This window comes from Taudactylus pleione, unplaced genomic scaffold, assembly GCF_031769625.1.
Source record: "Taudactylus pleione unplaced genomic scaffold, aTauple2 ptg001637l, whole genome shotgun sequence".
In the NCBI taxonomy this organism is placed as follows: domain Eukaryota; kingdom Metazoa; phylum Chordata; class Amphibia; order Anura; family Myobatrachidae; genus Taudactylus; species Taudactylus pleione.
In genome coordinates this window covers 39940-184118 of record NW_028286034.1, presented here as the reverse complement: position 1 = coordinate 184118, position 144179 = coordinate 39940, and the positions used below count along the sequence as shown (strand labels likewise).

Sequence of the window (144179 nt, the reverse complement as noted above, 5' to 3'; positions counted from 1 at the left end):
GTGAACAATGTATCGGTCGGTGGGACACCGGATAGTGCAGTGTGTACGAACTGCCCGGTATATCGTTCCAATCGTACCATCAGGTGTCGCATTGGCGGGTCGGGTAATGTGTACCTGGCTTTAGTGTCAAGAATTCTAGACTAAGGGCCTGATTCCCTACGGATCGCTATTGCGATTACACACACATGTCTGCTGTGAAAATATGCTAATGAATGCAATCGCAAAGCCGTCGTACAGCCAGCATAGAGATGCCCACTACCACTATCTCACATCTGTAATACCTTGCAGTCCTGTGTCTACATTGGGAACATCGAGTAACATCGGCCCCTCACGCACAATTACAGCAGGTCTGACCTTACTCGGAAATTGCTATCCGCATTGCACGCAGTGAGTACTCAAGTTGCGTATGCTTTCGCAGTGGCTAATTTATGCACGCCCATGCAACGGCGTTCAAAAGGACTGGCACGCCTGCGTTTCTCCGACCACTCCCACGTCACCACCCCCAAACACTGACCTCCATCACTCACTCTGCGATGGCTTTCTTTCTGCGTGGGTGATCACTGTGCGATCACAATGCTATCACGCACACGGCGTTTCATACGCAAGTGCAGTACGCCCCATCGACCAATCTGCGCACGTGGTTGCAATTGCGATTCGTGATCAATCAGGCCCTATGAGTTGAGCTTGATGCAGCTATGTCCAGGAGCAATTTTGTTTTTACACTGGAATTTAAATTTGAGCTAGCACGTGCTCTTCCCAACTAGGGGATAAAGGGCCTGGTTCAGAGCTGAACGCTCTGAATCAGGGCCCTCCTACCTGTTTTAGGAGCATCCTCATGGACGCTCGCATAGCTGTGGGTTACCACCCACACCTTATGCGAGCGTCCATGATGATGGTCGCGATGGTCAAGACCATCGCGACCATCGGGCTTGCGACAGAGACCCTGCAGTAGGGTCTCGCTGCCGCAAGCCCTGGAGTGATTTTGGCTCTATCAGAGCCAAAATCGCTTCCACTGACATCACTAGTGATGTCAGTGGGGCCGGCTTCAGACGGTAGGCGTTCCCATGGGAACGCCTCCGTCTGGCAGCCACGCCCCCGGCACGCCCACCAAAGGGGGCGTGCTGTCAATCAACATCGACAGCACGCCCCCTTTGGTGCGAGACCCGGAGCGATGGAGAGCCCGTCGCTCTCCGGGTCTCGCGCATGCGCACGACGGAGCTCCCTCCATCGTGCGCATGCGCAGTGGGGCAACATCGACTCGTTTGCGAGCGTCCTTTGCTCGCGAACGGGTCTGAATGACCCCCAAAGTTACTTATGGTCGTTTTTAATCTATTAAAAAAATCGATCAATATCGATGTTGTGTTTCAGAGACTAAATCACTTATTTACTAACAGACAATTTTTTATATACATTTTTCAGTGTTAGTAGATGTGTGATTTAGCCCCTAAAATCAATCTTGATTGATTTAGAATTAAAATCGACCTTTAGTACATTTTACCCCTAAATCTCTCTGCAGATTAAGGGCCTGATTCAGAGCCGCTCGTAAGCGGCCGGTCGTTCGCTCCGAGCGATGTTTGCCCAACTGCGCATGCGTACGGATCGTTATACGCATGCGCGAACCAGTCAGTGCGGCTGAAAATCGTTTGTTCGCTAAATAGCGAATGCCTGCTAATGAGTGACAGGAGGAGGCGTTTGTGGGTGGTAACAGGGGAAGGTGCTTGAAAACGGGGAGTGGAGATCCGAACGCAGGCGTGCTTAAAGGTCAAAACGGGTGTTTTAAGGGTGTGCATAATTAATACTGGAGCGTCATTGACCACGTCACTGGGTTATTTTATAGCCAGAACTGCTCGCAAATTTGTGGTAGCAAACACCAGCCACAAGAATAGCAAGCAGTTCATACGCTGGTCGATGTACTCGATTAATCTAATAAATAGCAGACATGACGTATGATGCGAGCGGCCAGGGGGCGTCTCTTTCAAAATTACAACCGCAAGTTTTGTTCGCTCGTTCAGACATAGAGGCGTGAACAGACCGCAAAGAGCGAACGGTTCATTTGAATAGCCACCCCTTTTTGTTGAACGAACGACCGCAAATAGCGACCGGCTCTGAATCAGGCCCTAAATCTGCCCTGTCTGCAGTGCAATGTGGTTTTCCAAGGCTCAAATTCCTTTTTTTGCTTTGTTCCTAACCCTGTATCAGCCCCTTTGTTGGGTTTTAAATCATGTAAATCTTGGGTAATAAACCGTGGTTCTTGGGCTTTTGTCAGGACTCCTGAGTCCCAGGTTGCAGCACATTTATCTTTCTGCTCTGTAACTGTATATTACATTTTGAGCCATATGTTCTTTTCTTTATTACAGGTTTACCCACTTTGGCTTTGTCCATTCATATTACCAAGTCAGCCAGGCATGGTACATCCCAAGGGCAATGAGGCTGAGCCTATGTAGATATTGGAGCATATGGGGAACCCAAGACAAAGCACTTTGATGCCAAGGCTTCAATGCGCCAGTTAGAAATGTTTGTCAGAGATGCTCATGGGTAAGTTACCGATATAAATTCCAGTTGTAGCCTCATTGGGCAGTTACTTTACCTGTATTATTTGCCTGACTTATTTGGTCAGTATCACAAAAAACTATATTATTCCAGTACAAATGTGCAATACTACACTATTTTACCCTTAATCACTGATCTGCCTATTGAGGAAATGGATAGAATTTTGGGGCCTATTCATCATCGATAAATGGCCCGGTAATCATGTGGAAACGCTAGTTTCCGCATATTTTAGTTACCGGGCCATTCATCATTAGGGGTCCCAAATGGGCCACCTGATATTCAGCAAACTCCGAAAACTTTTTGGAGCTTGCTTGCAAGAACAAGCGCCATGTTCAGATGGCGCTAGTTTTCTGATCCCCCGCTCCTTCATATGGGTTCCTATGGGAAGGAGTTCCGGGGATGCGAGGAGGGATCCAAGCGGATCCCTCTGCCGCCTTCTCGCTACCTTTGCACATGCGTAGCCGCGCCAACGTGGAGGAGGTAAGTAATGCAGCTACTTCTCTAGTTGCGATACTAACCGAGGGGACAGTTGCCTTTCAGAGCAGTTGTCCCCGCACCGAAGAAATGATGAATTAAGTTTTCCCCGCTGCGAGTTGGATACTTAAGTATCCCTTGCAGCGAGATCAGTACTTAATCATCAGGGGCCATGCGGCCTCCGATGATGAATTGGCCCCTAATTGCTGTAGCATCTGTTGTACAGCTGCCGGAAGCATAGAGTGTGATTTGTTTATTATAACCCTCCTGTGGTTGCTTTAACTGGTGCTTTAACTGATGTTGCAACATTAATTTACTTGGGGTCTGATTCATGAGATGTACGGAAACCCGTTTACATACATCTCTGATGTTTTTAGATCTGCACAGAGACCGCACTACGCATGCGCAGATCTGGGGCTGTGATGTTGCTTGCAGTGCCCCACATGCTGCAGCATGATTGACTTGCTGCTGGCATTTGGGGGTGGCAACAGGTAACGTCCTCGGATGCATCAGCGAATCAGAGAAGCCTACAGGTGACGTCTATTTACAGAAGACGCCTCCTGTGGCATTAGTCTATTATCACACAGCTGCTGAGTACAAAGACGCGGCAACTGTATGATTTCCATCCGTTTCTGACACAGGCCATTGGTGCGCATATACAAGCAGACCAAATGCATATTTACATCCTGTAGTTGTTTATTTGCCTCCAAATGATAATTATTTCTTTCTCTGTTCAGCTTCCAAATGCTGTATGCAGACTGTTACATGAGCCGTGATGAATTCTGGGAGATGTTTGACTCTTCTTTGTATCAGAAGCTGCGAGAGAAACTGAACTGCAAAAACGCTTTTCCAGAGGTGTATAATAAAATCTGTAAAGCCGCACGTCATTGATGGCAAAAGACATAAGCTACAGAAATGGACTGTATACAAAAACCCATACTACAAGCCTTTTCCCAGCCGCTTGTAGGGGCTCTGAGCCTAATATTGTGCCATCACTGACGCAAAGACTCTTTAGAAGCTGCACCTTGTACAACCTTGTGCAATTACACCTTGGCAGTCCCAGAGTAACCTATTGTTGTCCAACGCCACAGATTTTTAGGACCCATGTAATTCAGACATAATAATTGTGATAAGAGGTCCAAAACGGAACACAAGTTTGGGAAATGAAGACCGAATTTCTATCCGGGGCTGAATGTGAGTTTTTTTTTTTCAGAAATGTGAAACCAAATAATGGTAATGTTTGTGTATTGGGAAGTGCCAACAAGCATAATGGTTTAATCAAGTGCTTTGTTTGTTTCTCTATATTTTATTATGTCATAATAAATATTGAGTTGTGTGTAGCCACCTATGACTATTTATGAAATGCATATGAGCAATGCTCGTACACCAATATACTTACAGCATCTGCCTGTACAAATCATTCCGTGGGCCCGATTCAGAGCAAAGCATTGGGCACAATTGCGCATGCGTCCGAGAAGCACTACACGTGTGTCCTGATGGTTACCAGTAGGGATCGCAGATCAATATTGCATAAAGATCCATGCAATTGCAGTGGGGCTCTTGGGCGATGACTGTGGGGTGGGGGCTCACGGCAGCGGTCATGCCCGTGACACTGGCAGCCATGGACCCACTGCAGGTCCAATGGTGCGGCCATGGATTCGCGTTGCAGCCGGTGAGCTTCTCTATAAAACACACATCCGCCGCAGCATTACCCTACAGCCGCTACCTTCCTGCCTCCACCTCGGAGTAAGGCCCGTTACCTCTGTTTGTTATGTTTAGTAACTTCCATAATTATAGAATCTCTCATTGTGCAGTGAGAGAAACATTTCATTGGGTGATCTTCTCGCATCTACATCTATATCTGCCTGTTATCTGCGTACAGCTCAGTCTTTCCATATGACTTTCCATGCAGTTGCTCATCATCTTAAAGTGAGATTAAACTGCTAATTATCTTTGCTTTGCTCTAGAGCTGTGGTGTTTAACTTCTGGGAAGTAATTTGGGGGGAATTCAGGGCCTGATTCAGACCCGGTCGCTCTGAAAGCGCTCGCTCTGAATCAGGGCCGGGGTTTTTTTTTTTTTTAGAACGGCCTCCTGGCCGCTCGCATAGCTGTGGGTGACCACCCACAGCTACAGCGAGCGGCCATGATGAGGGTCGCGATGGTCAAGACCATCGCGACCATCGGGCTTGCGATGAGACCCTTGTGGTAGGGTCTCGTGGCCGCAAGCCCCAGAGAGATTTCGGCTCTAACAGAGACGGAATCTCTCCACTGACATCACAAGTGATGTCAGTGGGGCTGCCCCCAAACGACAGGCGTTCTCATGGGAACGCCTCCGTTTGGGCAGCCACCCCCCCGGCCCGCCCACCAAAGGGGGCGAGCTGTCACTCAACATTGACAGCTCGCCCCCTTTGTTGCAAGACCCTTAGCGACGGAGTGCCTGTCACTAGCCGGGTCTCGCGCATGCGCACGACGGAGCTGGCTCCGTTGTGCGCATGCGCTGTGGGCCACCATCGACCCCGTTGCGAGCGCTCAGCGCTTGCGACCAGATCTGAATCAGGCCCTCAGTTCTATGCGATGTGATATCAGGCAGTTACAGGAGTGCCCACATCACAAGTATCCTCTCATCTCTATCTGGTGGAAGAAGAGATTTACGATGCAGGCGGATGCTATATGCCGTTTTGCGACGGTAAAGCGCATGGATGGTGGATAATTTTATTTATTAAATGAAATAACCTCTCTCTTATTGACAGTACCAAGCCTGGCATTCCTGCAGGTCTCGCTGTATTCCATCTCGTCTCTGATGATTACCGGTCATTACTCCATGTATTGGCTCCCCGGAGATCTATGAATGAATGCTGACTCAGAGCTGTGCGCTATTGCTGCCACAGATGAGATTTTCACAGTTGAGGATTTGTGAGAATATGCTAATGGCACAGCGGCCGGGACTTGTACTGAGATGCCCACCTGAGCCATCACACCTGCCGCAATTGCGTGCACATTCGCTGCATCGGACACAGATAATGCAAACATCGACTCCCTGAGTGAGTCTTTGGCCAATCAGAATGTCCACCAGAGCCATGTTATCTGCGTACTGGATCACAGACACAGCTGGAGAACCGCCCGGAACATACCTCCATTTTAGTTGACACTCCCAGTTACCTCCCACAAAATGTTCGCTTCCTGTCCATCACTTGCAAATCACTGCACCGTAATCGCAATTCAATCGCCACGTGTGCTCATTGTGGCTGTGACGCATGCGTAGATCATCGATAATCGCTCAATTGCGTGAACATCAGATTAGCGTACAACTTTGAACACTACACTTGCTAATGACTGACCTTTGGTTTGTGTACTGATTCCCAGTGCTGTGCTGCCAGCTCCTGACCCCCGGCCTATCCCTAACAACATGTCTCATGATTCTATTGTCACCTCGGCCCAAACTTCTCAGTTGCTGCCTGGAGGAGCCAGGGGGCCACAGAATGTGCATAGCTCACAACAAAGCAAATTATGTCCTTAGGGTGGCCCTGTTCCATACTGGGGTATTCACTAGACCCATCCCCCATGTGAGCCAGCACAAACTACTAGTAGAAAGTGGGTATATTGCTGGTGCTGTGACAGCAGGTGTTTACTTGGTTCCATCAAAGACCACATCAAACTGTAAGTCCTTTTAACAGAATATTACAACTTTCGCACATTTAGTTATTAAAGATTCCACATATATCTCTCTTCTGTGCTCCTGTAACACTTTCATGGGTGCTCTGATGTCCTACAATATGACTTGCAGGATCACGCCACCTATATTAGAGCTTTAAATACTAGGGAAAAAAATACAAAAGAATTGAACAGAGGTACAGGAAAGTGAGAAAGATGTAATTATAAGGCAACCTTGTGAGAAGTAGCGTAAGCCTCCACAACTCTGTGTGTGAGATGTGATGTGTGTAGTGTATGCTATAGTAGATGACTTGGGGGGTGATGTATCAAACATTCTAAAGAGTGGATAAGTTGGGCTTAGCAACCACTCAGCTTCTACCTATCATTTTATAGAATATACAAGATAAATGCTACCTCGGAGCTGATTGGTTGCTATGGGCAACTTCACTTGTCCACTCTTTTTAGAGCAGGGGTTGGCAAAAAAGCGGCCCTCCAGCTGTTGTTAAACTACAAATCCCAGCATGCATTGTAACAGTTTTAGTAGGGCATGCTGGCATTTGTAGTTCTACAACAGCTGGGGGGCCGCTTATTGCCCACCCCTACTTTAGAGGGTCTGATTCATTTCCCTCTAACAGTCATAAGTCCTCCTTTTTAATTAATTGTATATCAATTTATGTGGTATGAATATTTGCATTTCCTTACAGTGCATAATTGCAGGCTATACAAAGTTGAATGGAAGCGTAAATACAGCTAATTCAGACAATTCTTTTACCCCAAGTATAGGCTGGTGCACGTGTGAGCTGATGTTGATAAGTAATAAGCTACGCATATGGATAGTGGGCAGGGCAGAGCACAGATGCGTACAGCTCTGCTTCCAGGCGAACATACGCATCCTTTTCCATGCACGTAAAGAGGGAGCATCTGCGGTAGAGTTGCGTTCAACTCTGCATTGACCCTGTAGTTTGTGTAGGAGAACTATCTCCTCTATAGACCATGGGGTACATTTAATAAGTGGTGGGTTTGGTTCTGGCTGCGATTGTGGTGGAAAATGAAGGGAAACAACAGATCTGGTATTCTGCCTTTTACAGATACATTTTTCACATAAAAAACACTCACATTTACAACAATAAAATATAGCCCTGCATAAAATCTTTGTTCTCTCCAACCATAGTAGTGCACATCTTCCTACCAGAGAGCAGGGTTATGTCCTGCACCACTAGGAGATTCCTCAGATTCGTTTCCTTTGTCATCCACATAAGTACAAGTAGTGAGATCTGCTTCTACTGTGCTGTCATTCATTTATACTTCAAGTTGGAGGCACTCATGTATATAAAGTGTGGTTTTAAAATTGGATCCTTCTAGTGTGTTGAAGCATAATACTGTGAGTTCTATTCGCTGAAAAACTTACTATGGCTTTCCTTTGTTTACCTCTTTTTCTTGTTTGTTGGGCTTTTAGTATATTATTATTTAATATATCATTAAAATTTGTATTGCAGTATATAATTAGTGGGTTACTTATGTACACCACCATAGTATAACTTCCTTTCTACTTCAGGGTCCATAGGGTATCCACAGGATACCTTGGGGTATAGGTGTGACGTCAGTCGCAGGGCACCAAAGAGTTAAGCTTTCAGCCTCCCAGGATGCACTAGGTCCCCCTCCTATACCCCGCCCCCGGGCCAAGGCACCTCAGTTTAGTTTGGTGCCCGGCCGGAGTCGGGTGCACCTGTTGGAGTGGGGGCTAGAAGAGCCCCTGAAGCTTTTTCTTCATGCAGCTGTGGCTGCACATCTGGATGAACAGCATGGACAGTCAGTCCTGACGTCCATGCTGTCTTCCCTACACCCCGCCGGTACCAGAACGCCGGTACTGATCCGGGGATGCTGGTGGGCGTCTGGGGTCACAGCTAGCGGTGACCCCAGATGCTCCGGACCATGGCCGGATTCAAGGGGGACAGAGGTAAGCAGCGGGGTCCCGCGGTGGGTCCCCGCTGATCACATGGTCCTAAGTCCCCAGGCAGGGGGCTCCCTGGGGACTGGCTGCAGCGTGGAGCCAGGCGACCAACCTGCGCTTCCACTACCCCCTGGGACAGCGGACCGCAGCAGAGCGGTAGCGCTGCGGCGTCCCAGGGGTTAAATGCATGCCAGGGGAGCGCGCCTTCCCTGTCTCACAGCCGGCGCCTCCCCCGCTGCACACAGCCCTCTCTGCACTGTGCTGACTGGTCCTGTGTCAGCGCTCCTCCCCCAGGCCAGCTTCTCTCTGCTCCTCGGCGGCCATCTTCTCTGCAACGCATGGTGAACGCTGCTGGAAGTCTGGAAGGAAGCATCGTGGTCTGGGTCCCCCCGCATACCTCTCCTCCGCTGTGGCTCAGGTCTGTGTATGCAGCGCTGTGTCCTACCAGGCCCTGTGTCTGTGTAGTTGAGTGATCAGCGCTGTTAGTGCAGGAATTGTTATTTCTCTGCATTGTATGTGACTGTGCTAGCGCTGCCTGTAACTTTTCTTCTCTAAACTGTCAGCTTTATTACTGTCCCTGTTCTTTCTGCTAAAGCCCTTGCGGTGCGGTGCTGCAGGGTGGTCTCTCGCCTATTTAATACTCAATTGGTGAGAGAGGTCACATACGTGGTGCCATCATGTCTGAAAGTGATTTTCCCCTCCGGCTACAGTGTACCACGTGCAAAGTACCGTTAGCGGAGGGGGAGGGTAGCGCGGAGGGCCTTGGCCGGCAGTGTTTGTCCATGGCGCGGCCTATTACGGTTACAGCACCGGTACAGGAGCCGCCCTGGGCTTGTTTCGCTCAGGCGTTAACAGCTTTAGTGGGCCAGTTAGCTCCGCAGCCCGCGTTTACTCCGATGGGTTTGTCCCAGCAGTCTGTGGTGTCGTCACCCATGCAGGGGTTCCCACGACAATTGGTGGTACCCCACAGTCTCCCTATTTCCCCGCTCCCGGGTTCTCAGGAGCCAGCGTGGGTTAACTCCCTGACGAGTTCTGTACAGCACTTGTCGGATGTGTTGCAAGGGGAGTCTGTGATGCGGCCTCATAAAAGGCCGGTGGCGTCTCTGTCCGCTCCTTAGGAGGATGACGAAGGGACGTCTGATGATGGGGAGATTCTGGATCCTTACGATCAGGAACCTTTCCATACTAAGGACGCTGATGCTAAGTCCAAAGTATATATTCCTGGACTTATTCGGGCGGTCCGCACAGCCTTGGTGATTGAGGATGAAGTTCCCCCAGCGGCTAAATCTAAGTATGCCTTTTTCAAAGATGTGAAGGGTGATGCCACAGTCTTTCCTCTTTCGGGTCAGTTGGTGGACCATTTAGAGGAGGCGTGGAAACAACCTGGCAAAAGATACCAGCCGCAGAGACGCCTGGCGGTGGCTTATCCGTTCGCGGATAATTATTTTGCTAAGTGTGAATCCCCTCCACAGGTGGATTCTCACGTGACCCGTCTTGTCCGTAGTGCCACATCGATGCCATCCATGTCCTCCCTTAAGGATGCTACGGACCGCAAGGTAGAAATCTGCCTGAAGTCCGCTTATTCCCTTGCAGGGGGGGCAGCACGGCCGGCTATGGCCATTTGCTGGGTTGCCAGAGCGATGGAGCGCTGGGCGGATTCATTAGAGGCTTCTTTTGAATCAGACTGTCCGGCCGAACAGGCGGAGTTGATTGGCAATCTCCGTGATTCGGCCACCTACATCAACGAGGCGGCTCTAGACATTAGTACTCTGGTGTCTAGAATTTCTTCAGCAGCGGTAGCTGCTCGTCGCACCTTGTGGCTGCGATCCTGGAAGGCGGACGCAGATCCAAGAAAGGTCTGGAAGCGTTGCCGTTTACCGGAGAAGTTCTCTTCGGTCCGGATCTGGATAAGATTGTGGACACGCTGGCGGCAGCCAAATCTGCTTGTCTCCCGTCGGCCGCTGCTCCTTCTGGTTCTGGACCATCGTCCTTTCGGTCATCTAGGGCCCAGGGCAGGCCCAAACCACAGTCGTTTCCTCGACAGGCTGGCCCTAAGAAATCGGTCAAGCCCCGGAAACAGGCATGGAGTACCAGACGTCCGGCCCCCAAGCCAGATGACAAGCCTGCGGCCTGACGGTCCGGGTCTCCCCTTGGGGGATCCCAGGGTGGGAGGCCGCCTGCTGCAGTTCTCCCGGTGTTGGTCGTTCACTACGACAGACACTTGGGTTCTGGAGGTGGTCTCTCACGGGTACGCCCTCTCCTTCCGGCACAGACCCCCGGCTCGATTCTTCACCACGGGTCTACCATCAGACCGGAACAAGGCTACGGAGCTGCGGAAGGTATTGCACACTGTGCTCCAGGCTGGAGTTATAGTGCCTGTTCCATTCTCCCAGAGGGGCCAGGGTTTCTATTCAAATCTATTTTTGGTACAGAAACCCAATGGGTCATATCGTCCGATTCTCAACCTCAAAGCACTCAACAAGTCTTTGCGGGTCCCGAAGTTTCGGATGGAGACCCTACGGTCCATCATTCTGGCGCTGGAACCTGGGGACTACATGGTGTCATTGGACATACAGGACGCTATGGCGGTCATGGCGGCTTCTCTGCGGCTGCAAGGAGTCCGCATGTTGCCGTACTTGGACGACCTGTTATTGGTGGCAGGATCTCCAGAGCTCCTGTTACACCACTTGGACCTGACCATTGCACTGCTGCAACGGCACGGCTGGCTAATCAACTGGCAGAAGTCCACTCTAATCCCGTCTCGGAGGATTCTGCATCTTGGAGCCTTATTGGACTCGGGACAGCAAAGGATCTTCGTGACGGAGGACAAGATCTCTGCTTTACAGTCAAGGGTGCGCAGTTGTCTGCACAGCCGCCGGGTGTCCTTACACTCGGCGATGAGGTTACTGGGCTCCATGGTGTCGGTGTTCGACATGGTGGAATACGCCCAGTTTCACTCCAGACCTCTGCAGCACCTGATCCTGTCCAAGTGGAACGGGCTGCCTCAGTCTCTGAAGTTCCAGACGATTGTGCTCACCCCGGAGGTTCGCCTGTCCCTTGCGTGGTGGTTAAAGACGACCCACCTCAACAAGGGACGTCCGTTCTGGGTTCCAAATTGGGTCCTGTTGACAACGGACGCCAGTCTTCGGGGCTGGGGAGCAGTTTCGGGTCCACACTTGTTCCAGGGCAGGTGGACACCGACAGAAGCGGAGTTTCCAATAAATATCTTGGAACTCCGTGCGGTCTTCAATGCTCTCCTGCAGGCACAGCGGTTTCTCCAGGGTCACCCGGTGCAGGTCCAGTCGGACAATGCTACCACCGTGGCCTACATAAACAGGCAAGGAGGAACTCGCAGTCGGGCGGCTCTCGTAGAGGTCTCTCGGATCCTGGTTTGGGCGGAGCGCAATCTTCCGGCCATATCAGCGGTCTTCATCCCGGGAGTGCTAAATTGGGAGGCGGACTTTCTAAGTCGCCAGGACGTTCATCCAGGGGAATGGTCCCTGCACCCGGACGTTTTTCAACTACTGGTGGACAGGTGGGGTCTTCCAGAAATCGACCTCATGGCGTCCCGGCACAACAACAAGTTGCCGGTGTACGGGTCTCGCACAAGAGACGAAGGGGCGTCTCTGGTGGATGCTCTGTCCATCCGGTGGACGTTCAGGTTCGCATACCTGTTCCCTCCGGTCTCCCTTCTTCCACGGGTAATCCGGAAATTCAAACAGGAAGGAGGGACGCTCCTGTTGATAGCTCCCGCGTGGCCCAGACGGCACTGGTTCTCAGACCTTCAGGGTCTGTCCGTGGACAGTCCTCTGCAGTTGCCGCTACGACCGGACCTTCTGTCTCAGGGTCCTTGTCTTCACCCGGACCTGACTCGGCTGTCTTTGGCGGCGTGGCTGTTGAGACGGCCATGCTGAGGTCCTGGGGGTTTTCCAGCTCTGTGGTGCGTACCATGTTACGAGCTCGGAAACCGTCTTCCGCGAGGATATACCATCGCGTGTGGCATACGTTCTTCCAGTGGTGTCGACCGAGAGGTTATGCACCGCGGGAGTTTCGTCTGTCTCGGATTCTCGCCTTCCTGCAAGCGGGACTAGATCATGGGCTTCGCCTTGCTTCTTTGAAGGTACAGGTTTCGGCCCTATCTGTCTGGTTTCACCGTAGGATTGCTACAATCCCGGATGTGCGCACCTTTATGCAAGGTGTTCTCCGTATTCAGCCGCCCTTTGTTCCACCTGTGGCGCCTTGGGATTTGGCTGTGGTCCTGAGGGCTCTCCAAGGACCGCCGTTTGAACCACTGGGCTCAGTGGATATTAAATGGCTAACAGCTAAGACTGTTTTCCTTCTGGCCGTTGCTTCAGCCAGACGTGTTTCTGAGTTAGGGGCTCTTTCTTGTAGACCCCCTTTCTTGGTTTTTCATGGGAACAGGGCAGTGCTCCGCACTCGGCCCGAGTTTCTTCCCAAAGTTGTTTCCCAGTTTCATGTTAACGAGGAAATAGTTGTTCCGGCCTTTAACTCACCGGGTCTTTCCGTGGGTGAGGCCTCTTTGGATGTTGTACGGGCCTTAAGGACTTATGTTGACCGCACTTCTTTGTTTAGGAAGTCGGACGCTTTGTTGTCCTCTATGGCTTCTGTAAAAAGGGTTGGCCTGCTTCAAAGCAAACTTTGGCAGCCTGGATCCGTATGGCTATTTCTGAAGCTTATCTTCATGAAGGCCTACCGGTCCCTCCTTCTCTGAAGGCTCATTCCACTAGGTCTGTGGGTCCTTCGTGGGCAGCTCGACGTGGTGCCTCGGCAGTTCAGATCTGCAAGGCTGCTACGTGGTCTTCTGTCCATACCTTCGTGAGGTATTACAGGTTTGACACCTTCGCCTCTCAGGATGCTTCCTTCGGGCGGCGGATTCTCCTTTCTGCACAGGAGCGTCCCCACCCTTATAGGATACTGCTTTGGGACATCCCCAAGGTATCCTGTGGATACCCTATGGACCCTGAAGTAGAAAATATGAGATATGGTAAGAACTTACCCTTGTTATCTCTATTTCTACGAAGTCCATAGGGTTCCACAGGACTCCCGCCCTGTCGCACCTGTGCTGCAGATGGGCTTTGCTCTGGTCACCGGTTTTCCGTCTCCCTCTGGTGAGAATGTGATTCTTGTATGTGTCCAGATCTTTGTTCTCTCTCTTCCTTCTCCTCCTCCGGCCTATGGCTTGGTAACTAACTGAGGTGCCTTGGCCCGGGGGCGGGGTATAGGAGGGGGACCTAGTGCATCCTGGGAGGCTGAAAGCTTAACTCTTTGGTGCCCTGAGACTGACGTCACACCTATACCCCAAGGTATCCTGTGGAACCCTATGGACTTCGTAGAAATAGAGATAACAAGGGTAAGTTCTTACCATATCTCATATTTTCTCATTTCATTGAACATGATCATGTTGTAGTTATTAGCGGTAGCACCCTATGAGTTGAATATAAATCTGTTATAGTGTCAATGGTGAAGTTATTTAATCGGAGGGGGATATCATTGCCAACAATTATTATTGAAAGATAACAGCAGTGACTACTCCCTCATAGGACTCTAATTCATTTACCCATCCATGCTGAATCCCTCAATTACACTGAAGGACAGTGTTATGAATTGAGCTGTTGGAAAACCTGGGAGTGCTTCATAAAATAACAAGAGGTAATAACTATTGAATATCTCCTGGAACATATAAGAAACAGACCACTATATATAACAATTATCCTGATGAAAATGAGTAACGTGTGCAATTAATAGCAATAGACAGATTTTTGCATTAAGATGTTAATGATTAATTCCCACAGTTCCTCTTAACACATAAAACATTAGATTATCCATCATTTCAAGTTCTCAGCCAAATTGATGTCCGGTAAGCCTCATCCTCTCTCTCATGTAGTAGATTGTAGTAGAGGACCATTAGCCGGTGCTACTAATGGCTGAACAGGCAAAGTACTGTGTGATCTCTGGATCCGTTCCCTAGAACAACAAACAGTGGAATTAGAAAATATAATGGCCGTCAGAATGAGAATTCAAGTCCATCTTCTTGTAGGGCACAACTTACATGTTAAGAGGATGTATAAACAATACACTACTGAGGGGGACATTTCTGAGACTGATGCACAGATAACAGAACACAAAAGTTGCTGTAACTCAGCAACCAATCAGTTTTTCTAGTACAGTTTGAATAAATTAAAGGCAGCATCTAGAGCTCTTTAGCCTCAGTGAGCCCACTGGTTGCTAATCACATGTTAGTATATATTATACTAAGGATGTGGTTCCCAAACTGGGTTCTGTGGTACCTGGGGTGCAAATAAATTACTTGGGCCACCATATTTGTAGGCTGGGCCATGTGCTACCTGTTAGCCTTAGAACGTCAGAGTGCAGCCAATTACACAGGCTGCACTACTTGTGTGTGGCTGTGCTGTACAGCCCCATCTGTCTTCTCATTTCTCCTCCCTCCTTCTCTGTGCAGCAAAGTGAGAAGAGGTTAATGAGCACCAAATATTTGCTGCCAATACAACAAGGGTGAATGAGCGCTCTGCACAGATTCCTGTCCTGATGGGAGAATTCATTGTTGTCTCTTCTTCACCAGTCCAGCCCTGACTTTGGTCCACCCACCCAAGTTTGTCACATCCTCTGTGTGCATCTCTGCTCCCTCTCTGTGTCCCTATCTGTCCCTCTCTATCTCCAAAATGTAATATGTACCTGTTTCTCTGTCAATCCTTTGTGGGTATATCTCCCATTGTCCCTCATCCCAGCTATTCCCCCTATGTTTTTTTGGGGGGAGATTCATTTAAGTATGAAGTTCCAACTGTGCACACAGCAGGTTATTACTGATGAAAAGTCTAGCTTACTCTTGCTTGCACCTCTATGGGGTGCAAGAAAAAACGTGTTAGGAATTCCCGTCATAGGACCCACATTGTATTAGTGCACAAGGTTCCAACAGAACCTCGAAGCTAATGGAGGAGTCTATTTACTAAGCTTTAGATGGAGATAAAGTGGACAAAGCTAAAGTACCAATCAACCAGCTCCTAGCTGTCATTTTTCAAACACAGCAGTTAGGAGCTGATTGGAATGCACTTGATCTTAGTAAATAGCTCCCCCCTGGCCTAGGGATGCTGTGAAAAAAATGCTGAGGACCTAAGGGGACCATGTACCAAACAAAGTTTGGGAACCACTGTACTAGGGTATGTTAACCATTGAATGCAAAAGAACCAAATTGTAACTCACTTGAAAGCTTTTTCTTTTTCCCGATCAGAGAAAGAGCATGCGGTTTTTGAGAGAAATGCGGATCGGTAAGTTTTGCCACTTGTGGGTTTGTTGATATCGTATCGACCAACGCCGACTGGGTTCTGCAATGTGACAAGTACAGTAGATTAACTGAATGTGAGAAACAAGGGGACTGGATAATCCGGAGGTTCTAATACTCTGTCTAAGACATAAGCTTTCAATTTGAAGACAGTACTAATTCAGGGTCCATATTCATAAACGTGGCGAACAGAAGGAAAATGCTAAAAGTATTTGAAACTATTTTTATACTATAAAGCAAAAAAATAAAAAGCTTGCTGTAAATGTGAGTGCGAAATACCCATAGATCTCAGGGAGTTACTGTGTAAGTTTGTGCAGAGCAACCCAAAATCTTAGGAAGAGCTAACTTAGGCCGAGTCAGCACCAGTAATGCAGAAATAAAAAGAACATCTATATTCTATGCACAATAAACTTACATTACTTCCAAAGAGGACTCTGCATGACTTTCTGTCAAATCGCTTAGCAGAGGTCAGGAAGGGAACCGAGGACTGCCTCACAGAAGCGAACACTGATTTTACATCATAGGAACCAGGACCTGGGGAATGCTATCATGAAAAACAATAGATCAAGATGCAGTGACACACAGTATATTAGTATAACACAGGCATAACAGGCCGCACAGACACTTCCTGTAAGAACTCTTGCTGCGCGTACATAAACATTGCAGATGTTATTGCCTAGGTGTCATTAGTATTGATACTGGAAGCTAGTCACTAGGAGGACTGTCACAGATCACCCCACTAACCATGTGCACTTTATTGCTCATTCTAGGGACTGATTCTGAGCCAGACAAAGTGGCGTACGTGTTTGCGCTCTTCTGTCACAGTCTCACCTGTGACTTTATGCTAATTCTACAATAAGCACTTGGTGTACAGCCGTGCGCAGGAATGTGCAAGGACTGAGACAGCCACTTTGTGCATCTGTAGGTGCTACATTACTGCTTGGTGCGTCACTGCTAGGTGCAGATTCTCCGTCAGAGTGTGGCCTCCAATGCACGCAATTAAGCATCTGATTCCAAAACCCCTCCTGCGACACACCCGCAAAACTCCCATAACACACCCATAAGATGCATCTTCCTGTGTCAGAAGAGCCACCTCCCAGTTACCGTTCAGGAATGCCCAATACATTTCTGATTCCATGCAAAGGTATCATTGGGTCCTGCGACTTTGTACCCACATACTGTGGGACGCTCAAGCTGAAATTTAAACGCATGCAAAGTTGAAAAAACATTGACCAATGCGAGAATATCGGCATTGGAACATACTCATAATAGGGCTCAATGGGTACATTTACTCAAGTGAGTTTTTAGAAGTGGAGATGTTGCCCATAGCAACCAATCGGATTCTAACTATTAGATTCTAGTTAAATGTTAAGTAGAATCTGATTGGTTGCTATGGGCAACATATCCACCTCTAAAAATTCTCACTTTATTAAATATATCCCCTAGTGTCTTCATTTACCTTTATGTAGCATATGTGGTGTAGCACTTGCATGAAAGTACGTGATCACCAGCCAGCATCAGTGGGCTACTATAATTATATATGAGACGCAAGAGTGGGATGGCCAAGTATAAGCTTCCCCAATATATCATTTCTGCACGATTCATGCTGCCCAATAGACACCAGCACAGCAGTTCCAATGCCTTATTTAGCCCCTCAGTTCCTTCCATCTTTAACATACTGTATGTGCAGTCCTTTTAAATAACCAGCTCTGGAAAGCTGTGTTCTATATGTACAGTACATACATTTTGTATTAAGGAATGTATCAAATTCAGAATTCTGTTGGAGACTTGGATGGACCTTAACAGCAACTCAAACATTTGGGATTCATTTAGATCCATGGGATTCAGCCAACTAAACCCAAATTCTGAGCTTACAGGAATGTTAGTGCACAAAACACTTGTTACAGCCAGGAGTCAAAATACTATTTTATCATGCTAAGTCTTAATATGCAATTAAGTAATGGAAACATATTATATGGCCCATCCATAGTTGTGTACATTTGCATAAAGGGTGCATTTGTATACATTCACACCCATCCAAGTTTCCATGGTAATACAGGCTAGATTTTGAAGCAGACATCCTGCAAATGGTTTGTACTGGATAATCAAATCCTGAATACTGACAAGTGGCCGGGGACAGTGGGCAAGCGAGCTGTAGAATATCCTGTCCGTTGGAGTTTTTGGAAAGCGATGAATTGTTCCAAACTTGCCATGTTTCTTTTTTTGATCATTTTCAAGATCTTCAATGAATGACTTTGCATCAAAGTATCCTAGCTCTGTCTGATAACATTCCTAGGGATATAATGAAACAGACATAAATACACACACAGAATAACCACCATATTCTGGCCACTTGTTTTTGCCTTTTTGGGAGAATGTAGGTGGGTTGAGTCTAGCACGTGATGTTCTGAAGCTATATCATGTGCACTGTGAATATATTTCATACACTTCTATTAGCACATTCAGTCATATTTTTAACCTCCATCTGTATTGAATCAGGAATACTAGAAGCAGAATTTAGGGTTGGCCATCGACCATTGATGATTGGCAACCATCGATGGTCTGATGTCGATCATAACTAGTTTTACCGTCAATCGGAGGCCACCAATGGTGAACATCAATGGCAAAATCCAAATGGCTAATGCCGGCTGTGTTCAGCGCATGCGCAGAGTTAAACCATTGATGGCTCAATCATTGATGGTTTCTTACTGATGGTTTGAAACCATTAGCCATGGATAACAGAGCCGTTGTTGGTCGACCCTAGTAGAATTTTGTGCACATGATTGGCGTAGCAGCACTGATAGCAGAAAGGCCGAGTTTTGCATAAAAAAAAAATCCTGTGGATATTCATGTCCCTGATGTCCACTCAAAGCACTAATCTTATAGGTAGGCATGGTATGTAAAACAGTATCTATGCTTATAAAGTAAATGCAAAAAAGATGAGGCAGTTTGTGTCCAGTTCTCCAAAGAACAGGAAACCCAATGTAAGGGCCGATGCAGATTTGAACGTAACTTTGTTTTGCAATTGGCTTCTGAGTGTTTTTGTGCTGTGTATGCTCCATAGCTGAGTCCTATGCAACTCAGTCGCATGACCGCTTCGCAGGCCTATCAACAGAATTGCGTGCTATGCAGAGTAGTGTGTACACAGCGATATGGCTGTCATCAGACTGGTGCATTCATAACAATGGTGTCTATGAAAGCGAGCAAATGCATAGGGACAGTGGGCTGAACAGATGGAACAGCACAGTTGGTATAGTGGTTAGCATTGCAGACTCACAGTTCCAAGATCAGGAGTTCAGTTCCTGACCAAGGCCTTCGGCTCTCCCAGTTTCCTCCCAGACTCCAAAAAACATAGCGTAGATTTACTGACTTCTGATAAAAAAGGACCCTAGTGTGTATGTATGTTCATGGGATACGGACCATAGATTGTAAGAACCATTGGGGCAGTGAAGGACTGAATTGTTCTTTGTAAAGCGTAGCATTATATATTCTAAATGTAAATAAATAAATGCGTACAGCTCTGCAAACAGGTGATCAACCACATTAGTTTCCTGTGCGCACAGTAGCGTATAACTGCATCCAACTTACATTCAACCCCTCATCGGCCCCATAGTGTGAAACTTGTGAGATTATTATATATATAAATAATATAAAATAAGAGATATGGTAAGAACTTACCTTTGATATCTCTATTTCTGCAAGGTCCATAGGGTTCCACAGGGATACCTTGGGTTATAGTCATGGCTTGGCCATCGGGCACCACACAGTTAACTTTGTGCTCCCAGTATGCACTGGGTCCCCCTCCCCCAGGCCAAGGCACCTCAATTCAGTAATAAGCCAAGGCCATAGGAGGAGAGAAAAAGAGAGAAGGAAGTCTGGAATACACAAGAATCACATTCTCACAACAGGGAGACGGAAAATCGGTGACCAGAACCAGACCCATATGAAGCACAGGGCGACAGGGTGGGCTCCTTGTGGAACCCTATGGACCTTGCAGAAATAGTGATAACAAAGGTAAGTTCTTACCATCTCTCTTATTTTCTGCAGCAGGCTCCATAGGGTATCCACAGGGATACCTTGGGAGTTCCCAAAGCAGTATCCTCAACGGTGGGGGCGCTCCTGTGCAGAAAGGAGCTGCCCATGATGGACCCACAGACCTCATAGAATGAGCAGTAACAGAGGGCGGAACAGGAATGCCCTCATGACTGTAAGCCTCAGAAATCGCCATGCGAATCCACCTGGCCAACGCTTGCTTGTTGGCCGGCCAACCCTTCTTATGGAAACCATAGAGGACGAACAAAGTGTCCGACTTCCTAAGGGAACTGGTATGGTAAAACCGTAGAGCTCGTACCACAAGGTCTTGTGAGTTAAAGGCCGGCACTACAATTTCCCCATTAATGTGGAAACTATAGACCACCTTAGGCAGGAACCCAAGGCAAGTCCGAAGCACTGCCCTGCTGCTGTGAAAAACCAGAAAGAGCCCCCAAATCTGACACCCTCCTGGCGGAAGCAATAGCCAGGAGAAACACAGTCTTAGCTGTGAGCCATTTGAGATCCACTGAGCCCAGTAGTTCAAATGGAGGTCAATTCCCAAGGAGCCACAGTAGGCACAAAGGGAGGCTGTATGCGAAGAGCACCCTGCATAAAAGGTGCGAACATCCGAGAGTGGAGCAATCCTCCACTGAAACCACACAGACAGTGCGGAAACATGTACTTTCAATGAGGCTAGACGAAGACCCTTATCTAATCCTGCCTGGAGAAAAGCCAGAACCCTGGATATCCGAAATACCTGGGAATCGTACCCCCTGGGGCGACACCATTCAAAGAAGGTATGCCATACCCTGTGGTAAATCCTGGCAGAAGCAGGTTTCCGAAGCATGGATGTCTCAAGACCCACGCCGTCAAAGACAGACGACTCAAATCCGTGTAAACACAAGGACCCTGAGACAACAGGTCCGGACGTTGAGGAAACAGCAACAGAGCGTCTATGGAGAGACTCTGAAGATCTGAGTACCAGTGACGTCCGACCACACTGGAGCCACCAGCAGGATCATGCCTCCCTCTTGCTTGAACTTCTTCAATACCCGAGGAAGAAGGGAGAAAGGAAGAAACAGGTACGCAAACTGGAAGGTCCACCGAACCGACAGAGCGTCTACCAGGAGAGCCTCTGCGTCTCTTGTTCTGGACCCGTACACTCTTAGCTTGCATTTGTATCTGGAGGCCATGAGATCTATCTCTGGAAAACCCCATTTGTCCACCAGGAGTTGGAAGACCTCCTGGTGAAGTGACCACTTCCCTGGATGTACATCGTGTCGACTGAGGAAGTCCGCTTCAGAGTTGAGTACTCCTGGAATGAACACTGCCGTATGGAATCTCATGCATGAACACCACACATTATGCACAGTTAAGCTGCTAACATGACGCTCAGTAGCGAATGCACAATATCCTGCATGCGAACGCTGTTTATTAGCTGCATGCGTGCACATCTGCCCCAAATCAGATAAACCTAACTAGCGTCTTTACATCAAACCCCACATACTCACACATTACATATTCACATACAAGGTTCCAAAAGCTTTAAAAGGTATAAGATTCAAGTATGCACATTTACTATAATTGCTATGAAATAAAGATTATTTTGTAACTAAGGTTTTATATGTGATAAGTAAGCCATGTTTGGTATTGTACTGATGCATACTCTCTCAACAGTATTCCGGTAACATCGATGTAGAGATCGCAACAGGCATTCTCAACTTATGGACCGCAGAGACTTCAAGCAACAAAATGAACATTATATGACCAACCATTAGGATTTGCATGAGGTGGGAAACCAGAGACCACCAGTTGTTAGAGGCTGGACTGTGTATATTTGAACCAACCTGTTAAATGCCTTGTAACATATGCCCTCTCCTTTAGGACCAATGGTATTAGCAACAAACTTCTCTATTGTGTTGTCTATTTCTGGAGGGTATAAATATGTGTGCTCTGACCCTGGGTTTCGAGTCTTCATGCTGAATGCTGATTGACGAGGGGTTTCTTGCTGATGCCTACATCTGGTCCAGAGCGCTGCGTATGTATAACTGTACTTGGGTCTGTATAATTCCTTTGCGCTAAATTTGTACTTATAACTAGCGTGTAACTGACTGTACTTTTGCTTGAATAATATTTTGTGCTTTGGAACCACAGGTTCTAGGTCTGGAGTCTTTATTTACTGTATAACTGCGTACGCAAAATAGCGTCGTCCTTAGAGGTTTATAGGCAGGATATCAGAAGGTATAGGCAGGGGTGTATAGAGGTTCAAAGGCAGAATCCTTAATCCGACCATGTGATCCATCCCATCTGAAGAGGATCAGCCTCTGTAGAGGTCTTGAACGAAACTGGGCATATTCCACCATGTCGAATGTCGACACCATGGAAATCAGTAATCTCAATGCCAAGTGAATGAACACCTGGCGACCCTGGAGACAGGAACGTAACCTGGTATGTAGGGCTGAGATCTTCTCCTCTGTAAAGAAGATTCTCTGCTGCTGAGAGTCCAACAGTGCTCCCAGATGCATCATCCTCTGAGATGGCATCAGTGAGGACTTTTTCCAATCGATCAGCCGTGAGTATGCAACACCGATATTGTCAGTTGCAGATGATTGCGAAGTACCTCCGGAGACCCTGCTAGGAAAAGCAGGTTGTCCATGAAAGGTAACAGGCGAACCCCCTGTAACCGCAGGCGAGCCGCCATGACCGCCATTACCTTGGTGAACACCTGCGGAGCCGCGGAAAGAACAAACGGCAGCGGTTGAAACTGGTAATGGTGATCCAATACAGCAAATCTGAGAAACCTCTGAGGAGCCGTAGCAATGGGGATATGCAGGTAGGCATCCTGAATATTCAGGGACACCATGAAATCCCCAGGTTCCATAGCTAATATAATGGAACGTCGAGTCTCCATACTGAACCGAGGGACCCTCAGAGACTTGTTGAGAGCCTTGAAGTTGAGAATAGGACGGACAGAACCGTTCGGTTTTGGTACCAAAAAGAGATTGGAATAAGAACCCATCCCCCTGAGGGACGGGGGGACTGGAACTATGACCCCGTCTTGGAGCATAGAACTTACCACTTTCTGGATTTCCAGAGCCTTTGTGGAATGAAGGCCTACCTCCGGAGTGTAGGAAACAAAACTGATGGGGAGGCCTTCTGTTGAAGGAGAGGGCGTACCCGTGAGAAACCACTTCTCTGACCCAGGTGTCTGTGATAATCATCCACCAGTGCTGGGCAAACCAAAGAAGTCGGCCTCCCACCCTGGGGTTCCCCAAGGGGAGGCCCAACTCATGCTGAGAGTTTGCCCTAGGCTTGGTGACAAGGCGTCTAGCACTCCAAGGTCGCTTCTTGGACTAGGGTGTCTTCCTGGTGGCTCCTGATGGCCTGGGAAAAGACTGCACCTTCTGCTTACCTTGAGGACGATCGTCTTTTCAGCCTAAGTAGCAGTCCTAGACGGAGCCTGAGGCGATGGCAGACATGCAGACTTTGCAGCTGCCAATGTACTTACAATTTTATCCAGGTCTGGGCCGAAGAGGACCAGACCATTAAACGGCAAGCCTTCCAGGCCCTTCTTTGAATGCAGACGTGGAATCTAAGAACGTAACCACCACGATCGGCAAGCCGAAACTGCTGCTGCTGAAATCCTGGAAGTAAGCAGGCTAACATCCAACGCTGCTTCGCTAATATAAGTAGCAGAATCACGGATACTACCAGCACCGTCTGCTCCTCAGAAGCATCAGAGGAGAATGACGATTAAAAAGCATCAGCCCATTTTTCCATGGCCCAAGCCACCCAACAGACCGCCATGAGCAGTCTGGCGGATCCCCCGGCCAAAGAGTAAATGGATGTTAAGTAAATCTCTACCTTGCGGTCCGAAACGTCCTTAAATGAGGACATAGACGGCATGGGTAAGATTGCACTCTTAATCAGGCGTGTCACATGGGAATCCACCTGAGGAGGGGTGTCCCACTTAGTGAAGTAATCCTCTGCAAAGGGATAAGAATATGAGTCTCTTTTGGGGCTGAAACATTCTGCCTGGGAATTTCCACGCTTCCTCCATATGGTCCACCAGCTGACCAGAGAGGAAAAACTGACGCCTTACCTTTTAAAGTATGCGTAAGACGATGCAGTCTCAGGGAGACAGTCATCCTCCATAACCCTGCGGAAAGCTTTAATTAGCCCGGATACATAAATCCTGCACTTATACTCAACCGCTTAAGTGGGTCGTTCCGAGTCAGATTCCGGGAGCTCCCCTTCATCTGACATCATCATCGTCATAATGTGGTAACAGTGGCGCTACTAATGGTCTCTCAGCAGGCCGTAGAGCGGGCACCTGCAAAACGTCCGTTAAGTTCTGTACTGTGGCGGACCGAGGGCCTGATTCAGAGACGGATGCTCTGAAAGAGCGCTCGCTCTGATTCAGGGCGGTTTTTTTTTTGTGCGGCCTCCAGGCAACTCGCATAGCTGTGGGTGACCACCCACAGCTATTGCGACCGGCCAGGCCATCGCGACCATCGGGGCTTGTGGTAGGGTCTTGTGGACGCAAGCCTCAGAGAGCTTCCGGCTCTAATAGAGCCGGAAGCTCTCCCACTGACATCACTGGTGATGTCAGTGGGGCCACCCACAAACGGCAGGCGTTCGCTTGGGAACGCCTCAGTTTGTGAAGCCACCCCCCCGCCACGCCTCCAAAATGGTGCGAGCTGTCGATCAAAATTGATAGCCGCCCCGTTTTGGTGCAAGACCCGGAGCAACGGAGCGCCCGTCGCTAGCCGGGTCTCACGCGTGCGCACGTCAGAGCCGGCGCTTGCCTGCACTAACAGCGCTATCATCAACCACTCAGATGCTAAGTCTGAAGTGGGAATAGCGCTACCTGACCAAACATTAAGCTGTAGGAGAGGTAGGATGGTGGGGGACCCAGGCTCCACATTCCTACTCAGCGTTGCTGTGCATCCAAGATGGCCACCGTGCGTTCTGTAGGCGGAGCCGTGGGGAAGGATCCCAAGCACCAGCGCGCCAAGCCTCAGTAGAAAGGCAGCTGGTGCAGTGAGAGAGGGGTCTTTCCCATAGTCTAAAACCGGAAAAGCACCCTCTCTGGCAGGCCATTAACCCTCAGGATGCTGGAGCGCTTCCTTAATGCTCCAGCCCCATATCCCTGGTGGTCTAGTGGTAGCGCAGGATGAGTACCTGGCTCCACTAACTGCACCCCTCAGGTAGCCCCCAGCCCTGAGGACACTGGACTGTGCCACAGTGGGCTCCGTCCGCAGACGCCCCCTGTGCTTACCTTGTTGCTCCCTGTGCACCTGACCACAGTCCTGCTAGCTGGGACCCCCAGAAAAGCCTGCCGAGTTCCCTGGTTCAGTACCGGTGGCTCAGCGCCAGCAGGGGTGTAGGTGGGGGTAGTGGGGGCTTCCGCTGGACTGTCCCCACTAGCCGCTCTTGCAGTCTTCTTAACTTCGGGGCTGTTTTTGCCAGCAGCCCCCATGCAGTGACCCGACTATGGCCGGGTACCAACTGAAACTGAGGTGCCTTGGCCTGGGGGCGGGGTTATAGGAGGGGGGCCCAGTGCATGCTGGGAGCACAAAGTTAACTGTGTGGTGCCCGATGGCCAAGCCAGGACTATAACCCAAGGTAACCCTGTGGATACCCTATGGAGCCTGCTGCATAAATATATTTTAAATAAACAAATTCAAATGTTTTCTGTATTAGTTCCCTAATCGTAAACAATTATAGACATTCCACCCATAACTGCACCAAGTGGGACAATAACACCACCAATTTGACCTACAATGTTACAAGTTTCTCCAGATAAAGTTGGCCAAATCTGGCAATTTCCACATACAATTTATTCATTTACCACCCCTGCAGTGTCTTTGATCAAGAGGTCATAAAATCTTGTGGGTGGCTGTATTTTATTGTACTGTATTGTATTGTATAGGGTGCAGTTATTCAACCTCACCTCCTGATGGTCAGATCTGCCTTATTCAGAGATGTACGCAAACCCAATGGTGTGAGATCTGTGCATGTGCAGATCTCGTTCTGAGAGATCGCTAGCAGTGCCCCCTAAGCCACAACATGAATGACAAGCTGCGGCAGTTTGGGGACTGGGTGGTCTTGAAAACAGATGTGTCGGCCCCGTTTTTGAGGCACGCCGTGGCCAGTGTCTGCGTCTTGCAACACAGGGTTACTCAGATGGCAGATGTTCCCACAGAGTGAGCCGATGCTGCACCCCTCGGATCTGCAATGCATACAGTAGGCGTCATTTTAAACTAGACGCCACCTGTGGCATAAGCATATTATTGCACAGCCGCTGCATGCAGAGTCGCAGTCTGTGCATTATCACCCATCTCTGATCAGGCCCAGAGTCTTCTGGATTTCCAAGTTGGCCACAGAACAGAGAAGATTGCTTTTTCTTATTTTTTTAAACAAGGGAATATTGTGATCATTACATGGTAGCCATAAATCACAAACAATACTTAAAGAGAAGTATACCATTTATATAATAATTGAAAATAAAAAAGTACAGGCATATACTATTGTATACCTCCTGTACCGTTCGTCATATACTGGTTCCCTAATTTCTTATATTCAGTTTTATACATGTACATACTATATGTGGTCAGCATCTTCCATTCAATGACCTCTAATGGAAGCGTTCCACTTTGTAGCATACTTACAGGTGTAGCAAAGTGTCCGTACAGGATGTGCTGTGATCTTGGCCCGGTGAATAGGTCATAAGGTCCTCTTTTACCCACAACGTGCTTCAAGGTTTCATCTATGGAGCATTTTAGGTTGTAGGTTCCTGGTCCCGGCACACATTCCTGAAATATGAGCAGTGCATTAGGAAAGCAATGACACACGGCCCCTCTCATCCCATAATCACTTACATTGCTGCTTGCTGAGCCACATTTAGTCGTTTCGCTGTCCATTATACCCTTGGAGCTGGCAGACTCTGAAGCCCTCTCTTCTATGAGTGTGTGGATTCCCTGCTTTGCCGTAAGTTCCAGGTCCTGGGGTACAATTCTGTGTGGAGGACAGAAACAGGAATCATGAACAAAATAGATCACATAGCAAACATTCATCTGCATGTGACATCATTCACACACTGCCAGGAAGGGGGTACAGAACTGATTCAGGTGTCTATTTATTAAGATGAGAAAAGTCCTTTCTCTGGTGTTTTCACCAAAGGGCTTTTCTGTGCTTTTATTACATTATTAACAGATTAGCACCAGTGAAATCAGTTTGTGAGGCTTACCCCCGCCCCTATAAATCTCTATGGAGATGGCAGCTTACTGTAATTTATTCAGATTGCGTTACACTGTACCCGACAACGGGGACATGCAAAAATGGAAATACTTTGCTTCGCCAGCGTCGGGTCAAGCTACCGTGTAAAACAGAGGGGGCGCTGCCAGGGCATGCTTATATTACTGTGACCGTTCGCCGGCAGCACTAGGCTGGGAATTGGTTAATCGGTCCCATAAATGCACAGTGTGTACCTAGAACTAGCCTACAGTTTGGCTGACCCACAATGTGTAGAGGATCATTGTGCATATTCCTAGAACTCCTCTATCACTGTTTAACATGCTCTACCTTTAATTCGTCCTTGAATCGCACATCTTTAGTGTTACACAGTCCTCGCACGCTGGCAGGTTTCTTTTCCATTAGCTCCAGAAATGACTTTATGTTGTATCGACCCGGCCCCATGTTTTGCTTCTAAAGTAATCAAGCATACAAACGTTTCAGAAAATTGATTCATGTTTCCCAGAGTGTAAATTACAGCTTCACCTCACCAGCAAACGGTTCCTCTCCCATGTTTCCTTGTACAGGACATGTGGCATCACAGTCAGCCGTTCTGTTTCTTCTGCTCTTTTCCATCCAGGCGTAGATGCAACTCACTCCAGAACGAAAGGATTATAGGGATTATAGGTTCCAGGCCCTAAACGTCTTGCCTGGATTAAATCACAGTCTTTTTACAGATACAATTTATGTCCAACATTCACATTCTTACTTAAAAATAAGAAAAAACGTGAAAAATGTTTTCTTTCTCAAGAAAAACATATAGAGAAAACCAGTCTTACCCTATAAAATACAGCCCTGCAATCAACAGAGGCTTAGGTAGATGAGGGACAGAGGGGGTAAGCGGTGTCCTGTGACCTCTAAAAGGACATTATTGTTATTCGGATGTAGCCTTGAACTGTACATCTTTCATAAACTTTCTTGAATCTAAAATCAACTTCATCAACTAGATCTTATTTAATAACATGGTGCAATGAGCATGAACTGTTTCAATCCACAGCAACCAACCAGATATCACTTTACAGGACTCTAGAGACACAAATTAATTTATGTAGTTGCCATTGGCTACTGCATGTTCCCCTCCTAATATTTTATGAAATATGTTCTTTAGAGTTTCTTAGCCAGTGGTGTATCATATATGTACTCACTGTCTCTGAAGTTGCCCTCTTGCAGTAAGGTACTTGTGTGTAGGAACCAGGTTTCTTAAATTCAGGATAAACCGCAGATACATCAAATCTATGGGATAAGATAGAAAATCTAAATGTAACTATTTATGTAAAAAAATGTATTTGTTGTTCACTCATTGGTTCGTGGCTAAAAAGTGTGTAAACATTAAAGAACAGTGGGGCCTGATTCACTACGGATAACTATTGCAATCGCGGCTGCGATTACGCACACAGGTGTGCTGAAACAATATGCTAATGAATGCTATCGCAATGCCGTCGCACAGCCAACATAAAGACGCCCACTACCGCTATGTCACATCCGTAATACCTTGCAGTGCTGTGTATACATCGGGAACATCGAGTAACATCGGCCCCTCACGCACAATTACAGCAGGTATGACCTTACTCATAAATTGCTCGTTGCACGCAGTGAGTACTCAAGCTGTGTATGCCGTCGCAGTGGACAATTTATGCACGTCCATGCAACGGCGTTCAAACGGACAGGCACGCCAACGTTTCTCCAGCCACTCCTCCATCACCACCCCCAAACACCCTCCTGTCCTTCAGTCTGTGATGGCTTTGTATCGATCGCAATGCTAACTCACGTACGCGCACTGCAATGCATACGAAGTACGTACCATCGGCCGATTTGCGATCCGTAATGAATCAGGCCCAGTGACCGCAAACCATGACTGATTCTACATAAGTAACTAATTGCTTCCTGACCATATGATAGAGGTTCCCAAACTCCGCCATACAGTCCATGTTTTAAGGATATCCATGCTTGAGCACAGGTGATCTACCGTATATACTCGAGTATAAGCCGAGTTTTTCAGCACAAAAAATGTGCTGAAAAAGTACCCCCTCGGCTTATACCCGAGTCAAGTGTAGCGCTGACCGGACGGAGTTCGGTCAGCGCTACACACTGCCAAACACACAGCCGCCGGAGCCGGCTGCTGCGTGTTTGGTGTAATCAGCAGCGGCTGAGAGTCTGTCAGACTCTCAGCGGCTGCTGCTGCTCCCACTGCGGGAGCCATCTTCCGGCTCCCGCAGTGGGTGATGGGAGACAAGTCGTCATGACGACGTCTCTCCCATGAAAGCGGCCGGAGGAGCGGACAGCGGCGGGACCAGGAGCGGGATTTTCAGGTAAGTGTTTTTTTTTTAAATTCTTGTTAAGTCTCTCTCTACTGCGGGGGGGGGGGAACTGTATAAATCACCGGGACTCTTGGAAATGGTTGCACCAGTTGTTTAGCAGATTAGAACTTAGATGCTGATTAAGTACCGCCGTGTGTAAAGTGGAATCCAGTTCCGACTTATATATTAAAGTAGGGTCATATGTTAATTTTTCATATACTGCAGTGTCCAAAAGTTGATTATCTAATTCCTGTTTGTACTGGAGAATATTTTGAATATTCAGGATTGAGGATGTTCATGGACACCATTGTTAATACACCGCTATTTAAGGTAAGCTTCCTTATTTGTCACACTTTTACACCCTGATGACAAGACCGCCCAGGTCTTGAAACGTTGGCGAATAAAGTCACTTTTCTTCATTTATAAAGACCGTGGAGTGCCGCCTGTAGCTGTTTTCTGACAGACATCGCATTTTTACATACATACACATATATATATATATATATATATATATATATACACTGTACAAAAAAAATAGGCAGCACTCGGAGACTGGATAAGACTCGTGAAACCCTCAGCCGAGGGACTTTTAATCAATCATAGGTCGACGTTTCGGGGTCTTGCACCCCTTCCTCAGGACAGCAGAATAACACAATTCAAACAAACAGACATATTTATATCATAACTACTCACCACTAAACAGGCGCCATGCACACCTGAGCTCCGTCCAGCAGCCGCACTTCCGGTCGCGGCAAGTCCGCAAAAACCGGAAGTGACAATTAGATATCAGGTCTAAAAAATTTGAGAGGAGAGGGTATCCGGTGGAAGAATTGATTAAGGCTAGACAAAAAGCATTGTCTGAGTAGGGAAGAGTTATTGAGAATTGATCCTAAGGACAAAAAGCTAAATCAGCTACCATGGGTCCATGAATACGATGTTAAGAGCAAATATACCAACAAAAGAGCTAAGAAGTTATGGCCCATTATTACATCTGATCCAGAGCTAAAGTGTTTGCACAATACTAAACTATTACCTAGCTATACCAGAGGGAGAAATATCAAAGATCTGGTGGTTAAAACTGATGTGACAAATTTTTTAAAACCTATGCCTAAGCCCAATTTCTTGACACGTAAAGATGGATGTTTTAAGTGCCTAGGGTGCACGACGTGTTCATATCTTGAGACCGGGGATACCATACTCCATCCATACTCGGGGAAAAGATATAAAATTAAGTGGCCTTTGACATGTACCTCTAGATTCATCATCTATGTTATTATATGCCCATGTGGCCTATATTACATAGGCAAAACTGAATGCCAATTTAAAATCAGAATGGCTCAACATAGATCGGCAATTAGAACAGCTATCTCCACTAATGGTAGTGAACAACCGGTAGCACGCCACTTTGCGCATAACAAACACAGTATAGCGACCCTCAGATATAAGATTATTGACCATGTACCCTTGTCACTAAGGGGTGGTGATAGAGGAAGGAAACTCCTGCAATTGGAGACACAGTGGATCTGTAGATTGGATACTCTTTTTCCTCGAGGGTTAAATGACTCTTTGGGTCTTATTAATTTCTTATAAATTTGTGTAATTTTGGATGGCTTTATATGCCAATGTTGTGGATCTTCTATGACATGAATATGTTCATTAAGGATTGTATATGCATTTAAATTTGGTAGTAGTGGTGTTTTTTTGCCCACTAGATGGCTCCATTTCTCCATTATGTAGTATTGATTTTTTACTTGTCATATTGATGACAATAAGAGGCAATGTCATTAGTGGCAAAATGTTTTTTATAGTGTTACTAATGCATTTTTTATCTTTAGTTATATGTCCACGTTAGAATATGTGTATTTTATTTGAGTATTTATATGTATGTGTATTCACTTTACACTTTTTGTAAGTATCACTTTTTATACACAACAAAGTTTGTATAATCCTTTCTGTGCATGATATTTGTACGCAGATCTTATGTTTTTTACACAGTGTACATGTGCTGAGATATATACACTTTATGGATCTATTGCATTATGATAATGACTAAGTTTGTTCACGATCGCACTGTGTATGTTATTGCAGGTTGCCATGGCGCTGGGTCCCGCCCGGGTGACGTCACTTCCGGTTTTTGCGGACTTGCCGCGACCGGAAGTGCGGCTGCTGGACGGAGCTCAGGTGTGCATGGCGCCTGTTTAGTGGTGAGTAGTTATGATATAAATATGTCTGTTTGTTTGTATTGTGTTATTCTGCTGTCCTGAGGAAGGGGTGCAAGACTCCGAAAGGTCGACCTATGATTGATTAAAAGTCCCTCGGCTGAGGGTTTCACGAGTCTTATCCAGTCTCCGAGTGCTGCCTATTTTTTTGTACAGTGTGTATTGGGGGTGCTGTCCTCCTAATAAGGAAGGCACCGGAGCAAGGTGTGGGCTGTTTGTCCAAGTTACACTGCGTGAAGGAGTGCCGGAGTTGTTGCTTATATATATCTATACACACACACACACACGTATAATACGAGGGCAAATAGCACCCTGCCCTCCAGGAGGGCAAAAAGCGCCCTGCCCTCACAGCCTGCGGGTGCCGTCTTCACCCGCGGGACGCAGTGTCCCGCAGGGGGAGAAATGTGCGGTGACCCAGTCACCGCCGGAGAATAGACGCCGGGTAGCATCTATTCTCCCTCTCTGCAGCGCTTGGGGGCTGCCCGGCGTGTCCGTAACTGCCGGGCACGCCCCCAAGTATGACGAAAAGGGGACGCGTCTTATACACACACCCCCTTTTTGGGCGCGCGCACAACGTTGCCCTCTCTAGCTCCGGCACCCTGCCTGCCGCCGGAGCTAGAGTGAACACTAGGACACTAATATATATATATATATATATATATACACCCACACAGGACACTATAGAATTATATATATTTCTGCTGGTGCCTACCTGGTGCTGCAGTACTGTACAATAATATTGGGCAGTTTGCTGCTGGGCGCTGGCAGCCTGGCTCAGTGCTGCATTACATCTGCTGCCTGGTCTGAAGTCTGAGGCTGACGGCGCAGGGGCTAGAGACAGAGCAAAGGCTCCGTCAGCCATTTTTTTTTTTTAACTCCATCAAGCATCCAGCTGCCTGATCGCATGGAGGGGGATCAGATATTGAAGGGCGGGCTGAGTGTGAACTGACCTGGCGTCCCGGCAGCCCAATCCACCCCCATCCACCCCCGGAATCAGTCCAGGAGGGGCGCAAACATAGCACCAGGACTCAGGGAACATTGAAGACTGGAGGCGGAGCAGCAGACTGGGCCGGCCAATGACATCGCCGGCACAGGACCCAGGCAGCTGCCGCAGCCTCTAGCATTGTGAGCCATATTCAAGTAGAGGTGTAGTTTTCACCTGTCCGACTGTTCGCTTCATTCGCCTGTTTCAGAGGCGAATTTATTCCATGCTCGTCCCCGCTTTTCGCCTAATTCAATTGCAAGACAGGCGAAAACGGAAATAGGCGACTGCGGAACAGGCGAAAAATACTGAAAGAATTGGGGAAATGAGTCTGTACCCCAGAAAAAGATATATTAACCTAGGGAATCAATATAAATGTGTACTAATAGCCCTAATAAGACTATTTTGGGTACTTAAGTTGTGTAAATTGCTTGCTATTAGCGTCTTTGTAAAAGTGGTGAAGAATGGCATAAAGCTGTATTTTTTGGTGAAATTAAGTAAACCAGTCAAATTTGGGGTGCTTGAAAAGGGTGCTAGCATGTTTTTATGTCTCTAAAGTGAACTTTTAAAAAACGTGAAAAATCCACCTGCTGCATGCACCTGCAATCCCAAAAACCCCTGACCCATACTTGGGGACCCCCAAGAAGTCTATTTCGATACTTTTAATGTTTATCCCCCCACTTTTTAAATTCTCACCCCAAAAATGACATGTCTTTTTTGGGGTGTTCTGCAAAAAAAACAGAAACAAAAACCTAAGATTTGTCCTTTGGTGGGCTGTCCCAAGGGGTCTGAGTTTTTTCACCACGTTTACACCCCAAAATAAAGATTTTGCATTTCTTTTCACCAGCTATTGATTGGAGAATCATTTTTGGAGAATTGTTTCCACTTAGGCGAAATTGTCCTGGAATTGAATTTGGCGAATTTTTGTTTAGGCAAATTTTTCACAAAAAAACAGGTGAATATGGCTTTTCGCCTCTAATTGAATTCCCCTCTATGTGTGTCTGTTTAGTTTGTCTTCTCCGCGGTTGGGTGGGAGGGAGCGGGTGTAATGGGCGCCGCCACTGGGATTCACCGGGTCTCAGCCTGCAATAGTGGCTTCTAAGAGAGGGAAGGCAATGCCCTCTCTCCAAGACAGCCTCAGCGGGCCGCCCATCAGGTCCCGACGCTCTTAGGCAGCTGCCTAAAGCTGCCTAATGGAAGCGCCGGCCCTGGAAGTGTCAGCTTATAAAACCTGCCACTACGTAAATAAAGCCCCTATAGTGCGAAGTTAGAGTTCAGCTGGAGACTATGGTGTATCCCTTCATGAGTGTTGGTGCAGTATTATATACATCAATTACCAGACCATATTTCAGTTTTTCGGTTATTCCAAAAAAATATATTTTTTAAAATGCTTTTTGTGCCCTGTTGTATGACACCTGACAGGAAGATCTCAACAGAAGGACAGCACTAGAGCATTTCATGGTAAAAAAATATTTTTCTAAGTTGGTTTAATTTCACTTTATTTTTCTATAAACATTTAGTTCTAATTTTAAGTTGCATAACATATCTGCAACTGCACGTTTAAATGTATTAACATGGGTGGGAGCTTTCATACTGCTAATCCTGCCACTAGCTAAAATACACTATAGGATTTGACGGCAGATAGGAACCACTTGGCCCATCTAGTCTGCCCATTTTATTTTGGTAAAAGAACCGTATATGATGCTTTAGAAACATAGACTCTAGGGAAATAGTGCACATTTATCAACAACATAAAAAATTATATTTCCATTTAAAATTCGATTCGCTGTTTACCAAACATGAAACTGGCATTTCACCTAAAAATTTTCAAAGTGTCTTTTCAAGGTCATCAAGGCAAATTTACATCATTATTGGTAGAGTTCAGTATAAATGGACTTTGTCATTGTGTAATGTCAAAATGCCAAACTATTGGAACAGTGTGGAGGGTCAAAGAGCCTGATTCATTACGGATTGCACAGCGAAAATATGCTAATGTTTGCAATCTCAGTGCCATCGCAGCCTAAAATAAGGATGACCACTTCTCCTTACTCACATCCATAATACTTTGCAAATCTGCATAATCATCGGTAGCAACGAGTACCATCAGACCCTCACGCACACTTGCACAAGGTCAGAATTTGCTAACCTCATCGCACGCAGTGAGATCCCAAGCTGCATATGCCATCGAAGTGGCATTTATGCACGCCACTGTAATGGCGTTCAAATGCACTGGCATGTCTGAGTTTTGCCGACCACCCCCCCAATCACCACTCCCAAACACTCACTCTGTTATAGGCCTGTGTAGTCACTGCGATCGCAGTCCGATCGCAGTGACATTTGCGCACTGCAATGCAAAAATCGGCCGTCTTCGTGCATAATCGCAGTTGCGATCAGTAACGAATCAGGCCCAAAGTGCAAATAGGGGTGTGTTTACTTAATACAGAGTATTATCCTTTATTTCTTGCGCTGCTTATACATGAATGACTTACACCAATATTGTACCGTGTAAACCTTTTTTTTATCAGGAGACATCTGGGCATTATAGAACAGTTCTCTACTTGAAAGCAACTTCTATTACTATAATTGATGCTGCTATTATTCTGGTGCCATTTCAATTATAATCTATGTGATTCCCACTGTTGTCACATTCTCATTATTGCATATATTTTGCCACATTTTGGACTCAATTACTAAACATTATTTGTCCATATTATCTATTGTAGGCATTATTATTCTTTATAAATGATTGTCTATCTCCCCTTTAAAATACCTTGGGCTCATTTCAGCCATCTACTTAACGCAGGGGTGTATCTAGGGGTCCGAGCACCCCTGGCAAAGTAAAGGACCTGCGCCCCCCCTCCCGCTCCCCTCCTTTTTATAGGAATAATTATACTTTCTAATTATAACTTAAATATTTGCAAATAAAAACAAAATTAATCAGTTTTAAAAGAACTAAAAAACTCTTTATGAAGCTATCTGGGGCTGCTATGAATAACAGGCACACAGGAAATTAACTACTGCACAAACTTCTTACCCAGTTACCCCTCCTGCTCATCCCCCTTACTACACTATGGGTGGTATTCAATTGTTATAGTGCTCCCAATCTCCCGTCTAAAGTGACAGGAGATCGCAGGGCGCTTTTCAATTGTTGCAGTTTTTCGCGCTGATCGCGCCCAAAGTGTTCAGGTTTAGCCGTGTAAAGCAGCTTCCCCCGACCAAAGTGCTGGGCGCGACCGCGAAAAGTGATGTTTGGGTGCCCAAACAGGTCACTTTTCGCACATTTCAGCTCGCAACCCGCTGGGGCTGCGAGGGGCGTAACAATTGAATACCGCCCTATAAGGACAAAGCTATCATTGGCTACCCACTCCACTTACTTGGGTTGCAGATTGCTGGCAGGTCTCTGGTGGGCTGGAAGACTGCTGGGCCCTGTCACTGGTAAGCGGGCTGCTGGGCTCCCTGGCTGGTGCTGGCTGCTGGGCTCCCTGGCTGGCAGGTTGCTTGTCTAACCAGATGCAGCATGCAGACTCAGCATAGGGAAGTAGAATCCATGTGCAGGTGGAACGCATAATTCCTTTCTACTTCCCTTCCTGTGTACACACAGCACAAGTCCACTCACCACTATACAGGCAATCATTTGTCCAGTAGCCTGTCATTTAAAGTTTGTCCCACCCCCACCATTGGACCTTATCCAATCAGCGTGGGGTGTAGTGGACGGGTGACAGAGAGGACAGAGACAGAGACAACTTCAAGTACTGTATGTAATTTATGTGTTTAACACTTTGCTGCCAGCCAATTTTATGCGTTGGGGAGGAGGATTTGTGCTATAGAAGCTGCTGCCTGTGACTAAGAGCAGACGCTGCCTCTTGCCTGTCTGCTCTAAATCAGTGATCCCCGCAGCAGCAGTACACACACGATACACAGAGCAGTCAGGGAGGAGGGAGGACGGGCTTAGGCTGCTCAGCTCCAGGACAGCGTGTCCTGTCATGCTGCAGCTACATTGTTTCACATACATGATAGAAGAACTAACCAGCCAGCTGCTGTGTGTGTGTGATAGCGCTGGATGTAGATACGCCCCTGACTTAACGATACATTAAAGAAAGTTAGGCTGTAACATTATAGACCTTCTCATACACCAAGGTGTGCTGTTATGTCTCTGTTTGCTTTAGTTTCCCACTGTCCCAAAAGCATTATATTCCCGCAGCCTGTGCGTCCTGGGCTGGACATTTGTACCTGGCCTCCTGGCTGCCGAAGGGAGCTCCACTAAACTTCTTCTTCTCCGCCATACCTGCGCCTGGTCACCATAACAACGGAGACGCCTGTCTCCTTCCCTGCTACTACCGCATCACGTGATGACACTCACTAGCCAATCAGAGCACTGGCACAGTGGTGTGACGTCAGATGCCATGCAGCGTCCTGTGTGTGTTAGCGCCTGTCTCCTCATAACCTGCAGATGATGTCTCCTCCTGCCCTGGCTAGTGGCTACCTGTCAGTGCATTTTACTGTGATTGCTCTACAGAGAATATGAACTGCTTTATGTACCTTCCCACAAATACTGAGCCGGCCCTAGGCATACTAAGCAAATGCCTAGGGCGACTGAAACGCCTTGGGGCGGGGAGGCATTCCAGGGCTCTGATGCTGCCCCCACACCCTTCGCGACGCTGCCTCACCCCCTCCCCTCCCGTTGCAGCTCCGATCGGGCACTACAGTACGGTAGTCAGCCAGTCAGGTGACTGACTGTGAGCCAGGTCAGAAGAATGAGCGTCTGCATAGAAGCTCATTCTGGCTATTGGCTGCAGTAGGAGAGAAGATGGCCGCGGAGGGTATGCTGCGCATGCCCAGTCACGGCCACTCTTCCCATGTGCCTTTGCGGAGCAGAGCCATGTGTGACCTCACGGCTCTGCTCCCAGACTAACCGCCGGCACTCCACCCGCATTGCCCAGCGCCCAGCCCTTGCCCAGCAGCATTACCTGCATCAAAAAGTAAGTGTAACCTGCGTAGGCAGGCAATGTTGGCAGAGAGGGGGGCTGAGCTGTCATATATATATATATCCCCCAAAAAAACAACAATGTCATAGATATGTGTGTGTGTATTTATATCTATCTATATATAGATAGATATACATACACACACACAAACATATCTATGATATCTTTGTTTTTTTGGGGATATATATAGATATATATCTATAGATATTTATAATATATATATATATGTTGACAATGGATCAGCGGCACTCAGGAGTCTTTAAAAGTTAGTGAAGAAAAGGAACCTGTGTGTGTTCCTGAAGACGGGGTCACTTGACCCCGAAACGTCGAAATAAAGACACCTTTTCTTCACTAACTTTTAAAGACTCCTGAGTGCCGCTGATCCATTGTCGACTTCATTGAGGGGAGTGATCTCTACCCTCTGAGGGCACCTGGAGCAAGGTATATACCCTGACTAGGGTTTGCAGAGTGCCGGGCCATTTGCATATTATATATATATATCTATATATATATATAATGTATCTCAAATAGATATATATATATATAGATAGAGATCTCTCTCTCATCTATCTCAAATGAAGTAATTGCAGCACTCTGTGGACTTCAAGGAAATAACCACGGCACAAGGCATAGGGCCGTATTCAATCACCCGATTTTTCGGCGATATTATCGCCATCATGTAAAAATGGAGAAAACTTTCCTTCATTTTTAAAAAGGTGGAAAATGGGCAAAATCCCTATTTTTGTGTAAAAATGTGGGGATTTCTTACAGAGCCCTTTGGACAGCCCCCCCAATGATACTTTGGCAAAACATTTTTACATAAATTGCGTGCTTTGGCGAAAAATGACAGCTGAAATTTATTTATTTTTTGTGAAAAATGCATTTAATGTATTGGGACTGGTATTTTGAAGGGACATAAAGATGCGCCAAGTGTTTTAAACATCGTACGTTGCCGGCACAGGTGGTTTTTTAGTGGTTTTAAAGAACCACCTGCGCCAGCCACGTGCGATGTTTAAAACACTTGGCGCAGCCTTATGGCCCTCCGAAATACCAGACCCGATACGTTAAACACATTTTTTACGGGGAAAAAAAATTTAGACTGAAATTTCAGCGCCTGATTTTTGACAAAGTACGCAATTTACGAAATATGTTTTCGCTAAATTATCATTAGGGGGGCTGTCCAAAGGGTTCTGTAAGAAATCCCCACATTTTTACCCAAAAATAGGGATTTTGTAAATTTTTTCGCCTGCCCTAGGCTGGAGAAAAGGTTTCTCCAGTTTTTAGGTGAAAAATGTCAGTTTTTTGCAGTTTTTCACAAATCGGCCGATTCGCAAACGAAGGCGAAAACGGCCGATTTCGCCTCTGATTGAATACGGCGCTTAATGTTCAGAAAATTATGCATTGTGCTGTGGTCATTTCCTTGAAGTTCATGGAGTGCTGCGCTTCTCTGCGTTTGGGGTCAGCTTTGGTCTCTGGATGTGCACCCTTGCCGTTTATATTTTGTGGCGCCGACCTCTGTCCGTATAGTATATACATACATACATACATACAATACTGCGCACCGGCACTCCCACTATCCGTGTCATAGGGCAAGAAGCCCAATACTTGCTCTGGTGCCCTCCAAGGAGGACAGCACCCCCAAAATGTAATAGTAACAAAAGTCAGGCGGCACTCAGAGTCTCAGTAAATCCAATACCCTCACCAGAGGGATTTAATGGTCAATGGTCGACGTTTCGAGGTGATCCACCCCTTCCTCAGGACAACATAACAAAGTGAAACACATACAACAAGGCATATAAACACATAAAACAATATGCACTTACCCCACTGTACAACCATGCAACCATGGATTTACTGAGACTCTGAGTGCCACCTGACTTTTGTTACTAATATATATATATATATATATATATATATATATATATATTGTATATGTATATATGTAAATGTGTGTATATATAAAACATAGCGAGAGCTATAATGGCAAACAGCGGTAATCTTTGATTATAACTGTTTTCTCTAGAAAAGATGGCATAACCCCTTTAGCAAGCGCTAAAGGGGTTATACTTCATTGATAAATAGGGGCCTTAGATTGGTGGTGGGATTATTTGATAGGGAGACCAGTCAAAATTTTGCCTAGGGCACCAAATTGGCTAGGGCCAGCTCTATTGTGCAGCCTTAGAAAGTTTACCTTATGTACATATGCTTAGTCTGGGAGCCTCTGTCTGGTCTTTCCTACTGTTAGAATTGCTAGATTACATGTGACAGAGCTAACAGCATCTGACATCTCCTGAGACAGATCTCCCTTGCAGCAGCAATGTCTGTAATAAATCCCTGCTGACAAAAAGTGCTAAAACTCATGGGATAGATGCCTAGTATCGTGTAGAAAGCCCTCTAGACTGGTGAAGTGCAGCAACTCGACATGACATCGATTTCACAAGTGGACGGAAGACTTCTGGAGAGATGTGACCCATGCTGTCTGGATAGCTTCCCACAACTCCCTGATATTTGTAGATGCAGGAATGAACCTCTCCACCACGTCCCATAAATGCTAGATTTGATTTCATGTTGGGAGAACATGGTGGCCACACCATTTGTCAAATCTCTCCAGAATGCTCCTCGAACCAATACTAGACGACTTGGGACCGATGACACGGTGCATTATCCTGCTGGAATATTCCATCATTGTGGGGGTGCATGAAATCCATGAAGGGCTGCAGATGGTCATAAAGCTATGCAACGTAGAGGTTAACGGTCAGTGACATTTTCAGGTGGCCCCAACCCATGCTAGATGAACACACCCCACATCATTATGAAACCACCACCAACCTAGACGGTACCTTGTTGACAACTGGGGTCCATGGCCTCATGTTGTTTGCGCCATATCTGAACCCTACTATCAGCCCGAAACAACTGGAACCGTGACTCACCGGACCACGCCACATGTTGCCAGTACTCCAGTGTCAAATTAGCTACAGTCAGGTGGATAAATATTGGGACATTGACAGAATTTTCATATTTTGGCCTCTATTCACAACCACAATGGCTTTGAAATGAAACAAACAAGATGTGCTTTAACTGCAGACTTTCAGATTTAATTTGAGGGTAATTACATCCAAATCATGTGAACGGTGTAGGCATTACAACGGTTTCTATATGTGCCTCCCACTTTTTAAGGGGCCAAAAGTAATGGGACTATCAACTCAAAAGCTATTTCATAGACAGGTGTGGGCTATTCCCTCATTATTTCATTATCAATTAAGGTCTGGAGTTGATTCTAGATGTGACACTTGCATTTGGAATCAGTTGCTGTGGACTCTCAATATGAGATCCAAAGAGCTGTCACTATCAGTGAAGCAAGCCATCATTAGGCTGAAAAATCAAAACAAACCCATCAGAGAGATAGCAAAAACATTAGGTGTGGCCAAATCAACTGTTTAGAACATTCTTAAAAAGAAAGAACGCACCGGAGAGCTCAGCAACACCAAAAGACCCGGAAGACCACGGAAAACAACTGTGGTGGATGACAAAATAATTATTTCCCTGGTGAAGAAAAACCCCTTCACAACAGTTAGCCAAATCAAGAACACTCTCCAGGAGGTAGGTGTATATGTGTCAAAGTCAACAATCAAGAAAAGACTTCACAAGTGTGAATATAGAGGGTTCACCACAAGATGTAAACCATTGGTGAGCCACAAAAACAGGAAGACCAGATTAGAGTTTGCCAAACAACATCTAAAAAAGCCATTACAGTTCTGGAACAACATCCTATGGACAGATGAGACAAAGATCAACTTGTACCAGAGTGATGGGAAGAGAAGAGTATGGAGAAGGAAAGGAACTGCTCATGATCCAAAACATACCACCTCATCAGTGAAGCATGGTGGTGGTAGTGTCATGGCGTGGGCATGTATGGCTGCCAATGGAACTGGTTCCCTTGTATTTATTGATGATGTGACTGCTGCCAAAAGCAGCAGAATGAATTCTGAAGTGTTTCGGGCATTATTATATGCTCATATTCAGTCAAATGCTTCAGAACTCATTGGACGTCTCTTCACAGTGCAGATGGACAATGACCCGAAGCATACTGCAAAAGCAACCAAAGAGTTTTTTAAGGCTAAAAAGTGGAATGTTATGCAATGGCCAAGTCAATCCCCTGACCTGAATCCGATTGAGCATGCATTTCACTTGATGAAGACAAAACTGAAGGTAAAATGCCCCAAGAACAAGCAGGAACTGAAGACATTTGCAGTAGAGGCCTGACAGACCATCACCAGGGATGAAACCCATCGTCTGGTGATGTCTATGCGTTCCAGACTTCAGGCAGTAATTGCCTGCAAAGGATTTGCAACAAAGTATTAAAAGTGAAAGTTAGATTTAGGATTGTTTAGTTTGTCCCATTACTTTTGTCCCCTTAAAAAGTGGGAGGCACATATAGAACCGTTGTAATTCCTACACCATTCACATGATTTGGATGTAATTACCCTCAAATTAAATCTGAAAGTCTGCAGTTAAAGCACATCTTGTTTGTTTCATTTCAAAGCCATTGTGGTGGTGAATAGAGGCCAAAATATGAAAATTCTGTCAATGTCCCAATATTTATTCACCTGACTGTACGTCAAGAGCCCAGGTGAGGCGCTGTGTCTGGTGTCGTAGTGTTAATGGGCACTCTGGTGGGTCTTTTGCTGCCATATCTCACAGATGCTAAAGATCGCTGCATTGACCTTCTGCATTTGCGTGTCTTCTGCCAGGGGTGGATTGGCTGTTGGAGTCAGCAGGAAGATTCCCGGTGAGCCGAGGCAGCCTGCAGTGGGGCCGGACCACATTAAATTACACACGGCAGGCTAAAGTGTGAGGCCAGGCATATATTACAGTCTGCAGTCATCCTGCGGGGCTGAGGGGCGGGCTGACAAATGAGGTGGGCGGAGCTAAGTGGGCCGGAAAGTGCTCTACAAAGCTCCGTACACACGGACCGATCAGCCAGCGATAACGATATCGCTGGCTGATCGTCCTGGTGTACTGGATGATCGATATCGATCATCCAGCACACCAATGACTATAGCGAGGTCCCTATAGTAACCTGCTCGATATCGAGCAGGTTGGCCAGCATGCATGGCCGATGGACGGTATCGCTATCGTCCATACGTGCCCGCACATCGCTGATCGTTGGTAGGCAAAAAATGATCGATAACGATATGAACGATATCGTTATTGTTCAAATCGTTCATTTAAATTGCTGCGCGTATACGCAGCATACGTCAGTCAGCCGGTTGTGCTGGGAGGCCACGCTGACAGATGAGCTGGGCGGCAGATGGAGCTGAGGGGTATAAAGGAAGGGTAGTGGATAGATCCCTTTCATTATTTGTACCCTGACATTAGTTACTGTCCAATGTCATTCCTTACTGCACTCAATCCACGTCACTTCCATAGTGTTCACTCTAGCTCCGGCGTGACGCAGGGCCGGAGCGAGAAGGGGGCGTGGTCATCAAAAAGGGGGCGTGTCTATAAGACGCGTCCCCTTTTTGTCACTCTTGGGGGCGTGCCCGGCAATTACGGACACGCCGGGCAGCCCCCAAGCCCTGCAGACAGAGAGAATAGATGCTGGGCGCATACGCCCGGCGTCTATTCTCCGGCGGTGACCGGGTCACCGCAAATTTCTTCACCCGCGGGACACTGCGACCCGCGGGTGAAGACGGCTCCGGCAGGCTGTTAGGGCAGGGCGCTTTTTGCCCTCCTTCTGGAGGGCAGGGCGCTTTTTGCCTTCCAGAAGGAGGGCAGGGCGCCGCGCCCCGCTAAAACAGCCTAGCGGGAACGCTACTTCCAAGTACATATATTGAAGGGGATCTAAACACTCCCATAAAGGAAAGTAAAGGAAGCGCCAGGGCACAGATCTGACAGATGGGCTGCTGGTGCTGATGATCGCAGCTGCAGCCTGCCTCTCGCTCACAGCCACATGTCTCTGTCTGTGAGTCAGAAGCCGCTTGGGCTGGGATCGTTAGCACCAGTGGCCCCTCAGTTTTGATCATTAGACCCAGCCAGATTTTAGATGGGGGCATTGGTGGTGTGTGCTCTCCTCCCCCACTCTTGCAGGGGACTTTAGTCTCACTGTCCGGCTGAGTTTCACTTTCCTCTCCCGACTACTCTGCATGATACCCCACCCCAAGGTCCCCCACAGCTCCTCCTTTCTCCTCCGCCCCCTGCTTCCCCTCGCTGGGCTAAATAGAGGCACTCAGACGTTCCTCACCTGTGCCTCTCCACCTACCCACCCCACGTGTTCCCCTAAACCGCCACCAATGTGTGCCTCTGCCACCGTTATATGCTGTGCCTCTGCCCCTCCCCTTACAGGTATGCCTCATTCCTGTTTCCCATCCTTTGCCACATTTTCCTTCTGTCCTCCTCTATCTGTGCCTCTGATACTTCCCCCTGCTATGTCTCTGCCCCCTTTGTCATCTGTACCTCTGCAACCATCTCCATTTGTCCCTATGCTTCTTTCCCCATCTAGTACCTCTGCTACCTCATCATGTGTGCATATTCCACCTCCCCATGGCTGGTGTCTGCCATCAGAAGTGGTGCAGACCATAGAAATACAGGTGTGTACAGCACCACTTCATTCATCTAAAGGATGGCAGCTAAGCACAATGTTATGTTAATAATAATTTTATATTTCTATTTTATGTATTTTATTATTATTATTATTATTATTATTATTTTATGACCGGACAGGAAAATTAAAGGAAAGGATGGCGGTCCACAGATCAGCCATCCGGGCAGCACTGGTGTTAGTGAACAACCGGTGGCAAGCCACTTTTCTAGAATATAATCATCCCCTTACATCGCTAAAATACAGAATGATAGACCACATCCCTCCACTTAAACATAGGGGTGATCTGGGCAAGATGCTGCTTAGACGGGAGGCACAGTGAATTTTAAACTCGATGTTGTCGCTCCTTGGGGCCTAAATGTAAGATATGTTTTCTGTGACAGTTAGACTGGCTTGGACAGCTGGGTTGCAGACCAGAGAGAGGTGCCTATGGATGCAGTCTCCTGGTTCGGTCCCCATACATACTTCTGGCCAATATGTTTCTTCTGGGACTATTCCCTCATTGACATCAATGATAGTGACATGAATATGTGTTGCTTTCCTCATATGGTGTATACTACATACTATACTTTTTGATATTATATTTTTCTTTATGGCTGCTCTATCCTATTGACAGGACCCCCGGCAGGAGGCTGAGCATGGTGAAGGGGAGCACATATAAATGGTGAATACACACTTATTCTTTATTTCTGATGAAAATGTTGGTTTAAACATTGAAACGTTGACATACCAAAGGCTGCTGTTTTATTCTTTTGAGAAACCCTGAGTGCCGCAGTCAATACCTGCATACATCCTCATGTTGGAGACATGACATAATGAGAGCAGCGGGGTGAAGTATAGAATTAGAGAGAGTGCCGGTATGCACTGAAAAAAAACAGCACTTCAAATAACTATGCCAAAATGTAATTTATATATAATGCATGCTCATAAAACAGCCTCCAGTATAATTCTTCAGTCAGAAATCAAAGTGCTACATGCAGAAAATAGCAGTTAATACTTAACGGACTTCATCTGCCTGGAGCCGATACAACAGCAATTGATCATGATATATAGATAGCCCGACGGCCGCTTCGGTGGCCACTGGCATATTCATCACGGGGCAAATCACAGTTAAACAATAACACACACTACTTGTTTTTAGTGCATACCGGACTTTTTCATTTATCACCTATGACTGAGCACCCATCATTCATTTGATTATTGAGTATGCAGGATTTGACTGTATCTTTATATATATCGTGGTCTGGCGCTTCAAATACCAAACCTTTAACTGCAGACGGTGCCTTCACATAAAATCCAATAAGTATGTCATAGGTGCAGCACTCATCCATAAAGAACCACTCCACTCACAGTTCGTTTCAGTGCTTTAATGCACTATCTTCAGGATGCAAAAGAAGACTAATATAGGGTTAAGGTGCATACACACAGTCAGATCTTCCTTCAGATCTGTACAATAACGATTTTAAAAATCGTTCATATCTGAAGGAAAATCTGACATATCTGACATGTTGGTCAGATGAACGATGCGCGTTCCCGCTTGTCAGATAACGATATCTGACATCTGATGTCTTTGCAGTCAGATTTGGACGATTCCATTCATTTTAATGCAGTCAGAAATCGTTCAAATCATTGGTAAAATCGTTTAATTGTTCATTTGACACATCTGACCGTGTGTATGCACCATTAGAATACCTAGCGTTCCCGCTAGGCTGTTTTAGCGGGGCGCGGCGCCCTGCCCTCCTTCTGGAGGGCAAAAAGCACCCTGCCCTAACAGCCTGCGGGAGCCGTTCTCACCCGCGGGACGCAGTGTCCCGCGGGTGGACAAACATGCGGTGACCCGGTCACCGCCGGAGAATAGACGCCGGGCGCATGCGCCCGACGTCTATTCTCCCTTTCTGCAGCGCTTGGGGACTGCCCGGCATGTCCGTAAGCGCCGGGCACGCACCCAAGTATGACGAAAAGGGGACGCGTCTTATAGACACGCCCCCTTTTCGTAACCACGCCCCCTTTTCGGACGCGCGCGCCTTCGTCGCGCGCACAACATTGCCCTCTCTAGCTCCGGCGCCCTGCCTGCCGCCGGAGCTAGAGGGAACATTATTATGGTACCATGATGGGATGGAATTTATCCTTATCTTTTCTCTGACTATTACCCTAACATACAGGTGTATTCAGGGGGTTTCCAATGCCTCACTTCTATAGAACTAAGTATTTGTGAGGTTTGTCACATACAGGAGTTCGTTGCACTGTGCCATATTTGGGCTGTGGGCTCAAGCTGCTTAGCCAAGCATAAGACAAGACCAGTATTTTGCATTGCTACTAGTATCCTACAATAACACAGGTTGCATTATACCCAGTGCCATATTGTGTGCAATTTACTCTGCAGCTATGTTTAGCAAAGGCAAGAGTAACAACAGGCATCTGCTCACATACTGCTATCTTGCAAGTTATGTGCTGCAGGCTTAAGTGAGGAGGATTTCATACAAGATGGGCTATGTAGTAAGTATTATACTCCACCTGGCCCATCAGACAGAGCCGGTGCTAGGGCCCTCCTGAGCTTAATTTTCTCCAAGGTACTAGCCACTATTGCGGACCGCATAGCGGATCTGGCTGTAATTCCCCCTATGGGGTTATCACAGCAGGCAGTAATGTCCCCTTTGGGGTTGCCTCAACAGGTTCAGGCGATACAAGCCCCCTGTACTGCCACCATGGGTAGATGTACTTTCTAACTCGGTGCAGAGTCTGGTGGCTACATCTAATGGCTTTCACTCCATGTTGCAGGGTAAGAAGCCCCTTCCCAGTAACCCCTTTAAGCGTCCTGTGGTATCGTCACAGTCCACGCAACTTTCAGATTCTGAGGTATCATCCGATGAGGTAAAAGATGCTGATCTCTTTAAACCTGACTCCCTTCTGGAGGAGAATGAGAGTCGGTCAAAAATAATATTCCTGCTTTGGTGCGAGCTGTCAGATCCATCTTATTAATAGAAGATGACGAGCCAGCCCCTAAATCCAAGCACCCGCTGTTTAAATGGCAGAAAGGGACTTCAGCAGATTTCCCTATATCGGATCAGCTAGCTGAACACATGGCTGCAGCCTGGCAATCGGTCTGGTAAGAGGTTTCAACCACAAAAATAGCTAACTTCATGTTACCCTTTTTCTGTGGCTCATTGTGCAAAGTCAGAAACACCCCCTGTGGATTCCCATGTTACGTGTTTAATTAAAATACGTTGCCTATTCCTACAATTACTTCCTTGAACTACATAGGAAGGTGGAAGATTGCCTGAAATCGATATGCTCTCTTTAAGGGACTGTTGCCCGCCCACCCATGGCTATCACATGGGTAGCTAAACCTATAGAGAGCTGGGCTGACGCACTTGAAAACACTTTTCCCTCAGAAGCTTCTAGGAATCAGATGTCTTTTGTTGCTCACATTCGAGATGCAGCTTCCTATATTGGTGAAGCAACCTTAGATGCCAGTCTCCTAACCTCCACAGTTTCGGCCGCCTCTTTGTCTGCCTGCCGTACCCTGTGGCTGTGATCATGGAAGGCAGATGTGGATTCCAGGAAAGGCCTTGAAGGATTACCCTATAATGGGGAGATCTTGTTTGACCCATTGACAAATATCGTAACCACGTTGGTAGTATCAAAAGCGGCATTTCTGCCTTCAGCTACCTCTACTACAAGGCCTCGGACTATGGCCCTGATTCAGAGCCGGACGCTCTTTCAGAGTGCTCGCTCTGAATCAGGGCCTTTTTCTTTTATTTGTGTGTGTTGGCCTCCTGGCCGCTCGCATAGCTGTGGGTGACCACCCACAGCTTTTGCGAGCGGCCAGGTGATGGTCGCGACCATCGGGCTTGTGACGAGACCCTTGAGGTAGGGTCTCATCCATCGCAAGTCCCAGTGGACTTCCTGCTCTAATAGAGCAGAAGTCCACCTACTGACATCACTGGTGATGTCAGTAGGGCTGCCTACAAACGGCAGGTGTTCCCTTTGGAACGCCTCCGTTTGTCAAGCCAACCCCCCCTGCCCACCTCCAAAACAGGGCGAGCTGTCAATTATAATCAACAGCCGACCTGTATTGGTACCAGACCCGTAGCGACGGAGCACCCGTCATGCGCAGGGGCCAAACATCGACCCGCTTGTGAGTGCTATGCGCTCGCGAGCGGGTCTGAATCAGGCTCTAAATCTTTTTAAGTCCTTTCCTCCTCAAGGAAAGCCTAAAGGAAATCCTTTTCTAGGCATTTGGCTTCCACGAGGGCTCCCCAAAACCAGAACCAAGCAGACGCCCTGCTTCAAAACCCGAGGATAAACCCCTTAGCCTGGTGGGACGGGCCTCCCTCTAGGGGTTCCCAGAGAAGGAGGCCGACTTCTTCAGTTCGCCCAGTATTGGTGTCAAACCACCACGGATGCTTGGAGACCATGAGAGGAGTGGTCTCTCATGGGTATGCCCTCTACTTTCTCAGACTGCCTCCCCACCAGTTTTTATACAAATCCAGAAGGCCATACAGTACTTGCTGCAAGCAGGGGTAATTGTGCCAGTCCTGCTATCTCAGCGAGGGACTGAATATAATTCTACTCTTTTTGGTTCAGAAGCCGAATAGGTCTCATCGGCTTATCCTCAAATCCCTGAACAAATCCCTAAGGGTGCTAAGGTTCAGGGTGGAAACCATATGCTCCATCATCCTAGCTATGGAGCTGGGAGACTTTATGGTATCGCTGGATATTCAGGACGAGTACATACATGTACCTATAGCGCCCTCTCATTACCGATATCTCCAGTTTTCTGCCCTTTGAACTGTCCACAGCTCCATAGGTGTTTCCAAAAATTATGGCTGTCATAGCAGCCCACCTGCATGGTCAGGGTGTCCGACTGCTACCATATCTGGGCGACTTCCTGCTATTAGCAGAATCCCCAGAGGGGCTTAAAAAGCCATCTATAGCTAATCATTGCTTTCCTTCACAAGCACAGTTGGTTAATCATCTGGAAATAAGGGCCTCCCTGAATCCCTCACATAGAATGATTCATCTGGAGGCCCTGCTGGATTCTCAGGATCAGAGAATCTTTCTGAAATCAGACAAGATCTCCACACTTCGAGTACGAGTGCACAGATGTCTTCACAGTCACCGAGTGTCGATCTACTCAGCAATGCAAGTTCTGGGATCCATGTTGTCCACCTTCGACATGGTGGAATATGCTCAGTTCCATTACAGGCCTTTGCAGAGGCTAGTTCTCTCCAGATGGAACAGGTTAAGACATCGGATCAAAGCTCAAACGATGGTGCTCTCTCCGGAGGTGCTTCTGTCTCTATCTTGGTGACTACAGACATCTATTCTAATCAAGGGTTCGCCCCTTTTGGATCCCGGACTGGGTAATCCTAACAACGGACTCTAGTCTCCGGGGCTGGGGCGCAGTGACCAGTCCGCATTCCTTTCAGGGCCGTTGGACATCAGTCCAATCAACCCTGCCAATCAACATATTGGAACTTCGAGGTGTCTACAGGGCCCTCAAACTAGCCCAGCACATACTTCACGGAAAACCTGTACAGGTTCAGTCCGACAATGCCACAACAGTGGCTTACATCACTCACAAGGAGGCACTCAAAGTCGGGCAGCAATGACAGGAGTGTCACACATTCAAACGTGGGCTGAGGGTCACCTTCCAGCCATCTCTGCTGGGTTTCTTCCGGGAGTTCTCAATTGGAAAGCAGACTTCCTCAGCCGTCACGACGTCTATTCCGGGGAATGGTCTCTTCACCAAGTGGCATTTCAACTCCTAGTGAACAGATGGGGCCTCCCAAAGGTGGACCTCATAGCCTCCCGGCACAGTCACAAACTGCCAGTGTACGGGTCCAGAACAAGAGATGCCGAGGCAACCTTTGTAGACGCATTATCAGTGAAGTGGACCTTCCAGTTTGCGTACCTATTCCCTCCAGTCTCTCTTCTTCCTCAAGTTCTTCGCAATTTCAGACAAGACGGAGGCACTGTCCGGCTAGTGGCTCCAGCTTGACCCAGGCGTCATTGGTACTCATATCTTTGGAGTCTCTCCATCAACACAGTTCCTGCTGCCTCAACGACCGGACCTGCTGTCTCAAGGTCCTTGCCTTTACCCGGACCTGGGTCGTCTGTCTTTGACAGCATGGCTCTTGGGACATCCCTCCTAAGGTCCAAAGGATTCTCTAGCTCTGTCATCAACACGATGCTTAGAGCACGTAAGCCAGCTTCTGCTAAGATCTATCACAGAGTGTGGCATAGGTATTTCCAATGGTTTCGTCCCAGAGGTTACGACCTCCAGGTGTTTTGGATTTCCAGAGTCCTGGCCTTCCTTCAAGCTGGATTGGACCCTGGTCTCATTGAAAGTGCTTGTCTCTGCTCTGTCAGTATGGTTCCAACGTAGACTTGCTCCGCTAATGGATATCCACACCTTCCTCCAAGGTGTCTTATGGATTCAACCTCCCTTTGTCCCCCCAGTGGCTCCTTGGGATTTTGCAGTAGTTCTTTGGGCCCTCCATTTGAACCACTAGAGTCGGTGGAATTCAAGTGGTTGACGACTAAGACTCTTTCTCCTAGCAATTGCTTTGGCCAGGAGGGTATAAGAATTGGGGGCGCTTTCCTGTCGTCCTCCCTTTCTGATATTTCACCAGGACAGGGCGGTGCTTCACACTCATCTTGGTTTTCTACCTAAAGTTGTTTCTAATTTCCATATTAATCAGGAAATTGTTGTACCGGCCTTTCAGTCACCAGACCTCACAGCTGGTGAGGCCTCCTTGGATGTGGTCCGTGCTCTCAAAATTTATGGGACCGGACCGGTTCCCTTCGGAAATCTGATTCCTTATTCGTACTCTTTGGATTTCACAAGAGGGAATGGCCAGAAAACAAACACACTTTGGCTAGATGGCTTCGTTTGGCTATCTCTGAGGCTTATACACAGACGGGCCTGCCTGTTCCAGTTTCTGTTAAGGCTCATTCTACTCGGTCTGTGGGCTCCTCGTGGGCAGCTCGCCGTGGTGCCTCGGCTGTCAGCTGTGTAAGGCGGCTATGTGGTCTTCCATCCAGACCTTCCTGAGGTTCTATGCTTTTGACACCTTCGCCTCTCAGGATGCTTCCTCTGGGCACTGGATTCTACTCTCAGCGCAGGAGCGTCTCCATCCTTAATTGGACTGCTTTGGGACATCCCCAAGATCAACCCTGTGGACCCCCTATGGACCCTGAAAAAGAAAATGAGAGATATGGTAAGCACTTACCCTTGTTATCTCTCTTTCTTCGAAGTCCATAGGGTCCACAGGGCACCCGCCTTGACGCACCTGGCTTCATATGGGCTGTGTTACTGGTCACTGGTTTTCCATCTCACTTTCTGTGAGTATGGTTCTTGTGTGTTCCAGTCTTCCTTCTTTCTGTTGTTCCTCCGCCGGCCTTGGCTACTTATCAACTGAGGTGCCTGTGGCTCGGGGGCGGGGTAAAAAGGAGGATGGACCAAGTGCTTCCTGAGAGCTAAAACTTTTAACTGTGTGGTGCCCGTGGATCCAGATCCAGCTATACCTAAAGGTCAACCCTGTGGACTTCGAAGAAAGAGAGATAACAAGGGTAAGTTCTTACCATATCTCTCAAGCGGGTGTAGCCAGGCTGTATACAAGGTGACTATGCTGGGAGGGTATGGTGAAGGTGTGTAGCCAGGCTGTATACAAGGTGACTCTATGCTGGGAGGGTAGGATGAAGGGGTGTAGCCAGGCTGTATACAAGGTGACTCTAGGCTGGGAGGGTATGATGAAGGGGTGTAGCCAGGCTGTATACAAGGTAGGGTCTTGATCATCGCGACCATCAACCTGGTTGCTCGCTAGAGCTGTGGTGGTCACCCACAGCCCAGCGAGCGGCCAGGAGGCCGGCTCATAAAAAAGTAGCGGCCTCCCTCATTCAGAGCGAACGCTCGCATTTTGCGAGCGGCTCTGATTGAGGTCCAGTGTTTCGGTCAGCACTGATCGGGAGGAGGCCCGCCCTCATATCATGTTCCTTAGCTGGAGAGAGGCCTGCCTCCAATGAATTCAGCAGCCTCTGTTCAGACAGCTGCCTTAGACTGACGGCTCGGCAGTCCCACCCCACCGGGCCACAATGCCACCAGTGCTCCCGAGAGGGGGGGGAGCGGGTACTAATTACCCGACCCCTGCCTTGATGGAGGGGCCCGGTGCTGCCTCCCCCTCCCTCTTACATTAAAGCAGCAGCCACAGCAGTCTCCAGTGCCTGTGGGGAGAGCAATCATACTGATTGCACCCCCCTCCACTGGCTAGGTGCCGGGTCTCACAAAGCCCACCTCCGTGGCGCTGCAAAACTGTGTTGTTTTCTTTAAGGGGGTGTGGCCATGCCTCCCGCAGTTAGGCCACACCCCTTCCCCATGGCCCGGTGCGGCTCTCCTGACCGCCACACCATGCCATGCCACTCCACTCTCAACTCTGCTCCTGGACCTCAGCTCCTGCCTCCCAAATCCCAGCTGAGGTGCTCTGGAGGCTGCTGTGGCTACGGATGCTGCTCCAGTGAGTTTGCGGGGACCAGGCATGCTCAACAACCCAGGTAAGTACTCCCTTCCCTGTGTCTCCACCCCCCTTCAGCCAAGTGTCTCTCAAACCCCCACCATCTCACTGACCCCTTCACCGTCCCCAATCCCATTGTCTCCCCTTTCCCTCCACAACCATCTCCCCAATCACTGCTCCACCTCTTAAAAAAACCCAGCCAGCCCAGTAACAGTGCCCACCCCATTGAGTCCAGTGTTCCCCCTTCCCACCCCCAATCTCACTGCCCTTCATTCCCGTCTAGACAGGTGCACCCCCATCTCACTGTCCCTTCTTCTAGCCCAGTGTCCCTCCCATATATCACTCTCTCTCTCCGCCCCCACCCGATCATTAGGACCACTTGGTTGGGCACGGATCCCGGCGGACAAAATCCCAACGCCGGCATCCCGACAGGGTTAGGATACCGACATCGGTTGGTCTGTATCCTAACCCCCCCTTTCCCTACCCCTATACCTCCCCCTCCCACCCCCGCACCCTAAACCTAACCCTCCCCCTAGCGCCTAAACCAACCCCTAACCCTCCCCCAATGCCACTACTTACCTTTGGGATTCCAGCGCCGAGATTCTGTCAGGTGTTGGGATTCCGGCGCCGGCATTCTGACCAGCGGAATACCCACAGTCGGTATTATGACCGCATCCCGGACCGCTGGTAGGATTAGAAAAAAAGGCCGGCGGGTCAATAATCTTCATTAAAACATCAATTCTTAAAACCATATATACAAATGGCACCAAATTAGCAAACATATTTTATTAATATAAAATTGTTAGATCAGAGAAACTCACATTTTGCCCTGCCCCAAAACTTCTGTTATTGTGGGATTATCTGGTTGAATCGCTATTGCATGATGATGATGTTGGCTTTATTCCTAGGCAATCGGGCGGCTTCCGCACCATTTGAACACCTGCATGGATAGTGAATACCGACACTGCCAGTCCAAGAAGGATCTATTCTTCAGAGGTTCCCCCGTTGCAGAGAAACCACAATACAATTAAGGTGTATTTTTATTTAGTACACACAAAAAATAGTTAATTTTTTTTCCTTCAGACATTTCACCCCCTGGCTCTACTTGGTGTAGGCCCGTCCATGCAAGTAGTGAATAGTGCTGGTTGCTATCACTGTTAGCCAACGTGTGCCACTTTATGAAAATTTTCCAGGGTCACTTAAGTTTTCCAATCCGCCCCTGCACTTAGTACACACTAATAGGAATAAACCTATTGTAATAGGTAGCCTATTCAGCTTGTAAGAGTCTGGTAGCATGAACTATAATAATTGTTTTTCTTTTCCTTATGTAGTGCATAACACAGTTCGTGGGCATATATTGTCCTGATGAAAGAATACACCAAATGCCTTTAAACTGAATATTTTATATACTGGCAGAGATTATGGGCTTCATTCAGAGGCGGCCGTACGGTCTACTAGTGATGTCAGTGGAGAGCTTCCGGCTCTGACAGAGCCAGAAGCTCTCCGGGGCTTATGACAAGTGAGACCCTACCCTAGGGTCTCGTCGTAAGCCCCGATAGTCATTACCCTAGCGGTCATTAGAGCTGTGGGTGTAAACCCACAGCCTAACGACCGAAACAGGCGGCCGGTCAGGATGCAAGTGGCCACCCAGTTTCTGAACGACCGCTTGCATCCTCCGACCGCCTCTGAATGAGGGCCTATATGTTTAGATTTTGAGGATATACAATGTTACATTGTGTTACATTCTAATTGCTATGCCGCGTACACACGGTACGACAGCAACGATCAGATAACGATCAGACGATCGTCTGAATGTTCTGCATGTGCTGGGTCGGGCATCCAGCACATGCAGCAGACCCTCCACTACTATAATGACCCCCGATCAACAATCACTGGTCCCTATAGTAAACAGGCTTACCTGGTCGATATCGGCCAGGTCTGCCTGCTTGCACAGACGACGGTAGTTCGTCGTCAACTAACATATGTGGACGCGCATCGTCCATCGTATGGTCGTTAGCAGGGCCCAGAAACTGTCAGATTTTAACAATAACGATAGGATCGTTATCATTGAAATCTGACATGTTATCGTACTGTGTGTACAGGAGATTACTCATAGGTCATCCTTAATGTAAAGCTGGCCATACTCTAGTGCGATTTCAAGCCGATTGCCCGATATGCGACACGTCGTACGATGAATCGTGTGGAAATCGTGTAGTTTTTAAGGTAGGATGCGATGCGCGCTCCCGCTACTCTTAAAATGTATCGTATGATCAGATGTGCAGCCCATATTATCCGTCGTATGCTGATCGTGCTGTGCTTTTCAGTATGCGGTGCATCATGCGCTCGAGCTGCGTCATTTGTTAAAAAAAAATAGACTGATGCACGCACGGGGAGATCCATGATGCATGCATCTGTCTTTAATAAAATAAACACAGTTGCAGGGATGGTTCAGTGAGAAGGTACAAGTTTTTGTACCTTCTGGGAAATACTTGAGGGATTTTCTTGCCTCAATGTGCTTTTTTTTTTTTTTTTTTAAACAAATATTTTTAATAAATTTTCTTTTATCAATAGAAAAGAAAAACAAAGTACATATAATAAAGAAATAAACGATCAGTATTGTACAGCATTACATACAAATCAGTACAGTAGCAGAGTATCTGACATTCCGGCAAACATCTAAATAATATTTCTATAGTACATACTTTAAAGCAGAGGGTGAACAATTACAATCACTCAATTTTTACATTATCACTCTTGCATGTATGACTTACAAAAATACTGTGTGAAAAGCACTTATAAATAAACGGCTGACGAGGCACTCCAAACACAAAAACTAATAAATCATAATCACTATTAATTAGAGAGGGCGTGACGGGATCTCTGCCACAAAGACCAGACTTTATTAAATTTACTCGGACAGCCACGTTTCTGATACAAATAGCGTTCATGGGATGTTGTAAAATTAACCAAGGCGACCCAGGATGCAAAGGTGGGCGGATCAGGGGCCATCCACATGAGGGGAATACAAACCCTTGCCACAATTAAAAGGTTATTGACATATAATTTATGGGAACCAGAGAGTGAATCCTCCAAGTCCAGGCCAAATAAACAGATACGTGGAGTTAATAGAGGTACATGAATACCCGTATCTCGCACACCAGTAACCACACTAGTCCAAAACAAAGCAATACAGGGGCATGACCAGAGGAGATGCCAGAAATCAGCAGACGGAGCAAGGCGCTTGGGACAGGAGTCCACGGCAGAACCTCCAAACTCAAAAAGTGTAAGTGGGGTCCTATGAACCCTTTGCAGAATATACAATTGTATCTGCTGAAATATTGTATATGTCGTAGCCACCTGAGGAGACCCGATAACAATCTTCCAGTCATCATCAGACAGTACCCAGATCATTGTCCCAACGGGCTCTAAGGCCAGCCAAACTCCCTCCTCCCCCAGAAGACAAAAGTAAGGAATAGCCTACCGAAACTGTTCTACTAGAGGGCAGAGTACGCACCAATAGGCGCTTTGGGGCTTCACTAAAGTTAGGAACTGCATCCCTCCACTGCACAGAGAGCATGTTGAATCTGGAGGTATCTATAAAAGAAGTGAGCTGGGAGACCATATTTGGAGGACAAATACGTAAATGAATAAAGAACCCCATCTTGGTACAGCTGCCCAATAGCTACCACTTCATATGACCTCGAAGCCTCTCTACCCTGTAATCCCCTGACCTCAGAAATAGAGAGATTATCCCAAAGTGGGGAACATAGATCAATTGGAGTCTCCCCCAATAGCTTCTCCCGGCCAGCCACACTCTACGAGCCTGTTGCAGCAATGGTGGACACCGTGAGAGAGGTGTACAAGCCAACAAAAATTGTAAGGGGGAAAGCTTCAGGCCCGCTTTTGCAAGGAGAGCCAAGGGAAGATCTCCCCGATCCACCGGAGTAACCCACTCCCTCATCTGGGAACGCTAGTCCACCTTCCCCTCGAGGTCGACAGTGTCTTATAAGCTATACGTTGAGCATTATTTCCCCAAATAAATGAAGTTATACAGCTGGTAATCATCTTAAATTGGGACAAAGGGATGTACACCGGAGAATTTTGTAATATACAGTCAGGTGCATAAATATTGGGACATTGACAGAATTATCATATTTTGGCCTCTATTCTCAGCAGGTCTGCTGTTTCAATGTGTGTCGGCGCTTCAGCCGCCTCTTAGGGGTTCCCAGCAGGTCCCCCTCTGCTGTTTCAATGTGTGTCGGCGCTTCGGCCGCCTCTTAGGGGTTCCCAGCAGGTCCCCCTCTGCTGATTCAATGTGGGTCGGCGCTTCGGCCGCCTCTTAGGGGTTCCCAGCAGGTCCCCCTCTGCTGATTCAATGTGGGTCGGCGCTTCGGCCGCCTCTTAGGGGTTCCCAGCAGGTCCCCCTCTGCTGATTCAATGTGGGTCGGCGCTTCGGCCGCCTCTTAGGGGTTCCCAGCAGGTCCCCCTCTGCTGTTTCAATGTTTGTCGGCGCTTCGGCCGCCTCTTAGGGGTTCCCAGCAGGTCCGCCTCTGCTGATTCAATGTGGGTCGGCGCTTCGGCCTGCCTCTTAGGGGTTCTCAGCAGGTCCCCCTCTGCTGTTTCAATGTGGGTCGGCGCTACGGCCGCCTCTTAGGGGTTCTCAGCAGGTCCCCCTCTGCTGTTTCAATGTTTGTCGGCGCTACGGCCGCCTCTTAGGGGTTCTCAGCAGGTCCCCCTCTGCTGTTTCAATGTTTGTCGGCGCTACGGACGCCTCTTAGGGGTTCTCAGCAGGTCCCCCTCTGCTGTTTCAATGTTTGTCGGCGCTACGGATGCCTCTTAGGGGTTCTCAGCAGGTCCCCCTCTGCTGTTTCATTGTTTGTCGGCGCTACGGCCGCCTCTTAGGGGTTCTCAGCAGGTCCCACTCTGCTGTTTCAATGTTTGTCGGCGCTTCGGCCGCCTCTTAGGGGTTCTCAGCAGGTCCCCCTCTGCTGTTTCAATGTTTGTCGGCGCTTCGGCCGCCTCTTAGGGGTTCTCAGCAGGTCCCCCTCTGCTGTTTCAATGTTTGTCGGCGCTTCGGCCGCCTCTTAGGGGTTCTCAGCAGGTCCCCCTCTGCTGTTTCAATGTTTGTCGGCGCTACGGACGCCTCTTAGGGGTTCTCAGCAGGTCCCCCTCTGCTGTTTTATTGTTTGTCGGCGCTACGGACGCCTCTTAGGGGTTCTCAGCAGGTCTCCCTCTGCTGTTTCATTGTTTGTCGGCGCTACGGACGCCTCTTAGGGGTTCTCAGCAGGTCCCCCTCTGCTGTTTCAATGTTTGTCGGCGCTTCGGCCGCCTCTTAGGGGTTCTCAGCAGGTCCCCCTCTGCTGTTTCAATGTTTGTCGGCGCTTCGGCCGCCTCTTAGGGGTTCTCAGCAGGTCCCCCTCTGCTGTTTCAATGTTTGTCGGCGCTTCGGCCGCCTCTTAGGGGTTCTCAGCAGGTCCCCCTCTGCTGTTTCAATGTTTGTCGGCGCTTCGGCCGCCTCTTAGGGGTTCTCAGCAGGTCCCCCTCTGCTGTTTCAATGTTTGTCGGCGCTTCGGCCGCCTCTTAGGGGTTCTCAGCAGGTCCCCCTCTGCTGTTTCAATGTTTGTCGGCGCTTCGGCCGCCTCTTAGGGGTTCTCAGCAGGTCCCCCTCTGCTGTTTCAATGTTTGTCGGCGCTTCGGCCGCCTCTTAGGGGTTCTCAGCAGGTCCCCCTCTGCTGTTTCAATGTTTGTCGGCGCTTCGGCCGCCTCTTAGGGGTTCTCAGCAGGTCCCCCTCTGCTGTTTCAATGTTTGTCGGCGCTTCGGCCGCCTCTTAGGGGTTCTCAGCAGGTCCCCCTCTGCTGTTTCAATGTTTGTCGGCGCTTCGGCCGCCTCTTAGGGGTTCTCAGCAGGTCCCCCTCTGCTGTTTCAATGTTTGTCGGCGCTTCGGCCGCCTCTTAGGGGTTCTCAGCAGGTCCCCCTCTGCTGTTTCAATGTTTGTCGGCGCTTCGGCCGCCTCTTAGGGGTTCTCAGCAGGTCCCCCTCTGCTGTTTCAATGTTTGTCGGCGCTTCGGCCGCCTCTTACGGGTTCTCAGCAGGTCCCCCTCTGCTGTTTCAATGTTTGTCGGCGCTTCGGCCGCCTCTTAGGGGTTCTCAGCAGGTCCCCCTCTGCTGTTTCAATGTTTGTCGGCGCTTCGGCCGCCTCTTAGGGGTTCTCAGCAGGTCCCCCTCTGCTGTTTCAATGTTTGTCGGCGCTTCGGCCGCCTCTTAGGGGTTCTCAGCAGGTCCCCCTCTGCTGTTTCAATGTTTGTCGGCGCTTCGGCCGCCTCTTAGGGGTTCTCAGCAGGTCCCCCTCTGCTGTTTCAATGTTTGTCGGCGCTTCGGCCGCCTCTTAGGGGTTCTCAGCAGGTCCCCCTCTGCTGTTTCAATGTTTGTCGGCGCTTCGGCCGCCTCTTAGGGGTTCTCAGCAGGTCCCCCTCTGCTGTTTCAATGTTAGTCGGCGCTTCGGCCGCCTCTTAGGGGTTCTCAGCAGGTCCCCCTCTGCTGTTTCAATGTTTGTCGGCGCTATGGCCGCCTCTTAGGGGTTCTCAGCAGGTCCCCCTCTGCTGTTTCAATGTTTGTCGGCGCTACGGCCGCCTCTTAGGGGTTCTCAGCAGGTCCCCCTCTGCTGTTTCAATGTTTGTCGGCGCTTCGGCCGCCTCTTAGGGGTTCTCAGCAGGTCCCCCTCTGCTGTTTCAATGTTTGTCGGCGCTTCGGCCGCCTCTTAGGGGTTCTCAGCAGGTCCCCCTCTGCTGTTTCATTGTTTGTCGGCGCTACGGCCGCCTCTTAGGGGTTCTCAGCAGGTCCCCCTCTGCTGTTTCAATGTTTGTCGGCGCTTCGGCCGCCTCTTAGGGGTTCTCAGCAGGTCCCCCTCTGCTGTTTCAATGTTTGTCGGCGATTCGGCCGCCTCTTAGGGGTTCTCAGCAGGTCCCCCTCTGCTGTTTCAATGTTTGTCGGCTCTTCGGCCGCCTCTTAGGGGTTCTCAGCAGGTCCCCCTCTGCTGTTTCATTGTTTGTCGGCGCTACGGCCGCCTCTTAGGGGTTCTCAGCAGGTCCCCCTCTGCTGTTTCATTGTTTGTCGGCGCTACGGCCGCCTCTTAGGGGTTCTCAGCAGGTCCCCCTCTGCTGTTTCAATGTTTGTCGGTGCTACGGCCGCCTCTTAGGGGTTCTCAGCAGGTCCCCCTCTGCTGTTTCAATGTTTGTCGGCGCTACGGCCGCCTCTTAGGGGTTCTCAGCAGGTCCCCCTCTGCTGTTTCAATGTTTGTCGGCGCTTCGGCCGCCTCTTAGGGGTTCTCAGCAGGTCCCCCTCTGCTGTTTCAATGTTTGTCGGCGCTTCGGCCGCCTCTTAGGGGTTCTCAGCAGGTCCCCCTCTGCTGTTTCAATGTTTGTCGGCACTACGGACGCCTCTTAGGGGTTCTCAGCAGGTCCCCCTCTGCTGTTTCAATGTTTGTCGGCGCTTCGGCCGCCTCTTAGGGGTTCTCAGCAGGTCCCCCTCTGCTGTTTCAATGTTTGTCGGCGCTTCGGCCGCCTCTTAGGGGTTCTCAGCAGGTCCCCCTCTGCTGTTTCAATGTTTGTCGGCGCTTCGGCCGCCTCTTAGGGGTTCTCAGCAGGTCCCCCTCTGCTGTTTCAATGTTTGTCGGCGCTTCGGCCGCCTCTTAGGTGTTCTCAGCAGGTCCCCCTCTGCTGTTTCAATGTTTGTCGGCGCTACGGCCGCCTCTTAGGGGTTCTCAGCAGGTCCCCCTCTGCTGTTTCAATGTTTGTCGGCGCTACGGCCGCCTCTTAGGGGTTCTCAGCAGGTCCCCCTCTGCTGTTTCAATGTTTGTCGGCGCTTCGGCCGCCTCTTAGGGGTTCTCAGCAGGTCCCCCTCTGCTGTTTCAATGTTTGTCGGCGCTTCGGCCGCCTCTTAGGGGTTCTCAGCAGGTCCCCCTCTGCTGTTTCAATGTTTGTCGGCGCTTCGGCCGCCTCTGAGGGGTTCTCAGCAGGTCCCCCTCTGCTGTTTCAATGTTTGTCGGCGCTTCGGCCGCCTCTTAGGGGTTCTCAGCAGGTCCCCCTCTGCTGTTTCAATGTTTGTCGGCGCTTCGGCCGCCTCTTAGGGGTTCTCAGCAGGTCCCCCTCTGCTGTTTCAATGTTTGTCGGCGCTTCGGCCGCCTCTTAGGGGTTCTCAGCAGGTCCCCCTCTGCTGTTTCAATGTTTGTCGGCGCTTCGGCCGCCTCTTAGGGGTTCTCAGCAGGTCCCCCTCTGCTGTTTCAATGTTTGTCGGCTCTTCGGCCGCCTCTTAGGGGTTCTCAGCAGGTCCCCCTCTGCTGTTTCAATGTTTGTCGGCTCTTCGGCCGCCTCTTAGGGGTTCTCAGCAGGTCCCCCTCTGCTGTTTCATTGTTTGTCGGCGCTACGGCCGCCTCTTAGGGGTTCTCAGCAGGTCCCCCTCTGCTGTTTCAGTGTTTGTCGGCGCTACGGCCGCCTCTTAGGGGTTCTCAGCAGGTCCCCCTCTGCTGTTTCATTGTTTGTCGGCGCTACGGCCGCCTCTTAGGGGTTCTCAGCAGGTCCCCCTCTGCTGTTTCAATGTTTGTCGGCGCTACGGCCGCCTCTTAGGGGTTCTCAGCAGGTCCCCCTCTGCTGTTTCAATGTTTGTCGGCGCTACGGCCGCCTCTTAGGGGTTCTCAGCAGGTCCCCCTCTGCTGTTTCAATGTCTTAGGGGTTCTCAGCAGGTCCCCCTCTGCTGTTTCAATGTTTGTCGGCGCTACGGCCGCCTCTTAGGGGTTCTCAGCAGGTCCCCCTCTGCTGTTTCAATGTTTGTCGGCGCTACGGCCGCCTCTTAGGGGTTCTCAGCAGGTCCCCCTCTGCTGTTTCATTGTTTGTCGGCGCTACGGCCGCCTCTTAGGGGTTCTCAGCAGGTCCCCCTCTGCTGTTTCAATGTTTGTCGGCGCTTCGGCCGCCTCTTAGGGGTTCTCAGCAGGTCCCCCTCTGCTGTTTCAATGTTTGTCGGCGCTACGGACGCCTCTTAGGGGTTCTCAGCAGGTCCCCCTCTGCTGTTTCAATGTTTGTCGGCGCTTCGGCCGCCTCTTAGGGGTTCTCAGCAGGTCCCCCTCTGCTGTTTCAATGTTTGTCGGCGCTTCGGCCGCCTCTTAGGGGTTCTCAGCAGGTCCCCCTCTGCTGTTTCAATGTTTGTCGGCGCTTCGGCCGCCTCTTAGGGGTTCTCAGCAGGTCCCCCTCTGCTGTTTCAATGTTTGTCGGCGCTTCGGCCGCCTCTTAGGGGTTCTCAGCAGGTCCCCCTCTGCTGTTTCAATGTTTGTCGGCGCTTCGGCCGCCTCTTAGGGGTTCTCAGCAGGTCCCCCTCTGCTGTTTCAATGTTTGTCGGCGCTACGGCCGCCTCTTAGGGGTTCTCAGCAGGTCCCCCTCTGCTGTTTCAATGTTTGTCGGCGCTTCGGCCGCCTCTTAGGGGTTCTCAGCAGGTCCCCCTCTGCTGTTTCAATGTTTGTCGGCGCTACGGCCGCCTCTTAGGGGTTCTCAGCAGGTCCCCCTCTGCTGTTTCAATGTTTGTCGGCGCTTCGGCCGCCTCTTAGGGGTTCTCAGCAGGTCCCCCTCTGCTGTTTCAATGTTTGTCGGCGCTACGGCCGCCTCTTAGGGGTTCTCAGCAGGTCCCCCTCTGCTGTTTCAATGTTTGTCGGCGCTTCGGCCGCCTCTTAGGGGTTCTCAGCAGGTCCCCCTCTGCTGTTTCAATGTTTGTCGGCGCTTCGGCCGCCTCTTAGGGGTTCTCAGCAGGTCCCCCTCTGCTGTTTCAATGTTTGTCGGCGCTACGGCCGCCTCTTAGGGGTTCTCAGCAGGTCCCCCTCTGCTGTTTCAATGTTTGTCGGCGCTACGGCCGCCTCTTAGGGGTTCTCAGCAGGTCCCCCTCTGCTGTTTCAATGTTTGTCGGCGCTACGGCCGCCTCTTAGGGGTTCTCAGCAGGTCCCCCTCTGCTGTTTCAATGTTTGTCGGCGTTTCGGCCGCCTCTTAGGGGTTCTCAGCAGGTCCCCCTCTGCTTTTTCAATGTTTGTCGGCGCTTCGGCCGCCTCTTAGGGGTTCTCAGCAGGTCCCCCTCTGCTGTTTCAATGTTTGTCGGCGCTTCGGCCGCCTCTTAGGGGTTCTCAGCAGGTCCCGCTCTGCTGTTTCAATGTTTGTCGGCGCTACGGCCGCCTCTTAGGGGTTCTCAGCAGGTCCCCCTCTGCTGTTTCAATGTTTGTCGGCGCTTCGGCCGCCTCTTAGGGGTTCTCAGCAGGTCCCCCTCTGCTGTTTCAATGTTTGTCGGCGCTTCGGCCGCCTCTTAGGGGTTCTCAGCAGGTCCCCCTCTGCTGTTTCAATGTTTGTCGGCGCTTCGGCCGCCTCTTAGGGGTTCTCAGCAGGTCCCCCTCTGCTGTTTCAATGTTTGTCGGCGCTACGGCCGCCTCTTAGGGGTTCTCAGCAGGTCCCCCTCTGCTGTTTCAATGTTTGTCGGCGCTTCGGCCGCCTCTTAGGGGTTCTCAGCAGGTCCCCCTCTGCTGTTTCAATGTTTGTCGGCGCTACGGCCGCCTCTTAGGGGTTCTCAGCAGGTCCCCCTCTGCTGTTTCAATGTTTGTCGGCGCTTCGGCCGCCTCTTAGGGGTTCTCAGCAGGTCCCCCTCTGCTGTTTCAATGTTTGTCGGCGCTACGGCCGCCTCTTCGGGGTTCTCAGCAGGTCCCCCTCTGCTGTTTCAATGTTTGTCGGCGCTTCGGCCGCCTCTTAGGGGTTCTCAGCAGGTCCCCCTCTGCTGTTTCAATGTTTGTCGGCGCTTCGGCCGCCTCTTAGGGGTTCTCAGCAGGTCCCCCTCTGCTGTTTCAATGTTTGTCGGCGCTACGGCCGCCTCTTAGGGGTTCTCAGCAGGTCCCCCTCTGCTGTTTCAATGTTTGTCGGCGTTTCGGCCGCCTCTTAGGGGTTCTCAGCAGGTCCCCCTCTGCTGTTTCAATGTTTGTCGGCGCTTCGGCCGCCTCTTAGGGGTTCTCAGCAGGTCCCCCTCTGCTGTTTCAATGTTTGTCGGCGCTACGGACGCCTCTTAGGGGTTCTCAGCAGGTCCCCCTCTGCTGTTTCAATGTTTGTCGGCGCTACGGACGCCTCTTAGGGGTTCTCAGCAGGTCCCCCTCTGCTGTTTCAATGTTTGTCGGCGCTACGGACGCCTCTTAGGGGTTCTCAGCAGGTCCCCCTCTGCTGTTTCATTGTTTGTCGGCGCTACGGACGCCTCTTAGGGGTTCTCAGCAGGTCCCCCTCTGCTGTTTCAATGTTTGTCGGCGCTTCGGCCGCCTCTTAGGGGTTCTCAGCAGGTCCCCCTCTGCTGTTTCAATGTTTGTCGGCGCTTCGGCCGCCTCTTAGTGGTTCTCAGCAGGTCCCCCTCTGCTGTTTCAATGTTTGTCGGCGCTTCGGCCGCCTCTTAGGGGTTCTCAGCAGGTCCCCCTCTGCTGTTTCAATGTTTGTCGGCGCTTCGGCCGCCTCTTAGGGGTTCTCAGCAGGTCCCCCTCTGCTGTTTCAATGTTTGTCGGCGCTTCGGCCGCCTCTTAGGGGTTCTCAGCAGGTCCCCCTCTGCTGTTTCAATGTTTGTCGGCGCTTCGGCCGCCTCTTAGGGGTTCTCAGCAGGTCCCCCTCTGCTGTTTCAATGTTTGTCGGCGCTTCGGCCGCCTCTTAGGGGTTCTCAGCAGGTCCCCCTCTGCTGTTTCAATGTTTGTCGGCGCTTCGGCCGCCTCTTAGGGGTTCTCAGCAGGTCCCCCTCTGCTGGTTCAATGTTTGTCGGCGCTTCGGCCGCCTCTTAGGGGTTCTCAGCAGGTCCCCCTCTGCTGTTTCAATGTTTGTCGGCGCTTCGGCCGCCTCTTAGGGGTTCTCAGCAGGTCCCCCTCTGCTGTTTCAATGTTTGTCGGCGCTTCGGCCGCCTCTTAGGGGTTCTCAGCAGGTCCCCCTCTGCTGTTTCAATGTTTGTCGGCGCTTCGGCCGCCTCTTACGGGTTCTCAGCAGGTCCCCCTCTGCTGTTTCAATGTTTGTCGGCGCTTCGGCCGCCTCTTAGGGGTTCTCAGCAGGTCCCCCTCTGCTGTTTCAATGTTTGTCGGCGCTACGGCCGCCTCTTAGGGGTTCTCAGCAGGTCCCCCTCTGCTGTTTCAATGTTTGTCGGCGCTACGGCCGCCTCTTAGGGGTTCTCAGCAGGTCCCCCTCTGCTGTTTCAATGTTTGTCGGCGCTACGGCCGCCTCTTAGGGGTTCTCAGCAGGTCCCCCTCTGCTGTTTCAATGTTTGTCGGCGTTTCGGCCGCCTCTTAGGGGTTCTCAGCAGGTCCCCCTCTGCTTTTTCAATGTTTGTCGGCGCTTCGGGCCGCCTCTTAGGGGTTCTCAGCAGGTCCCCCTCTGCTGTTTCAATGTTTGTCGGCGCTTCGGCCGCCTCTTAGGGGTTCTCAGCAGGTCCCGCTCTGCTGTTTCAATGTTTGTCGGCGCTACGGCCGCCTCTTAGGGGTTCTCAGCAGGTCCCCCTCTGCTGTTTCAATGTTTGTCGGCGCTTCGGCCGCCTCTTAGGGGTTCTCAGCAGGTCCCCCTCTGCTGTTTCAATGTTTGTCGGCGCTTCGGCCGCCTCTTAGGGGTTCTCAGCAGGTCCCCCTCTGCTGTTTCAATGTTTGTCGGCGCTTCGGCCGCCTCTTAGGGGTTCTCAGCAGGTCCCCCTCTGCTGTTTCAATGTTTGTCGGCGCTACGGCCGCCTCTTAGGGGTTCTCAGCAGGTCCCCCTCTGCTGTTTCAATGTTTGTCGGCGCTTCGGCCGCCTCTTAGGGGTTCTCAGCAGGTCCCCCTCTGCTGTTTCAATGTTTGTCGGCGCTACGGCCGCCTCTTAGGGGTTCTCAGCAGGTCCCCCTCTGCTGTTTCAATGTTTGTCGGCGCTTCGGCCGCCTCTTAGGGGTTCTCAGCAGGTCCCCCTCTGCTGTTTCAATGTTTGTCGGCGCTACGGCCGCCTCTTCGGGGTTCTCAGCAGGTCCCCCTCTGCTGTTTCAATGTTTGTCGGCGCTTCGGCCGCCTCTTAGGGGTTCTCAGCAGGTCCCCCTCTGCTGTTTCAATGTTTGTCGGCGCTTCGGCCGCCTCTTAGGGGTTCTCAGCAGGTCCCCCTCTGCTGTTTCAATGTTTGTCGGCGCTACGGCCGCCTCTTAGGGGTTCTCAGCAGGTCCCCCTCTGCTGTTTCAATGTTTGTCGGCGTTTCGGCCGCCTCTTAGGGGTTCTCAGCAGGTCCCCCTCTGCTGTTTCAATGTTTGTCGGCGCTTCGGCCGCCTCTTAGGGGTTCTCAGCAGGTCCCCCTCTGCTGTTTCAATGTTTGTCGGCGCTACGGACGCCTCTTAGGGGTTCTCAGCAGGTCCCCCTCTGCTGTTTCAATGTTTGTCGGCGCTACGGACGCCTCTTAGGGGTTCTCAGCAGGTCCCCCTCTGCTGTTTCAATGTTTGTCGGCGCTACGGACGCCTCTTAGGGGTTCTCAGCAGGTCCCCCTCTGCTGTTTCATTGTTTGTCGGCGCTACGGACGCCTCTTAGGGGTTCTCAGCAGGTCCCCCCTCTGCTGTTTCAATGTTTGTCGGCGCTTCGGCCGCCTCTTAGGGGTTCTCAGCAGGTCCCCCTCTGCTGTTTCAATGTTTGTCGGCGCTTCGGCCGCCTCTTAGTGGTTCTCAGCAGGTCCCCCTCTGCTGTTTCAATGTTTGTCGGCGCTTCGGCCGCCTCTTAGGGGTTCTCAGCAGGTCCCCCTCTGCTGTTTCAATGTTTGTCGGCGCTTCGGCCGCCTCTTAGGGGTTCTCAGCAGGTCCCCCTCTGCTGTTTCAATGTTTGTCGGCGCTTCGGCCGCCTCTTAGGGGTTCTCAGCAGGTCCCCCTCTGCTGTTTCAATGTTTGTCGGCGCTTCGGCCGCCTCTTAGGGGTTCTCAGCAGGTCCCCCTCTGCTGTTTCAATGTTTGTCGGCGCTTCGGCCGCCTCTTAGGGGTTCTCAGCAGGTCCCCCTCTGCTGTTTCAATGTTTGTCGGCGCTTCGGCCGCCTCTTAGGGGTTCTCAGCAGGTCCCCCTCTGCTGGTTCAATGTTTGTCGGCGCTTCGGCCGCCTCTTAGGGGTTCTCAGCAGGTCCCCCTCTGCTGTTTCAATGTTTGTCGGCGCTTCGGCCGCCTCTTAGGGGTTCTCAGCAGGTCCCCCTCTGCTGTTTCAATGTTTGTCGGCGCTTCGGCCGCCTCTTAGGGGTTCTCAGCAGGTCCCCCTCTGCTGTTTCAATGTTTGTCGGCGCTTCGGCCGCCTCTTACGGGTTCTCAGCAGGTCCCCCTCTGCTGTTTCAATGTTTGTCGGCGCTTCGGCCGCCTCTTAGGGGTTCTCAGCAGGTCCCCCTCTGCTGTTTCAATGTTTGTCGGCGCTTCGGCCGCCTCTTACGGGTTCTCAGCAGGTCCCCCCTCTGCTGTTTCAATGTTTGTCGGCGCTTCGGCCGCCTCTTAGGGGTTCTCAGCAGGTCCCCCTCTGCTGTTTCAATGTTTGTCGGCGCTTCGGCCGCCTCTTAGGGGTTCTCAGCAGGTCCCCCTCTGCTGTTTCAATGTTTGTCGGCGCTTCGGCCGCCTCTTAGGGGTTCTCAGCAGGTCCCCCTCTGCTGTTTCAATGTTTGTCGGCGCTTCGGCCGCCTCTTAGGGGTTCTCAGCAGGTCCCCCTCTGCTGTTTCAATGTTTGTCGGCGCTTCGGCCGCCTCTTAGGGGTTCTCAGCAGGTCCCCCTCTGCTGTTTCAATGTTTGTCGGCGCTTCGGCCGCCTCTTAGGGGTTCTCAGCAGGTCCCCCCTCTGCTGTTTCAATGTTTGTCGGCGCTTCGGCCGCCTCTTAGGGGTTCTCAGCAGGTCCCCCTCTGCTGTTTCAATGTTTGTCGGCGCTTCGGCCGCCTCTTAGGGGTTCTCAGCAGGTCCCCCTCTGCTGTTTCAATGTTTGTCGGCGCTTCGGCCGCCTCTTAGGGGTTCTCAGCAGGTCCCCCTCTGCTGTTTCAATGTTTGTCGGCGCTTCGGCCGCCTCTTAGGGGTTCTCAGCAGGTCCCCCTCTGCTGTTTCAATGTTTGTCGGCGCTTCGGCCGCCTCTTAGGGGTTCTCAGCAGGTCCCCCTCTGCTGTTTCAATGTTTGTCGGCGCTACGGCCGCCTCTTAGGGGTTCTCAGCAGGTCCCCCTCTGCTGTTTCAATGTTTGTCGGCGCTTCGGCCGCCTCTTAGGGGTTCTCAGCAGGTCCCCCTCTGCTGTTTCAATGTTTGTCGGCGCTACGGCCGCCTCTTAGGGGTTCTCAGCAGGTCCCCCTCTGCTGTTTCAATGTTTGTCGGCGCTTCGGCCGCCTCTTAGGGGTTCTCAGCAGGTCCCCCTCTGCTGTTTCAATGTTTGTCGGCGCTTCGGCCGCCTCTTAGGGGTTCTCAGCAGGTCCCCCTCTGCTGTTTCAATGTTTGTCGGCGCTTCGGCCGCCTCTTAGGGGTTCTCAGCAGGTCCCCCTCTGCTGTTTCAATGTTTGTCGGCGCTACGGCCGCCTCTTAGGGGTTCTCAGCAGGTCCCCCTCTGCTGTTTCAATGTTTGTCGGCGCTACGGCCGCCTCTTAGGGGTTCTCAGCAGGTCCCCCTCTGCTGTTTCAATGTTTGTCGGCGCTTCGGCCGCCTCTTAGGGGTTCTCAGCAGGTCCCCCTCTGCTGTTTCAATGTTTGTCGGCGCTTCAGCCGCCTCTTAGGGGTTCTCAGCAGGTCCCCCTCTGCTGTTTCAATGTTTGTCGGCGTTTCGGCCGCCTCTTAGGGGTTCTCAGCAGGTCCCCCTCTGCTGTTTCAATGTTTGTCGGCGTTTCGGCCGCCTCTTAGGGGTTCTCAGCAGGTCCCCCTCTGCTGTTTCAATGTTTGTCGGCGCTTCGGCCGCCTCTTAGGGGTTCTCAGCAGGTCCCCCTCTGCTGTTTCAATGTTTGTCGGCGCTTCGGCCGCCTCTTAGGGGTTCTCAGCAGGTCCCCCTCTGCTGTTTCAATGTTTGTCGGCGCTACGGCCGCCTCTTAGGGGTTCTCAGCAGGTCCCCCTCTGCTGTTTCAATGTTTGTCGGCGCTTCGGCCGCCTCTTAGGGGTTCTCAGCAGGTCCCCCTCTGCTGTTTCAATGTTTGTCGGCGCTTCGGCCGCCTCTTAGGGGTTCTCAGCAGGTCCCCCTCTGCTGTTTCAATGTTTGTCGGCGCTTCGGCCGCCTCTTAGGGGTTCTCAGCAGGTCCCCCTCTGCTGTTTCAATGTTTGTCGGCGCTTCGGCCGCCTCTTAGGGGTTCTCAGCAGGTCCCCCTCTGCTGTTTCAATGTTTGTCGGCGCTACGGCCGCCTCTTAGGGGTTCTCAGCAGGTCCCCTCTGCTGTTTCAATGTTTGTCGGCGCTTCGGCCGCCTCTTAGGGGTTCTCAGCAGGTCCCCCTCTGCTGTTTCAATGTTTGTCGGCGCTACGGCCGCCTCTTAGGGGTTCTCAGCAGGTCCCCCTCTGCTGTTTCAATGTTTGTCGGCGCTTCGGCCGCCTCTTAGGGGTTCTCAGCAGGTCCCCCTCTGCTGTTTCAATGTTTGTCGGCGCTACGGCCGCCTCTTAGGGGTTCTCAGCAGGTCCCCCTCTGCTGTTTCAATGTTTGTCGGCGCTACGGCCGCCTCTTAGGGGTTCTCAGCAGGTCCCCCTCTGCTGTTTCAATGTTTGTCGGCGCTTCGGCCGCCTCTTAGGGGTTCTCAGCAGGTCCCCCTCTGCTGTTTCAATGTTTGTCGGCGCTACGGCCGCCTCTTAGGGGTTCTCAGCAGGTCCCCCTCTGCTGTTTCAATGTTTGTCGACGCTTCGGCCGCCTCTTAGGGGTTCTCAGCAGGTCCCCCTCTGCTGTTTCAATGTTTGTCGGCGCTACGGCCGCCTCTTAGGGGTTCTCAGCAGGTCCCCCTCTGCTGTTTCATTGTTTGTCGGCGCTTCGGCCGCCTCTTAGGGGTTCTCAGCAGGTCCCCCTCTGCTGTTTCAATGTTTGTCGGTGCTTCGGCCGCCTCTTAGGGGTTCTCAGCAGGTCCCCCTCTGCTGTTTCAATGTTTGTCGGCGCTACGGCCGCCTCTTAGGGGTTGTCAGCAGGTCCCCCTCTGCTGTTTCAATGTTTGTCGGCGTTTCGGCCGCCTCTTAGGGGTTCTCAGCAGGTCCCCCTCTGCTGTTTCAATGTTTGTCGGCGCTTCGGCCGCCTCTTAGGGGTTCTCAGCAGGTCCCCCTCTGCTGTTTCAATGTTTGTCGGCGCTTCGGCCGCCTCTTAGGGGTTCTCAGCAGGTCCCCCTCTGCTGTTTCAATGTTTGTCGGCGCTTCGGCCGCCTCTTAGGGGTTCTCAGCAGGTCCCCCTCTGCTGTTTCAATGTTTGTCGGCGCTACGGCCGCCTCTTAGGGGTTCTCAGCAGGTCCCCCTCTGCTGTTTCAATGTTTGTCGGCGCTATGGCCGCCTCTTAGGGGTTCTCAGCAGGTCCCCCTCTGCTGTTTCAATGTTTGTCGGCGCTACGGCCGCCTCTTAGGGGTTCTCAGCAGGTCCCCCTCTGCTGTTTCAATGTTTGTCGGCGCTTCGGCCGCCTCTTAGGGGTTCTCAGCAGGTCCCCCTCTGCCGTTTCAATGTTTGTCGGCGCTACGGCCGCCTCTTAGGGGTTCTCAGCTGGTCCCCCTCTGCCGTTTCAATGTTTGTCGGCGCTACGGCCGCCTCTTAGGGGTTCTCAGCAGGTCCCCCTCTGCTGTTTCAATGTTTGTCGGCGCTACGGCCGCCTCTTAGGGGTTCTCAGCAGGTCCCCCTCTGCTGTTTCAATGTTTGTCGGCGCTTCGGCCGCCTCTTAGGGGTTCTCAGCAGGTCCCCCTCTGCTGTTTCAATGTTTGTCGGCGCTTCGGCCGCCTCTTAGGGGTTCTCAGCAGGTCCCCCTCTGCTGTTTCAATGTTTGTCGGCGCTTCGGCCGCCTCTTAGGGGTTCTCAGCAGGTCCCCCTCTGCTGTTTCAATGTTTGTCGGCGCTTCGGCCGCCTCTTAGGGGTTCTCAGCAGGTCCCCCTCTGCTGTTTCAATGTGTGTCGGCGCTTCGGCCGCCTCTTAGGGGTTCTCAGCAGGTCCCCCTCTGCTGTTTCAATGTTTGTCGGCGCTTCGGCCGCCTCTTAGGGGTTCTCAGCAGGTCCCCCTCTGCTGTTTCAATGTGTGTCGGCGCTTCGGCTGCCTCCTAGGGGTTCTCAGCAGGTCCCCCTCTGCTGTTTCAATGTGTGTCGGCGCTTCGGCTGCCTCTTAGGGGTTCTCAGCAGGTCCCCCTCTGCTGTTTCAATGTTTGTCGGCGCTTCGGCCGCCTCTTAGGGGTTCTCAGCAGGTCCCCCTCTGCTGTTTCAATGTGTGTCGGCGCTTCGGCCGCCTCTTTGGGGTTCTCAGCAGGTCCCCCTCTGCTGTTTCAATGTGTGTCGGCGCTTCGGCTGCCTCTTTGGGGTTCTCAGCAGGTCCCCCCTCTGCTTTTTTTCTGCGTGATTATTATTGTTTTATTCATAAGTGCAGTGTATAAAGTAATGTGTTACTGTACAAATAGATTATTTGTCACTGTCATCAGTTTACTGCCTAATTGGAGCTTGCACTCTACATTCCCTCTCTCAGAATGTATACACACTAAGGTTTTGAGTCCCATCTCCAGTACACAGGAACCTCATCAGCGCATGTTTTACAGATATTTTCAGTATCACAAGTGAAATAATTTGCACCTTTTGTGTGAGCCAGTAATTAATACACCTGTGCACCATCTAGGAGATCCATAAAACATGCACTGTCAGGGGCCACTGAGGAATGGAGGTGGGAAACAGTGCCATGGGGTACATTTATAAAATAGCAGTATGTTTTTGGTATGTGGGAAGAAACCAGAACAGCCACAGGAAACCCTTATATAAACACCGGGAGAATATACAAACTCCACACAGATAGGGCCCTGGTCATCATATATATATATCGTATATACTAACTATATTTTGCAATATTTATAGCAGATAGAAATTCTGTCTTACAGTCATTTTTTAAGACTATAAATTGTAATGCAAAAGTTCACATATTATTAAACGCCTTCTGAAATGGCAAATCAGTCAGGAATGTGAGTGCAAGCTCTTGGTTCTTGGACCCGAATAAGGGTTTGAGACAATTAGTTTCCCTGTAAGAGGTCACATATTACAATGATGAAAATACAGAAGGATAATTATGATACACATAGTAATAGCTGCATTACAATTGTAATTCTTATTCTGTCCGATTACAAGATATACTCAGGATATCAAAGATAAATATTAGAGATGAGGGGTTCGGTTATGGATCGGATCATCCCCCCAAAATCAAATCTCAGAACGAGGCAAAATGTAATCTTTCACGGACATCTTGGCACAGAAGATAATGTTTTGCCTCGTTCTGGACTCAGCGGAAAGACACTAGCAGATGTACCCAGTTTTGCTCAGGTAGCTATTTACTGTTTCCATTTCCAAGATGGAAACAGACCTCTCCAGTAACACATTAATCCTAAATGTGCGGATCGGTTTTACTCGGATTTTAAAAACGGCATGATATTGGCTATCCGGCTGTGACGTGTTTTTGATAGCCAATAAGATAAATCCAAACTAATCCGAACTTGCGGTAATGTGGCAAAAAGAACCGAGTAAATCCGAACCCGCACATCTCTAATAGTTATGCATCATTGCCATAGTAAGACATTACCCTCCCTCACCTATGTACTAACACATTCCACTCCCTCACCTCTATAGTAAAACACATTACCCCTGCTCACCCCTTTAGTAACACATTCTCCACCGTCATCCATGTTGTAACTCATTCCCTTCCTTCACCCCGTAGTACACATTTGACATTTCCTCTCTCACCTCTGTAGTAACGCAATCCCTTCCCTCACTGTTGACGTAGGGGAGCCACACCAACTGCCAGTGTTGAGTGGCAGCAGTTGGAGTGACAGTTGGTGTTTGAATTCTGAACTGTGCTGCATGCACGATGCGATATACTGTGTGTGTATAGTATATATATATATAAATAAATGTTTAAAAAATGTGTATCGTATCACATATATGCGGTAACCTTCCCGAATTACCCCAGCCTTTCAAGAAGAAATTCCCATATTGGTCACTAGGTTTAGGCAACTTATTTTTTGTAAAGTGTTGTCACCGTGACGCAACAGTTAATTTTGCACTAAAGGTATTTTGTAACTTAAGTGTAATTTTTTTACATTGATTTTTGTAATTGTATTGATATGTGCATTGCACTATATGTACTAATCTTTTAGTTGATTGATACAACAATTTACCTCAATACCAATAAATGAATGTATGGTTTATACAATGAGGATAAGTAACTGAGTTTGGGCACTGTACCTCAGGGTGCGTCTCACAGCCGGAAGCCGTCCTCTTCTGTCTGACCACTCATCAGCGTTGATAGGGCCCAGTGTAACTTCCAGCCCCGCCCCCTCAGTTGCCAGATATCTCTGCCCACAGCCTGTCACTCTCACTGGCTCCACCTTAAATCCTACCCTCACATCTCTGACACAGCCTTCTCCTGCGGGTGACCTCTGGAAGGAGACGCTCAGGATGGTGGTTCCCTATACAGCAGCGCATGCAGCTGCCAACTGCCGCCCGTGTGCTGAGAGTTCCGGCTCCTGCCTGCCCACTCAGGTCTCCTGCAGCTGCTGCAGCACTTGCACAATAATGTAAAAGGAGCATTGGGCACTACCATTAATAGTATGGGGCAGCTCTCATAAGTCCTAACCATATGAACCTCTTTTTAGTACAATTATATTATATACTACGGCTATTGGGTCATGATTCCAGCCGCAGGACAGATTAGATCTACATTTGTGTATTTGTAAATTCATTTAGACAGAGAAAAATGCAAACAGACCGACTCTTTTTTTGCCAGGTTATCACCCCCCCCCCCCCCCCCCCAATGATAAATTACCAGAAAAATAAATCGTAAGTTGCAAATTTTGGGCAAAAAAAAAAACGTTGAAAAAAGATTGAAAGCTATTTTTTTTCCAGGAAATGACTGTTCCATGTAAATTGGGGGTACGTTAAAATGGGTACAAGTATATTTTCATGTTGTAAAAACACAGTTTTAAAAACTTAAAAAACCGCCTGCTGCGACTGCGTGCGATGTTTAAAACACTTGACGCATCCATATCGCCCATCGAAAAATCAGACCCAATACATTCAAACCATTTTCAAATTTATTTATTTTTGCCCAAAATTTGAGCTTCTTTTTTGGCTAAAGTGCGCAACTTACAATTTTTTTTACGGTAATTTATGATTAGGGGGTATCCACAGGGTTCTGAAAGAAATCCCCACATTTTTAGGTAAAAATAGGGATTTTGCATTTTTTTTGCCTGGTCTGGGATGGAGAAAACTTTTCTCCAGTTTTTTTTCGCCTGTTGTCGTTTTTTGGGCGGAAACGCCCGTTTTCACAAATGGCGATAGAAACGTTTGTTTTCGGTGCTAATTGATTCAGGCTCTGAGTGTCTATTACTGCATATTGCAAATATATATTTACTACTGCATCCTGGCACCCAATGTAATTGTTATATTTGGAAATCCTTAAACAGACGGCACTTGTACAAATAAAAGAAACATGAGGCAGGGTAAAGTGGGTTAATTTGCCTCATGTTTGTTTTATACTTGCAATATGCCACCTGTTTAAGGATTTTATTATGTCCTGTCACTATGTACAGTAGGAGCTATAGGACGTCACCATGACATTAGAATATTGAAGGAGAGTACCGCTGATACAATATATTCTATATCTATCGATATATACATAACAGGGCTGCTTAACTGGAAAAATAGATTCAGGAAATGGGGGTGGAGCTATAGAAAGTTTTTCTATAGCTATTATATACAGGGCCGGATTAACAATGGGGCGGGTGGAGCTACAGCTCCAGGCCCCAAATGAAAATAGGCCCATATGAACGAAAATGCCAGTGCTGACAGTTTATTACTTTTTTTCTGTCCCATCAGCTTTAGCAGCATTGCAAAGTCTAATTCCTACTCTCCCCCAATAGTCCCTAGCCACGCCCATTCAACCCACTAACCCCGGCTGTCCTTAGCTTATCCCCTGCCCATTCACCTCACTGAAGTCCCAAGCCTCATCTATTCAACTTCGCTGACCGAAGCCCGGCCTTAATGCTGGGGAACCTTTCAGTGTTTTTAGTATGCAATATGTAAGTGTGGGGATATTAGATAAAAGATGCTAGTATGCGTCGTGCATCTACGTGTTTGTGGAGTACACCGTGGTACGTGTTTTGCGGGGTTGGTCATATTATGTGTATTAATAAATGTGTGTATTGTTTTAGTAAGGACTTTTAACAGTGTTCTGTTGCGTAGGAAACGCACAATGCTAAATAATAACATAGTGCTGTATATTTACTGATACTATGTGGGATTCGCAAAATGGCCCTGTGTGACTTTTCGCAAAATGGCGTCATGCAGACTTTAATTTTAACAGATTCTGGGCCTGATTCAGAGCCAGACTGTCTGAAAGAGCGCTCGCTCTGAATCAGGGCGTTTTTTTTCTCTTCGTGCGGCCTCCTGGCCGCTCGCATAGCTGTGGGTGACCACCCACAGTTATTGCGAGTGGCCGGGTGATGGTCGCGATGGTCGAGACCATCGCGACCATCTTGGCTTGCGACGAGACCATTGCGGTAGGGTCTCATTCCCGCAAGGCCCAGTGAGCTTCCGGCTCTAAATAGAGACGGAAGCTCACCACTGACATCACTCGTGATGTCATTGGGGCCGCCCCCAAATGGCAGGCATTCCTTCGGGAACGCCTCCCTTTGGCCAGCCACCCCCCATGCCCGCCTCCCAAATGGGGCGAGCTGTCAATCACCATCGACAGCTCGCCCCCTTTGGTGAGAGACTCGGAGCAACAGAGCACCCGTCGCTAGCCGGGTCTCGCGCATGCGCGCGTCGGAGCCGGCTCCGGTGTGCGCAGTGGCCAAACATCGACCCGCTCGCGAGCCCATAGCGCTTGCGAGCGGGTCTGAATCAGGCCCTCTGTCTCAGCCAATCATCCGGCTTCGACAACTGCAATCGCAGTCCCGATCGCAGTGGAGTGTTCGTGCACTGTGATGCATACGCATGTGCAGTACGCAACAATCATCCCATTGCGTGCGTAATCGCAGGTGCGATGCTTGCTGAATCAGGCCCTAGGTGTGCTCCCACACACCGACATCGGGGTCGTTCCATCATTCGTGCATGATGGTCGTTCACCGGATCGTGTAGATATATCGTTCCATCGGATGATCAGGCATTGTGTAGGCGGGTCGCCTAGTGTGTACCCAAACTTTCACTCCCTGGTGCCAACCCTCTCAACACTGGTGGGTTTGACTTTTGTTGGGTTATGGTAGCAGCAGGCAGATAACAAATCCTAGGTTAATAAATGTGGGCTTTACACACAGGTCATATTTAAAAAAGGGATCATAGGGACTGATTCAGAGATGGACGATTTTGTACAGTAGCTGTGACTTTGGACGCAGCTGCTGTGCAAAAATAGTCTAATGTCTGCAGAGGAAGGAAAAGACGCCTCCTGTCGGCATCTCAGATCCGACACCTGCAGGATCAGATCAGCATCGTGACGATCACATCCCCCAAAATGGCTGCAGCCTGTCAATCTCTGCGTGCAAGGACACAGGGACCATTCTGCACATGCGCAGTTTCCCCGCCTTTGGAGATGTGCGCAAACCATCAGGTTCGCATAAATATCTGAATCCGGCCCATAAAATTGCATCCATTTTCTCCGGCATTGTCTATGCCCTTCAAGCCCACATAGAGATCAGTTATACTTAGGGAAGCCAATCCTGGTATCAGCGGGAACCCTGGGATTTACCGTTACAAAGTCTGGGATTTAAATTCCAGGATTGGTGCCTCGACTCACGGGATTTTCGGGATTAACTCAGTGGCCACTGCGGAATGCTCCAGTGCAGGCTGTGCGGCTTTTTTCACCCTGGGCAGCACCAGTCCAGAGGGCTCAGACGCTGCCCCCGGGCCTCCTACAGCTATGCAACTGTGTGTGACGTCATAGGGGTCATGCTGCGCAGACGTACGCCTCAAAGTGGAGGTTGACTCTCTCTGTCTGAGCCTGAGGACTGCAGTGACTGTGAAAGAACCACGGTGACACACTGCTTGCCTGGTCCTGTACTCTGCAAAATGACTATGCTGTGCCTGTAATTGTTCTTCTTGAGGAGGGTGAGTCAATGTGTGACAGTAACACACACAGACGCTCACAATTTCTTCTCAGTGTGGGCTGAGTGTGAGGGCTGGGCTGGCTGGCTTCCTGTGACTGTTCTGTATATGGGGGCCATGATGGGGCTTGGAGGCCATGAAATAATTATTTTTTTCTGTGGGGCTGGCGGCCTATTTTCATTGATAAACTCAATCCCGGGATTACCGGGATTGAGATTTTTTTCAATCCCGAATCCTGGGATTAAAAAAATGAGGCGGGATTGGCTTTCCTAGCTATACTCATTATTACATTTAGTCCCAGGGCCAGCATCAGGGGGGTACTGCCGGTACTAATGTGCTGGGCCCGTACTCAGAGGGGGGCCCGCAGAGTGCAGATGATACAGCCTGTGAACGGCTTGTTATGCTGGGTACAAATTAGACGATGTATACCTAGTGCAATGGGACCTAACAACATCCTCGACGGGCGATGTCGCTAACGACCTGCGGGAGCGCACATATCATGGGTACACACTAGACAATGTACCCGATATGTGGCTCCGATCTGCGGGAACGGGCGATATATCGTCTAGTGTGTGTACCTAGCATTAGTCACAGACACATGTCTGCTTGTGAGGACAAAGCAGTTTGCAGCTAGGATCAGTGGTAAGCTGTGGGCCCCCCTATCAGTGTCAGTCACTGTGACTACTGGCTAGCGGAAGATGTGTGCCCCTTCTCATAGGAGAGCAAAGCAGAGGCTGCAAGACTGCACAACTTAAGGTGGTTACACCCTGGACGATGTGTACCTGGACAATAGATTGGCCCAACAGGTCGAGATATAGTACCGCGAGTGCACATTAGAGAGATGTAATGAACAAAAGAATGATCCCTTGCTCCGTTCTTCATTACCTGCAGGGGCGTATCTATAATGGATGCAGGCCCCTGGGTCCAGGGGGGCCCCGCATTGCACACCCTGCACCCATAATCTTACCTCTCCGAAGTCCCATGTCGGCGCGGGGGTCCGGCGCTGTAAAACGACTGGAAAATGGCTGCGGCATGCCATTTTCCCGTCATTTGTGCATGCGCAGTACAGGAAAAATGGCCACCGTGGCCATTTTCCCGGTGATCTGTGCAGACACTGTAGACTCTGGGCATACTCTAGTACCCAGAGTCTATAACTCTGGCACTGGCAGCGCACAGCTCAGTGCGCTGCCGGGCGGAGAGGAGGGGGCCCGTGTCGGAGACTGCACGCGGGCCCCCTCTCTAGAAACGCCCAATTACCTGCAATGGCGCCGCAAACTATATCATCTGGTTGACCGAGTAGCATGGCCGACCAGACGATATCGCATGCGACCACGGGAGGGCATGGATTGGGTGTACACGCGATCGTACGATCCGGCCGATATTTCATTCCGATTTGTTTTCGTAAGAGACATGTCGTGCCGACATCATCCCAGCTTTATAGTGTCTCTGCATGACCTGTCCATACTTCTCCTCTGCAGGGGATGATCATGAGACAGATAAATCCCCTCTCCCCACCCCCTCTCTGAGTCCCCGCCCCTTCCTGCTTTGCCTGTCCTCCCCAGCAAGCTGAGTGTGAAGCCCCGCCTCCCTGCACCCTTCCAGTCCCTATCCCGAGTCCGCCCCTTCCTGCTCTGCCTGGACTGGCTCTCTCTCCTGCAGGCAGCATGTGAGGGAAGACACTGAAGGTGCCCACACATATAGCGACATTTTACACGATCTGGCCGATTTCGACGAATCGTGACGACGAATCGGGTAAAAAAAGTACAAATCGTGAGTTTATACTCACGGGCACGATGCCGATGCACGTCCCCGCTCGTCGTACATCGCATTTTCTGATCTGCCGTGCTGTAGGGCAGATTAGCCAACCATGAACACGATGGAAGCAGATCGTGAGGGTTTTTTCCCTCATGATGAATCGTACGATTCATCACACAATGCGGAATTTGACTGACAGAAGCCTGGACACGCCCCATCGCCATCTTGTGCAGCATCGTGTATGGAGCAAGACAGTCGCACATTGAGGAGCCTGCACACTGGATTCTTGTTTTGGACAAGTTTTGGTGAGTATTGGTACAGTTGAAATACAACCACATTGACCACCAATATGTGCTCCCCACTGCCCACCAATGTGTGCCACCAGGTAATAAATGCATGACCCAGCCACCGCCTACCGTATTGAGGCGGGCAGTGGCTGGGTCATGCATTTAAGCTCCCACTGCCCGCCAATGTGTGCCCCCAGGTAATAAATGCATGACCCAGCCACCGCCCGCCGTATTGAGGCGGGCGGTGGCTGGGTCATGCATTTAAGCTCTCACTGCCCACCAATGTGTGCCCCCAGGTAATAAATGCATGACCCAGCCATCGCCCGCCGTATTGAGGCGGGCGGTGGCTGGGTCATGCATTTAAGCTCCCACTACACACCAATGTGTGTAATATAACTAAAAAATAAATAAACACGTATTTTACAAAATAATCACCATACATTACATTTAAAAACACATTATTTAAAGCTGGGGGTCTTCTACCTTTCGGTCTCCAGCTGTTGTGGAACTACAGATCCCAGGATGACCTGCCACCCACCTTTGAAACTGTTTTTAGGGCATCCTGGGATCTGTAGTTCTACCACAACAACAGGCCCAAAGGTGGAAAACCCATACTGTCAAACAAAGAAAAACAATAAACACATCACATTCCTGTAAAAGAAAGCATGATTAGAATACCATAACAAACCTTTAAAAACCTGTAAAAAAAATAATATTAAAACATTAAAAATGTGAACTATAACAACATTACATTTAACAAAACTATATACACAAATATTTAAATCTCCTTTTTTTTCTTATTCATAGATAATGTCCATGGATTCTGAACGTGAATTTGTTACAGGATTCATTGAAATCCTGCACTCGAAAGAGTGTCTGTGGAAGATCAGTTCTCGGAAGTACCACAATAAGTCGCACAAGTTGGCCGCACTAGAGGAACTTTTGGTGTATACGAAAAAATACATATCTGATGCAGACCTGAAAACTGCACGGCAAAAGATTCAAAATCTCAGGACAGTGTACATCAAAGAAAAAAAGGTGGATGACTCCAAAAAATCAGGAGCGGGCACAGATGAAATATATACTCCTGCACTGTGGTACTACCATATGATGTCATTCATCAGTGAACAAGAGCCTCAAAGGGAATCTATCATCTTGATGTCTGAGCGTGAGGGAGAAGAGGAGGTTGCAGAAGTCTTGGTAAGTAGTGACACAGTTTAAACCAAAATCCTTAATGTTTTTGTTGTTAAATCCCAAATGTCCAATTTAGTCAGTAGTTCACAGACAGTCCTCCTGCAATGGTACAGCACCTGGTCCATTGAAATAGGTCATGTACTCCTCCCTCACTTCTTTGGCACGTGCGGTGGATGTTGTTGTAATTGGTGGTGCAGACACAGATGTCAAATGTTCAATGTCCTCCAGGGGTCCTACATCTTCTGCTCTAGCTGGGACAGGTCCTCGTTGAGTAGATTTTCTTCGCAGAAAGTTGTGCAGCACACAGCACGCCATCACGACCCAGTTTATCTTCTCCACATGTAGATTGATGGTGGTGTGGAAAATGCGGAAGCGGTTGCTCATTATTCCAAACGCATTTTCCACAATGCGTCGTGCCCGGGATAGACGGTAGTTGTAGATCCTTTTCTCTCTGGTCAGGCCCCTGTGTGCAAATGGCTTCATCACATGTTCATGTAATGCAAAAGCCTCGTCTGCAACGAAAACGTAATTTAGGCCGTGCTTTGTCTGGTCCAGTGAGGGCAAGTTGAGGGTTTTGTTGGCGAGTCTCTGGTAGAAAGCCGTCTTTTTGAAGGACCCACCATCTGAAGCATGGCCATTCTTGCCGACATCCACAAAACAGAAATTCGTAGTTGGCATTCACCACTGCCATGAGAACGATGCTGAAGAATCCTTTGTAGTTGTAGTAGTATGATCCCGTGTTGGCAGGTGGGTTGATGCGGATGTGTTTCACATCGATGGCTCCTCCGCAGTTAGGGAAATTCCAACATTGTTCAAAATCTTCCGCGATGCTGGTCCACTCCTCCACGATGTTAGGAAACTGTAAAAATAGTAAAAAAGGGGTTAAAACATGACTATAATTTTTTTTCATATCTTTTTTTCCTATATAGACTCCCACCCAACACCCTGATTTAGCATCCACACCGGACCTCAGTCTGCTCGGTGGTGACAGTGATCCGGAGAATAGCACACAAGTGAAAACTCCACTTCCACCTGGACCCTCATCTTCTCAACAACCCCAAAAAAAGAAAAAAAAACAAGGGAGAAAGGAAAATCTTACTGAACGTGAGGACAATATTTTACAAAACGCAGAACGGCTTCTGCAGAAACCCCCAGATGCAATAGATGATTTCACAGCTCATGTGAACAGCACATTGAGAAATATGGATACAGATATCCAAAGAAATTTTCTAAAGTTAACCCACGACCTATTGAGTCGCTATATGAGCAAAAATCTCACAAATTCTACATACATTGCAGATCCAATGCTATTTTCCCCTGCCCCAAATAGGTATGTCCGCCCCCCCCCCTGCCCAGTTAGATATTACTCCCCCACCAAGCACCAGCACGACCTTGTATAATGCTCTGCTGGATGCAGATGAGTCGCCCCAATATACAGAGATGTAAATTTATTTGATAAGTAATTTGGTTGTTTTTTCTGTCTTGCTTTTAATGTCACCAAATTTTATGAATTCTAATAGGTGCTTGCTGCATGGGATAGGGTGGTGATGACGCTATTTGGACAAGGTCACTACGCACATGGCACAAGTACACATTGCTGGAAGCTGGGGCCACAATGTACACTTGTGCCATATGTGTATTGGCCTGTTCAAACTGGCGTCTGACCCACCCTATCACATACAGCCGGCTACCTATTGGGATTCATAAAATTTGGTGATAATGTTCTTTTGTGAACTTGTTACAAAAAAAGTATATTGCACACAGTTTAGTGCACACTTTCAGTTGCCTGCAGGTCAGTGCACATTGTACTAAAAGAAGGCAATTTTTTGCTTTATGTTGAGTAAAAAATAAAAATAAAAATTATTCTTTGCACAAGAAACCAATGTGTGGTGTTTATTTTTAACTTACCTTGCAATACTGGTACTGTAGCACTTTTACGATGGCTTTGCAGGTCTCCGGAATGATGACGCCCAAAGACTGAGGTGAGATGAGTGTCCCAAACTTAGGTCTTCCAGTGATCTTCCTGTAGCCAGGTACCTTAGGGTAGCCACCAGTCTGTCTTCAGCAGGGATTGCCCTCCGCCACCTTGTGTCCTGTCTCTGGATGTGGGGGGTCACCAGATGCAGCAATTCTTGGAAGCTGGCGTCATCCATGCGCAGGTAGTTCCGATAGTCGTCCGGGTTATTCTCCTTGATTTCCATCAGCAGGGACATGTGAGAGCGGGTATCCCTTTGTAGCAGCCACTCCTTGGTCCAGCATGCTCTCGTCCTTCTTCGCTGGGCCCTCTTCCTAATCTCCAGGACGCCAGCTTCAGCGACCAACACTCTATACCGATAGGGATGCATCAGTACAGAATTCAGGAACAGGTTAGAATGCAGGTAGGTACCTCACACTTGCAGGTAGAATAACCTTTATAAAAGGCAAGCCAAATACAAAGAGCACAGTAGCAATGTACAGGATTCAGCAGGAATACACCTAGCCTCATCTAGTAGCAGAGCAGAATGTACACAGAGTTTAAAGGATGCCTGCTTTTTATACTCCCTAGATAGCCCCTCCCATTGTTATGGCTATTTAAATTTCCCACTAATAGTCAAGAGCCTGTTTTTTTTTTTTTTTTTAACTCACGATTTGTTATGGCCAATCTCACGATGTGTACGATCCGATAGATCGTGAGATCGCAACACAGATTGGGTGTCTTCTTTCCAAAATAGTGATCACGACGGCAAGGGAGCTTCCGTGAAAGTTCATGAGGAAATTGGCCATAAAATCGTATCGTGAGGACATCGGTATGTGTGTGGGCACCTTAAGTCGCAATGCGATGCGACTAGGGTGCACCAGGAGACAGTGTGCTGATTAGTCTGATATGTGACACTTGTATTTCTGTGTGCGACTGGCTGTCTCAATCAGCGCGCAAAGTGCGACAATGCAGCGACCACTGATTTTTCCCACGCCAAGCACCGTTTACATTCTCAGTCTCAGACACAGATATACAAGTGTCACATATTATATTAATCAGCACAGTCTCCTGGTGCTTCCTAGTGACATTGCATTGCGACTTAGGGCCATATTCAATTTGAGGCGAAAAGTCAGTTGCCGGTCTTTTCGGAGCCAAAGGAGGTTTTGGAAGTGAAAAGTTATCGCGCTCGTCCACGCGATTCCTCGTATTCCGTTGCATTTTGGCGAAAACGGGACCCGGCGAAAAGGAAATCTGCGATAAGTGCTGTCATTTTAGGGGAAATCAGCCTGACACCCTCCAAAAGATGCTCTGACATGTGGGTTCACTATGAGTACCCCCGAATAGCCCTGCTAAAGGTATGTGGGGTCTTTAAACGGTCTCTACAGGTGCTTTTATGCGTCTTTGACAAACATTTTTTGGGAAAAATAACTAGTCCCATCAAATTTGGGGTACATGAAAATGGATGCAAGCATATTTTTAAGTCCCTAAAGTGAAAAAATCCACCTGCCGCAACAAACCGCAATCAAAAAACACCTGGGGCAAACTTAGGGACCCCCGCACAGTCTATTTTGCTAGTTTAAAAGGTTTGTCACCCCAATTTTTATTTTTTGCTCCCAAAAATTAATACATTTTGCATTTTGTGGAGTGTCCTGTCCTGTGGAACTCTTTTTTTTTTTTTTTTACACAGAATACTTTTGGGGGGACAGTGCAAGGGGTGCAGGGTACTTTTTTTTAGTTTGTACCCCAAAACCCCGATTCTGTACTTTTTTTCGCCACCTATTCTATTGTGAAAACTTATCCCTAGATTTTGCCAAAGACTTTTCGCACCTGTGAAAAGTCTTTGAAATTGAATACGGGGAAAAGTGAAAACTGAGAAAATGACGTCATCGGTGATAAAGTATCGCCAATAACGGGTTTTTCGCAGCCTAATTGAATACGGCCCTTAGATGCATTTTCCTACCCTCCAACATGACCCCTTCCACCCGGTACAAATGCTCTGCTCCTGGATTTCTCTCTTAATTAATGATTACAGACACCTGTGTAGAGCTAGCTAAAAGATGAGGCAGGTGTTTCACCACAAGTAGCTGCAGTCATCGATTAAGAGAGAAATCCAGGAGCAGAGCTTTTTGTACCAGGTGGAAGGGGTCACATTGTAGGATCTGCATTTTTGGCACAAAAAGACTACCGATGCGACCAGTGCTGCACAGGACCTGACGGCTCCCTCACGTCAGGCATGTCGCGCTGCATGGCGTATTGAGGATAGATTTAGGAGGACACATGTATCTCCCTGAAGCCTTTTTATATTGGCTGTAAGGGACAGACTTGGCTCAGGCCTGACGTGTCATCCAAATAAAAACATTGAAACACACTTTATTAGTAGGAGAAGTTTTGTAGTATTTTGAAGGCTCTTCAAGCAATTGTTTGAACATCATCTTTGTAGAGCACAGGTTCTCAAACTCGGTCCTCAGGACCCCAAACGGGTCATGTTTGCCAGGTCTCCTGACAGAATCACAAGTGAAATAATTAGCTCCAACTGTGGCTCGTTTAAAGTGTGTCAGTGAGTAATGAGTACACCTGTGCACCTGCTGGGTGACCTGGAAATCGGGAACTGTTTGAAAACCTCTGTTGTAGACTGATCACAAAAAGACAAATTTCAGGGCAAAGTACCCAGTAATATAGTATAGAAAAGGGGTCTTCAACCTTGGCCCTCCAGCTGCTGTGGAACTACACATCCCAGCATGCACTGCCACCTTTTTGATATAACAGCATGCTAAAACTATGGCAGTGCATGCTGGGATGTGTAGTTCCACAGCAGCTGGAGGGCCAAGGTTGAAGACCCCTGGTATAGAACCTTACACCAACCATTAATAGCCAATTTCTGTAACTGTATCTTTGTCTCTCCTCCATCATTAATAAAAATGGGCCAAAGGCTTCTGTACTTTTATTACTCTTTTTTTGGACTGAAATTAAACTTGGCATATTCTCAGTTTAAAAACTGGGTATAAAATCTGGAGGTGCCGGTATATTTATGCGTATTCTGTTGAAGTCTGATCAATCATTTGACGATCTAGAAGAGGCAACAGAGCGGCAAGGGTTTCCGAGGCTTGATCTATCTGGCTTTTGTAAGGATGGCACATAAAACATTATTGTGTTTTCGTTAACAACATTTCAGAAGGTGTATAATTTTATTACGATATAATGAGCTCCCTACTTCTGACTCGGTAATGGAATGATAAATTCGGTTTCAGAAGGGTATCGTGCAGTGCCATTAACGTCTTTTTTGCCAATCGAGTTTTATGCTCTCTCATCTCCCTTGGGTAGAATTTTATTTTATTTTGTTATGACCTAATCAGGAGGGCATCTGAAGACTCTGAGTGACACAAGTAGATCTGCTTACAGCATGAGCGTGTAGGACAAACCTCCAAGCTGAGAATTAATGAGCTGTCGTCTATTTTACCAAAGTTGTATCCGTAAGAAAAATATTTAAAAGAACTGTAACCCTATAATTTGTCTAATATAAACTGAAATGATTAATAATAATAATAATTATTCATGCTATTGAACAACTTCTGTTGGTGCTAGTATAATCTGCTTGCTGAGCTCTCGTTCAGGAGAGGTGCCATTGTTTGCCTTCTCTTCCCTATGCTCAGTTTACAGTAAATCCTGCTGCTGTACTGCCTTCTTTGTGATCATCGCCTCTTCATACAATAGCTTGAAGGAATGGCCTAGTTATATGATTTTTGTAATATAATTTTTGGGGGGAAGGTGGGGGGAGAATTATTTGGGCATTGCAAGGTACATAAATGACAGAAAAAACACAACTTAGGCCAGATAAAGAGGTGGCAGATCCTCACAGATTATATATTATAGTATTCAGGACCATGTGTGAGAATAGAACAGGGCCATGTGCCCCTTGGGTATACCCAGAGTTTCCAAAGTGCTGGGTCACTCCCAGTCCTCTCTATACTGCTCTACAAACACCCTTGCTGTGCCCACCCACCTGTCCCTCACACACACAGCATTGAGGGGAATCCATTAGTGGGGCACAGTTCTCCTGGAATTGGGACAATAGTCCTGATGTGCGGGACAGTCCCCTAAATCGGGTGCATTGGGATGCTGGGTACATGACTGATGCAGCTATGGAGGTTACATCGACCATTCTATAGGCCATATTCACTTAGGTGCGAAAAACTTTTTCGCAGAAAACTGCATCGCGAGTGACATTTCGCCATGCGAAAAGTTTCCTCCGTATTCAATTTTGGAGACTTTTTCACCGGTGCGGAAACTCCAATGTATTTGAACCTGTGAAAAGTTTTGCCTATGAATAGGTGTCAAAAAAAAGTACAGAATTGGGGTTTTGGGGTGCAAACCTCGGAAAACCTCCCTGCACCCTTGGGACAGTCCCCCAAAGGTAAACTGCGTAAAAAAAGTTTAAAAAATACTTTAGATCACCCCAAAAAAGTGTTTTCATTTTGGGGGCGAAAAAGTCCAAAGTTGAGTTACAAACTTAATAACTAGCAAAATAGACTCCAGGGGGTCCCCAAGTATGCCCCAGGTGTTCTTAAGTTTGCAGGTGGTCGCGGCAGGTGGATTTTTTACGTTTATTAAAAGTTCACTTTAGCAACTTTAAAATATGCTAGCACCCATTTTCATGTACCCCAAATTTGCTGGGACTACTTATTTTCACCAAAAAAACCTGCTAAATAATTTTCTTCACCACTAATGCAAAGACACTAAATAGCAGCTATTGAGACCATTTAAGAACCCCAAATACCTTCAGCAGAGCTATTCGGGGGTATCTATAGTGATCCCCAATGTCGATGCATCTTTTGGGGGGTGTCAGGCTGATTTCCCCAAATCTGACAGCACTTTTCGCATGTTACAGTTTCGCCGGGTCCCGTTTTCGCTGATTTCTTTTTGATTACGGGGATAAACGGGGACGAGCACGATACTTCTTCGCACTGAAAACCAGTGATGTCAGCGAAAAGTACGGGACTTTTTGCATCTAATTGAATATGCCCCTATACCGGTGATACACTGTAGGGGCCAATTTTAGAAACTGTTGAAAAAAAAAAAAAAGTTGTTATTGACAATAAGAAACAATGGGTCTCATTCAGACCCGGTCGCAAGCACCGATGCGCTCGCAACCTGGTCGATGGTTAGCCCTGCGCATGTGCGGCGCTGTGCGTGCGCAAGCCCCGGAGCGAGAGAGAATCTCTCTCACTCCGGAGCTCTCTACAAAAGGGGCGGCTGTCGATGTTGATCGACAGCTCACCCTGTTTTTTGGGGGCGAGGGGTTATTTCACAAATGGAGGCGTTCCTTAAGGGACTCCTGCCGTTTTGTGGGCGGCCGCACTGACCTCAATCAGAGCAGGAAGCTCCCTGGGGCTTGCGTTTGCCAAGACCCAACCTTAGGGTCTCGTTGCAGGTCGCGATGGTGTTCACCATCGCGACCATCACCCTGGTCGGTTGCTAAGCTGTGGGTGGTAACCCACAGCTTAGCTAGCGACCAGGAGGCCACACTAAAAAAAAAAGGGAAGCGGCCGCCCTCATTCAGAGAGAGCGATCGCTTCTTGCGACCGCCTCTGAATGAGGGCCAATGTTTTTCTAGTGCAGTTTATTAGCGGACTGGCTGCCCTGTTCTAGCCCCTATTGTAGTAATCTCCCTTGGGAGCAGATAGTGGACTGGTGAAGGTGATAATCAGGGCTGGCAGGAAAGTGAAGCAGATCTCGTAGATCCTGATCGATCACACAGAAAGAGACAGAACAAAGCCTTTGCTTAAATTCTGGAATTGGACCATAAATAATAACACAAGACCCTTATGGTAAAGGTACCTGAAATCCCATGGGTCTCCTATGTAGGTGGCAAAAATTAGGGTTGACCATCAATGGTTAGCTGGCAAAGGTAGATGGTTTTACCCATGGGCGTAACTACCATAGGTGTAAAGGATGCAGCTGCAGTGGGGCCCAGAGCTGAGGGGGGCTCATCTTCCTTCTCAAAGTTAAGTGTGTTATATATTTTTCACCATTGGGTGGTACAAAGGGCCCCTTACAAACTCTTGCTATGGAGCCTTCAATTACCATTTTAACACCCCTAGTTTTACCATTGGTTTCAGAGGCTTGCGCATGCGTGGCTGCGAACTATTGATGTTTCAGCCATAAATTGTTGTCCGACTATAGTTCAAAACCTTCAGCTATTGATGGCAGAGCACTCAATGGGATGACACCCTTTCATTGCCAGTATTGACCTTCCTGTGAGTTTTATACTAGGGATACTCATCACAGTCATAGTTTAGGCTTGCTCTGACCCTGGAAGCGCCCACACAAGCACAATATACCCCCTCACTATTGCATTCAATGGAAATCCCTACCGAAGGTACAGCTTGCCTTATGTCATACTTCCTAACATTTATCCAGGAGAAATCAGGACAAAATAATCTGTGGAAACCATTTATTTATTTCATTTATTTATTTATTTCCAGCCCCAGTGGAGCTTACACTCTATTTTCCCTATCACATGTACACACACATATACACACTAGAATTAATTTTTTGTTGGGAACCAATTAACCTACCAGTATATTTTTGGAATGTGGGAGGAAAGCAGAGTACCCGGAGGAAACCCAGACAAGCACAGGGAGAATATACAAACTCCACACAGTTAGGGCTGTAGTGGGAATCGAACCCATGACCTCAGTGCTGTGAGGCAGTAACGCTAACCATTACACTGTCTGTGCCTCTTATTCACCCTAGTGCACAATAGCCACACCCACCCTCTGAAGCCCCATCCCTTTTTGGGTCCGCGTACAATGGTCCTGCCGGAATTTAAATGTATATTTGTGATAAAGAGCTGTATTGAACATTCACAGGTGTGTGTGTGTATATATGTATATGTGTGTATATATGTATATGTGTGTATATATATGTGTATATATGTGTGTGTGTATATATGTATATGTGTGTATATGTATATATATATATATATGTGTGTATGTATATATATATATATGTGTGTGTATATATGTATATGTGTGTGTATATATATGTGTATATATGTGTGTGTGTATATATATATCTATATCCCAATGGAGGCACTCACCAGTCAGATGTAGCAAAAAGATGATTTTTTCCAATATTATCAAAAAGTTGAAATAGCATAGCGACGTTTCGGTCATATCCAGACCTTTTTCAAGCCAATAGCACATATCAACGATAGCGACAATCAGACATATCAACAATGTACAGCCACAGCTCCAAGATATGTATATATATAAAAATATATTATATATAGACTTTGCACTTGGCTGTCTTGCTATTGGGAACTGCTGTTATGTCTCGATAAAGATCCTTAAATGGGATCGAAACGTCGACTGATCTTATGCACCTTATTGTTTTAATGGTAAATTAAACCTTTCTATGCCTCTTTACCTGGTGAGTGCCGATAATTTTTATATATATACATATATATATATATATATATATATAATAGACTTTTTGGCAAACCCCGGCACTCACGTATCCAAATAAATATCCTGCTCAGGTGCCTTCCTGGAGGGACAGCACCCCCAACACGTCTCCAAGTGACGCCTGTCAGTGGAACTTGCTGTACACAATGTCCGGACCCATTCAGACTGCCAGAGTAATGTAAATGATCTTGGTGTGCAGAATATTACAATGAACTTGGGGAGATGCAGCAGCAAATACTGGAAGCATGAGGCTTATTGTGCGTCATACAGAATAAATGGTGTAAAGTAGGGGGTTTTCAGGCATAAAATAAATATTTGGCTTTGGGTCTATGGCGTGATGTAGTATTAATCTGCCCCTAAGTACAGTATGCACAGTTGGTATAAATAGGGCACGTTAACTATTCATCCTTTCAGTGTAATCTTTATTTTTCCTCCCTACATTACTGCATCAACTTTTACTGAATCATTGTGCATCATTATTAGTTCAAACAGAATTTCCTTTATTAAAATTACTGTACCAATCTTTGTCCACCTACTTTAAAATGAGGGTACTCCATTTGCAGCAAAATGACTATTGGAGAGTTACTGAAATGAAACATTTTTTTAAAAAAGTTGCACATTTAGGGCCATATTCAATTTGAGGCGAAAACCCGTTATCATTTTCGCCTGTTTGCATTATCCCTGTATTCAATTTCAAAGACTTTTCTTAGGTGCGAAAAGTCTTTGTAAAAAAACAGGGATAAGTTTTCTCCTTCCTTTAGCTGGTGAAAAAAAGTGCAGAATTGGGGTTTAGGGGTGCAGGCTTTAAAAAAAAAATAGCCTGCACCACTGGGAATGGCCCCTCAAATTAATGTATGTAAAAAAAAAAAAAAAAGGGGGCACCCCAAAAAATTAACTTTTAATTTTGGTTGTAAAAAAATAGGGAACACACTTCTAAAATAGCGATAATAAATCCACAGGGGTTCCCTTATATGCGGAAGGTGTTTTCTGCATTGCGGGTGGTAGCGGCAGGTATATTATTGAAGAATGTTTAAAAAATCATTTTAGGGAGTTAAAAATATGCTTGCACCCATTTTCATGTACCCCAAATTTGATGGGCATAGTTATTTTTTCCCCCAAAAAAATTGCTAAATCCTCTTCTCTATCACCTTCTTCAAAGCCGCATTTATGCACCTGCCGCGGCTATTTAAAAACCCGACTTCCCTTCAGCAGGCAAAAACGGGGGTACCCATAGTGAACCCCCATGTCTTCATCTTTAGGTGGGTCCAAGGATGTTTTCCCGAAAATTCCCATTTTTTTTGCCGCTCCCAGTTTTGCCGGGTCTCGTTTTCGCGTCCTTTGAATTCGGGGAATAGTGGGCACGCGCGCAATACTTTTCTGCCTGGAAAACAGGTGAAGGAGGCGAAAAGTCCAGCAGGCGAAAAGTCTGGACTTTTCGCCTCAAATTGAATACGGGCCTTAGTTGTAATTTGTTGGCTCTTTAGTCTCCTCTAGGTGGTGCTGTCTGCCTTGCCTTCTCTAGAATGCATTTCTGATGGGGGCGTGGCCTGGAAGCCGAGGAGGAAAGCTGCATGGAGTCGGGGCTCCGTTACGATTGAGCCTGCTGATCCAGTCCCTCCGGCCGTGCGCGGTGCTTCTTGGCTCTCCTACCGCCACAAGCCATCTCTGCCCCCAAGGCGGGTGTTCCCATTGCCTAGCGGGATCCTGGTTCCCGGACTCGGGCTGCCGGACCTCGCGGCCTACTGCAGACGCGGTGCGTGGTGCTGGGTTCCGGCCCTCGCCTCCCGGCTCCTGCATCGCGCCTGGTCCACTGCCAAACCCCGCGATGCTGGCTCACAGACAGTCAGCTGGTGGGCGCGAGCAGCGAGGGGAACACACGGGGACGCCGCTGGACGGGTCCCCGCGACCGCATATCATAATTGCAGAAGGCAGACGCTGGCTCCCTTCAAGGTCCTTTTACAGACGGCGCCATTTTGCAGACACTGCATATACAGGAGACAAGGTACTGTGTGTTACCAGTTATAGCCCTATACTTGAGAACGTACAGCTGCTTATAAACAGAAGTCTTGCAACTCTATACTTCTTTTGAATCCCCAGCTATAGCTGATGATAAATTTGGCAATATTTATGTACATATCCTTTACTCTGGGGAATAGTTACAGTGCCAGCTTCTACCACCAGATGGTGCTCCAGCCCTATTTTTCAAGTTACTTCACAATTATTTGAAATGTAAAGGATCTTCTGTCTGTGATCACAGCCATTTCTAAGCAACACACTCCTCAGTATTATCATAACCTGGTGAAAATTAGGACCAATCTCTACATGGATAAGTTCATGGCTCCACAGCCCACCCCCAAGGCAAATCGAGCCAGGGGTAGTAGCAAACGTACAGATCAACCTACAGACTCTGTGGAAAACATGCCACATACACATAGTTCCGAACCCGCTACTACCCATAACACAATGGGCCCGGTTCCTGCTCCTCTCTCATATGCAGAGATAGTTAGAGCCATTAAAGAAACAGTGGAACCACTACTGCAAAACCAAGCGGATAAATTCATGGGGGCACTGGCGGATATTAAGACGCAAATGTCTTCTGTCTCACAACAAGTGCGTGAAAATGAAAACAGGATCGGAGTCAACTTTCATGAACTTTCGGAACTAAAACAACAAGTTGCTACCATGTCGACCACTCAACAACAATTACTATCCAAGGTAGACGATCTGGAAAATAGGTCCAGACGCAACAACCTGCGACTTCTGGGTCTTAAGGAAACGATTAAAGGCAACGATCTTACTAAATTTCTTCAAACCGATCTCCCTGAGCTACTCGGCATCTCGGCTGAACTGAATAATTTTGAGATAGAACGAGCACATAGATTAGGTCCTTTTCGCGATTCTAACATCTCACGCCCTAGAGCTGTTATCTTCAAGTGCTTAAATTTTCGTCACAAGGATCTGATATGGTCAACTGCTCGACAGAAGGGCCCTCTTCAGTGGGATGGCCAACGTATCCTCTTGTTCCAGGACTACTCCGCGGAGGTTGCCAGAGCACGCAGAAATATGTCCCCTGTCTGCTCTCAGCTCATCCAATCAGGGACTCGCTTCGCGCTCTTATTCCCAGCTAGACTTCGCATTTTCTCATCTCAAGGCCCTAAAGATTTCACAGAAGTTGCTGACGCCCAAGCTTTCCTTAATGAAGTAAAAGAGTCCTCGGACCCCTCCACGATGGATCATAATGATTGATTACGGGAAGATGTCCCATACCTATTTTGATGCCTTTACCAGGTTTTACCCTTTTCTTCAAAAATATGTTTATAATCTGATTTAGGATTATAATTACATATATACTTGTGACGTTGCTTTATAGTTATTATTAAGACTATTGTCTTTTTTTTTTTCTTTTCAATAGGCTGAGATCAATGACTATAGTTTTGGTTATATGTTTGCATTTGATTCGCAATCTCTGCATATAAGTATCTATCTTTATTTTCTTTTTATGTCTATGTCCATTTGTCTATTTGTTTCTTTATACTGTATGAATCACGAAGCTCATGCCCTTCATAGCTTATTTATGACTTATACTAGAGCCGACATTCATATTATTATGAACCTACCTAGCACCGACCGGTATTATGGGGAGTATATTAACATTTATACTACACTTTTTTACTATTTGCATTACCTAATTTCCACACCTTGTGATGCCTTCCCACCTTAGGTTTTGCACCTGGAATGTCAGGGGGATTCACTCACCAGTGAAAAGAAAGCGCATATTGACATATCTTAATAAGCTTAAATCTGATATCACTTATTTGCAGGAGACTCATTTAACTCCCACAGAACACGCCAAGCTAAACACACTGCACCACCAGGTAGTGGCGTCATCATCATTTGGTTCTAAGTCACGTGGAGTGGTAATCCTAATACGCAAGGGTATTCAATTCGATATTCACTCCTCTGATGTAGACCAAGAGGGCCGATACATTCTTATGGATGTCACGCTAGACGGCACTAGATATTGTTTGTGTAATATCTATGGTCCCAATATATATGATAAATCTTTTTTCCTAGGATTGATTAACAAATTATATTCTTTTGCAGATTCTAAGATTATATTAGGGGGTGATTTCAATCTGGTCGCTTCCCCAACCTTAGATAGGAAAACTTTTTCTCATTCCTCCCCCAAACAACCAAAAATAGGTTTAAATTATATAGCCAAAGAATTGAATTTATTAGATGTGTGGAGAATGAGACACCCCACTGATCTGGAATACACGTACTACTCAGCCACTCATAACGCCTTTTCTAGGCTTGATTATTTTTACTTATCTAACTCAATATCCCCAATGATTATCGATACATCGATTGAAACTATAGCTATTTCGGATCATGCGCCGGTGTGGGTGGATGTACAGGGGAAATTCCTTTTGGGTTCATACTCCCAATGGCGATTCCGGCAAAATTAGCCTCATCCCTTAAATTTAAGTCAATGCTAGAGTCTGCTTGGGCCAATTACGAAATGAACAACCAAATACATAAAGATAACCCAGGTTTATATTGGCAAACTGCTAAGGCGGTGATTAGGGGGGAAATTATCTCCTTTATGACAAAATATAAGGCTGAACAGGACGCCACTTATAGATCTGCACAGACGGCCTTAACATCCGCATTTCAAGCTCTAAGAGCTTCACCCTCACCGGTGACTAGAGCCGCATATGGTGAGTGCAAGTTACACTTTGATCAAATCCTCACTCAAATGGATGATAAATATGTATACTCAGGTAAATTACATTTCTTTCGATACGGCAACAAACCTAGCCGACTCCTATCAAACATGCTGAGAGGTACCAAGCCACATAATAATATTGCAGCTCTCAAAGATGAAAGCTCTGCCATACAATTCAATGGCAAAGATATCGCGAATATCTTTTTCCGTTACTACCAAAACCTCTATTCCCAAGACCCAATAGATATCACTAAAAAGGAGGCTTTTTGGGAATCACACACCCTGCCACAGATTTCATCTGCACAGGCTGATATATTGATTGGCAAAATTACACATGAACAGGTAGATCAGGCTGTTAAATCTCTCAAGACGTTCAAGGCCCCAGGCCCAGATGGTCTGAGTGGGGAGTTTTTCAAAATATTACGTCCCCAAATCACAGAGACTTTAACTAATGTATTTAACTCCATAATGGATAGTAAAATAATCCCTCACTATTTTAATTCAGCCATTATAAAAGTTCTGCCGAAGTCAGGCAGAGACCCCCTTTTGCCTTCATCATATAGACCCATTTCTCTACTTAACGTAGACTATAAATTATTGACAAAAATTTTAGCAGAGCGGTTGAAGTTGATTCTCCCGTCTATCATACACCCGGACCAAACCGGGTTTATTTGTGGCAGAAATTCTGTCACAAACATTAGGAAAGTCCTTACGGTGCTGCAGTCTCTGCATATGGGCGAGACGGGTGATCCCCGGTTCTTGTTGTCTTTAGACGCAGAAAAAGCGTTTGATCTGGTAACCTGGGATCACCTGTTTGAATCTCTGCGTCGGTTTGGTATGCCCGCCCTTTTTGTTGAGATCATACGATCCTTATATACTTCTCCCCTTACTCAGATTCTCACTAATAGATATTTGTCACCTGTATTCTGTACACAGAGAGGGACGAGACAGGGTTGCCCGCTTTCTCCACTTTTGTTTGCAATTGCGCTAGAGCCATTGGCGATAGCAATAAGACAGGAAACGGAGGTAAAGGGTATTACTATCAGAAACCAAACATGTAAATTGTCTTTATTTGCAGACGATATGATGCTTTTTATATCTGATCCCCTACGATCCATCCCTACACTTCTGGATCTAATTACCACATTTGGATCATTTGCAGGTTATCGCATCAATGTGAGTAAATCTGAGTTGCTCCCTATTGATGCAGCTACTTTTTTAGCTACACATCCCCACATAGCCTCTCTTTTCACAATTGCAACACATAAATTAAAATACTTAGGTATATTTATACCAGCTCAATTATCCTCTCTATATGCTTTTAATTTCTCTCCATTGCTAAATAGATTAAACTCCCAACTCCAGAATTGGAAAGATCTTAAACTCTCTCTACTCGGACGAGTAACTGTAATAAAGAGTGTGGTGTTCCCGAAACTAGCCTATCTTTTACAAACTTTACCCATTACTTTAACAAGAGCGGATGTACTGAAGTTTACGCAGATCTTTTTTAAATTCATTTGGCAGTATAAGAAACCCAGAATGCCGCGTTCCCGAGCTTACCTATTGAAAAAAGATGGAGGGCTGAGCATCCCAAGCATCTCTGCATTTGCAAAAGCTGCCATATTCCGATATATAACTGATTGGTTATTACATACCGATCACTATACTAATCCTGACTTGGAGGAAGCATTATTTCACCCATATGCCCCAGCAGCCTTGTTACACACCCCTAAAATACACATTCCTAAGATATTTCGTTCTAATATTTTCTTCTGGGACACTTACACTACGTGGTTGAAGGTTAATACACATTTGGGGAAAAATCCTTTTTCATCCCCGTACATCCCCTTATGGGGTAATCCCTGTTTTCCCCCTTCACTTGACATTCCTCTTTTTAAAATGTGGAATCAAAAGGGAATCATGTCCATCAAAGATGTATTTGATCCGGGTGGCAATTTGCTCTCCTTTGTACAATTACAGGATAAATATGACATCCCTCGTACACAATTTTTTATGTTTCTACAAGTACGTCATTTCATTCAATCCTTAGATAATCCTTTATGGATCTCAATTAACACAGATACAATGGGTCGCATTCTACTCTTATGTCGCTCAACCAAATTCAGAATAGCTCATTTATATAAATACCTGATTGAAATTCCTATACATGCTTGGGCACCAGTTGCGGAAGCTTGGCACACAGAGATACCCGAATTATGTGACTTGGAGCCATTTGTTGCGAATCTGGATCGTGTTTTACCCTGCCTTAAGTCAGCGAGACTTCAAGAAATTCATCTTAGAATTTTAAATCGTACATATATGTCCCCGGCCCAACTGAGACATTTTGTGCCACTGGAGGAGGGAAATTGTGTGAAATGTGACTGCTCTAATGCCTCTCTCTCGCATAACCTCTGGTACTGCAGAAAGATCCATAGATTTTGGAATAAAATTTTGTGTTATCTAAATAATACAATACATCTTAAATTGTCCAAAAATGCGGCAGCTCTTATTTTCGCAGAATTTTCAATATGGGAGTCTGAGTCCTCCTTGGGCCCATGGAAACCTGCTCTGAGAGTCATGGTTACAGTAGCTAAACAACTTATCCTTAATTACTGGATCTCAAAATCAGCACCTACACTAATGGAATGGAAAACTGCGCTGCTGGAGGTTATTTATGCGGAGAGACGTATGGCTATCTTTAACATCGAAAGAGGGGTACGGATTTTTTCCAAAAAATGGGAACCATACATACAATGTTTACCGGTCCAGATTCAGAATAACATATGGAAAGTCTTTGATAACACGGAATGGTTTATGCTAAGAAATATCACTTAAAATGCCCCTATTGTTGCTATTTATATGTAGCTCTCTGTGAATCCCCCCAGACAAGGTATCTCTCACCTTCTGTCAGTGATTCCCCCTCTATTTCACCTTTCTTTCTTCTTCTGTTTCTTTTATCATTTTAATCTAACTCTCCCCCTTTTTTCTAATATAATTCTGCATTGATGTAGATTATATTGACGCAACGATTGACTGATATACCGAAGTTGATGTGATAATTGGTTAACTCAAAATTCAATCGCTGCTTACACTGGCTCTATAAGTTGCATAGTTTGAGTGACATTGATTGTATATTTACTTGCATTTCTATACGGTGTACTATATCGATTTTTTTATACAGTATTTGTAATTTTGTAATTTTCTACATTATATTATATTCAAGTACTTTGTTTCTTTGTACTTTGACATAATTTCAATCTATATTTGTACTATTTTCCAAAAAAGTTTGAAAAGATTAACAGTAATTTGTCTATTGTTTGTTCCAAGAAACAGACTAGTCGTTTATCAGATAATTTTATTTTCTCTAATTCTTGGATTGTGCAATGTATAATTGTTTTATTGCTGTTCAATAAAAAGATATTTAAAAAAAAAAAAGAATGCATTTCTGATACAGGCTGAGTATCCCATATCCAAATATTCCGAAATACGGAATATTTTAAGCATGACTGAGATAGTGAAAACTTTGATTTTTGATGGTTCAATGCACGCAAACTTTGTTTAAGGCACAAAATTATTAAAAATAAAGTATAAATTGACCAATAGGCTGTGTGTATAAGGTGTATATGACACATAAATAAATTTCATGTATGTACACAAACTTTGTTTGAGCCACAAAATTATTGAAAATATGGTATAAAATGACCTTCAGGCTGTGTGTATAAGGTGTATATAAATCATAAATGCATTCTGTGTTTAGATTTGGGCCCTATAGCTAAGATATTTTAATATGGCATGCAATTATTCCAAAATACAGAATGTTCCGATATCCAAAATACCCCTGGTCCCAAGCATTTTGGATATGGGAGACTCAACCTGTATTGCTCCTGGCTCTATCTAGATATCTAATAAACGGTTATACATTCAGGCAAATACAGTAGGTGTCACACTTAATAATATATTGGGCATGATCGCATTAAATGTTAAAGCTGTGAGACTGCGTCTTTGATTCAATTTTGTTTAACATAGATAGATGTAGAGTTTTGTTGTAATTTTGCTTCCTGTTAGTATTTTGGAAGTTTTTTTTTCTGTAGTAGCAGCGTTAATTCCTTGTCATGGTTAATAATGTTGCCTGTACTGTGCATTTTTTAATGTCGCTTACACATTTGCAGGGCGCCTGGAACATTTTGCATGAAGAGCCCATATTTGATTTAGCTATTTCCTAAAGATCAGTGACATCACTGAGGCACAAGGCACTTTTTTGCCTATTGCCTCGGTGATGAATATTGCCCCAAAATTGTCGGTCTTCACTGTGTGTAGACGAAGGGGGGGCACTTTAACGGTCCCATATCGCAGGTACCAATAGTGATTAGCCAAAGGCTGCACAGTTACTCTTCCCAGGTTTTCATTGGAAGTCTAATAACTTATTTTACGAGCCAGCAGTTAATATGAAGTTATTTTCTCCATTATATTCACTGTACGAACTTTGTAAGAAGCACCAAATGTGTTCTCCTCTGTGTCTCTTTAAAGCAGGATAATAACTTGTCTGGACATTACGTTAATGATGGTACAGTGCCTTTAATGTTGTATTACCGTATATACGCCGAGTATAAGCCGACCCGAATATAAGCCGAGGTACCTACTTTTACCCCAAAAAACTGGGAAAACTTATTGACTCGAGTATAAGCCTAGTGTGGGAAATGGCAACAGCTGGTAGTGCCCCCTATAGTAATTCCCCCTGGTTGTGCCCCCAGTAGTAATCCCTCCTGGTAGTGCACCCAGTAGTAATCCCCCCTTTCAGTGCCTCCAGTGGTAATCCCCCCCTTTTAGTGCCCCCAGTAGTAATCCCCCCCTGGCAGTACCCCCAGTGGTAATCACCCCTTATAGTGCCCCCTGTAGTAATCCCCCCCTTGTAGTGCCCCCAGTGGTAATCCCCCCTTTTAGTGCCCCCTGTAGTAATCGCCCCCTGGTAGTGCCCCCTGTAGTAATCGCCCCCTTGTAGTGCCCCCTGTAGTAATCGCCCCCTGGTAGTGCCCCCTGTAGTAATCGCCCCCTGGTAGTGCCCCCTGTAGTCCCCCCCCCAATAGAGAGAGACGTGATAAGAATTAAAAAAAAAAATCACTTACCTGAAACTCCCGCTCCTGGTCCCGCCGCTATCCACTCCTCCGGCCGCTTTGCATGGTAGAGACGTCGTCATGACGACGTGTCTCCCATTACCCACTGCGGGAGCCGGAAGATGGCTCCCGCAGTGGGAGCAGCAGCAGCCACTGAGAGTCTGACAGACTCTCAGCCGCTGCTGATTACACCAAACACGCAGCTGCCGGCTCCGGTGGCTGTGTGTTTGGCAGTGTGTAGCACTTACCGAACTCCGTCCGGTCAGCGCTACACTTCACTCGAGTATAAGCCGAGGGGGTACTTTTTCAGCACAAAAAATGTGCTGAAAAAGTCGGCTTATACTCGAGTATATACGGTTGTATCCTTCTTTTCCAGTAGTATACGATAGCTCATGTAGCCTATAGCCGTGCTATGCAGAACAGCACAAAACGATGGAAGTCAGTTAGTGGCCACTTCAAAAAATTCCTGTGATGCCCAGTGCTCTCTATCTTCCCAGCTTCGCCCCAGGTGCAGGGCATGGATGTACTGGTACATGGTACTTGCATGGCAGTAATGGCATTTGCAGTAAGATGCACTGCTGTCTTGTACTCTGTATTACATTTGTCACTTTTATTCTATCTATAGGAAACTACCTGAACGGGAAGAAGGGGAAGGAGAGGAGACCCCAACACTCAGCCACTGGAGCGCCCCACGTGTGTATGTCATAGCTGTCAGTGTGCGTCCCTGTCTTTAACCACTTCCAATAACTGCATTACTGTTGTCCAATCATCTCCTGTTTTCTGATCTCCTTTCAGGGTAGAAATTTGGAGAGAGCCTGAAGTTTCCCTTGGAATCAGCATTGTTGGTGGGCAAACCGTTATAAAACGCCTCAAAAATGGGGAGGAGCTGAAAGGGATTTTTATTAAGCAGGTCCTGGAAGACAGTCCCGCGGGGAGAACCAATGCCTTGAAGACTGGAGATAAAATTCTAGAAGTAAGTGTAATAGCAAATACAAACAATACAGTCTTACCGACCAATTGAATTGGAGACGCTGTGCCGCTGTACACATCCCGCAATGTTTGGCTGCGCTCCTATTTGCCTATTAGGGTAGGCTGAGCATCGCTAGTTTTCTATGGGGTGCAAGGAGAAACTAGCGATGTTGCTGGTCGCGATGTAACTTTCCTGGACAGCACTTCACGGCCAGGCCGCTAATTGAATTGCCCCATTATCCAGCTTTTTCCTTTTCAATTCTGCACTGTATTTGTAAATTTGCAGTATGGTTTGCAGAACTGCCACGATCATTTCATTCTACCGGGTGATGTGGTTGGATTGGGAATAGGAGAATTTAAGAGTAAATTCCAAAATTGAAATGTTCAAAACTTACAGCTACAGTTCATCCGGAAAGTATTCACAACGCTTCACTTTTTCCACATTTTGTTATGTTCACCCTTATCCCAAAATTGAATAAATTAATTTTTGTCCTCAAAATTCTACACACAATACCCCATAATGACAACGTGCAATAAGTTTTTTTGAGATTTTTTTGCAAATTTCATTAAAAAAAAAACACTGATGGAGCATACACACGGTCAGACTTTTCTTCAGATCTGAACGATAATGATTTAAAAAATCGTTCAATCGGTCATATCTGAAGGAAAATCTGACATATCTGTCAGATGAACGATTTGAATGATGCGCGTTCCCGATGGTCAGATAACTATATCTGACATCTGATGTGTTTGCAGTCAGACTTGGACGATTCCATTCATTTTAATGCGGTCAAAAATCGTTCAATCGTTCATCTGACAGATCTGACAAATCTGACCATGTGTATGCTCCATAAGAAATCACATGTACATAAGTATTCACAGCCTTTGCCATGAAGCTCAAAATTGAGCTCAAGTGCACCCTGTTTCCACTGATCATCCTTGAGATGTTCCTACAGCTTAATTGGAGTCCACCTGTGGTAAATTCAGTTGATTGGACATGATTTTGAAAGGCATACACCTGTCTATATAAGGTCCCACACTTGACAGTGCATGTCAGAGCACAAACCAAGCATGAAGTCCAAGGAATTGTCTGTAGACCTCCGAGACAGGATTGTCTCGAGGCAAAAATCTGGGGAAGGGTACAGAAAAATATTTGCTGCTTTGAAGGTCCCAATGAGCAGTGGCCTCCATCATCCATAAAAAGAAGAAGTTCGGAGCCACAAGAACTCTTCCTATAGTTGGCCGGTCGTCTAAACTGAGCGATCGGGGGATCGGGGGATCTTGGTCACCTCCCTAGTCAGGGAGGTGACCAAGAACCCGATGGTCACTCTGTCAGAGCTACAGCATTCCTCTATGGAGAGAGGAGAACCTTCCAGAAGGACAACCATCTCTGCAGCAATCCACCAATCAGGCTTACATGGTAGAGTGGCCAGACGGAAGCCACTCCTTAGTAAAAAGCACATGGCAGCCCGCCTGGAGTTTGCCAAAATGCACCTGAAGGACTCTCAGACCATGAGACACAAAGATTGTACTCTTTGGCATGAATGCCAGGCGTTATGTTTGGAGGAAACCAGGCACTGCTCATCTCCAGGCCAATACCATCACTACAGTGAAGGATGGTGGTGGCAGCATCATGCTGTGGGGATGTTTTTCAGCAGCAGGAACTCGGAGACTAGTCAGGATAGAGGGAAAGATGAATGCAGCAATGTACAGAGACATCCTGGATGAAAACCTGCTTCAGAGCGCTCTTGACCTCAGACTGGGACGACGATTCATCTTTCAGCAGGACAACGACCCTAAGCACACAGCCAAGATATCAAAGGAGTGGCTTCAGGACAACTCTGTGAATGTCCTTGAGTGGCCCATCCAGAGCCCAGACTTGAATCCGATTGAACATCTCTGGAGAGATCTGAAAATGGCTGTGCACTGACGCTTCCCATCCAACCTGATGGAGCTTGAGAGGTGCTGCAAAGAGGAATGGGCGAAACTGCCCAAAGTTAGGTTGCCAAGCTTGCGGCATCATATTCAAAAAAGACTTGAGGCTGTAATTGCTACCAAAGGTGCATCAACAAAGTATTGAGCAATGGTTGTGAATACTTATGTACATGTGATTTCTTAGTTTTTTTTATTTTAAATAAATTTGCAAAAATCTCGAAAAACTTTTTACATGTTGTCATTATGGGGTATTGTGTGTAGACTTTTGAGGACAAAAATGAATTTATTCCATTTTGGAATAAGGCTGTAATGTAACAAAATGTGGAAAAAGTGAAGCGTGGTGAATACTTTCCGGATGCACTGTAAATGCACCATGGGACTAATAGTTTGTGGAACAGTTCTGTAAATTTTGTTCCTCCTGGTGACGTCGCCTTCCCGTCTTATTCCACTGAGCTGGACGCCTACCGGTTCCTCACCCCTGGGACTTCCATGGCATAGTTACCAACTTACCCTAAGTTTCAAGGCTTTAAAGATTTGTTCCTGTACAGTTTCTGTATTTTTCAATCTAACCATTTGTACAGTACAATTTGTGGAGCCTATGATCTAATCCCCCGACCATAGGCACACAAGTGCGCACAAACAATAGGGAAAAATTAGTCAGAAGCGAAGCCCAATAACCCAACAATATATTTTTGACTTGTGGGAGGACCTTTTAGAATATGATGAATATACAAACTTCATTTAGGTAGCATCTTGCATTGCAAGGAAGCTTAATCGTGTAGTGCAGGACTCTATAGGGTGTGGTTACATGCATCTGCTTAGCAGCGAAGTTTGAAAATATCTGTAAATATTAAAGTATTACATATGTCAATTGAGACGTTTACCAGGTTCAATGTTCTTCATGTGTCTCTTGCCAGGAGTATAAGGACCTGTCGGATGACTTATGTTCTGATACAGGGCTCTTTTAGTCTGCTGCGGCCCTTCAAAGCTTTTTTTTGCAACCCCCAATATTTGTGACGATCTCCATAATCTTCTGTATGACATAATTGTATTGTTAGTATTTAGCATAGTCATAGCAGAGACCGTAGGAGAGGTAACCAAGTTGTTGGATAATAGTTGCAATTACATAAATTATCTGCCTCTATCGCCGCTGGTGTTACTTACAGGTGCTAACCATTCTGTTACCATTCTAACCATTCTGTTACCATTCTAACCATTCTGTTACCATTCTAACCATTCTGTTACCAGTCTCACCATTCTGTTACCAATCTAACCATTCTGTTACCATTCTCACCATTCTGTTACCATTCTAACCATTCTGTTACCAATCTAACTATTCTGTTACCATTTTACCCATTCTGTTACCATTACAACCATCCTGTTACCATCATGTTACCATTCTCACCATTCTTTTACCCCAGACAAGTGTGGGAATTGCATCCCACGAACACAGAGTACCGTAAAACCTCTGCCTTCGTTATCAACTAGTGAATTTAAATATTAGTTTAAGCTATGGTATCTAGAATTATTGCATTTTATTATTGTACTCCCTGTCTGGCCATTATGTAGATCATTCCCCCCTTCCAGTTGCATTGTTTTAAATGTTGGTACTAATTTGTACATTACTAAATTTGCAATAAAACTGATTATGTGTTTCAGTTGTTAAAAATGTTTCCTATGATAGAATAGTGACACAGAACCTGTATTTGAGGTGTATAATTTGCCTCTGAATATAATTTCCAGGTGTCGGGTGTAGATCTGAGAGAAACCAGACACGATGAAGCTGTGGAGGCCATTAAAAATGCTGGAATTCCCGTCGTCTTCGTCATCCAGAGTTTATCGGCTGCCATACGGGTGAGAAAGCGCCAAATGCTGAGAGATCATTGTATCAAATGGCGTATTAGTTATTCGTCCCTGAGCAAGGGAGCTCTATATTTTGTTGGGTTGCTGTGCATACGTAACAGACCTGGCCGTGAGAGGAACACTGGTGGGAAGTACATAAAATAATGTGTAACAGACCTGGCCGTGAGAGGAACACTGGTGGGAAGTACATAAAGTAATGTGTAACAGACCTGGCCGTGAGAGGAACACTGGTGGGAAGTACATAGAATAATGTGTAACAGACCTGGCCGTGAGAGGAACACTGGTGGGAAGTACATAAAATAATGCGTAACAGACCTGGCCGTGAGAGGGACACTGGTGGGAAGTACATAAAATAATGCGTAACAGACCTGGCCGTGAGAGGAACACTGGTGGGAAGTACATAAAATAATGCGTAACATACCTGGCCGTGAGAGGAACACTGGTGGGTAGTACATAAAATAATGCGTAACAGACCTGGCCGTGAGAGGAACACTGGTGGGAAGTACATAAAATAATGTGTAAAAGACCTGGCCGTGAGAGGAACACTGGTGGGAAGTACATAAAATAATGCGTAACAGACCTGGCCGTGAGAGGAACACTGGTGGGAAGTACATAAAATAAATAGTTGTAACCTAGCTGCCTCCACACGTTAATGAGTGATAGTTTGCACAGAAATAGTCTTTTAAATTATATACATGGTAAATGGTCCTACCATTATAGGTGGGAGTGTGTCCCACCCTGTACTCTTTCTGTGGCTCACAACCAGTGAGAGAAGGGTCAAGGATGAAATGAATGTGACTGAGGCTACTCCCAAAATCTGGTCCTGCACGTGTATTGTATACCATACATGCTAAACTGCTATCTGGTCCTGCACGTGTATTGAATGCCATACATGCTAAACTGCTATCTGGTCCTGCACGTGTATTGTACACCATACATGCTAAACGGCTATCTGATCCTGCAAGTGTATTGTATGCCATACATGCTAAACTGCTATCTGGTCCTGCACGTGTATTGTATACCATACATGCTAAACTGCTATCTGGTCCTGCAAGTGTATTGTATACCATACATGCTAAATGGCTATATGGTCCTGCACGTGTATTGTACACCATGCATACTAAATGGCTATCTGGTCCTGCACGTGTATTGTACACCATACATGCTAAATGGCTATCTGGTCCTGCACGTGTATTGTATACCATACATGCTAAACTATCTGGTCTTCCACGTGTATTGTATACCATACCTGCTAAAATGCTATCTGGTCCTTCACGTGTATTGTATACCATACATGCTAAACTGCTATCTGATCCTGCACGTGTATCGTATACCATACATGTTAAACAGCTATCTGGTCCTGCACGTGTATTGTATACCATACATGCTAAACTGCTATCTGGTCCTGCACGTGTATTGTATACCATACATGCTAAACTGCTATCTGGTCCTGCACGTGTATTGTATACCATACATGCTAAACGGCTTTCTGGTCCTGTACGTGTATTGTGTACCATACATGCTAAACGGCTACTATTGTCTGAACATATGAATTGAGATGTGTAGGTAACAGAATTAAAAAATTTTAACCGGGGAAACCAGGATTAGGGGTTTCAGATACGGAATGCGCTTGGATTGGTCATCTCCATGATACAAACCCAACATTGGGCCTGATTCATTACCGTACGCAACGGCGATTACGCACGCAGTCGCCTGATTGTTGCGTCCGCGCATGCATATGCTTTGCAGTGCGCAAACTAGCTTTTGTGATCGGGACTGCGATCGCAGAGGCTACGCAGACTGACAGGAAGCACCGTTTCTGGGTGGTGACTGGGGGTGGTGGTCAGGGAAACGCAGGTGTGCCAGTTCGCACGCCGTTGCAGGGGCGTGCATAAATTGTCCATTACCATACATGGTCTCAAAGTGTGCGTGGTTGTTAGCAATTTCTGAGTAAGGTCAGGGCTTGTTCAAATGTGCATGAGTCTGCGATGGTACTCGATTGTACCGATGGTTTCGCTATTCTGCTAAGTATTACGCATGTGTGCAATGTAAAGTTGGCGTCCTTATATAGTGCTGAGTTTGCATTGCGATTGCAATGGATTTGCATGTTATCGCAGTTGAACTGCATGCATGAGTGCGCAATATTGCGATCCGTAATGAATCAGGCCTGTTATCTCTTGTCTGGACTTGGCATTTTCTAACACTGACCACTAGATGGCATCAAAACAACCATTAGTGCAGATTTTGATACTTTTTTTTTTTTTAACTTAAAATAAATAAAATTAACTTCTACACCCTAGAATGCAATTATCGGAGCGACCCACCCGATATCCACTAAACGCCCCGATAATTGTAGTGTGTGATTTCTTGAAAATGCGCAGGGCCTCTGATTTGAAAATACCTGGAAGCGACCTATATCTCGTGATAACGATTACTTGACTTTGGTTTCTTTCAGCTGCTATCCATCGTGGCTCCTAAACCCTCAAAGTTTGACAAAGCGAGCACAGACCCTGCAGAAAAGGTGAGATCCGCAGCGAGATAGGATTATAGCATAGAGTAACTTGTGCACAAAAGCACAGTCTCATTCCTTACATGTAGTGCTATCTGTGGGTCATTGCGTGGTGCTTTGTAGACACTACCAAAAGAGTGTTACAGGTACAATACGGGATAGCTGTGAAGTTCCTCAGTGGTGTCGCTGGTTCCGTAACGGCGTTCTTGTGTATCGGTTGACAAAATAGCTGCTACAGTTGCTTGTAGGTGACTGCTGCAAAAACAATTTATTTTAAGTATTGGTTATTTATAATTTGTTTTAGAAGTTTTCAGAAAAATTAGTAGAATCGTGAGCAACAAAACTGAAGTTGTTGGTATGGAGAAAGAATTGCGAGGGATGAAGTTGATGGGTTGGAGAAGGTAGAATTGTGAGGGACAATGTTGAAGTTGATGGGTTGGAGTAGGTAGAATCGCGAGGGACAAAATTAAGGTTGATGGAGTCTATGGGTTGAAGAAGGTAGAATCGTAAGAGGCAAAGGTGATGATGATGGGTTGGAGAAGGTAAAATCCTAAGTGACAAAACTAAGGTTGATGGGTTGGAGAAAGTAGAAATGTGAAGGATGAAGTCGATGGATGGAGAAAGTAGAATAATAGTGAAGGACAAAGCTGAAGTCGATTGATGGAGAAGGTAGAATAGTGAGGGACAAAGCTGAAGTCGATTGATGGAGAAGGTAGAATAGTGAGGGACAAAGTTGATGGATGGAGAAGGTAGAATAGCGAGGAGGAAAGCTGAAGTCGATGGATGGAGAAGATAGAATAGTGAGGGACAAAGCTAAAGTCAGTGGATGGAGAAAGTAGAATAGTGAGGGACAAAGTTGATTGATGGAGAAGGTAGAATAATGAGGAAGAAAGCTGAAGTCTATGGATGGAGAAGGTAGAATAATGAGGCAGAGAGCTGAAGTCTATGGATGGAGAAGGTAGAATAATGAGGGACAAAGCTGAAGTCGATGGACGGAGAAGGTAGAATAGTGAGGGACAAAGCTGAAGTCGATGGATGGAAAAGGTAGAATGGTGAGGGTCAAAGATGAAGTCGATGAATGGAGAAGGTAGAATAGCGAGGAAGAAAGCTGAAGTTGATGGATGGAGAAGATAGAATAGTGAGGCACATTGTCGATGGAGAAGGTAGAATAGTGAGGGACAAAGTCGATGGATGGAGAAGGTAGAATAGTGAGGGACAAAGTCGATTGATGGAGAAGGTAGAATAATGATTTATAATGAAGGAAAGGGAAGAATAATGAGGCAGAAAGCTGAAGTCTATGGATGGAGAAGGTAGAATAGTGAGGGACAAAGCTGAAGTCGATGGATGGAGAAGGTAGAATAGTGCGGGACAAAGTCAATGGATGGAGAAGGTAGAATAATGAGGCAGAAAGCTGAAGTCGATGGATGGAGAAGGTAGAATAATGAGGCAGAAAGCTGAAGTCTATGGATGGAGAAGATAGAATAGTGAGGGACAAAGCTGAAGTCGATGGATGGAGAAGGTAGAATAGTGAGGGACAAAATCGATGAGACCCCCATTCACACTACACCAAAACCCGGGAAATTCCAGGGTCGGATACATTAACACTAAACCCGGGTCTGCCCTGAAATTTGGTATGGATTTAAAAGGAACATTTTTATTTTTATTTTTTTTATTCACAGTAATGACATAGTATAAAAATTACCATTTTTAGAGTAAAGGCCACAAACTTTGTTTCCAATGTGTTTTTTTTTTTTATTGAAAACCAATAAATGTTTACATTACAATATAAGATAATTATGAATATAAGTCTTGGTCTATACAAAGACAAAATTTTCACATAAAAAAGTTAAACGTAAAATAATACACACTTAAATTAATTTGCTCCCCTGTCGTGGTCCGGGTGACTGCAGTTGATGTCATCTGCAGGTGCACGGAACAGCCAATGAGAAAGTTTTCTTAAAACCCGGGTCTAGAAACCTGAGTTGGATGTATTCACACTACAGCCTACCAGGGGTTCACCCGGGAAAACCCTGGTACAGAGCAGGGTCATGGACCCAGGACTTCGACCCGGGTAATTTCTGTTCACATATAGCGAAAACCCGGGTTTTTGGTGTATGCCTGAAAGGGGTATGAGAATGCTGTGCAGTTGTTACATAACCTCATGACAAATGCAGCTATTTTGCATGCTGATCTACTTGTTCACTGAATATTAGGCAGGCCTCATGAATATTAGGCAGGCCTCATGAATATTAGGCAGGCCTCATGAATATTAGGCAGGCCTCATGAATATTAGGCAGGCCTCATGAATATTAGGCAGTGCCTTTATGATGTCACTGGTTCCTAGTAAATGATTAGGTACATACTGGTCCAGCCAGCATGGTTGCCCCCATAATCTGTATATGTCCATTCCACTACCAGACCCAGATGTGCAATGTTGTCCACGCCTTATGTTCACGTAGAGTGCAAGCGTGGACTTCATCCTTCTGTTTAATGCCAAATTAATCATTAGAGCAGATGGGCATGCTTTATAGCTTGGTGCATCATGTTTTGCTGTAGTTTGCAGCTATTTTACTAATAGCCTTAATCATTAGTATAATTATATTGCTTTATTTACTCAGACAAATCGCTCACATCTATTCATTTTTTTGTGACTAAGCGTTTTCGAGGCGTCTCCAGATGGCGCTTACTTTTAAGTAAACCATGACTTATTCAATTAATATTTCCCAAAGAGTAGCATTGATATTCAGAAACCAGTAATTATCTTCTCTAATCAGGCTTCCTGATTGCATGTCACTCGTTAGTTAGCGGACGTGTTTACTTGCAGGATATTCATTATTAATAATAATAATAAAAAATAATATTATGTATTTGTGCTCTGGTGTTATATTCTTGTTCAGCTAATGTCAAACGGAATATCTCAAAGTGAAAGCCGTCTGCTAGACTGCAGCCTAATTCACTAGGTACCAGTGACCTCACGCAAATGTATGCAACTAATACCTCTGACTTCTGTTATCATGTAGGATTCAAGTATTTTTGCCAATATTGCTGCAGTGTGCTGGAGGGAATATCCCTTTTTTTTCTCTGGTTCAGTGTAAACCCCGCCCTTTACAAGCACCTGGGCAATATCATTAAGCTGATTTGAGCGACCACCATACTTTCTATTTGTAGATATGTCAGATTTTCCTTCAGATATGAGCGATTGAACGATTTTTTAAATAAAGAAAAATCTGACAGTGTGTATGCACCATTAGGCACTAGAAGGGACTGTTAGGCTCAGGCACCTACCCTGACGGTTAGGGTTAAGCACCAGGAGGGAGGGTTAGGGTGAAGATTTATGGCTAAAATAAATATTAAAAAATCATGTGGCGACAATTTTTGTCGCCGATTTGTACATGTCGACCTTCTTACATGTCGACATTTAGTGTCGACCTATTGACTGTCTAACATCTGGTGTCTATCTAGACACTATCGACCTTTTTACTGTCTATCTGTTAATCCACACCAATGGCCGCCAATGTGAGCGATTAAGCATCTGTGTGTGCAATCAGTTCAGTGGCACGCCCCTGACACTCCCATAACACGCCCACAAGATGGACCATCTCCGTGTCTGTGAATAGCCGCCTCACAGTCACCGCCCAGCAAATTTCCAGTACAATTCTGATACCTTGCTTCTCCGTGTCATCTGCCCCTCTCTGAGTACACACAGTGGAACGCATGCACTGTAAGAGTTCTTAGGGGTTTTTTTTGCGTATGCACAGTAGCAGAAAATCACTGTACTCCGGGAACATCGGCGTGGAGTGCGGCTCAGAATCAGACCCCATGGCTCGATGGCATACGGTACTTTTGCGTGCACTTTTACTAACTGATCGGCCATTGGCTTTTAACTGGTGCAAGTTGCAATTGCCTTTTTGGTTTCTTATAGAGCAGTGCAAACGCTGATTCCTAAATTCAGGCTTAGCAAGTTATCTGTCCAGAATATAGCCATATCATTGGCCGGAACGTCAGAGGAACATCTGTCCATTCAGTTGTAGGTTATCCTCCACAGCAGCCATTTTGTTGTTGCTGTGAGATGAGGAGATGAGATCCAACCTCCCTCTGCCTATCAGTAACAACCAGAAGGAGAATTGTGGGATAGGAGAAAATAAGAGAGCTGGCACCGCAGGCAGTCTTTATTTGAAGAGCGAAGACAGACCGTCTGCAACTGGCAGTACAGCAGTATACGCGTCAGATATCCATAAATCGTTGCTGTGATATCATTGGTGACGAACGTATATCTAAGCGGAAGGAGGTATCTGAAGTTGTTCCCTGGTGGGAAGCCCTGAAGCTGATTGTTTAATGCTGTCCATCCACTACACGATGCGGGGATGACGGCACGATTACGACGTCGTCGTCTCCCGCGGGGTGAAGTGCATACACTGAACATTCAGTGTATGCAGATCAATTGTCCCCGAACATGGCAACATGTTCGGGCGATGACTGATGTTAAAAATGACCAGCGGGCGTGCGTATCGCTGGTCGTTTTAACATTTTACTGCCCGATTTGCAGGCGATTACCAAGCGACAGAGCGATAACGACCGTCGTTATCGATCCATCACTAGGTTTAATCGCCTAGTGGATGGGCAGCATTAGATTTGCTTTATATGCTTAACTGACAAGTGTATACATGGCATGCACAGTGGCGTATCTATAATGGGTGCAGCGTGTGCGGGGCACAAGGGCCCCCGGGTCCAGGGGGGCCCCGCACCGCACACACTGCACCCACATTTTTTTTTAAACTTACCTGTCCGAGGTCCCACATCGGGTGTCACTGCTGCTCTGAACACCGTAAAAATGGCCACCGCGGCCATTTTTCCGGTGTTCTGCGCATGCGCAGTAGACTCCGGGCACACTCTAGTGCCCGGAGTCTACTAATGCTCCAGTGGCTGGCCAGCCGCGTCAGTCGGCTGCCAGCCACCAGGGAGAGAGGAGGGGGCCCCGCACGAGGAGTGCACACGGGCCCCCTCCTCTCTTAAAACGCCCCTGGGCACGCATATACATCGGAATACCTAATTTGGACTAATTGTTACTTAATACTGTATATTACACTATCAGGCGCTTGTCCTTCTCCCCCTTTTTTCCGGAGGTTATCCGTTATTTGTAAGGAGACACAAAACTTCTCAGTGACGGACGGTCGGTTTAACAAATCATACATTAAAAAAAAAAAATCCTACAGCAGAACCACAACATATGAGGCAGCTAAAGAAGGAGCAGAACTGAGACAGAGGGTAGAGAGGGCCCTGCTCATGAGAGCTTACAATCTAGCGTATTAGCCAGTTCTGCCTGAGATTGGCCTGGTACCCATCTTCGTCTGCTCTGTTTGGGTCTAATTTAGGTGCTGAATAGATGGCGTGATTTACATGCAGGCAGCAGCAGAACACTTTGTCAGCCCCGTCTACTACCGCAATGTCCAAGTCCCGTCGAGATCAGTTTTAGCCCTGGGCTGGGAATATAGGCGGTGGAAGCAGTGGTGGTTTGGCACAAGGGGGTCTATTCACTAAGCCAGGGGTTCCCAACCACGGTCCTCAAGGCACACTAACAGTCCTGGTTTTAATGATAGCCATACTTGAGCACAGGTGACTTAATTAGTATCCCAGTTAATTTGATTTAACCATCTGTGCTGCAGCATGGCTCACTGGCGGATCCAGGGGGGGGGCGATTGTGGCGATCGCCCCACCCTAGAAGTCACCTCCTAGCAGCACAGACTCCGCTGCCGCTGGACAGCGCTCCGCGTCCCCATAGAATCCAGCAGCTGGTCATGTCACGCTGAAGCAGGCACTAGGGGGAGGTCTGGGCACTAGAGTGTGAATATGTATAGTAACAGGTGTGTGTGCAAGAGTTAAGGAGTGGCAGCCATTTTCCCGAGGACCATCTCCCATCAGGATAGCATGCCCGGCTCCCGAGTCCCGCATGCTGAATACACCCCCACCCCCCCTTTCCTTCCTCTCTGTTAGGTGAGGTCCAGGAGCTGTGGGGATCGAGCTATTAGTGAGACTGTAAGAGGGAACTGATTGGGGAGAGTGCTGAGGTGGAGACAGGCAGAGTGCAGGCTGTGGAGGTAGTTGTTAAGTACATCACAGGAGAGCACCCGGCTCAGGGATAACGTGGTACCATAACAAGGTAATAATAGCACATATGTCCCTTATATTTCAGTGTTGGTATAAATGTGGCTGTGTGTATATATATATATATATATATATATGGTTATCTGTGTATATATGTGGCTATGTGTGTGTATATATATATATATATATATATATATATGGTTATCTGTGTATATATGTGGCTATGTGTGTGTATATATATATATATATATATATATATGGTTATCTCCGTTTATATGTGGCTGTGTGTATATATATATATATATATTAGGGGTGAGCGGGTTCGGATTTCTGAAATCCGAACCCCTCCCGATCCGAGTCAGACTCGACTTTTCCCGCCTGACTCAGATCTGAAATCGAGGCAATACGTCATCGTCCCGCCTTCCGGGTCTTGCGGGTTTTGGATCCTATATAAGGTACCCGCGTCGGCGCCATTTTCTCACTCGGCTGTGGATAGTCAAGAGGGAGGGTGGGAGTTAGGGCTGGCTGGGCTGTGTAGTGTAGTGTAGTATAGTGCAGTGTAGTGTTGTGCTGTGCTGCGCTGTGCTGCTGTTGTCCATAGGGGCTGTGTCCACTCCTCCAAAGTCCATAGGGGCTGGCTGTGTTGTGCTGTGCTGCTGTTGTCCATAGTGGCTGTGTCCACTCCTCCAAAGTCCATAGGGGCTGGCTGTGTTGTGCTGTGCTGCTGTTGTCCATAGGGGCTGTGTCCACTCCTCCAAAGTCCATAGGGGCTGGCTGGACTGTGTTGTGCAGTCAGTTGTCCATAGGGGCTGTGTCCACTCCAAAGTCCTGTGCAGAGTCCCAGTCCTAAAGGGGTGCTGTAGTGTTGTCCAGGGGGTGCTCTGTCCATCAGGGGTGCTCCCCCCAAGTGCAAAAAAAAAAAAAATTTCTGTGTTTGTGAATTGTGTGCGCAGTAGCTGCACGTGCATCAACAAAGTAGTGCCAAGCGTGCGCCTGTGTCATAAGTAAAGGGCCGGCTGGCTTGACCGTTAAAGGGTGCTGTAACCCTCAAAGTACACTCCAAACAAAATAAAAAAATATTTTCTGTGTTTGTGAATTGTGTGCGCAGTAGCCGCACGTGCATCAACAAAGTAGTGCCAAGCGTGCGCCTGTGTCATAAGTAAAGGGCCGGCTGGCTTGACCGTTAAAGGGTGCTGTAACCCCCAAAGTACACTCCAAGCAAAATAAAAAAATATTTTCTGTGTTTGTGAATTGTGTGCGCAGTAGCCGCACGTGCATCAACAAAGTAGTGCCAAGCGTGCGCCTGTGTCATAAGTAAAGGGCCGGCTGGCTTGACCGTTAAAGGGTGCTGTAACCCCCAAAGTACACTCCAAACAAAATAAAAAAATATTTTCTGTGTTTGTGAATTGTGTGCGCAGTAGCCGCACGTGCATCAACAAAGTAGTGCCAAGCGTGCGCCTGTGTCATAAGTAAAGGGCCGGCTGGCTTGACCGTTAAAGGGTGCTGTAACCCCCAAAGTACACTCCAAGCAAAATAAAAAAATATTTTCTGTGTTTGTGAATTGTGTGCGCAGTAGCCGCATGTGCATCAACAAAGTAGTGCCAAGCGTGCGCCTGTGTCATAAGTAAAGGGCCGGCTGGCTTGACCGTTAAAGGGTGCTGTAACCCCCAAAGTACACTCCAAACAAAATAAAACATTTTTTTCTGTGTTTGTGAATTGTGTGCACTGTGGTTGCACGTGCATCAACAAAGGAGCAGCGCCAAGCGTGCGCCTGTGTCCCATAAGTAAAGGGCTGGCTGGCTCATTTCTTAAAGGGTGGTGTAACCCTCAAAGTGCGCTCCACAAAAAATAAAAAATTCTTTTTTTTCTGTCTTTGTGAATTGTGTCTGTCTGTTAAAGGATTACATCGGTGACAGCATCCAAGTAGGCATGTCAGTCCTGTACCTGTACTGGCAGGAAAAAGAGGCAATTTGGAGGTCCCTGTACAAACTGGCTCTATTTTACCTGAGTTGCCCCCCCTCCAGTGTGTACTCCGAAAGAGTGTTTAGTGCAGCCGGGAACCTTGTCAGCGAAAGGCGTAGGAGGTTGCTTCCACAAAATGTGGAGAAGAAGATGTTCATAAAATGAATTATCAACTCTTCCAGGGAGACCAGCCTCCAGAACGTACAGAGGGACCTGTGGTTGTGGATTCCAGCGGGGACGAATTAATACTCTGTGAGGATGAGGATGTACACAACACTGAAGAGGGTGAGGAATCGGTGGATGAGGAGGATGAGGACGACATCTTGCCTCCGTAGAGCCAGTTTGTGCAGGGACAGATTAATTGCCAGCTTGTTTTGTGGGGGCCCAAACGAACCAATCATTTCAGCCACAGTCTTGTGGCAGACCCTGGCGCTGAAATGATTGGTTTGTTAAAGTATGCATGTCCTGTTTATACAACATAAGGGTGGGTGGGAGGGCCCAAGGGCAATTCCATCTTGCACCTCTTTTTTTTCTTTGCATTATGTACTGTTTGGGGCCTAGTTTTTCAAACTGCCATCCTGTCTGCCACTGCAGTGTCACTCCTAGATGAACTATGTGTTTGTGCCGCCCACTCGTGTCGCTTAGCATAGTCATCCAGCTACCTCGGTGCAACCTTTTGGACATAAAAACACTATTGTGAGATATGAGGTGTTCAGAATAGACTGGAAATGAGTGGAAATTAAGGTTATTGAGGTTAATAATAGCATAGGCGCAGAAAAACCAACAATGTACTAGTTAAATGATAGCTACACTCTTAATTGGTTGCTACAGGCAACACCTGCACTTTTTAGAAGTTTTAGTAAATCTACCCCCAAGTTTCTGCCTCTGCTTTCTTAGTAAATCCTACATGTCAATGCAGAGAGAGCATTACAATTATTAAAGGGTATTCTGACAATTTAAAGCCGCTTATAGAATTGCTTTACAATGACTATTTGTGAGATCCAATGACTATGAATGGGTTACCATTATGTACTTGTTAAATGTACTCACTGTGGACTTGTTTTAGAGTTAATGTTGGTTGGTTGCAAGTGCAGCTGCATTGTGTGCCCGGAGATAAATCCGGATCTTGTCCCATATTCAGAGTTGGGCGCATCTATACGACTGCACCTATCCATCCTACCGTGAACGTAGCCGTCATCACTATCAGCGTCAGTCCTATAAATGGTGTAAAAGATCCGTCTGCTATCAGATGGACCTCTGCAAATGCTCAACACTGCTTAGATCACAATTCTGCATATACGCCAACGACACGCCCCTCTGTAAACCTCGTCTACATGCGAATGCCCAATTGCTACCCAGTTACACCCATTCAACCTCTAGTAAAACGTGACTGAGATCTGCATGGCCCAGAATCACCTATAGATACATTTCAGCTCCTGTTGCTAAAAATTGTAAGATCTGTCTGTGAAACTGACTCACATTTAATTCTGAATCGGGTCCTGTCTACTTCAACATTGGAGAGGTGTAATACCAGCATATTGTAATGTTTTGCTTAGGGATTTCCCATATCTAATATTCTTTTATAAATTGTCTTATTTTTTGACCCAAACCTAATCCTTAACTTTTTTTTATTTCATTTTAAAGATCAATAATATTGGAAATTATTGGAAACCTTGGTTTTTCCAACATGTTAAGTCTTATTTGAAGAGTAACCGAAGTGGAACAGAGTACATCCCCCTACGGCATTACTATCACAGACACACACGGAGTATCTTCTGGGAGTTGCAGGTAGGTGTCCAGCTCCGCCAGTGCACAAGTGCTCTAGAAAGATAGGATTGTACCAGTGCTGCTAGTAGGACTAGATTTGTAATATCATGTCGATAAACATCGCCTGTTCCAAAACGTTACAGAAGTATTAAGAGCTTTATCGATTATTAATAAATTATTTATTAACCGTGTGTCAAAAAATTTGTAATAAACTTTTCTTTTTGTTCTCCCTTTGTTTTAGGACATAGGGCCTGATTCAGACCCACTCGCGAGTGGCTGTCCGCTCGCAAGTGGGTCGATGGTGTGCACTGCGCATGCGCACGACGGAGGGAGCTCCATTGTGCGCATGCGCGAGACGCGACGAGCGAAGGACTTTCCTTCGCTCGTAGTGTCTGATCAAAGGGGGCGTGCTGTCGATGTTGATTGACAGCACGCCCCCTTTGTTGGGCGTGCCAGGGGCATGCCTGCCAGACGGAGGCGTTCCCAAGGGGACGCCTACCGTCAGAAGCTGGCCCCAATGACATCACTAGTGATGTCAGTGGGAGTGATTTTGGCTCTGATAGAGCCAAAATCACTCCTGGCCTTGCGATTGAGAAACTCAACCACAGGCTTCTGGTCGCACTGGCGATGGTCACGATGGTCAAGACCATCGCAACCATCATCCTGCACGCTTGTATAGGCTGTGGGTGGTGACCCACAGCTATGCGAGCGTCCAGGAGGACGCTCCATAATTATGGAGGTGGGCCCTGATTCAGAGCGAGCGCTCTGGTCAGAGCGTCCGGCTCTGAATCAGGGCCATAATTCCTTTTGGTAATCACCCAGTGTTCCGGTACCTGTTTGGTTGGATGGTTCCTCCAAAAATCTCCTTATTAAAGCTCACCCAGGGCGAGACCATCCGAAGGCTGTATGAGCAGCACCACGTGGTTCAGGATATGCTTGTTCCCATGAAATGCCTACAAAAATCCATCACTGCTTTCCACAAGGAGATTAATGTGAGTTCTAAACAATTATTACTGCAATGTACAGAGAATATGGCAAGCTTCAAAAAAAATACATTTTTGTTATTGATAAATGATTTCCTCTGTGTCCTTTTTTTTTATTGTTTTGCAAAAAAATTTTTTTTAAATGTTCAGACTACTGGATCTGATTTGGATGCTTTTCTTGCCCCAAAACGTTATGTCCCACAATCCTTGAAACAGTCTTCCATGATTATTCCCTACCAGTTAGGAATTGGTAATCAGGGGTGTTCGAGGAGTTTAGGCGCCCAGTGCAAATCGAAAAATGGCGCCCCCTCCAAAAAAATTTGTGGCCTGGTCCTATTGCCCAAGGTCACTTACAGGAGCATGGGCCTGATGCCCACTAATCAGTGCCACAGACCTAAGGCCTGATTACAACCACGGGTCTAGTGCCCGACAACCTGGTGGTCTAGGGAGGGGTTAATGATGGGAAGGCCTCATAGAAGGCTTACCTGTCTGGCGGGAGAGGCTGCAGTGGAGAGCTTCGTTAGCTCTTTTACTTTCCCACTCTCCAGTTCTCTGCTGCATTCTTCTGCTAAATCAGCCACGGCGATTGCATATGCAGCTTGAGAGCCCACTGTGTGCTAAGACACTTGCAGTGTCTGCATCAGGTCAGACCAGCTGTAAATGCTGCGTGAGTGGTCGATGTGCATCAATGGTACCGATGTTTATACAGAAGACCGACAGTGGACGGATGTGAGATAGCAGCAGTGGGAGTCTTTATGTCGGCGGTGCTTTGGCAAGCATTAGCCAAATGCTTGCCAATTAGCGTTCACAGCTGTGATCGCCCGCTGAATCAGGTCCACTGTCCCAGCGCCGGCCACTGATGTGTCCCACTGGGGACACCTCTCACTGGACTGCTGGTGCTGGAATCACACACTCGATCCCAGTGTGTAGCACATCTACACACTCTACATTGCCCTGGCCGGCGGCGCTCCTCTCTTCCGGGCCTGTCATGGCACCCAGGGCATGTGCCCCGCTCACCCTGGCCTCGTTACGCCACTGTTGGTAATGGCTCACCTGTAGACAGATGGTGCCCCTCCTGCTACCACAGGAAGGAATACTTAATATTTTGTGAGAAAGTGAGGCTAGTAAGGAATGGACATTGGAGGTCAGCTGAAACCTGGGTTTTGACAACCCTCATGCACTGAAAACCTGAAATATATCGGATCCCAGAGTCTGAACCCTTTCCAGAAAGAAAAAAAAATTGTGTGCGACACCCCTAATGTGGACAGTGGTGGAACTTGCACCCCACCACCCAGAGATGGAATTACCTCCACCTTTTAAACACACATCCAATTTTCACTGGGAGTTCTGCTTGCCCTGTCTACTAGGCCCCAATAGAGCCACACTCTGTAGCCTGTTAGCTGTTGGAGAAGACTCTCTGCTAAATCATTCCCTTATCTATAGTAGGAAGGCAGGTTGCCCTGGGTTGCTATCCAGGACTGCAGGAGGATACAGGCAGGACAAAGTCCTGATTAATCTGCAGGTAGTTTACTCTGACATTTGTCACAGCCATTATCTGCATCAAGCAAGGATTAAGGCTCAAGACAATCCTGTAGATCACTAAAATGATTTAGGCTTTCTAGTTGTCAGAGTAAAAGGACAAAACCCTTCCCTGAGTAGGTAAGAAACAAACAGGAGACCATCCTCATTGGGTAGTTACCATTGGTCCGGTCCATATGCAGGCTGATGTGGCAGGACAATTGGGAGGAAGAAGCACTGGGAGACTGGTTATAGATAGTAGGCACATGCATCTGTAAAGTGCAAGGTCCCCGACCAGTCCGAAACTGCTTCTATAACTCCTACTATTGAACACGTCATGTGTGCAAGACTCAAATGCTGCTGTGTTTATTTGTAGCCTGATTTGTTGCTAACTCTTTTAAATGTGATATACTTAGATATTAGTGAGAGCTTATCATGTTGATGGATCTTTGGTGCAATATTTCTACATACAGTATATCCTGTTTGTATTTCATTTCAGTTGTAGTCAGTGTTAGTGGTATATTTACTGAAGATCATATTTAATCGATTGAAAATCATTCAAAATCCATCAACATTTTTATTGTGTTTTTAAGTATTAGTAAATGTGTGATTTAGCCCCACACACAACATCGATGGTAATCTATTTTGAGTGATTTTCGAAATCAATTAAAATCAACTTTTAGCAAATATACCCCTAATGCTGGGTACACACTAGACGATTTCTCGGAGGATATGGCGAATTGGACGGACATATCATCTGGATCGTGTAGCGTGTATGCACTCTGCGCACCCCTGCACAGCGACATGGGGGTCATTCCGTTGACCGTGCATGTATGGCAGATGGAGCGAGCCATCTGCCGAAGCCAAGAGGGTGAACAATGTATCGGTCGGTGGGACACCGGATAGTGCAGTGTGTACGAACTGCCCGGTATATCGTTCCAATCGTACCATCAGGTGTCGCATTGGCGGGTCGGGTAATGTGTACCTGGCTTTAGTGTCAAGAATTCTAGACTAAGGGCCTGATTCCCTACGGATCGCTATTGCGATTACACACACATGTCTGCTGTGAAAATATGCTAATGAATGCAATCGCAAAGCCGTCGTACAGCCAGCATAGAGATGCCCACTACCACTATCTCACATCTGTAATACCTTGCAGTCCTGTGTCTACATTGGGAACATCGAGTAACATCGGCCCCTCACGCACAATTACAGCAGGTCTGACCTTACTCGGAAATTGCTATCCGCATTGCACGCAGTGAGTACTCAAGTTGCGTATGCTTTCGCAGTGGCTAATTTATGCACGCCCATGCAACGGCGTTCAAAAGGACTGGCACGCCTGCGTTTCTCCGACCACTCCCACGTCACCACCCCCAAACACTGACCTCCATCACTCACTCTGCGATGGCTTTCTTTCTGCGTGGGTGATCACTGTGCGATCACAATGCTATCACGCACACGGCGTTTCATACGCAAGTGCAGTACGCCCCATCGACCAATCTGCGCACGTGGTTGCAATTGCGATTCGTGATCAATCAGGCCCTATGAGTTGAGCTTGATGCAGCTATGTCCAGGAGCAATTTTGTTTTTACACTGGAATTTAAATTTGAGCTAGCACGTGCTCTTCCCAACTAGGGGATAAAGGGCCTGGTTCAGAGCTGAACGCTCTGAATCAGGGCCCTCCTACCTGTTTTAGGAGCATCCTCATGGACGCTCGCATAGCTGTGGGTTACCACCCACAGCTTATGCGAGCGTCCATGATGATGGTCGCGATGGTCAAGACCATCGCGACCATCGGGCTTGCGACAGAGACCCTGCAGTAGGGTCTCGCTGCCGCAAGCCCTGGAGTGATTTTGGCTCTATCAGAGCCAAAATCGCTTCCACTGACATCACTAGTGATGTCAGTGGGGCCGGCTTCAGACGGTAGGCGTTCCCATGGGAACGCCTCCGTCTGGCAGCCACGCCCCCGGCACGCCCACCAAAGGGGGCGTGCTGTCAATCAACATCGACAGCACGCCCCCTTTGGTGCGAGACCCGGAGCGATGGAGAGCCCGTCGCTCTCCGGGTCTCGCGCATGCGCACGACGGAGCTCCCTCCATCGTGCGCATGCGCAGTGGGGCAACATCGACTCGTTTGCGAGCGTCCTTTGCTCGTGAACGGGTCTGAATGACCCCCAAAGTTACTTATGGTCGTTTTTAATCTATTAAAAAAATCGATCAATATCGATGTTGTGTTTCAGAGACTAAATCACATATTTACTAACAGACAATTTTTTATATACATTTTTCAGTGTTAGTAGATGTGTGATTTAGCCCCTAAAATCAATCTTGATTGATTTAGAATTAAAATCGACCTTTAGTACATTTTACCCCTAAATCTCTCTGCAGATTAAGGGCCTGATTCAGAGCCGCACGTAAGCGGCCGGTCGTTCGCTCCGAGCGATGTTTGCCCAACTGCGCATGCGTACGGATCGTTATACGCATGCGCGAACCAGTCAGTGCGGCTGAAAATCGTTTGTTCGCTAAATAGCGAATGCCTGCTAATGAGTGACAGGAGGAGGCATTTGTGGGTGGTAACAGAGGAAGGTGCTTGAAAACGGGGAGTGGAGATCCGAACGCAGGCGTGCTTAAAGGTCAAAACGGGTGTTTTAAGGGTGTGCATAATTAATACTGGAGCGTCATTGACCACGTCACTGGGTTATTTTATAGCCAGAACTGCTCGCAAATTTGTGGTAGCAAACACCAGCCACAAGAATAGCAAGCAGTTCATACGCTGGTCGATGTACTCGATTAATCTAATAAATAGCAGACATGACGTATGATGCGAGCGGCCAGGGGGCGTCTCTTTCAAAATTACAACCGCAAGTTTTGTTCGCTCGTTCAGACATAGAGGCGTGAACAGACCGCAAAGAGCGAACGGTTCATTTGAATAGCCACCCCTTTTTGTTGAACGAACGACCGCAAATAGCGACCGGCTCTGAATCAGGCCCTAAATCTGCCCTGTCTGCAGTGCAATGTGGTTTTCCAAGGCTCAAATTCCTTTTTTTGCTTTGTTCCTAACCCTGTATCAGCCCCTTTGTTGGGTTTTAAATCATGTAAATCTTGGGTAATAAACCGTGGTTCTTGGGCTTTTGTCAGGACTCCTGAGTCCCAGGTTGCAGCACATTTATCTTTCTGCTCTGTAACTGTATATTACATTTTGAGGCATATGTTCTTTTCTTTATTACAGGTTTACCCACTTTGGCTTTGTCCATTCATATTACCAAGTCAGCCAGGCATGGTACATCCCAAGGGCAATGAGGCTGAGCCTATGTAGATATTGGAGCATATGGGGAACCCAAGACAAAGCACTTTGATGCCAAGGCTTCAATGCGCCAGTTAGAAATGTTTGTCAGAGATGCTCATGGGTAAGTTACCGATATAAATTCCAGTTGTAGCCTCATTGGGCAGTTACTTTACCTGTATTATTTGCCTGGACTTATTTGGTCAGTATCACAAAAAACTATATTATTCCAGTACAAATGTGCAATACTACACTATTTTACCCTTAATCACTGATCTGCCTATTGAGGAAATGGATAGAATTTTGGGGCCTATTCATCATCGATAAATGGCCCGGTAATCATGTGGAAACGCTAGTTTCCGCATATTTTAGTTACCGGGCCATTCATCATTAGGGGTCCCAAATGGGCCACCTGATATTCAGCAAACTCCGAAAACTTTTTGGAGCTTGCTTGCAAGAACAAGCGCCATGTTCAGATGGCGCTAGTTTTCTGATCCCCCGCTCCTTCATATGGGTTCCTATGGGAAGGAGTTCCGGGGATGCGAAGAGGGATCCAAGCGGATCCCTCTGCCGCCTTCTCGCTACCTTTGCACATGCGTAGCCGCGCCAACGTGGAGGAGGTAAGTAATGCAGCTACTTCTCTAGTTGCGATACTAACCGAGGGGACAGTTGCCTTTCAGAGCAGTTGTCCCCGCACCGAAGAAATGATGAATTAAGTTTTCCCCGCTGCGAGTTGGATACTTAAGTATCCCTTGCAGCGAGATCAATACTTAATCATCAGGGGCCATGCGGCCTCCGATGATGAATAGGCCCCTAATTGCTGTAGCATCTGTTGTACAGCTGCCGGAAGCATAGAGTGTGATTTGTTTATTATAACCCTCCTGTGGTTGCTTTAACTGGTGCTTTAACTGATGTTGCAACATTAATTTACTTGGGGTCTGATTCATGAGATGTACGGAAACCCGTTTACATACATCTCTGATGTTTTTAGATCTGCGCAGAGATCGCACTACGCATGCGCAGATCTGGGGCTGTGATGTTGCTTGCAGTGCCCCACATGCTGCAGCATGATTGACTTGCTGCTGGCATTTGGGGGTGGCAACAGGTAACGTCCTCGGATGCATCAGCGAATCAGAGAAGCCTACAGGTGACGTCTATTTACAGAAGACGCCTCCTGTGGCATTAGTCTATTATCACACAGCTGCTGAGTACAAAGACGCGGCAACTGTATGATTTCCATCCGTTTCTGACACAGGCCATTGGTGCGCATATACAAGCAGACCAAATGCATATTTACATCCTGTAGTTGTTTATTTGCCTCCAAATGATAATTATTTCTTTCTCTGTTCAGCTTCCAAATGCTGTATGCAGACTGTTACATGAGCCGTGATGAATTCTGGGAGATGTTTGACTCTTCTTTGTATCAGAAGCTGCGAGAGAAACTGAACTGCAAAAACGCTTTTCCAGAGGTGTATAATAAAATCTGTAAAGCCGCACGTCATTGATGGCAAAAGACATAAGCTACAGAAATGGACTGTATACAAAAACCCATACTACAAGCCTTTTCCCAGCCGCTTGTAGGGGCTCTGAGCCTAATATTGTGCCATCACTGATGCAAAGACTCTTTAGAAGCTGCACCTTGTACAACCTTGTGCAATTACACCTTGGCAGTCCCAGAGTAACCTATTGTTGTCCAACGCCACAGATTTTTAGGACCCATGTAATTCAGACATAATAATTGTGATAAGAGGTCCAAAACGGAACACAAGTTTGGGAAATGAAGACCGAATTTCTATCCGGGGCTGAATGTGAGTTTTTTTTTTTCAGAAATGTGAAACCAAATAATGGTAATGTTTGTGTATTGGGAAGTGCCAACAAGCATAATGGTTTAATCAAGTGCTTTGTTTGTTTCTCTATATTTTATTATGTCATAATAAATATTGAGTTGTGTGTAGCCACCTATGACTATTTATGAAATGCATATGAGCAATGCTCGTACACCAATATACTTACAGCATCTGCCTGTACAAATCATTCCGTGGGCCCGATTCAGAGCAAAGCATTGGGCACAATTGCGCATGCGTCCGAGAAGCACTACACGTGTGTCCTGATGGTTACCAGTAGGGATCGCAGATCAATATTGCATAAAGATCCATGCAATTGCAGTGGGGCTCTTGGGCGATGACTGTGGGGTGGGGGCTCACGGCAGCGGTCATGCCCGTGACACTGGCAGCCATGGACCCACTGCAGGTCCAATGGTGCGGCCATGGATTCGCGTTGCAGCCGGTGAGCTTCTCTATAAAACACACATCCGCCGCAGCATTACCCTACAGCCGCTACCTTCCTGCCTCCACCTCGGAGTAAGGCCCGTTACCTCTGTTTGTTATGTTTAGTAACTTTCATAATTATAGAATCTCTCATTGTGCAGTGAGAGAAACATTTCATTGGGTGATCTTCTCGCATCTACATCTATATCTGCCTGTTATCTGCGTACAGCTCAGTCTTTCCATATGACTTTCCATGCAGTTGCTCATCATCTTAAAGTGAGATTAAACTGCTAATTATCTTTGCTTTGCTCTAGAGCTGTGGTGTTTAACTTCTGGGAAGTAATTTGGGGGGAATTCAGGGCCTGATTCAGACCCGGTCGCTCTGAAAGCGCTCGCTCTGAATCAGGGCCGGGGTTTTTTTTTTTTTTTTAGAACGGCCTCCTGGCCGCTCGCATAGCTGTGGGTGACCACCCACAGCTACAGCGAGCGGCCATGATGAGGGTCGCGATGGTCAAGACCATCGGGCTTGCGATGAGACCCTTGTGGTAGGGTCTCGTGGCCGCAAGCCCCAGAGAGATTTCGGCTCTAACAGAGACGGAATCTCTCCACTGACATCACAAGTGATGTCAGTGGGGCTGCCCCCAAACGACAGGCGTTCTCATGGGAACGCCTCCGTTTGGGCAGCCACCCCCCCGGCCCGCCCACCAAAGGGGGCGAGCTGTCACTCAACATTGACAGCTCGCCCCCTTTGTTGCAAGACCCTTAGCGACGGAGTGCCTGTCACTAGCCGGGTCTCGCGCATGCGCACGACGGAGCTGGCTCCGTTGTGCGCATGCGCTGTGGGCCACCATCGACCCCGTTGCGAGCGCTCAGCGCTTGCGACCAGATCTGAATCAGGCCCTCAGTTCTATGCGATGTGATATCAGGCAGTTACAGGAGTGCCCACATCACAAGTATCCTCTCATCTCTATCTGGTGGAAGAAGAGATTTACGATGCAGGCGGATGCTATATGCCGTTTTGCGACGGTAAAGCGCATGGATGGTGGATTTTATTTATTAAATGAAATAACCTCTCTCTTATTGACAGTACCAAGCCTGGCATTCCTGCAGGTCTCGCTGTATTCCATCTCGTCTCTGATGATTACCGGTCATTACTCCATGTATTGGCTCCCCGGAGATCTATGAATGAATGCTGACTCAGAGCTGTGCGCTATTGCTGCCACAGATGAGATTTTCACAGTTGAGGATTTGTGAGAATATGCTAATGGCACAGCGGCCGGGACTTGTACTGAGATGCCCACCTGAGCCATCACACCTGCCGCAATTGCGTGCACATTCGCTGCATCGGACACAGATAATGCAAACATCGACTCCCTGAGTGAGTCTTTGGCCAATCAGAATGTCCACCAGAGCCATGTTATCTGCGTACTGGATCACAGACACAGCTGGAGAACCGCCCGGAACATACCTCCATTTTAGTTGACACTCCCAGTTACCTCCCACAAAATGTTCGCTTCCTGTCCATCACTTGCAAATCACTGCACCGTAATCGCAATTCAATCGCCACGTGTGCTCATTGTGGCTGTGACGCATGCGTAGATCATCGATAATCGCTCAATTGCGTGAACATCAGATTAGCGTACAACTTTGAACCCTACACTTGCTAATGACTGACCTTTGGTTTGTGTACTGATTCCCAGTGCTGTGCTGCCAGCTCCTGACCCCCGGCCTATCCCTAACAACAGGTCTCATGATTCTATTGTCACCTCGGCCCAAACTTCTCAGTTGCTGCCTGGAGGAGCCAGGGGGCCACAGAATGTGCATAGCTCACAACAAAGCAAATTATGTCCTTAGGGTGGCCCTGTTCCATACTGGGGTATTCACTAGACCCATCCCCCATGTGAGCCAGCACAAACTACTAGTAGAAAGTGGGTATATTGCTGGTGCTGTGACAGCAGGTGTTTACTTGGTTCCATCAAAGACCACATCAAACTGTAATGGTGCGTACACACTGGGCGATTAAAGTGGACGACTGAACGATAACGATATCGTTCAGTCGTCCACTTTATCGTCCATTTTTAACACAAAAAAGATGAACGATGACGACGACGCGCGTTCCCGCGGGTCGTTCGTCATCCTCGTTCATCGGGCTGACATGCAGGCCAACCTGACGACCTCGTCAGGTTGCTGCATGTCAGGGAATGGGTGAGAGAGCCCGGCGCTGAACGATATCGCTAATGATATTGTTCAGCGGCTGTGCTCAATGTCATGAACGACATTGAGCACAGCCTGCCGGGGACACACTAGACGATATCGCTCAGGGAGCATATCGTCTAGTGTGTATGCACCTTAAGTCCTTTTAACAGAATATTACAACTTTCGCACATTTAGTTATTAAAGATTCCACATATATCTCTCTTCTGTGCTCCTGTAACACTTTCATGGGTGCTCTGATGTCCTACAATATGACTTGCAGGATCACGCCACCTATATTAGAGCTTTAAATACTAGGGAAAAAAATACAAAAGAATTGAACAGAGGTACAGGAAAGTGAGAAAGATGTAATTATAAGGCAACCTTGTGAGAAGTAGCGTAAGCCTCCACAACTCTGTGTGTGAGATGTGATGTGTGTAGTGTATGCTATAGTAGATGACTTGGGGGGTGATGTATCAAACATTCTAAAGAGTGGATAAGTTGGGCTTAGCAACCACTCAGCTTCTACCTATCATTTTATAGAATATACTAGATAAATGCTACCTCGGAGCTGATTGGTTGCTATGGGCAACTTCACTTGTCCACTCTTTTTAGAGCAGGGGTTGGCAAAAAAGCGGCCCTCCAGCTGTTGTTAAACTACAAATCCCAGCATGCATTGTAACAGTTTTAGTAGGGCATGCTGGCATTTGTAGTTCTACAACAGCTGGGGGGCCGCTTATTGCCCACCCCTACTTTAGAGGGTCTGATTCATTTCCCTCTAACAGTCATAAGTCCTCCTTTTTAATTAATTGTATATCAATTTATGTGGTATGAATATTTGCATTTCCTTACAGTGCATAATTGCAGGCTATACAAAGTTGGATGGAAGCGTAAATACAGCTAATTCAGACAATTCTTTTACCCCAAGTATAGGCTGGTGCACGTGTGAGCTGATGTTGATAAGTAATAAGCTACGCATATGGATAGTGGGCAGGGCAGAGCACAGATGCGTACAGCTCTGCTTCCAGGCGAACATACGCATCCTTTTCCATGCACGTAAAGAGGGAGCATCTGCGGTAGAGTTGCGTTCAACTCTGAATTGACCCTGTAGTTTGTGTAGGAGAACTATCTCCTCTATAGACCATGGGGTACATTTAATAAGTGGTGGGTTTGGTTCTGGTTCTGGCTGCGATTGTGGTGGAAAATGAAGGGAAACAACAGATCTGGTATTCTGCCTTTTACAGATACATTTTTCACATAAAAAACACTCACATTTACAACAATAAAATATAGCCCTGCATAAAATTTTTGTTCTCTCCAACCATAGTAGTGCACATCTTCCTACCAGAGAGCAGGGTTATGTCCTGCACCACTAGGAGATTCCTCAGATTCGTTTCCTTTGTCATCCACATAAGTACAAGTAGTGAGATCTGCTTCTACTGTGCTGTCATTCATTTATACTTCAAGTTGGAGGCACTCATGTATATAAAGTGTGGTTTTAAAATTGGATCCTTCTAGTGTGTTAAAGCATAATACTGTGAGTTCTATTCGCTGAAAAACTTACTATGGCTTTCCTTTGTTTACCTCTTTTTCTTGTTTGTTGGGCTTTTAGTATATTATTATTTAATATATCATTAAAATTTGTATTGCAGTATATAATTAGTGGGTTACTTATGTACACCACCATAGTATAACTTCCTTTCTCATTTCATTGAACATGATCATGTTGTAGTTATTAGCGGTAGCACCCTATGAGTTGAATATAAATCTGTTATAGTGTCAATGGTGAAGTTATTTAATCGGAGGGGGATATCATTGCCAACAATTATTATTGAAAGATAACAGCAGTGACTACTCCCTCATAGGACTCTAATTCATTTACCCATCCATGCTGAATCCCTCAATTACACTGAAGGACAGTGTTATGAATTGAGCTGTTGGAAAACCTGGGAGTGCTTCATAAAATAACAAGAGGTAATAACTATTGAATATCTCCTGGAACATATAAGAAACAGACCACTATATATAACAATTATCCTGATGAAAATGAGTAACGTGTGCAATTAATAGCAATAGACAGATTTTTGCATTAAGATGTTAATGATTAATTCCCACAGTTCCTCTTAACACATAAAACATTAGATTATCCATCATTTCAAGTTCTCAGCCAAAATGATGTCCGGTAAGCCTCATCCTCTCTCTCATGTAGTAGTAGATTGTAGTAGAGGACCATTAGCCGGTGCTACTAATGGCTGAACAGGCAAAGTACTGTGTGATCTCTGGATCCGTTCCCTAGAACAACAAACAGTGGAATTAGAAAATATAATGGCCGTCAGAATGAGAATTCAAGTCCATCTTCTTGTAGGGCACAACTTACATGTTAAGAGGATGTATAAACAATACACTACTGAGGGGGACATTTCTGAGACTGATGCACAGATAACAGAACACAAAAGTTGCTGTAACTCAGCAACCAATCAGTTTTTCTAGTACAGTTTGAATAAATTAAAGGCAGCATCTAGAGCTCTTTAGCCTCAGTGAGCCCACTGGTTGCTAATCACATGTTAGTATATATTATACTAAGGATGTGGTTCCCAAACTGGGTTCTGTGGTACCTGGGGTGCAAATAAATTACTTGGGCCACCATATTTGTAGGCTGGGCCATGTGCTACCTGTTAGCCTTAGAACGTCAGAGTGCAGCCAATTACACAGGCTGCACTACTTGTGTGTGGCTGTGCTGTACAGCCCCATCTGTCTTCTCATTTCTCCTCCCTCCTTCTCTGTGCAGCAAAGTGAGAAGAGGTTAATGAGCACCAAATATTTGCTGCCAATACAACAAGGGTGAATGAGCGCTCTGCACAGATTCCTGTCCTGATGGGAGAATTCATTGTTGTCTCTTCTTCACCAGTCCAGCCCTGACTTTGGTCCACCCACCCAAGTTTGTCACATCCTCTGTGTGCATCTCTGCTCCCTCTCTGTGTCCCTATCTGTCCCTCTCTATCTCCAAAATGTAATATGTACCTGTTTCTCTGTCAATCCTTTGTGGGTATATCTCCCATTGTCCCTCATCCCAGCTATTCCCCCTATGTTTTTTTGGGGGGAGATTCATTTAAGTATGAAGTTCCAACTGTGCACACAGCAGGTTATTACTGATGAAAAGTCTAGCTTACTCTTGCTTGCACCTCTATGGGGTGCAAGAAAAAACGTGTTAGGAATTCCCGTCATAGGACCCACATTGTATTAGTGCACAAGGTTCCAACAGAACCTCGAAGCTAATGGAGGAGTCTATTTACTAAGCTTTAGATGGAGATAAAGTGGACAAAGCTAAAGTACCAATCAACCAGCTCCTAGCTGTCATTTTTCAAACACAGCAGTTAGGAGCTGATTGGAATGCACTTGATCTTAGTAAATAGCTCCCCCCTGGCCTAGGGATGCTGTGAAAAAAATGCTGAGGACCTAAGGGGACCATGTACCAAACAAAGTTTGGGAACCACTGTACTAGGGTATGTTAACCATTGAATGCAAAAGAACCAAATTGTAACTCACTTGAAAGCTTTTTCTTTTTCCCGATCAGAGAAAGAGCGTGCGGTTTTTGAGAGAAATGCGGATCGGTAAGTTTTGCCACTTGTGGGTTTGTTGATATCGTATCGACCAACGCCGACTGGGTTCTGCAATGTGACAAGTACAGTAGATTAACTGAATGTGAGAAACAAGGGGACTGGATAATCCGGAGGTTCTAATACTCTGTCTAAGACATAAGCTTTCAATTTGAAGACAGTACTAATTCAGGGTCCATATTCATAAACGTGGCGAACAGAAGGAAAATGCTAAAAGTATTTGAAACTATTTTTATACTATAAAGCAAAAAAATAAAAAGCTTGCTGTAAATGTGAGTGCGAAATACCCATAGATCTCAGGGAGTTACTGTGTAAGTTTGTGCAGAGCAACCCAAAATCTTAGGAAGAGCTAACTTAGGCCGAGTCAGCACCAGTAATGCAGAAATAAAAAGAACATCTATATTCTATGCACAATAAACTTACATTACTTCCAAAGAGGACTCTGCATGACTTTCTGTCAAATCGCTTAGCAGAGGTCAGGAAGGGAACCGAGGACTGCCTCACAGAAGCGAACACTGATTTTACATCATAGGAACCAGGACCTGGGGAATGCTATCATGAAAAACAATAGATCAAGATGCAGTGACACACAGTATATTAGTATAACACAGGCATAACAGGCCGCACAGACACTTCCTGTAAGAACTCTTGCTGCGCGTACATAAACATTGCAGATGTTATTGCCTAGGTGTCATTAGTATTGATACTGGAAGCTAGTCACTAGGAGGACTGTCACAGATCACCCCACTAACCATGTGCACTTTATTGCTCCCTCTAGGGACTGATTCTGAGCCAGACAAAGTGGCGTACGTGTTTGCGCTCTTCTGTCACAGTCTCACCTGTGACTTTATGCTAATTCTACAATAAGCACTTGGTGTACAGCCGTGCGCAGGAATGTGCAAGGACTGAGACAGCCACTTTGTGCATCTGTAGGTGCTACATTACTGCTTGGTGCGTCACTGCTAGGTGCAGATTCTCCGTCAGAGTGTGGCCTCCAATGCACGCAATTAAGCATCTGATTCCAAAACCCCTCCTGCGACACACCCGCAAAACTCCCATAACACACCCATAAGATGCATCTTCCTGTGTCAGAAGAGCCACCTCCCAGTTACCGTTCAGGAATGCCCAATACATTTCTGATTCCATGCAAAGGTATCATTGGGTCCTGCGACTTTGTACCCACATACTGTGGGACGCTCAAGCTGAAATTTAAACGCATGCAAAGTTGAAAAAACATTGACCAATGCGAGAATATCGGCATTGGAACATACTCATAATAGGGCTCAATGGGTACATTTACTCAAGTGAGTTTTTAGAAGTGGAGATGTTGCCCATAGCAACCAATCGGATTCTAACTATTAGATTCTAGTTAAATGTTAAGTAGAATCTGATTGGTTGCTATGGGCAACATATCCACCTCTAAAAATTCTCACTTTATTAAATATATCCCCTAGTGTCTTCATTTACCTTTATGTAGCATATGTGGTGTAGCACTTGCATGAAAGTACGTGATCACCAGCCAGCATCAGTGGGCTACTATAATTATATATGAGACGCAAGAGTGGGATGGCCAAGTATAAGCTTCCCCAATATATCATTTCTGCATGATTCATGCTGCCCAATAGACACCAGCACAGCAGTTCCAATGCCTTATTTAGCCCCTCAGTTCCTTCCATCTTTAACATACTGTATGTGCAGTCCTTTTAAATAACCAGCTCTGGAAAGCTGTGTTCTATATGTACAGTACATACATTTTGTATTAAGGAATGTATCAAATTCAGGATTCTGTTGGAGACTTGGATGGACCTTAACAGCAACTCAAACATTTGGGATTCATTTAGATCCATGGGATTCAGCCAACTAAACCCAAATTCTGAGCTTACAGGAATGTTAGTGCACAAAACACTTGTTACAGCCAGGAGTCAAAATACTATTTTATCATGCTAAGTCTTAATATGCAATTAAGTAATGGAAACATATTATATGGCCCATCCATAGTTGTGTACATTTGCATAAAGGGTGCATTTGTATACATTCACACCCATCCAAGTTTCCATGGTAATACAGGCTAGATTTTGAAGCAGACATCCTGCAAATGGTTTGTACTGGATAATCAAATCCTGAATACTGACAAGTGGCCGGGGACAGTGGGCAAGCGAGCTGTAGAATATCCTGTCCGTTGGAGTTTTTGGAAAGCGATGAATTGTTCCAAACTTGCCATGTTTCTTTTTTTGATCATTTTCAAGATCTTCAATGAATGACTTTGCATCAAAGTATCCTAGCTCTGTCTGATAACATTCCTAGGGATATAATGAAACAGACATAAATACACACACAGAATAACCACCATATTCTGGCCACTTGTTTTTGCCTTTTTGGGAGAATGTAGGTGGGTTGAGTCTAGCACGTGATGTTCTGAAGCTATATCATGTGCACTGTGAATATATTTCATACACTTCTATTAGCACATTCAGTCATATTTTTAACCTCCATCTGTATTGAATCAGGAATACTAGAAGCAGAATTTAGGGTTGGCCATCGACCATTGATGATTGGCAACCATCGATGGTCTGATGTCGATCATAACTAGTTTTACCGTCAATCGGAGGCCACCAATGGTGAACATCAATGGCAAAATCCAAATGGCTAATGCCGGCTGTGTTCAGCGCATGCGCAGAGTTAAACCATTGATGGCTCAATCATTGATGGTTTCTTACTGATGGTTTGAAACCATTAGCCATGGATAACAGAGCCGTTGTTGGTCGACCCTAGTAGAATTTTGTGCACATGATTGGCGTAGCAGCACTGATAGCAGAAAGGCCGAGTTTTGCATAAAAAAAAAATCCTGTGGATATTCATGTCCCTGATGTCCACTCAAAGCACTAATCTTATAGGTAGGCATGGTATGTAAAACAGTATCTATGCTTATAAAGTAAATGCAAAAAAGATGAGGCAGTTTGTGTCCAGTTCTCCAAAGAACAGGAAACCCAATGTAAGGGCCGATGCAGATTTGAACGTAACTTTGTTTTGCAATTGGCTTCTGAGTGTTTTTGTGCTGTGTATGCTCCATAGCTGAGTCCTATGCAACTCAGTCGCATGACCGCTTCGCAGGCCTATCAACAGAATTGCGTGCTATGCAGAGTAGTGTGTACACAGCGATATGGCTGTTATCAGACTGGTGCATTCATAACAATGGTGTCTATGAAAGCGAGCAAATGCATAGGGACAGTGGGCTGAACAGATGGGACAGCACAGTTGGTATAGTGGTTAGCATTGCAGACTCACAGTTCCAAGATCAGGAGTTCAGTTCCTGACCAAGGCCTTCGGCTCTCCCAGTTTCCTCCCAGACTCCAAAAAACATAGCGTAGATTTACTGACTTCTGATAAAAAAGGACCCTAGTGTGTATGTATGTTCATGGGATACGGACCATAGATTGTAAGAACCATTGGGGCAGTGAAGGACTGAATTGTTCTTTGTAAAGCGTAGCATTATATATTCTAAATGTAAATAAATAAATGCGTACAGCTCTGCAAACAGGTGATCAACCACATTAGTTTCCTGTGCGCACAGTAGCGTATAACTGCATCCAACTTACATTCAACCCCTCATCGGCCCCATAGTGTGAAACTTGTGAGATTATTATATATATAAATAATATAAAATAAGAGATATGGTAAGAACTTACCTTTGATATCTCTATTTCTGCAAGGTCCATAGGGTTCCACAGGGATACCTTGGGTTATAGTCATGGCTTGGCCATCGGGCACCACACAGTTAACTTTGTGCTCCCAGTATGCACTGGGTCCCCCTCCCCCAGGCCAAGGCACCTCAATTCAGTAATAAGCCAAGGCCATAGGAGGAGAGAAAAAGAGAGAAGGAAGTCTGGAATACACAAGAATCACATTCTCACAACAGGGAGACGGAAAATCGGTGACCAGAACCAGACCCATATGAAGCACAGGGCGACAGGGTGGGCTCCTTGTGGAACCCTATGGACCTTGCAGAAATAGTGATAACAAAGGTAAGTTCTTACCATCTCTCTTATTTTCTGCAGCAGGCTCCATAGGGTATCCACAGGGATACCTTGGGAGTTCCCAAAGCAGTATCCTCAACGGTGGGGGCGCTCCTGTGCAGAAAGGAGCTGCCCATGATGGACCCACAGACCTCATAGAATGAGCAGTAACAGAGGGCGGAACAGGAATGCCCTCATGACTGTAAGCCTCAGAAATCGCCATGCGAATCCACCTGGCCAACGCTTGCTTGTTGGCCGGCCAACCCTTCTTATGGAAACCATAGAGGACGAACAAAGTGTCCGACTTCCTAAGGGAACTGGTATGGTAAAACCGTAGAGCTCGTACCACAAGGTCTTGTGAGTTAAAGGCCGGCACTACAATTTCCCCATTAATGTGGAAACTATAGACCACCTTAGGCAGGAACCCAAGGCAAGTCCGAAGCACTGCCCTGCTGCTGTGAAAAACCAGAAAGAGCCCCCAAATCTGACACCCTCCTGGCGGAAGCAATAGCCAGGAGAAACACAGTCTTAGCTGTGAGCCATTTGAGATCCACGGAGCCCAGTAGTTCAAATGGAGGTCAATTCCCAAGGAGCCACAGTAGGCACAAAGGGAGGCTGTATGCGAAGAGCACCCTGCATAAAAGGTGCGAACATCCGAGAGTGGAGCAATCCTCCACTGAAACCACACAGACAGTGCGGAAACATGTACTTTCAATGAGGCTAGACGAAGACCCTTATCTAATCCTGCCTGGAGAAAAGCCAGAACCCTGGATATCCGAAATACCTGGGAATCGTACCCCCTGGGGCGACACCATTCAAAGAAGGTATGCCATACCCTGTGGTAAATCCTGGCAGAAGCAGGTTTCCGAAGCATGGATGTCTCAAGACCCACGCCGTCAAAGACAGACGACTCAAATCCGTGTAAACACAAGGACCCTGAGACAACAGGTCCGGACGTTGAGGAAACAGCAACAGAGCGTCTATGGAGAGACTCTGAAGATCTGAGTACCAGTGACGTCCGACCACACTGGAGCCACCAGCAGGATCATGCCTCCCTCTTGCTTGAACTTCTTCAATACCCGAGGAAGAAGGGAGAAAGGAAGAAACAGGTACGCAAACTGGAAGGTCCACCGAACCGACAGAGCGTCTACCAGGAGAGCCTCTGCGTCTCTTGTTCTGGACCCGTACACTCTTAGCTTGCATTTGTATCTGGAGGCCATGAGATCTATCTCTGGAAAACCCCATTTGTCCACCAGGAGTTGGAAGACCTCCTGGTGAAGTGACCACTTCCCTGGATGTACATCGTGTCGACTGAGGAAGTCCGCTTCAGAGTTGAGTACTCCTGGAATGAACACTGCCGTATGGAATCTCATGCATGAACACCACACATTATGCACAGTTAAGCTGCTAACATGACGCTCAGTAGCGAATGCACAATATCCTGCATGCGAACGCTGTTTATTAGCTGCATGCGTGCACATCTGCCCCAAATCAGATAAACCTAACTAGCGTCTTTACATCAAACCCCACATACTCACACATTACATATTCACATACAAGGTTCCAAAAGCTTTAAGGTATAAGATTCAAGTATGCACATTTACTATAATTGCTATGAAATAAAGATTATTTTGTAACTAAGGTTTTATATGTGATAAGTAAGCCATGTTTGGTATTGTACTGATGCATACTCTCTCAACAGTATTCCGGTAACATCGATGTAGAGATCGCAACAGGCATTCTCAACTAATGGACCGCAGAGACTTCAAGCAACAAAATGAACATTATATGACCAACCATTAGGATTTGCATGAGGTGGGAAACCAGAGACCACCAGTTGTTAGAGGCTGGACTGTGTATATTTGAACCAACCTGTTAAATGCCTTGTAACATATGCCCTCTCCTTTAGGACCAATGGTATTAGCAACAAACTTCTCTATTGTGTTGTCTATTTCTGGAGGGTATAAATATGTGTGCTCTGACCCTGGGTTTCGAGTCTTCGTGCTGAATGCTGATTGACGAGGGGTTTCTTGCTGATGCCTACATCTGGTCCAGAGCGCTGCGTATGTATAACTGTACTTGGGTCTGTATAATTCCTTTGCGCTAAATTTGTACTTATAACTAGCGTGTAACTGACTGTACTTTTGCTTGAATAATATTTTGTGCTTTGGAACCACAGGTTCTAGGTCTGGAGTCTTTATTTACTGTATAACTGCGTACGCAAAATAGCGTCGTCCTTAGAGGTTTATAGGCAGGATATCAGAAGGTATAGGCAGGGGTGTATAGAGGTTCAAAGGCAGAATCCTTAATCCGACCATGTGATCCATCCCATCTGAAGAGGATCAGCCTCTGTAGAGGTCTTGAACGAAACTGGGCATATTCCACCATGTCGAATGTCGACACCATGGAAATCAGTAATCTCAATGCCAAGTGAATGAACACCTGGCGACCCTGGAGACAAGAACGTAACCTGGTATGTAGGGCTGAGATCTTCTCCTCTGTAAAGAAGATTCTCTGCTGCTGAGAGTCCAACAGTGCTCCCAGATGCATCATCCTCTGAGATGGCATCAGTGAGGACTTTTTCCAATCGATCAGCCGTGAGTATGCAACACCGATATTGTCAGTTGCAGATGATTGCGAAGTACCTCCGGAGACCCTGCTAGGAAAAGCAGGTTGTCCATGAAAGGTAACAGGCGAACCCCCTGTAACCGCAGGCGAGCCGCCATGACCGCCATTACCTTGGTGAACACCTGCGGAGCCGCGGAAAGAACAAACGGCAGCGGTTGAAACTGGTAATGGTGATCCAATACAGCAAATCTGAGAAACCTCTGAGGAGCCGTAGCAATGGGGATATGCAGGTAGGCATCCTGAATATTCAGGGACACCATGAAATCCCCAGGTTCCATAGCTAATATAATGGAACGTCGAGTCTCCATACTGAACCGAGGGACCCTCAGAGACTTGTTGAGAGCCTTGAAGTTGAGAATAGGACGGACAGAACCGTTCGGTTTTGGTACCAAAAAGAGATTGGAATAAGAACCCATCCCCCTGAGGGACGGGGGGACTGGAACTATGACCCCGTCTTGGAGCATAGAACTTACCACTTTCTGGATTTCCAGAGCCTTTGTGGAATGAAGGCCTACCTCCGGAGTGTAGGAAACAAAACTGATGGGGAGGCCTTCTGTTGAAGGAGAGGGCGTACCCGTGAGAAACCACTTCTCTGACCCAGGTGTCTGTGATAATCATCCACCAGTGCTGGGCAAACCAAAGAAGTCGGCCTCCCACCCTGGGGTTCCCCAAGGGGAGGCCCAACTCATGCTGAGAGTTTGCCCTAGGCTTGGTGACAAGGCGTCTAGCACTCCAAGGTCGCTTCTTGGACTAGGGTGTCTTCCTGGTGGCTCCTGATGGCCTGGGAAAAGACTGCACCTTCTGCTTACCTTGAGGACGATCGTCTTTTCAGCCTAAGTAGCAGTCCTAGACGGAGCCTGAGGCGATGGCAGACATGCAGACTTTGCAGCTGCCAATGTACTTAGAATTTTATCCAGGTCTGGGCCGAAGAGGACCAGACCATTAAACGGCAAGCCTTCCAGGCCCTTCTTTGAATGCAGACGTGGAATCTAAGAACGTAACCACCACGATCGGCAAGCCGAAACTGCTGCTGCTGAAATCCTGGAAGTAAGCAGGCTAACATCCAACGCTGCTTCGCTAATATAAGTAGCAGAATCACGGATACTACCAGCACCGTCTGCTCCTCAGAAGCATCAGAGGAGAATGACGATTAAAAAGCATCAGCCCATTTTTCCATGGCCCAAGCCACCCAACAGACCGCCATGAGCAGTCTGGCGGATCCCCCGGCCAAAGAGTAAATGGATGTTAAGTAAATCTCTACCTTGCGGTCCGAAACGTCCTTAAATGAGGACATAGACGGCATGGGTAAGATTGCACTCTTAATCAGGCGTGTCACATGGGAATCCACCTGAGGAGGGGTGTCCCACTTAGTGAAGTAATCCTCTGCAAAGGGATAAGAATATGAGTCTCTTTTGGGGCTGAAACATTCTGCCTGGGAATTTCCACGCTTCCTCCATATGGTCCACCAGCTGACCAGAGAGGAAAAACTGACGCCTTACCTTTTAAAGTATGCGTAAGACGATGCAGTCTCAGGGAGACAGTCATCCTCCATAACCCTGCGGAAAGCTTTAATTAGCCCGGATACATAAATCCTGCACTTATACTCAACCGCTTAAGTGGGTCGTTCCGAGTCAGACTCCGGGAGCTCCCCTTCATCTGACATCATCATCGTCATAATGTGGTAACAGTGGCGCTACTAATGGTCTCTCAGCAGGCCGTAGAGCGGGCACCTGCAAAACGTCCGTTAAGTTCTGTACTGTGGCGGACCGAGGGCCTGATTCAGAGACGGATGCTCTGAAAGAGCGCTCGCTCTGATTCAGGGCGTTTTTTTTTTTGTGCGGCCTCCAGGCAACTCGCATAGCTGTGGGTGACCACCCACAGCTATTGCGACCGGCCAGGCCATCGCGACCATCGGGGCTTGTGGTAGGGTCTTGTGGACGCAAGCCTAAGAGGGCTTCCGGCTCTAATAGAGCCGGAAGCTCTCCCACTGACATCACTGGTGATGTCAGTGGGGCCACCCACAAACGGCAGGCGTTCGCTTGGGAACGCCTCAGTTTGTGAAGCCACCCCCCCGCCACGCCTCCAAAATGGTGCGAGCTGTCGATCAAAATTGATAGCCGCCCCGTTTTGGTGCAAGACCCGGAGCAACGGAGCGCCCGTCGCTAGCCGGGTCTCACGCGTGCGCACGTCAGAGCCGGCGCTTGCGAGCGGGTCTGAATCAGGTCCAGAGTGCTCACCCAGGCAGGTTCCTCTTGGGACAGCCTCTGAGGAGGAGGACCCTGTGCCACCATCAACTGCCCCGGTGCCCCAAGTACAGGGGAAGGGACTGCCGCCTGATGCGTGAACCCCAATTGATGGAACGCAGGAGGAGCGGACAATCGCCCTACCAAGGCTTTAACAGCTAGTTTAAGCGCCGCCCAAGGAGGCTCCTGGGACGTGCTGGCCACTACAGGGGTGACAGGCAGGGACAAACAAGTGCTGCATATCCCATCCTGCGGAAACTCTCCCTCCCCCACACATGTTACACCTGGAACAGTGAACCGGGGGTAGCACTATGTGCGGAATCCTCACTACCAGATATGTTAGTATATGACCCCTTACAGTAAGTAAAACACTACCCACTGTGAGGTTTAATATCCACCCTGACAGTAGTGTGCACCAATTAGGGTAGAACAGAGCAGAAAACAGGGACAGTAAAAATGGATGACAGAAGAAAATATACAGCTTTGCTAGCATAAAGTCACATACTGTGCAGAAATAAATGCCTGCACTAACAGCGCTATCATCAACCACTCAGATGCTAAGTCTGAAGTGGGAATAGCGCTACCTGACCAAACATTAAGCTGTAGGAGAGGTAGGATGGTGGGGGACCCAGGCTCCACATTCCTACTCAGCGTTGCTGTGCATCCAAGATGGCCACCGTGCGTTCTGTAGGCGGAGCCGTGGGGAAGGATCCCAAGCACCAGCGCGCCAAGCCTCAGTAGAAAGGCAGCTGGTGCAGTGAGAGAGGGGTCTTTCCCATAGTCTAAAACCGGAAAAGCACCCTCTCTGGCAGGCCATTAACCCTCAGGATGCTGGAGCGCTTCCTTAATGCTCCAGCCCCATATCCCTGGTGGTCTAGTGGTAGCGCAGGATGAGTACCTGGCTCCACTAACTGCACCCCTCAGGTAGCCCCCAGCCCTGAGGACACTGGACTGTGCCACAGTGGGCTCCGTCCGCAGACGCCCCCTGTGCTTACCTTGTTGCTCCCTGTGCACCTGACCACAGTCCTGCTAGCTGGGACCCCCAGAAAAGCCTGCAGAGTTCCCTGGTTCAGTACCGGTGGCTCAGCGCCAGCAGGGGTGTAGGTGGGGTAGTGGGGGCTTCCGCTGGACTGTCCCCACTAGCCGCACTTGCAGTCTTCTTAACTTCGGGGCTGTTTTTGCCAGCAGCCCCCATGCAGTGACCCGACTATGGCCGGGTACCAACTGAAACTGAGGTGCCTTGGCCTGGGGGCGGGGTTATAGGAGGGGGGCCCAGTGCATGCTGGGAGCACAAAGTTAACTGTGTGGTGCCCGATGGCCAAGCCAGGACTATAACCCAAGGTAACCCTGTGGATACCCTATGGAGCCTGCTGCATAAATATATTTTAAATAAACAAATTGAAATGTTTTCTGTATTAGTTCCCTAATCGTAAACAATTATAGACATTCCACCCATAACTGCACCAAGTGGGACAATAATAACACCAATTTGACCTACAATGTTACAAGTTTCTCCAGATAAAGTTGGCCAAATCTGGCAATTTCCACATACAATTTATTCATTTACCACCCCTGCAGTGTCTTTGATCAAGAGGTCATAAAATCTTGTGGGTGGCTGTATTTTATTGTACTGTATTGTATAGGGTGCAGTTATTCAACCTCACCTCCTGATGGTCAGATCTGCCTTATTCAGAGATGTACGCAAACCCAATGGTGTGAGATCTGTGCATGTGCAGATCTCGTTCTGAGAGATCGCTAGCAGTGCCCCCTAAGCCACAACATGAATGACAAGCTGCGGCAGTTTGGGGACTGGGTGGTCTTGAAAACAGATGTGTCGGCCCCATTTTTGAGGCACGCCGTGGCCAGTGTCTGCGTCTTGCAACACAGGGTTACTCAGATGGCAGATGTTCCCACAGAGTGAGCCGATGCTGCACCCCTCGGATCTGCAATGCATACAGTAGGCGTCATTTTAAACTAGACGCCACCTGTGGCATAAGCATATTATTGCACAGCCGCTGCATGCAGAGTCGCAGTCTGTGCATTATCACCCATCTCTGATCAGGCCCAGAGTCTTCTGGATTTCCAAGTTGGCCACAGAACAGAGAAGATTGCTTTTTCTTATTTTTTTAAACAAGGGAATATTGTGATCATTACATGGTAGCCATAAATCACAAACAATACTTAAAGAGAAGTATACCATTTATATAATAATTGAAAATAAAAAAGTACAGGCATATACTATTGTATACCTCCTGTACCGTTCGTCATATACTGGTTCCCTAATTTCTTATATTCAGTTTTATACATGTACATACTATATGTGGTCAGCATCTTCCATTCAATGACCTCTAATGGAAGCGTTCCACTTTGTAGCATACTTACAGGTGTAGCAAAGTGTCCGTACAGGATGTGCTGTGATCTTGGCCCGGTGAATAGGTCATAAGGTCCTCTTTTACCCACAACGTGCTTCAAGGTTTCATCTATGGAGCATTTTAGGTTGTAGGTTCCTGGTCCCGGCACACATTCCTGAAATATGAGCAGTGCATTAGGAAAGCAATGACACACGGCCCCTCTCATCCCATAATCACTTACATTGCTGCTTGCTGAGCCACATTTAGTCGTTTCGCTGTCCATTATACCCTTGGAGCTGGCAGACTCTGAAGCCCTCTCTTCTATGAGTGTGTGGATTCCCTGCTTTGCCGTAAGTTCCAGGTCCTGGGGTACAATTCTGTGTGGAGGACAGAAACAGGAATCATGAACAAAATAGATCACATAGCAAACATTCATCTGCATGTGACATCATTCACACACTGCCAGGAAGGGGGTACAGAACTGATTCAGGTGTCTATTTATTAAGATGAGAAAAGTCCTTTCTCTGGTGTTTTCACCAAAGGGCTTTTCTGTGCTTTTATTACATTATTAACAGATTAGCACCAGTGAAATCAGTTTGTGAGGCTTACCCCCGCCCCTATAAATCTCTATGGAGATGGCAGCTTACTGTAATTTATTCAGATTGCGTTACACTGTACCCGACAACGGGGACATGCAAAAATGGAAATACTTTGCTTCGCCAGCATCGGGTCAAGCTACCGTGTAAAACAGAGGGGGCGCTGCCAGGGCATGCTTATATTACTGTGACCGTTCGCCGGCAGCACTAGGCTGGGAATTGGTTAATCGGTCCCATAAATGCACAGTGTGTACCTAGAACTAGCCTACAGTTTGGCTGACCCACAATGTGTAGAGGATCATTGTGCATATTCCTAGAACTCCTCTATCACTGTTTAACATGCTCTACCTTTAATTCGTCCTTGAATCGCACATCTTTAGTGTTACACAGTCCTCGCACGCTGGCAGGTTTCTTTTCCATTAGCTCCAGAAATGACTTTATGTTGTATCGACCCGGCCCCATGTTTTGCTTCTAAAGTAATCAAGCATACAAACGTTTCAGAAAATTGATTCATGTTTCACAGAGTGTAAATTACAGCTTCACCTCACCAGCAAACGGTTCCTCTCCCATGTTTCCTTGTACAGGACATGTGGCATCACAGTCAGCCGTTCTGTTTCTTCTGCTCTTTTCCATCCAGGCGTAGATGCAACTCGCTCCAGAACGAAAGGATTATAGGGATTATAGGTTCCAGGCCCTAAACGTCTTGCCTGGATTAAATCACAGTCTTTTTACAGATACAATTTATGTCCAACATTCACATTCTTACTTAAAAATAAGAAAAAACGTGAAAAATGTTTTCTTTCTCAAGAAAAACATATAGAGAAAACCAGTCTTACCCTATAAAATACAGCCCTGCAATCAACAGAGGCTTAGGTAGATGAGGGACAGAGGGGGTAAGTGGTGTCCTGTGACCTCTAAAAGGACATTATTGTTATTCGGATGTAGCCTTGAACTGTACATCTTTCATAAATTTTCTTGAATCTAAAATCAACTTCATCAACTAGATCTTATTTAATAACATGGTGCAATCAGCATGAACTGTTTCAATCCACAGCAACCAACCAGATATCACTTTACAGGACTCTAGAGACACAAATTAATTTATGTAGTTGCCATTGGCTACTGCATGTTCCCCTCCTAATATTTTATGAAATATGTTCTTTAGAGTTTCTTAGCCAGTGGTGTATCATATATGTACTCACTGTCTCTGAAGTTGCCCTCTTGCAGTAAGGTACTTGTGTGTAGGAACCAGGTTTCTTAAATTCAGGATAAACCGCAGATACATCAAATCTATGGGATAAGATAGAAAATCTAAATGTAACTATTTATGTAAAAAAATTTATTTGTTGTTCACTCATTGGTTCGTGGCTAAAAAGTGTGTAAACATTAAAGAACAGTGGGGCCTGATTCACTACGGATAACTATTGCAATCGCGGCTGCGATTACGCACACAGGTGTGCTGAAACAATATGCTAATGAATGCTATCGCAATGCCGTCGCACAGCCAACATAAAGACGCCCACTACCGCTATGTCACATCCGTAATACCTTGCAGTGCTGTGTATACATCGGGAACAGCGAGTAACATCGGCCCCTCACGCACAATTACAGCAGGTATGACCTTACTCATAAATTGCTCGTTGCACGCAGTGAGTACTCAAGCTGTGTATGCCGTCGCAGTGGACAATTTATGCACGTCCATGCAACGGCGTTCAAACGGACAGGCACGCCAACGTTTCCCCAGCCACTCCTCCATCACCACCCCCAAACAC

At 47.2% G+C, this 144179-nt stretch overlaps 1 protein-coding gene and 3 long non-coding RNA genes across 5 annotated transcripts in view; 1 reads left to right on the top strand and 3 right to left on the bottom strand.

Moving 5' to 3' along the window:
* Positions 1–14346: 14346 nt before the first annotated feature.
* On the bottom strand, positions 14347–18137 carry LOC148442047 (uncharacterized). Its single transcript, XR_015875921.1, has 4 exons — positions 18069–18137; positions 16360–16488; positions 15866–15987; positions 14347–14611 (listed from the first exon to the last, which is right to left on the bottom strand). It is a non-coding gene; the product is annotated as an uncharacterized LOC148442047 (long non-coding RNA).
* An 8813-nt stretch (positions 18138–26950) lies between these two features.
* Positions 26951–28501, bottom strand: LOC148442046 (uncharacterized). 2 transcript variants are annotated; one of them, XR_015875919.1, is made up of 4 exons: positions 28418–28501; positions 27764–27922; positions 27564–27686; positions 26951–26996 (listed from the first exon to the last, which is right to left on the bottom strand). It is a non-coding gene; the product is annotated as an uncharacterized LOC148442046 (long non-coding RNA). The 2 variants fall into 2 exon arrangements; XR_015875918.1 differs by lacking the exon at positions 28418–28501 and having other exon boundaries at positions 27764–28390.
* Positions 28502–36471: 7970 nt separating this feature from the next.
* LOC148442045 (uncharacterized) lies at positions 36472–106891 on the top strand. The gene is made up of 7 exons (XR_015875920.1): positions 36472–36524; positions 44973–45020; positions 53781–53904; positions 100235–100306; positions 100405–100582; positions 104257–104367; positions 106832–106891. It is a non-coding gene; the product is annotated as an uncharacterized LOC148442045 (long non-coding RNA).
* A 35843-nt stretch (positions 106892–142734) lies between these two features.
* Positions 142735–144179, bottom strand: part of LOC148442044 (ciliary microtubule-associated protein 2-like) — an 8338-nt gene continuing 6893 nt past the window's right edge. The window contains exons 2-4 of the mRNA XM_088464324.1: positions 143610–143697; positions 142956–143114; positions 142735–142878 (exon numbers count right to left, since the gene is read on the bottom strand). Coding sequence (XP_088320450.1) covers positions 142735–142878; positions 142956–143114; positions 143610–143697 — 391 coding nt within the window. The remainder of the gene's footprint in view (positions 142879–142955; positions 143115–143609; positions 143698–144179) is intronic.